Source organism: Limanda limanda, chromosome 21, assembly GCF_963576545.1.
Source record: "Limanda limanda chromosome 21, fLimLim1.1, whole genome shotgun sequence".
Lineage (NCBI taxonomy): Eukaryota > Metazoa > Chordata > Actinopteri > Pleuronectiformes > Pleuronectidae > Limanda > Limanda limanda.
Window position 1 is genome coordinate 15,040,368 of NC_083656.1, and position 123,445 is coordinate 15,163,812.

Sequence of the window (123,445 nt, forward strand, 5' to 3'; positions counted from 1 at the left end):
AGTCTTTGAATCAAAGACTTGCATTGTTTTTCACTGTTGCACTCAGCTTCGCACCAGAACAAGGTCAAACTGTTCCTGAGTGAGCGCCAGGCTTCCTATAGACGCTGTGAGGCTTTTGTCTTTTCCTGCACATTTGCAATGCGAAGCAGCCGCCAGGTGAGTGGCAGTCGCAGGAGTTGATTTTAATAGGAAGCAGCTATTTTGGTTAAGTCCTCCAGCAGGCTTCTTCCTCAGGAGTTAATCACACCGAGCCACACACAGCAGCTCCTCTCTCTCTCCTCCGTGGAGTATCCACTGGCTCTGCCTTCCCCCACATCACCAGACATCAGGTACATTCAGTCAAATCTTTCTGTCCAGCTTCACGGGAACATTGCCTGAAAAGAAAGGAAGTAAAGTCTGGCTCAGGCTTTTCAAAAGTTACAATTACCAGGAATCTGTTCTTATCAAAACCCAGAAGAAAATTCAAAATAAGATCTCTTCTTTAGCTTAATTGAAGATCAATTACATTATTTTCTCATACTTCTAGTTGAACTCCTGAGAAAGGGCCTTCCTCCTGTCTCAGCCTGATCCTTAAAATGCTCCTTTTCCTGTCTCCTTCCACCAATCTTAATTTGTTTATTAAATAAAATTAAGATCCAAAAAAACCTTGATTGACTCACATATGAGTTTATATAAACAACATCAGAAATTTGATTAAATTCATGTCTATAGAAAACTGAGCAGTAGAACTCCTGGTCAGGATCGTCTCTCTTGCATTTATCTTGTTAAGGTTTAGTGGAAAGATTTCAGAATTTAACAATCTTCAAATAAGAAGATTATTTTCTCATGAGACAAATAAAAGACCAGTACAATTATGAATTGTCGATTAATCTGTGGGTTCTAAAACCTGTTGAATCGTCGAAAGTTGGTTTGTTCACTTCATTACTACATGTCAAAATCAGAATCAGACAAATGCTACTGCTCATTGCAAGGTTCAAACACAGGGAGTAAAAATACATCCTACATATGTACTGTATATTAAAGAAGTTAAGAATTTCTGCTCTGTACAAAAGCTTTTTCATCATGATGATGACAGCTGATTTGCATTTATTTGCATGGATTTTGTAAACTGGATTGAGTCGTGGAGGGTGTTTGAAGTGTTGTGTAGTTGTGTGGTTGATCAGGAAACCTTTGATTTATTTTTAGCAGAGAGAAAGGGAGTTGAAAGTTGTCGTGTGAACTACGGTGGCTGGGACGTCTCATCCAAGCATGAACAGAAAACACAAAAACGCCACGACAAGAATAGAAAAGTGACAACACAACTGCTGAAGTCACAAATAGTGGTGTGGTTGTGTTTTCCATTGATGCGCTTGTGGGAGACGTTTCACTGCAGCGAACACGCTGAGGACTCTTTGAGGCTGTGTCGCCTTTTCAGAATATTTTTGCACTTAAATAATACATAATACATTCGAGAAACACACAAATATATACACACATACAATTTCTATCGTGGCTCTACCCATAATCCCACTGTACGAGCTAATGTCACTGACTCCCAGGACAATCGGTTCTTCCCACCAATTAAACTGAGAGCTCAGGGCTGTTTGGACGGGACCAGTCAATTAATTGATGCTTCCACTGTGATGAACCTACTTTCATACTGTCGTCTCATCATGTCCACTCACTGTTATAATCCCGAATCAACACTCTGAAACCAAAACATTGTTCAGACCTGTTTCTTATACTGAGTCGACCATTCATTTAGCAGAAATTAAGCCTTAACAAAACAAAATTCACCTGAAATATTATGAAATGTGATGATTTACTACACGTGATACACGGACAAATTGACCAAAGCTCTGTGGACGTACTTGTCTCTCATCAGTTTTATTTTTTGTGTGCTGAGTGTTTGTGGGCAGAGCTTTCTATAAACAGTCTGTGGTGAAGAGAGAAGTTCGAAAACTTTGTGTTCATCCTACCTGGTTTGTCTGCAGTCAGAATTTGCTTTATTACAGGCTTATGTTTTACTTCCATTGATTTACTACACTGCTGATACCAAGTTAAAGCAGATTAGATGAGTGGCTCGCGAGATGTGAGTTCCACGGATCAACAGAAAGAATGGAAGTATAGGTAATTAATAATCACACAGACACTTATACGTATTAATAAAGCAGGCTCAGATGTAATTGTGTTTTTTATTGTGGAAAGGCCATTCAATCATAATTTGCATAAATATATGTGTTTTGTAAATATTTGTGGGTTGTTAAAGTACAAAAGAAAAACAGACATGCGCATTTTCTATGTTTTAATAACCAGGTCCAAGTGTTTCGGTAACCTTGCCCTTAACCCTTGTTCCCTTAACCTCTGGAGAAATACTTGTCTCACATCAGTCACTGGACACCAGTTCCCCCCCGATGGCTCCAGACCACGCGTCAAACTGTCTGACACCTCGTGCACTAATGAAGATCCACAAACGGAACTGACACAGCAGTCGATTGTCTCGAAGTCGACATTCACGCTTCGTCATTCATAGTCAAACTTGTTTATCCCACACACAACATGGCTGCAGTGCGTCACTCCCCCCCCTCACACTGCTGAGCCGCCCCAAGGTTATGTTAAATGGCACAGTCCTCGATGTGATGTTATGTAATGACTGGTAACTTGTGAGTGCAGGTGACTCTACCAAGGCCTGCACCATAACACCAAACGTCAATTTAGCTGTTGCAGAATTTCTCTTCATAGCAATGCTTTGACCCCAGGGTTGCTAAGTGCAATACGCTGTAAACACAACACAGACATAAGTTAGGTTAGGTTAGGTTAGGTTAAGCCTAAAGGGATAGTTCATCCAAAAATGAAAATTCACTCATTGTCGACTCAACTCTATCTGTTTGTGAAGTGTTTGAGTCCACAAAACACTTCTGGAGTTTCAGGGGTAACCCCCCTTAAAACAACAGAAAATGCATAACATAGTTGTGAGAAGATAATGAGCGAGTTTTCTGGGTGAACTATCCCTTTAAAGCCTGAAGTGTAACACACTAGTCATGACAGAAACATAAGTTAGTTTGGTTCTACTGACAACATACAAATATTGATATGTATGTAGTGACCTTAAAGTAATGGCTTTTTTCATTTCATTTTGATGGTAAATTAAGTCACATGTTCACTACTGTTCTTTGAGAGTGTCAGACCGAGAGCTGTATTTAGAACACTGAGGAAGTGTGAATTACGTCATCTACCTGTAGGTGGACCGGGAGTGGACTGTATTCCATTGGATATTCTTCCATTGTGTTGCTTTAAACAAAAAACTTCTTTATATTTTATTTTTGTAAGTTGTTCATGGGTATCCCTAGACAACCATCACCTGTTCCCAACAATAAAAGGATTTTAATGAGCTGACCGAGTGAGCTACAGAGTTCTTGGGTCACTTTCTGTGGGCACTGTTCACACGCTCTCCTTTACCACCGTCTTTTATTTTTTGCCCACCTACGCTGCTTCTTACTAACAAACAGGTGTAGGAGAAAACACTCCCGCTATTCTCTCAGCGCCCTCTTCCCCACTCCGTCTCTCCTGCCCGTGCAAATGTCAGCCTTCGCATCCTCTGCTGTCAAAGACGCCGCCGCCGCAGCAGGATCCGTCCGAACCCGGCTGCTCCTCTCACATCACACAACTTCACACGATAAAAGCAGACGGAGGCGCAAAAAGAAACATTTTCTCTCCCTGAAACACAGAACGCTTCGCTTGAACAAACAGATTCCAAAAAATCCGTGTTATGCTAGTTTCCAACAAACCAGTTCCCACCTGCAACCTGCCGCCCATTGGACGTTGCTTGCTGTCAATCACACGGTATCCACACCTCAATGCACACCATGCTTTACCGTCTATTTGACCATAACTGGGACCATCCTTTACAAGTTGAACATGATAGAAACTAGAGATTCATGCAATAAATACATTACGAAAATGTCCATTGATGAAGAAGTAGGGTACCTAGAGACTGACTTCCTACTGTAACCAGTGGAATTGCCCCCTGCTGGTCATTTGAGAGAATGCAGGTTTCGGAGACTTCCGAAACCTGCATTCTCTCAAACGCATTTGCTTCACTTTCCGAGCAAGAGTCTACATCCAATTATATATACATTTCCCTAAATTTCAAATCATTACTTTCAAGGAAGTAGCCTCGAGGAAAAAAATCCAAAAATTGTTGCTAAGCTACGATACCCATGACTCCGTTCCACAGCAAGGTTTTATTTCATTTTTATCTCCATTCTCATTTTTGGGCGACGAAAGGTTTTCTGACGTGTGATCAAAAATCATGCGTGACTGCTGGCTTTGGGGTGGGCGGGCTCCTGTCAGTGGGGGGGGGAATACAGAGGAGATCTTTAGCCCTTTGTATCTCACTGTAGTTAATTAGTGGCATGGCCCCGGGACTTTTATCTGCTCCATGTACGGGAGGGAGGGAGGGAGGGAGGGAGGGAGAGAGAAAGAGGGAGAGAGAGAGAGAGGGAGAGAGAGAGAGAGGGAGAGAGAGAGAGAGATGGTTCTGATGCTGCACTGTGAGTGTGTGAGTGTGTGTGTGTGTGTGTGTGTGTGTGTGTGTGTGTGTGTGTGTGTGTGTGTGTGTGTGTGTGTGTGTGTGTGTGGATGTAGCAAATGTGAGGAAGAGGAGGAGATGGTGAAGAGGTCACTTTAACAACACGCTTCAAAACAAGAGCTCTCTAATTACCAGCGATGCTCTGCTGAGGCTGCAGTGGGTTTACAGATGAGTTCACGTGCAGATTCCTGCCAGAGCACGAGTTTAGAGGAACGACAATTTTTGTGTTTTCAGAGTATGGATGATGTGACAAGCCCTCAAATGTGAAGCCAACCTGGTGGCTGCCTCCAGTATAGGTCATAAATCTCGCCTCCTCCCTGTTGGTGGATGGGAAATGGACAAAAATAGAAAGTCAGAGAACAAGTCAAATACATTTTGCTCAAAGATGCTAACTGTCATTTCAGTTACGATCAAACTGATGTTCAATTTGCTCATTGTCTGATTGGTTGACCTATCAGCAGGGTCTTACTACCATTACTCGCTCCCCCAATCCCTTCTGTATCTGTAGCCCTGTTTTTGATAATCCCAAAGAACAGATGCATCATGGGTACAGCTCGTCATGTGGAACGCAAAGTATCCCTACGTCTGTTTCATTACTAGTAAGAGTGCAATTCATTACATTGTGACTGTAGGAGGGAAAGTATCAGTCACACACAAATAACTTATAAATAATTATAATTATACTGATTTAAGTAGATATATGAATGTTAGTAAAAAAAAAAACACCAGATGCCAGCAAATGTTCTAAAATGGGAGAAAAAAAATAAAGTCCTAAATAATTTTGATAAAGTCATAAAAAAAAATCACGTTTGTTATTTGTTTAAAACAAACTAAAAGTTGAAAAGTTCCACCTCACTTGTTGATAGCCAGGCTTTTAGTGTGCGAAGACAGCTGATTTCTTAACAATGGCTCCCTCTTGTGGCATATTTTTCCATCACCAGAATTTCAAATAGGTGGAGTAGGTCATTAAAGATCCTGGTGCAGGTGCAGTTCCCGTTCTACACATCGCACAGACAGATGGAGGTTTCTGGCGCTAAGAGACTGAGGAAATTCTCTTTACGATCAGTCTTACCCCTCCTTTTACTTAATTTGAATGATATGTTTATAATTAATCCTCGTCATTAGTGAGTCCTCCTCAAACAGCTCTACAATATACTGTCACCTTTTATTGTGTGTGCAGGTTGTGCACAGAGCTTTAAATTAACATCTATGTTGCAGAGGGGAGTTAGAAAACGTTGTGTTCATCCTACCTGGTTTATCTGCAATGAAGATTTTATAGTCAATGTTTTTCATATATATTGAAACTGATCATGTGTGTGGTTTATATACATGTTTCTGATGTTGCCAAGATGAAGCCAATTATATGAATGTGTTGTGATATACGTGTTCCACAGACATACAAAGACAATATTATCAGTATGTAGTTAATCAAGTCATTAAATATCACAATGATACATTAATAAAGCAGGCTCGGTTGTAATTGTGTGTTTGTTGATTTTTGTTTCGGTAAACGTTATTAAATCTTAAATAGAATATATACTCGTTTTGCAAATGTTTTTCTGTTGTGAAAATAAAAACAAAAACAAACACATCTTAGAGTTTTTATAATATGTTTATTTTTTTAAACTTTTTTCTTTAAAAAAATGACAAGGTTCAATTATTTTGGAAGCCTCGCCCTCACCCCATGTTCCCAAGCCGGCCAACTCGATTCTAAAGCAACCAGCAAAGAAAAATAGTCATATGGACAATTGATAATATACACCCCATATACAGCAATACATAGTGGTCTACCATAATGTTACCAATAATACGCAGCCTCCAATGAGGTTTTAATCCAAACCGTTGCCACAGATATGGTTCATCTCAACAGCAACTTTCAACCAATGATGGTTGTTTAGTTTTTGTGTACTAGTGTGGGCGGGGTTCAGGTTGACACCCTCAGCGGCTCAGCTGATCAATGTGACACACGGCGGTGTTCGCTCAGCCTCGCCGCACAGTGCTAAGATTTGGCCGCCGACCCAAACGCCACCTTTGAACCAATCAGATTCAGCATAAGTGCAAAATTTTGGAGGCACTGACACACGCTCTGCGGAGACCGAGTAAACGCCGCCGACAGTCGCTCGCCAGCTCTCGCCGGCTCTCGTCTGCCAAACCGTTACCAAGGGTTGAATTGACTTTATTACAGTGACCTAGAGTTTTCTACTGGTTCCCTTTTAAAGGAGGTGACTGTAAAGCTTTGCTATTGCTACATTAACAGCGTTTTCCTCACCTGGACAGCAGTTCATTCCTTTATTTATCTCCAGTGGAAATCAATTCTCATGTTTTGCTTCTATTTCCATCTATAGCCTATATTTCTTCTACCGACATTGGCAAGCTAACCAGCTAGCCCCGGCCCAGCCGGCCCGTCTCGTCACTTTTGTGTCCGGTCTGCCCCAAAGAAGACGACCTTCCTCGGGGCGCAAACACAAGATGGCTGAAGCTCTCGGCTAGAGTGGTGAGTAAACAGCTATTAATGCTAATGATAGCTATGTAGCGATAGCAAACTTGCACAAGGCCCCTTTAACTCGGTTGAAATGCAGGTCAGGACACATCATTTGGGATATAACAGTCTGTTGTTTGAATCCCAGTAGAATCAAAATTCTAAAAGTCCACTTCAGTCCCACCACAGTCAAGTCGGCTAAATGAATTTCATTTATGTTTCTTTTTCCGCCTGCATAGAGTAACAGCCAGTGAGAGAGATGTGTGTAGATGTGAGTGCATGTGCCAGTGACCCCTGCAGTGGTAGAGACAGCATAGAGAACTTTCTGTATGTGCATGAAATGAAGACAGAGCCTTTACACAGTGTGAGCAAGTGTGAGTCCATCTGTGGGTGGAGCTACAAACACGACTCCCAGTGCAGCTGCAGGTCCGTGCTGTCCAGGAAATCGGCCGAGAAGACGCTGGGCGGAGTGTGTGGCGCCAGCGGAGCCAGACTCGTCCCACCGTCTCCTCTTCCTCCACTGTCCCCTCTGCCCCCCCCGCTGGAGCTCCCCACCATGGAGATGTCCAGCCAGTCCATGCTGTCCAAGGTGGGGTCGCCGAAGTCCAACCCCGTGGAGTGGGGGGAGAAGCCCAGGTCGGACGTGTCCATGGGGGTCGATGGGTGGTCCAGGATACTGGGCGTGCTCAGCATTTGGCTGTGGAGGTCGTCGATCAGCGTCAGGGCGCCGTCGGGCTCCACGCCCAGCAGAGGGGCGCCTGTGGTGCTCTCCAGGAAGTCCTCCAGGCGTCCGCCGCCCGTGCAAGGCTGAGGGGAGAGGAGGGGGTCTGCTGGCGATGAAGGGGAGAGGTGGAGGGGAGATGGGGGAGAGGCCGGGGAGGGTGGATTGGAGTGGAGAGGGGCGAGGGAAGGGTCTGGGTTGGACTTGAAGCTGGGGATTTCTGAAGGAGCAAAGAAACAAATCTCATCAGTGCTGGAGACAACAGACTCATGACGTCTTTCTGTCTGTGTTAAGGACGGTTTATTACCTCCACTCTTCAGCAGGATATCGAACAGGTCGTCCATCTGCTGACTGTTCATGCCGTTCTCCTGTTAACAGAGGAACACATTACTCCTCAGCCACAAAGTACAGAAAAGACAAACACCAAAACAAGCTCCACCTCCTGAAACACAGAAATGAACTTGGCGTTTCAGGCAAAATTTTTCCTTTTGATGTTTCATGATGTTAAGCATTCAGTTGTGATGGTTAAGGATAGGATAGAACGTAAAGCTGTTTGAGACATGAACTCCAGAGAATGTCTACGCATTTGGATCTGGATTTTCTCTGGAGTTTCCCTTTCACACATGAACAAAACATCAGAAGTTTCTATTCTCAGACGCATTCACAACTACGCAGAAATCCCTGGAACGTTCAGACAGGTTCCCGACGTCTTGATTCTGTGAGCCACATTGCTGACATTTTAGCTAGTGAAGCGATTTCTGGGGAAAGAAAAATGCATTTTTAACTCGGTAAAACTAATATACTTCAAAGACGAGGTGTTGAAGCGGGATATAGATTTGCCTGCTCGCCGATTCCTGACCCGACAATTTTCAAAGTATCAGAGGCATTTTTGATGCTGGTTTTTGCGTCTGAACTCTGAACATCTCTTTGAGCAACCTCATCATCTTAAGCTGATGAAAGTACAAGAGGCTGGAATTTTCCTTTAAGGCACACACACAAATCTAGGTTCAGTAAAATTCACACACACAAAACTCAATGTGAAGAAAAAGGAGGGAAAATGGAGGGACAGTCAGAAAAACAGAAGCTCACTAAAGAAGTGACGGAAAGAGAAGTCGTGCTGGAAGACATACTTTGGAGCGTTGAGGAGGAAGGGAGGTGTTGGGTTTGGGAGAGGGAGGGGTGAACAGTGTGTGCCGGTCGTAAGGCGGACACAACTCCTCTCTCTGTCAGGATTGAGTGATGAAATGAAAAAGGAGAGAAACAAGGAGAAAGGTTACTGAAGTTGTGCAAAGAGCCGTGAGGGCAAGACGCCGGGGAGCACGGGGAGCGGGGGGGCGCTCGAGGCTACCTTTAGAGATGAGATTAGGCTGCTTTGGCTTTCGCTCTCTGACATGTCGTCGAAGAAAGGCTGCAGGCTGGGAGGAGCAGAGACCGACTGGTGACAGGGCTGTGGGACGCTACTGGTGTCCAGGTGAAGCCCCGCCTTCTGTGCCTGGAGAAAAAAAAACACAGAAAAGACGTGTTTAGACTTGGACACAGACGTGAAAACACTGGATCGTTAATTATGATTGATAAATTGGGATTATCAAGGGAAACATTATTTCCACATTTCACCAGTCAACAGTTGGTTTGGTTCACTAAACTGTGACAGCAGCGACACTCAGTGGCAGAAAGATGTTACTGCAGACAATCGTCCTGCAATTCAGTGTGCTAACTTACTGTCAATTTTGATAAAAAAAACTGGATAAAAGCCAAGTATTATAAATATAAGCCAACAAATTTAGTTTTGAGAACTGAATATAAATATAAATATAGTGTCTGAAGATCAGGCAGGCCATGCAAATTAATCGAAAATGTAAAAATCGAAATCTATTTTGAATGAATGACAAATATATTTGGCAATTTATGGTAATGTGAAGTGCGATTAGGCCAAAAATTATATCAAGAAAGAAACGTTCCCATCAGTTGATAATTATTGATATTGTTTTATTGAGTTGTACCTTTTCGATTGGCTCGCTCACAGGCTCTGCCTCCACCTGCTCTTTTGATTGGCTGTCAGTGCTTGGGGGTTTATTCAGAGTCGACAGCAATCTCTGAAATAAGGGGGACAAGCAGATGTAGATAAATGTTTCAATCCCATAGTAACCCCACTGCAGTCCAGCACACAACATGAACTTAATCATACCTGCAGTGTGATGCGCCCGTTGGTTTTGGCCACTGGAGACCCTCCATTCTGTGTGCCTTGGGGGGGACTGGTGAGAGCGATCAGGTAGTGGTTGCCGTTGCTATCGGTGACCAGTGTGGGTGCGCCGTTGGCCTTGAGGACGTCTAATGAAATGGCCTGAGTTTGGACCGGAGTGCCGTTCTGTTGGTTGATGAAGACTGGAGTCACCTGGGGAGGACAACACAACTATTTTAATATCATTAAGGGCTTTTTCACACCTGAAAGTCTGAACATAGGTTCATGTCTCTGTTACGTTGTTTATATTTGATCCAGATCAGACTTTTGTATCACACAAATCTGTTCTGTCCTTGTGGATCAGCACAAAAAACGAGATTGGGGTTTGTTTTACTTTCTTTCACTCATTAGTTTATAATCATTCAGAATATAATTATGACACTTAAATTGGACTGATGCTTGTGATAAATTAGTTGAAGTGTCTGAAACCACAGGGTCCTCACCTGTTGTGTGGCAACAGCAGCCGTCTGCTGTTTCTGCTGCTGCCTCTGGTGAGCCCTCAGTTGTTTCCTCTGCTGGATTTGGGTCGTTGCAGACCTCTGGTGAGCCACCGTCTGGTTCTGGATCTGCACCTGAACCTGCTTCAGCTGAACTTGGTTCTTCGGCTGGCTCTGTTGAACTTGCCCTGGGGGTTGTTTGAGCTGGCTCTGCAGCACCGGCTTCTGTTGTGCGAGTTTCTGCTGGGCCAGTTTCTGCTGGGCTAACTTCTGCTGGGCCAGCAGCTGTTTCTGTTGGGTTTGCTGGATGATGAGCTGCTGGAGCTGCTGCTGCTGCTGGAGCAGGATTTGAGCTTCTTTCTTTTGCTGCTGTTGTTTTAGAGGGTTTGATTTAGCCTCTGCTACTTTCTGCAGTTGTACCTGACTTTGCTGCTGTTTGGGTTGTAGCTGCTGTTTCTGCTGTTCTGCCTGCAGCCGATGAATCTGCTGCAGCCTGAGCAGGGTCTCCTGAGAGCACTGCATCGGCTGGGCCAGCTTCTTTAACTGCGCCTCCTCCGTAACTCCCTCCATTTCTTCCTCAGACTCCACCTCCCTCTTTACCTTCACCACAGTGCCGTTAGGAAGAGTCGGGGGTTGGATGGCCGAAGCTTTTATTAGAGTCGGAAGTCTAGCCTCTGGGGCCGTTTTGCTCTTCTCACTTCCTTCCCTCTTCACCACTACTCCACCCGTCACCTTGCCCTGCTCCAGCTGGGATCTGAGGGTCTCCACTAGCCTCTGCTTCTGCCTTAGCATCCTGGTCAACTCCTCGATCTGTTTGTCCTTCTCGTGCAGCATCTGGTCCTTATCCGCAGCGGACGAGTCCACGGCTGCGCCTGGCAGGGGCTCTGGACGCTGGCTCGAGGCGGCTGGAGACGTGGACTGACTACATGAGCTCTGGATCTCCTCTTTGACCTGGGAGAGCTGTGACAGTGGAGAGATGCTTGACGAGGGCTGAGGAGATGGGTGCAGGGTGAGTTGAGTCAAAGGAGAGCTCACCTGAAGGTCAACAACACAAGAAGAGGATGTTAGAAGGGAGACTGTATAAAAATAATCAGTGTAAACTGAACACCAATAATCTTGCAATAAACAGGCCATCTGCTTCACACATCATAGATCTCACCATCTCTCCGAACATGTCTCCATTGCAGCTCGTCTCATCCGGACTCATCCCAGCCAACGACCTCTCAGATGGAGTAGGCGACATAGGCGGGCTGGAGCTGGTGCTGCCAAATCGCATGACTCTCCCAGGAACCGCATGACCCATTGAGGACAGAGCTAATTGAAACATGCTTTCTCCTGACTGGTGGTCAAGGGCAGTTGTGGTTGTAGTCGGAGAGGATATGCTGGTGATAGCAGCAGAGTTGGCGCCCTGCTGCAATATTCCATTTTTCGAAACCGCTGCGTTGCCACCGTTGTGCTCCTGGTAGTTGCGGAGCCTCTCGATGAGATCATTCTTAGTTCCAGAGACGGTCAGACCACGTAACTTCAGTTCCTGTTTCAACTCAGCAACCTGGAGGATGAGAAACCAGACCGATGCTTATATAGCAGATGTCAACTCAGAGCGAAAGAGCACAAAAACAGAGATGTCTATTCAGTTTTTAGTGGGTCCCTAACTTCTAAAAAAACTTACTGAGAAAAAAAGGAAGAAATTTAAGAAATAAGTGGAAATTTGTGAGAGACTTGCTGAGCTGGAGGGAAACTACAGGCAGAGTTGTATGGTAGTGAAGGAAAAGTGGAGGACCATGTAAGGCCGCTGCCCTCTAGTGGATGTAATGCTTAACAACGCTGATGGAAAAGATGCATGGAGGTATGTGGGCAGAACATTTTTGAGATGATAAAAACTTGATGTGTATTAACCATTTCTCAAACTCCTGGTTTGCAAATTCAATGCACTTAGTTACAGACTTGATCACTAGTAACAATCACCTACAAACACTTCCTGATCTCCTACAACAGATGGCAGTTAAAATCTTCTATAAAATCTAAATGGGTTCTAAAGATTCCTTGCAGCAACATTTATTACTCTTGAAAGTTCAAATTAGTTCAAACTTACTTTGAACTCGTCCAAGTTGGCAGGCAGAGAAGTGGGTTTGGCTCCACCCACTGCAGTTTGGCTCTGACGGCCAGCCGCGCTGTGATTGGAAGGGGCTGGGGTGGTCGTGGAGGAGGCGCTGCGGGAGGGGGAAGGTCCAGAGTTGGTCGCTGGGGACTGCTCGGCTGGAGGCCTGAGAGGAGAAAGAAAAGAGGAAGTAGGAATATTCAAATTTAATTTTATGAAGATCTTTGCATCGTCAAACTAAGTCAAATTTCATATTCTTCGGTTGAGGCTACACCATCCTTCAATATACAAACCTAACCACTTTTTTTAGAAATAAACCAAAAAACAGACAGGCCTGTCTAAACATAAGCCTTCCATCCATGACTACTGCTCCAGATTTAAAAAAAAAACTCCAACATGGAAACAACAAGCCAAAGCTGAACGTTTGGAAGAAGACAGGAAGTCATGTTGACAACGGCCTGCAGGCTTCACTTCAGAAATTTAGTCTGAGCACAGGTTCAGTAAGAGGAAGAAACCATACTTGACCCTTTTACATAAAAGCCCCACGACCAATCTTCACACACTATCCACAAACACACACAGTCATACCCGACACTCACTTGGGAGGGGCGGGCAGGATGGTGTGGTAGTTGTAGTGCTGCTGTTGCTGGCTGAGGATCTGCAGCTGCAGGAAGAGCTGCTGCTGGTGGAGCAGCTTCGCGTAAGATGAGTCCATCGGCGGCGGGAGCTCCTTGTCGGCCTTCTGGTCGGGAGGGATGTACTGGTGGTACTTCAGCTTCTTCACCTGCATCCAGATGATTAAGAGGGTTCAAAATGTTTCTACACCATTGGACGTCATTGATTTGTGATTGTGATCCTGCATTGTCTTGGTCTACAAGTTACTGGACATGTGCTTTCAGTACATTTCGGTGGAAATGTCATTAGTAATAGCACAACTATAACGAAAGCCTATTTCTAGGTAAGAAACTCTGTTCTGGTACAGTATAGACACTATGGCTGTAGAAAACGGTATCTCTTCCTCTTCTACTATAAATATCTCCTTGTATGATTTTAAGATGACATCTATTTGTGGTTCAACAGGAACTGACACCAAAACAACCGCCCTTTAAGTGGCCCTTCTAAATCTCAGGAGACAGCATTTCTCACTTTGTTTTCGAAGCAAGTTGATGAGAAATGCGTCCTGATGAAACGCAATTTGAATTCCTAGAAGCTGACCTGCTGTCATCATCCCTTATTCCATGTCTGGTCATGTAACATGATTTTGGGTAAACATTTCCCGTCAGAGCCATAAATCCTGTGTGAGTGCTTTTAATGATGACAACAAAGAGGCCGCTAACCTTGGGTTTGTTGTCCTTTGATTTCTTGCTTCTTTGTGGAGGCCGATCTGAGCTCCTGGCCTGAGATTGCAGACAGAATGTAAGAAATGGGGTCGGGAGGAGGAAGTGAGGAAATGAGGAGATGAGGGAGGGTTAGCCACTTATAGCTGCTCAACACACAGAGATTATGGTCACATTTATTCATAAGTCATCAAATCGGCAGGATGAACAACATCTCTTCGTGGGTGGGAAGAGAGGAATATAACCAGCGCACCTTGACCTGTGAGGAGCGGGGACTTGATGAAATCATCGTTGTTCCATTTGTCAATTTCGGGGGCGGCGACAGAGCAGGGGCAATCACCTGGGGAGGAGGAGGTGGAGGGGCCTGAGTGAAGAACTGAGAAAAATATGAGTGGTTAAAGGTGTGGTCATGTTTATCCATTGTTTGCTTTGCTTTATGAAAGACTGTGGCAATTTAATTTTAACCTGAATTTAGTTTAACTTCATTCATTTCAAGTTTAATTGATTAAATGATGGTATGTTGGTACCTGTGTGGGAGAAATGTCCCCATTCTGGGTGGGTGCATCAGGGGGGGACAGCTGTGGGACGGCACTCAGGGGAGAGTCGTGATTGGTTAGCTGGTCTGGCGACAGAGCATCACTGCTATCTTCGTCTAGAGACGAGCTCTCTCCCCCGGCTCCTTTTGGAGAATCTGTGACAGAGCAGAAACATCTTCATATTCAGCCAAGTTACTATGGCAACACTTGGTCGTTTGTTACAAAGATATGTGGCCAGTGGAAACAGCTCACAGATTTAGGATAGTAATAGCCACAGTTTAGTTCTCACAAACTGTTGAAGCTTGTAAAAGAGCAATGAGTGACTTCAGAGAAATTATGCAACACTGTGGATCGTACCAAGTTTCAAAACACAACTATGTCCAAACATAGTTGTTGTGTCATTTCCGTCAAAGGCTGTGGGGTTACAGTGTGTGTTTATACACTCACCAGCCCCACAATGTATTACACGTGTGTGGAGATACCTGGATGTTGTAATTGCTCAGCTAAAGGCGTGTTCAGACTGGAAATACGTCACATTTTACAGGTCACTGCTATCCTAAGGTGTAAAGCAGTGTATAAATCAGTGAATTAAGTGACAAGTGTTTGTGGGTGCAGTACACAGGATACAGTTTTCAGTCTGGATAAATAAGGTGTTTGAATGTAAGTGTGTACATATTTATCTGTGCTGTGTGTTTCAAGAGCTTTCTGTTTAATCCTGAGTGTCCATGTCATTGTAAGTGTGTGCCATGGATTGCAAATGTGTATTCATCTCAACCTGCTTACGTGCACTGTGTCCAAGGACATTTACACCATGAGCAGTCTGTAAACTGTCGGTAATGTCTAGTTTAGACTACATGATGTTTTGCCATATTTTCTAGTTGCAAACACATTTTAAAAGACAAAAGGGAATGTTATGCAGTGTGTGTAGTTACCCAGCAGTGAGTCTCGCAGAGAGCAGGTGACCGACAGGATGTTCTTGTGAACCAGTTCGATGGGACCTGGTCTGTGGGAGATCTTATCATTGAGATTGTCGGCCAGTCGCGCTCGCTTCAGCTGCAGTTGCTTGGCCTGCAGAGAGGGCTCTGCCAGCGTCTCTGTGGAGCAGACAGCAGGGCAATGTCAACTGATCAAGTGATTCATTTTAATTTACGACAAAAATAAGATGGCAGTGCCTCGTACCTGTGGGATGTAAATTAAGAGATATTTGTTTTAAATATTTTGAGCAGATCCAGGTGGAGAGGAAGTCGACTTTCTGAAGACCCAATACTGCATAATTAGGAATTTTTAAGCACTTTTTGGTTTAGTATTCAAGTTTATCATTTAAAATGCAAATTGTTGGTACCTGAAAGTAAAGTTTTAATAAGCAGAATACCAAGAAGTTGGACTGTATCAAGCTGGTCTATTTAGCAAACACATCACTGCACTGCAAACTAAGAAGACAAACCTGCAGATATAACTGAGGAGCATGGGTAAGGCCTTTCAAACTCACTTTACAGTAGCTAAAGACCTGATCTATTAGTTTTGTAATGAACATGTACTGTAGTGCTTGTCTACTATGAGAAAATAATCATGAAGTAGGAACTGTACACTAACCTTATCTCTAGAATTGTTCCTTTTTGTTGGACAAATGGTTCCTTTTAAATAAAGTTTCACGTCCATCGACCTAACTTTAACCTGCTACTCCTAAAGTCCACTCGAAGGTAAGAACTCACCCTCCAGAATGTGCATCCTGATCAGCTCGGAGCGCTCCGGGCGACACCGAATCTTCCTCTTCAGATAGTCCTCGGTCTTGGGGAAACACAATAGACACATCATGGTGGGAATGACGATGGAAGAAAGAGGATCACAAGCAGAAGGATAAGAAAACAAAGAGTCTCAACCAGGTCGATAAATGTGCATCACATCTGAGAATTGCCACTTTGATACTGTTTATATGTCATCCAACATTTCCAAACGTCCAGCGAGCAGGTAACATGCTGTGTTTAAGACACTCACCCTTGCTCGCTCCAGAAGCCTCCGCTGTTCGTGAAAGGCTGCCGGGCTCTTCAGTGCTGCATGGAGAGAGAGGGATGAGGAGAGATGAGTGCAGCTCTCACTGACTTATGGGAGATGTGATGCTCCTTTGAGCCAAAGACTATGTGAGAACCTTTGGTGAGAACAGATTACAGCCATAGAGGAAGGCAGAGTCAAAGTGGAAGTGGCTTCAACACAAGGTCAGCGGTGCTATTCTGAAAACCACACAGAGCGTTCACTTCTCGGTACGCTGTGTGTGCAGAATTAAAAAAGGTTCTCTGAAAACGGTTCTTTTTTTCGCCAAAGAAAGTTAAATTAAATTTAAACAACTCTATGAATCCCACTGGGGGATACAAAAAATACACAGACAGGTACAAGATACAAGACAGAAGCTAAGTGAAGAGTTAGAGTGAAGAGTTAGTCCTAAATGAAGAGTTAGTCCCAATAAAAGACAGGTATTCTCTCCCTGGTGGAAGGACGGAACATGAACCAAGAAGGAACCCATTCAACATTGCGAGATGTTTGAATTGATGTCAGATGTTGTTGTGAATCTACATTTGATTTGATGCTACACATGATCCAATTAGAGGCTGAGAATTCAACACATGACCCAAGTGAATGTAGTGAAATCGTCTCTCATGCAAGATCCTCATATATCCTGATGAATCTAGAGCTTTTTTTTCTCATATCAACCCTGCTTCATGATAGATTTAAAGTTAAACAGAATACACTACTGACTTTTACTACTGAGACTTACTGAGAGCGGAGAGGCCAAACTATTTCCAAAGCCGACTGTCTGCATTAAGTCTGATAGATGAACTGGGCCCAGGAGTGTGAGGAACATCAATTCTTGATGCCCAGTTGCCCGTCATTGATTTTTTTTTTTTTGAAGGAGCATGAAGACAGAGGAGACGGTGGGACGATGGATAACTGCTGCGCATAAAGAAAATCTACATTCATCACTGTGATCAGCCATGACTGGCCATTAATGTGTCTCATGTGTGGGTCAATGTCTGTGAGTAACAATGGATATTTACATATATGTAGCACACCAGTTGTGGCCTGTGTTTGGTTGGTGAATATCCCTTGTATGTTTGAAGGTCTGTTAAGTTAAATTAAGTTACAAGAATCATTTTTTTTAAATCAGGCACAATTAGAAGACTGATATCTATGAGTGTGTAAAATACCGGCAGCTCGATTGGATTTAAGGGGACTGTTGGGCCTTGGCGGGGGAGAGGTTCGGTCTATTTGGGGAAGGAGGACGGTGGCAGTTACATGATGTAACTCAGCAATTGTCTGATTGGTCCATAGCTGGTGAAATCCCTGTCAAGGGTGTGTGAGGGTGGACTTTCTGGCTCCAGCGGGGCGTCGATTGTATGTGTACCACAGATGACTGTGTGTGGGGGTGGGAGGCATTCCTGTGTCCCAACCTCTGAGGTCGAAAAAGAAGATCCACATACCAGTTGTGACACAAACAAACGGTTTTGAGATCACAACAGGACGGCAGAATAACAGACCACGGGTCAGCCGATCATGTCAATATCATCTCGAAAGAAGAGCTTTTCACTTACAACGTAGTTGCCAGCTTCTCAACCGCCTCAGTATCTATAATATTTCTACTCTAATATTTTTGCCGTAGCTGCTACCTTCTGCTGCGGCTTGGTTTGATCCATCTGATAATGCAGCTGTAATTGACATTTTTATTCTGTTTCTGGAGAAGTAAAATGCGATTTAGCTGAATGTCTGAACAGCTGGCCTTATAACTGCAACATCAACCACTATGCTACACTTATGTAATTTACAAAAACATCTGTGTTGTGTATCTGACTGCAGACAAACAAGATGCACAATAACAGGAAATTCAGTGGCAACAGAACAGAGATTAAGCCTGAAGAGCAAAACTGAGCAACTGGCCATGTTTCTCAAAATCTGTTGATTTTAGAGCGATACTAACAAACTGGGGCTGCTGATTAACTATTTACATATTCAACAACATTAAAGAAACTTAAAAATGAATAAAAAAAAGAAATGTTAAGCAAACGATTAGATAATAATCTGTTTTAGAACATGACCTGATTCACATAACTTTGCAAAAACTTTAGCCCGACACTGACCCGTCAGTCAATAATGTCACACATGCATCACACGACTGAACCAAAGACAGAGGAGCATTGTCGTTGCTTGGTCACCCATACGTCAAGGCATTTAACCTCTTAATTCGAAGTAACTATTTTCTTTTACATTCTCTGGTCCAGAAAGGCCCTGCTTCATATTTACACAGCAGATATTGACACGGCAGCAACTTAGGCCCATCACTGCGGCAGGTTGGGAGGTCAAGCCCGAGAATATCTGGGAGAAGGAGGTTGGAAGGTTCTCATTTACATCTTCTACATTAGATCCTAACGCTCACTGTCTCCTCTGCAGCTGGCCAACTATACAAATAAACCATCAGAATATTGGAACTGTTTACATTCATATCATCGTGATTCGACTCCACTGAAAGTAGATGAATGATGATGTACCCTCCCCTCCTCGTTCGTCAGCAGTTCATACGATCTTTATGGTCCCATCATTCAAAAGGGACCGTGACAGCTGAACAGCCTCCGCTCTACCCTGCTGAGTCTCAAGGCAACAGTAAAAATAAATGCTGTTTGTTGGGCTCGAACACAGTTGTTAATACCTCTCATACAAACCTACGCCTTCTCTGTCTCTCTCTCTTTATGTTTTTAATCTCCGCATCTCTCCAGACGAGTATCTAGACAGTGAAACATTCCACCAGTACATGCTGATCCCAGAGCAGCTAATGGTGTGGCATGAGGCCGGTTGCATAAGGAGCACACAGACAGATTTACTGTAACGGCTAAAAGGTCCAATGTGAGACTCTTTTCTGTGGACCACAACAAGCCTTTGGCCTGAGTGTCTATTCCAGTGCACTCTCTCATGCCTACCGCATGCAAACTGAGCCTGGTTAGTTACTGTAAGTGCATTTTTATTAACTCAACTTTTTAATAGACTCTGCAAATTCCTGTTCAGATGTTACCATTAGCAAACAGTAGTAGTGATGTATAATAAAGAGGGACATGAAAAAAGATGATAATAAGCCAAAGAAGAGAGAATGTCTTAATAATGTCAATGACTGACAAAGATTCACATTTCAACCTGTTTGTTAGTAAGTAAGCAGGATAACACAGAAACCACTGTTTCCATGACATTTTGTGGAGTGGTGGAAAATGGCCCAAGGCTTGAAATGTGCGACTGGATCTGAATAAATGGGCGGGTCGGATCCAGGAATAATTTTTCACTTTCTTATCAGTGTTTCCCTGAGAATTAATTCAATCTATTGCTGAAGCACGGGTGCATGCATGCATGCATGCGAGTAGGCAGCACATAGTGCTGCACACAGCTAGACAATGCAGCAACAGAGCAAAACACTACATCAGACATCTCTTGTGATATAATAAGTGTAAAAATAATTGTTGGTTCATTATGAAACTAAGGCTGGACAAATTAGAGTAAGGCGGGTTGGCGAAGGAGGGTATTAGCCTTTGCGAAGATATGCGCTCTCAGACCCTCCTTCTAGTTTCTAATTGTGACCAGTGGAGACTCATCTGTCTGCATCTTTTGTTTCTCCGAACACGACCTTAACAGAAACATCGTCAGGGCCTACACGTCCATGTGCCTGCCTTGCTTTAGAGTACTTCTTTCTTGAAAAGCCTAATACCTACTGCCCACAGATGCATTTAACCGAGGGGAAACATTTTTCTAAATAAAAAAAAAGAATAATTATAAACAAATAAACCTGTCTCTTGTGATGTGTGGAACTCCGAAACAGGAAGTGAATGCAGAAGAAGAGGAAGCTGCCTCAGTTGATAACACAAAGTGGTGCAAAGACACCACAAAATGTGACACATACAGAATGCACAAACTCGTTCCAGTAACAAGTAGATAAGGGCTGTCATTTTGTGTACAAAGTTAATCAAGAGCCTCAACCTTCAGAATACTGTATTCCCTGAAGACACTTTGATATCAAACACAATGTGGATATCCAGAAATAATACAGCTTAAGGTTCAGCATGTGAATGAATGACACATGCGCATATAGCTCAGCACTGGTTTTGTATACTATTAACCTTTGACAGGGTTTGACATACAGTCTGATGCTGAAGAAGGAAACTCTGTGACCTCCACTGAAAGACAAAGACACACTGCCCTAATCAGGTTTCTATGAAGCATCACAGTACGTTTTTTATTATTGTACTGTTATAGAGCATGAGCATCACTGACTGCTGATGTAAAATGATCCCATATGTATGTATATCATATGGAACTAACCACACTGAGGATGCATTACGGAAGTTGCACAACACAGTACATTATGATACACTCACTAAAGTGACTTACGTGGCATGATCCCTTGGCTGACCAGTTCCTCACGTGTTCGTCTCTGCTGGAGTTTGAGCTGGAGGACTGCATTGAAACAGAGGAGGTGAGGGGGAGAGAGAGGAGAAAAGAGAGTCAGTGATGGCCCGTGAGAGCAACAACACTGCAGCGATGGAGCTCTGAGCTCTTAAAGCTTCCGTATTGTCCCTTATTGTCCACTGAGCACAAGTCCATCTGCAACGTTTGGATGCGTAACCTCAGAGGGGGAACCAAGATGCATTTGGACTGAAATGAAGAGGACCTGCTCTTTCTGGCACCCAATTCAACCGCCCATTTCCCCCTTCTATCTTGCGCTTTTTTTTAAAGCTACAGAGGAGGCGGAGTGCCACAAACTTCCTGTTACTCTATTTCTTCTTTTTTTTCTGTGCAAAGTTGTGTGTGAAAGGAAAAGTCACCATTCATCAAAGAGGTACATCAAGCAGGCACAGCCACAAAAGTAATGAAACCATCAAAATGGTGTAAAGAACACTGAAAATGGAGACTGAAACAAAATCAGCCCCAGTCCCCCCCCACCAAAAAAAGAGCATATGGGTCGATTGCGCCGTCATTTCAAAACAGGAAGTGCTGCTTACATAACAGAGACTAGGAGAGAGAGTTTTAAGGAACACGAAGATGAACACAAAGCGCCGGAGCATGTTTGACCCTTTAGCAAACACTAAACTTTAGTTGTTGTCATTCTCATCTTTATACTTTTTAAAGTTGAACCCATTTTAAATATAATCTCCTGAGCTGAATTCTATTTCTGATTCTAGCCTCATCACAAACACTGAATTTTAAATCAAAAAAACATTGAGTTTTTTTCCGCTATCTTTATCCAAGATCTTGGTCTCTCCGTTTAAGAGGACTTATTGATTTCACTATCAGATTTTGTAATTCTTTCACTCAAAAACCTGCGCTCACACCCAAATAGCCCATGTTTGTGCTAATATTAGGACAACCAGATAAATGACCAATAGAGTACCAGAGGTAGTGTTGATAAATTAAATTGTCCCACTTCTTCAAGAGTCCTGTACGGGCGGATATTTTAACAAGCAGTGTGAGTGCGAGGAGAAAATTTGAAGCTGGAATGCAGGACATCTGTCGAAGCAAAACATATCTGAGAGCAGTCGTACATTTTAAACAAAAGCAAAGCAAATCTAAGTGCAATAGCAGGGTTTTGAGCGAAAGCGTTACACAATTGGAACCTGAAGTCAATCAAGTACTGGTCTCAAACTAAAAGATCATGCTCTTCAATAGAGGTTCAATAAAAGATAGAAGAATAATGATTATACTGAGCAGTGAAATTAAAAATGTTTTAGACACAGCCATGAACTTTTACAGAATAATAAATTAAATGTGGAAAGCTGCAGGGTCAGGCAAGTACATTGTGTTTTAGAACCTGCTGCTTGGTACAGTTTCTTGCAACACAGTGACATTTTAAGGAAGCGAGTTTGACCTTTCAGTAACCACACAGACACTTCAAGGTGTGATGATAGATTGTGACAGAAATATGCAGAACAGTCAAACAAAGTCTTCACTGCACACAACTATACTATGATGTTTTATCTGAGGTTGACTTTGACTGGTATTGCCTCACAGTTCCACTGAAACAGCCTGTTGATGTGACAGACACTTTCTGCTCCATCTTATGTTAAGATCGCAGAGATTGATCCAATCAGAGGAAGGAATGAATATGTTGCTCCACCACATATACTGTCAATGACAGAAAGTTTCAGCCCAGCTCCACTCAGCTGTAGGGTTGGGTACCGAGAACTGGTTCCAATATGGAACCGGTTCCAATACAACCGGTACCTACCCGGACCGAAATGCAACGGAGATTTCGGTGCCTCATTTCGGTGCCTGAGCCAATCGAAGCCTGAGGTCTCCGCTCGTCCCGCCTCCTCACACTCCCGCTCCTTCCTTCACGGGAAGCGGCGGCTCCCGCCGGCCCCCGCGGCCGCGGACCCCCGGTGGACAGACTCTTGTCTCCGCGCTGCCCGCGCCCCGCGTGCGTCAGGGCTTCCGTGCAGGTGTGGGGGGAATCTCCTCGTGAGACCTCTCCCCGGCGCTGGCTGCCCCCCCCCCCGCCGGGCGCATTTCCTCCCTGGCGTTTTGCGTCGCGACCTGCTCCGGGTCGGCCTGGAAAGGCTCGGGGGCGGGAGGAACGAAGACCACGCCGAGAAATGTTTCATAAAAGCAACCGCATGTTAGGGGCATATTTGGCTCAGGCACCGAAGTCAGAGTCACGAGTCAGAGTGTGTGTGTTTTGTATTTATTTTTATTTATTTAAGTATAGTGTAAACTTTTGTTAACAGTTCGTATGTTATTCATAGTTTTAAGTTAAAAAGGGTTTTGTATTTATAATCTACTTTAAACAGTTAATATATTTGGCAATAAAAAAAGCCTTTCTTAGTCAAGTATTGTTTTGTGCACTTTTTTGAAAAAAGTATCGGTTCAGGCACCGTTTAGGAACCGGTATCGTTTTAAAAGTATCGGTTAGGAACCGGTATCGGATAAAAAAAATCCAAACGATACCCATCCCTACTCAGCTGTGACTGGTTTAACACGCACAAGTTGTCCCTGCTGGAGTTTTGTGTGTTTGTGTGTTTGTGAGCGTGTGTGTGAAGTGGAACACACCACCGAGGCTTCCCAACAATTTCTGGCCAGGATTGCGTCTGCTACTTTGAGGACAACCAGCACCTGTTGCTTCCCACTAACAAAGTGACATCACTGGCGCTCACAGGATAGCTAACCAGTTAGTCGTCCTGCCTAGCTGCTGCTGTGTTATCCCTCTGTTATGACAAACGCTCCAGGCCTGGACAGCAACACGGCAAGTCCCATTAATTAATGTCAGTGCCTGTGCAAGTAAATGTCATTCTTTGGCTCCAAAATCCTCGCTGGTGATCCCAGCTCCCCTCTGTTATGTTTACAAGTGTATGCTTTACATCTTGAGGGATCAGACTACAACTAGAGAGTCCCCTCGGGAAGCAATAACATGTCAGGTCACATTCAGCCGCGTAAACACAGAGAACTAAACAGGGCCCGATGAGCTCATGTATATGTTCAATCTGTGTGGCGGCTAAGAGATTAATTTTCCCTCTCTGCCAAGCACGAGGACATGCACTCACGTGTTGCCTGAAACCCCTCACACACATGCAAAGACACACACACACACAGAGATATGCTGACCGTGCCATGGCATAGTGAAGGATAGGACGCCACGCCACTTGGCACTTCAAGGGAAGAGGTTTATTCTGGGAAAGAGAATCTTACGCTTCCCCCTCTGCAGCCTCAAATCTCGGTGCTCTTTCCTTTCACGCACCAAGGACACTCCAGTTAACTTGTTTATCCTGCCCTGCACTCTCGTTCACACTCCTCTCTTTATTCCTCCTCTCTTAAAGTAAGTGAACTGGAAGCACAAGTATTGGCTGTTTAGTGGCGACATTGGCCTCTAATGGCTTTTAAGGCATAAGTTAAAAACGATCAAGTGTCGGCCATGACTGAGTCCATCTTCTCAGTGGTTTGAGCGGAAAGAAAATTGCATTAGTCTCGCAGTGATACCTCGTGCACGCTACTGATGGTGTGAAAAGCTGCAGAGGTGTGAAAGCCGTGGGCTGATGTGGGGAAACCAAACCATATGATGAAGGCAGTAATAACTACCAAGTTGTTAAAAAATAAGATTCAAGGGAGTGGAAACTAAAAAGTTAATAAATATTAAAGGCAGAACTGGTGTTCTAGTGTTCGAATTGTAGATCCTATGTTAGCCTTTAGTTTGTATCACTATTAGTTACAAAGGAATATATCATTCTAGAACAGCAGTTTTAATATTTCTGACTTACTGAAATACCTAGACATTAGCGAAATAGAACTTATAATAATAAAACTTGAAATAATTGTGCCCACCAGTCCGTCTATGACAGTAATGTCACATGTTGCGTGTAAATCAAGTCAAAAGTCGTGTGTATTTGCAAAAAGCTGAAACAAATTGAGATTAAACATGGCACATTTTTTTACTTTTGGAGACCAGGACACACCGCTAAAATGAGGTTTAAAGGCCATTTTTGGTTAATTTAAGCAAAAGGATGAAAAGGCAGGGCAGGTTTTATTAGGATACTAGGCCACAGCCAAAACTGGCCTCTGCAGTCATAAAAAGTCAGAGTGAAGGAACAAAGAGGGAAAGAGGCACACAAAGAGAGCAGAGACGGCTGCGTTTCCAGCTTTTAGATCGAGCAGAAGGAACAACAATCGTTATGCTTACTCTGTCAGGCCTGTAATCTTTTGGTTTCAAGACGGCATCTCAAACCACCGTTCCAATCTGCTGCCAGACAGCGTGCCAGTGAAAGTCACAGGGAAGTAAAGTTAGAAAGAGCTCGAGAGCAACATACTGGGTTCCTGTCGGTTCACAGCTCCAGTGTCAGAATTATATCACACTTCATGTCTTAATTTAGAGACCTGGTTGTTAAATTGGCCTCCACCTATCAAGTTTTTATTTCCAATTGCCAATTTATCTTTAATGTCTTCTCTGCCATACAAAAAGTTTGAATTCTTTATCATTCAATAAAGAAAAGCAAGCAAATCTTGATATTTCACCTGATGAATTCTACACTAAAGGTTCTGGTTCGAATCCTGGTTTGGACAGGGCCTTTCTATGTGGAGATGCATGTTCTTCCCATGTCTGTGTGGGCTTCCTCAAACAGTCCAAGGACATACAGATTGGATTTAGGTTTATTGGCAACTCTAATTTGACCATAGGTATGAATCGGAGGGTTAATGGCTTTCTCTGTATGTTGGCCCTGCGAAACGCTGGTGAGAGGTCCAGGGTGTACCCCACCTCTCACCCAATGTCAATAGAGAGCATACTTCTGCAAAGGCCAACCTACCCTGCACAGCTGTCTAGCTCTTATAACCGAGATATAAACGAAAAAAGGAAGTGGTCTGATAACCTGCACCAAAAAACTCACCGATCTCAACATGTAAATTTGTCTGATTTTATACTTCAAGATTCATACGTAATTTCCTGAGACATTGACTGTGTTTACATCGACACAAATATTTTGATATTGACCCCATTAAGCTAATAGTCTAAATAAGACACTGTCATATACACAACATTTCTGATTCTCTTAACCTAAATAAGGTCATACATAAGTAAATAATAAATGAAGACATGAGGTATTCTGACCTTAGTCTCATTATGTTGATGTCTTAATTGCATTACAACGTCCTATTGGAGTTATCGAAGCATTTGGCAACATTGACAAATGGTAGTTAATTGCATGACGACATGCCCTGTGTGTAAACAAGAATAGATACAAAATAAAAGGGAGTTGTAGCTTTAGCAAAATTAGAAAGAAAGCATCCAAAATTGTATACAGTGGCTAAGTTCATTCAACTATTTCAGGTTGGGGTTTTTTAACTGGCAGAATGCAATGGAGTAGTGAACGTAATGACTCATAATCGGGCCGTGCTTTGAAACGCGTAAACTGGAATATGAAAGGAGTAGTCTATTAGCAATTGATGCTAACACCATAATCAAAATATCTTATTCTGAATAAAGTCAATAGTTGTAATATGGGTGACAATGTAAATGTAGCATTGACGAGATTGTCTAAAAGAGCCTTATCTAAGTTATAGAAAATGAAAGAATTCCTTTATTCCAGTCAAAATCAGTTCAATCCCTCAACCGAGTTTGGTGTAAATCAGTCCAGTCATTTTTGTAAATCCTGATGACAAATAGACAAGCAAACCAACCAGCAAATAGCGGTGAAAACATAATAATCTTGGTGGAGGTAAAAACCAAGTAACTCATTCACAAAGTAAAGAGTTGTGTGATAGTTGTTCGTATAGTGAGACAATAAAATAATACTTTCCACGTTATAACGTCTGCAGGTTCTGAGCTAACGGCAGTACACCGTGGCTGTCGGGGATTTCTTATACTGATCCAGAGGTCACATACATTACAGTCTCCTGAAAGCGGGTTTAGATTTAAGGTTAATGCGGCGTCAGGAGAAGGAGGAGCTCACTGAGGCAGAGCCAGGTTCTTGTTGGCCAACTGGGCTAATCCTGCTGCGCTCATGTGTCATTAGATCTGATTTAACATGTCTGACGTTGTCACCGTCCCCGAAGACCCCCCACCCCGTGCTTGGCATAGCTAAGCTAACACACACCCACCATAGCAACACGCATGAAGGGAGAATGTTACAAGCCCGAACTGGATGAGGTAGTGGGAATAAGGGGACAGAAACATATCTGATCATGCACTGACGCATACACTGACGCATAGCCAGCTACCGAACCTACCAACACCAGTCTCCCAGATTCTCGGAAAGGATATTAGACATGGCATAGTTGTATTTGGAAAGCCTGTTAATGTTCTCCTGTGTTAGCTCATCATTTGCATTTGTCGTGTCGTTTGATTGCCTCGGTTGAGAAGAGAGGTGTACGCCGAGCCTGGAAGGTTTCATGCAGCAGCGAGAATGGAGAGTGGCTAGAGGGCAGGAACAATACAAGGTTAAAGCCATTCACTCCTTGGACTCACTCCCGCTGCCTCCGCACTGCCACACTGCTCTCGGAAGACGGATGACGAGGAGGATCGGAGCAAATACTAATTATCTTAAAAGTTCAAGGAACACAGGTCTGACTCCCGAAGCTTCCATGGCTTAAAGTGGTTCATGCCACTCACACTTGCTCTAGACATGATGCAGATACAGACCTTTGAAGAATTAAGTAAAGGTCAGCAGGTGGGAATAAAAGCCAGTGTGGACAGCTGTAGTGTCATGTAGGAAGTGACAGTGCATGTTTTTTCTTAACCTTTTCTTCTTTTCATTACACTCAATCTCCCTCTTCTTCCATCAGTGTAACCTCCCAGGAATCTTGTTTGTTTCACGTGCAGTCAGTCATCTCTAAGACTCTTGTAAAGTTGGTTATAAACAATCTCAAGCTCATTCGATCGTCGCCCCGACTGTTTATACATTGTGTTACTATTGGCTGCCGTAGTTTTCCGTTTCTACAGAACAACATGTTTGTGCAAGTGTTTTACTTCTCACATCTAAATCTCACATCTGAGTCCCAACATCATAAAGCCTATAATATTCTGCAAATACTACAACTATGAAACGCTTCCAATCTGGCAGAAAAGTACATTTTATTGCTATTGACCTCCCATGGTGCAATGCAGAAATATTTCTATAAGGGGGTTTCTTTTGTTCTTTATCTGCCACATGCATTCTCACACACGTGTTTACAGTCTTGGTGGATGTTTCGCTGTGTTCCAGTGATCTACAGATTGCTCTGAAGCCTAACGAAATACAGCATGTGAACCAACACAAAAAGTGGGAAGAGGACAACGACTGCCAGCAGCAACACTGAATATAAACATTAATATGTGCTCCACATAACTCCACAGAGGACCTTTAATCCTGGAACAACATGCAGTGTGACTTTAACATGACAGGTTAGAGTTATTTCCTCTTGTAGCCACCCACACTTCTTTAATTTAACACAGAGAAGCTTTATCAGGGAGACCATATAACCACTAACTTCCTTCCTTCTTACAATGAACCGAATCTTTTATCTTTAGCACAGCCCCATTAACTATTTATATGAAGTCATGAAGTACTGACATGAACCTGCAGAGGCACATAAACACGAGTCATACCAGTTAACTTGTGAGCATATCCCGATCGCCCACCTTCTTTCAAGCTGTGATAGATATGTCGGTCATGATCTTCCATCACCATCTTCAGTCCTGCCTTCTCCATGTCCACGTCGTCTCCCATTGGAGGAGAGCCCGGTGGGGAGAGTTCAAAGGACAGGCAGTTGTTGGTGTCCAGCATTATCATTCAGAATGGAGATCTGGTATTTTTGGTAAACATTGAACCTTTCGGGCAAAAGGGGGTCCTCCTCCGAAGTCCCAAATGTTGGCACTTTAAGCTGAAGGGGGGGGGTAGGGAAAGACGAGTCCCGTCTCCAAACAGCACCAGCTGTCCCTTCAATGCGATGTCCTCTCTCTCAAAGGGAAGAACGTGGATCAAGTGCCGGAGAAGACTCCCATACAACCAGAACGAGCAGGAAAAAACACTGCAACCTCCTCTCCTCTAGTGTCTCTCTCAGCCTCCTCAGTACCAGAGTAATCGATTGGTCTGTCTCAGTTTCTCTTTATTTCTTTTCTTCCTCCTGCTCTCTCCTTCCCTTGCAGGGGCAGACGGCAAGTCACGACAGCACTGCTCTGCGAAGGTTGCCCAGAGAGACGAGGGGAGGGGAGGGTGAAGAAATCCACGGGACGAGTTGTGGATGAAAAGACTAAGGGAGACGAGAGGGGAGGAAACTGAAAAGCAGCGAGCAGGGGAGGGAGAGAGGACGGCAGTGATCTCGGCAGAGAGAGAGAGAGAGAGTGCCCAGAGAGACTGCTCTGGTTGCAGCTCCTCCTGAATCTTACACACACACACACACACACACACGCGCGCACGCACACACACACACGAGCAGGGAGTGTTGCCGATAAAGTTCTCCTGCTCAGCTGTTGCTATTCATTCACAGTTACAGGCTGAGGGGAGGGGGCTGCAACACGCAAACATCCTCCCTGTGAAATGCATGCACACAAACAACACGTTTAGCGACAAAAATCTGTTCTTTAACACTTTCTGAACTCCTCTAAATACACAAGCTCGCTCTCTCAAACGGTGACTCAGTCAATCTATGAGCAGGTTTTATGGCATGAGTGGAAGCGGCAGTAACGGTTTTCAGCGATGACCTCATAGGACATAATCGACCTTTGTCAAAGATGCTTGAGTGAATCCGATACTGGGATGAATCACATGGCTTTTAAAAAGTGATTGATTGATATCCAATCACCGCTGCAATTCGGAAACAATTTTCTTGGAGCAGTCTGTCCTTGAGGAAAGGCAGCTTACTCACAAAGGGACTCGGGAAATATGTTTTGAGAAAAAGGATGAGAGTTATAGGCCCGGTGCAACCCGAGAATCAAAGCAGTTGTATTTTGACCCTGTTGAAAAACTCTGGATTGGTTCGCCGCCCAGTTGCCACCATCAAACTGACTCCTGCAGAATGCTGATGGTATACGCCGACCCCCCCCGCCCCACCCCCCCTCCTTTCTCTACTGTTTTAAATAGAAAGGCCAGCTGGCTATAAGGGGGCTATATTCAGCTTGGTATCACCTGTGCAATCGGGTAAGGTCACTTTGAGGCACACACATCGTGGCACCGCGAGCACAGACATAGACACTGACACACAAACTTTAAGCCCCAATGCCTTGAACTAAATCAATGTTTTATGAAGCATGACACAAAAGGGAGATGCATGGCTTTCATACCTTTCTCCTCAACTATACTTACAGCACAGAGAGCAGTCAACTTATTAATAAAACAATAACCTGCGCATAAATATCACATTAGACACTCACAGCACACAGTCCGGCACTGTGGTCAACCCGCACATTGCTCCGCAGGTGACACACCTGAAAAGGCAGGCAGCACCTTGAACAAACAGTGGCTGGTTTCTACAATAACTGTCTGTTATGAGTGTGTGATTAAAGTCCACCTGCTGTTATGAGTCACAGTCTGGACAGGAAACACAGATGACAACACACTCTCCTCTAACATCACAACTAAACCAAAAATCTAATTCCAACCCAAGCCAAACTGACTTTGTGAGAACAGGCCAAAATGTCCCAGCAGGCCTCATTCCCTGGAGGGTTGCCAATATTTACATGTACACTACCAGTAGGATGCTTTTACATGCTGTTTATGTACAGTGATATAGAAATGTAATCACAACCATTTGATTCAGTGGTAATTTGAACCTTTAGTAAGACAAGTTATCATAGTTCTGGCTTTGAGAAAATTCCAGTGAAGCTATTTGACCTTGGATGTCCTAATCAGAGTCTTGCCTTATCCGTCACTGAAAAATATTCTTGGGAAGGAATTTAAAAAAAAAAGAAAAACACATCTTTTTCTGCAAGCAGACAGGATACAATTACAGCATGAAGATCTTGCTGGAATACTGACTCAGAGACTTCCTGTGGGTGTGTAAATGAATGGAAAACTCCCCCACTGCTTCCAGTTGGTCATTATGACCACCAGGAAGATAAACAGCTAAAAAAAAGTCGTTGTTTCTTTTTAAGTGGCATCCAAACCACGATTGAGGTTTACAGGCAAACACAAAGGCAACACACAAATAAACATACAACAACAACATAGAAAGAGATTCTACAAATGTTCAGGCAAGAAGACAACTGCTAACCACTCTTTTCTCATCAGCACACTGAGGGCCCACCTCTCTGCTATTATCCAATGATTCGTTTGGTCCTGTGCAGTTGGCTTTCCAATCATCTAATGAGCTGGAGAATATCAACCACCTTAAATATGTTGTTTCTCTCTCCTGTCATTGCTTGTGACCCTCCCACACCCTGTCACCTGTGTTGAAGGCTCATGTAAGGCACCCCCATGGGGGGTCTGCTTCTCATGCTCCATGGCTCCATCCCAACAAGTTTTAATTAATGGGATCAACGTCTGTATGAAATAAAGTTTCTGTGTTTATTCATGTTTATTTGTGTCTTTACTAAATACATTGGTAGTTCATTTGAAGATAGAGAGAGGGCGTCAAAACTGAACAACAATTACCGCCCCATGGTTGTATGCCTCCACCAACCATTGCTGTTTAAGTGTATATACATTTTTTGCAGACAGATATGAGGTCACCATGACCGTTGACCACTGGAATCTAATCAGCTAATCTTTGAGTCCGAGTAACAACTGGTCCAAATTTGAAGAAATTCCCAGCAGACAGACTTGAGACATCATGTTCAGGAAGCCAAAAACATGTTTTGTGGGACCACAGTGACCTTGACCGTTGACCAACCATATCTAACAATTTGATCATTTTGGCTAGGCGAACATTTGGCCCAATCTTGTAAGGATTCTCTCATGGCATTGTTTAGATAAGGGGTTCATGAGGCAAAATAGGATTGTGTGAGATCACAGTGACCTTGGACCATCAAAAGCTAAGTCTTGAGTGCAAGTGAGCTTTTGTCCCTAATTTGAAGAAAGTCCCTCAAGGCACTCTTGAGATATCATGTTCACAAACATGGCTGGATAACTTGAAAACACAATGGCTCTGGCCAATGGATGTCGCTGCCGCTGCTGCTGCAGAGGAATACAAATACTATCAACCACATCACCAGATGAAAAGCTGAAGACAAGACAGTGTTCTAACTCTGAGTATGGGTCATATTGTCTAACACTGGCTCCCTGTGCCAGAGTGCTTCTTCAATTAGAGCATATCATTATTTAGGAGATAATGGACATTTATATAGTGTTATTCAGTATGTTAACCCTCTGAGTTCACTACTAGTTGCTGTTGCATTCCAAACATCAGCACCACAATTAAACAGCTGCAAAAATACACCCAGTCCTCCCACTGGTGCTCTGTTTATCTTCACACAGCTTAAGTTGGGGAGATAAACTGTCTACAGCCGAAATGTTTTTCATTTTCTACCTGGTCGTGGAACATCATGACCTTCTTTGCACAGAGCATGGCATGTTCTTCAGACCAGCCCAAAACAATTACCCCACTGCATTCCATTAACCTCTAAGCAAAAAATAGCAGTTTCTGCAAACCTCCCCAGTCACCACCAACAAACAAGACCAGGCAAGTCACACGAGGAGCGAGTGGGGAAAATGTATTCAACATGTTGACCATGAATTTCTGTCAACATCTCTCACCCTTTCTATATTAATGGTACTTCCTCCTCCCTGCTTTATTTAGATCATGGAAACAAATAAAATATTCTATCACAATGAGACTATGATATTGAAGGACGTCTATCAATGTCTCCTCTTTACTTACTCTTCTGCAAGTTTGCAGCAGAATTTAGATAGTATGGTAACAATTCAAATCCATTGTTATACAGCCAATCAATTTTGTCAAGCAGAAAGTTGGAATTGTTGTTTGAAATATAAGGCATCTTTTTCCTTTAACCAGATATTTTCCGAAACTAGAAGAAACAAACTTTATACTATATTTTGCATACAGAACACCAAAACAAATCAGGACTTGCTGAGCAACCACCCAGGCTAAATGTCAGTCTCCCAGGTCACACCAGCGATTAACATTCCAGCAGTGAAAACTTAAGGTGTTTTTTCCTTAACTTCCTGGTCCCTCCCACCCGCTCTGCTATGGAATTTACCAGCACTGTTTGAATTTGGCTGTGTCTCAACACTGACATCAGGACCAGGTTTGTTTTGTGTTGATCCACGGACATTTCTGAACCGTAAAAAGGCATAGCCTGAGGAGTCTTGTTAATGATATCTGAACAGAGACTGACAGCTGTATGGCAGCTGTGTGTTTACTCCTTAGGAAGTGGAATCTGGCATAAAACCTTGATGTAAATGCTGCAATAGCAATCCTGCACTTAATCACTTACTGTGATTGTACTGGAGGAGCACAAACACAGAGAGTTTGTCCTGGAAGATGTAAACTCGCTGCCAGGAGCTTGTAAGCCAACACTTCGTGTGTTTGCAGAAGAAGCAATATTTACATTACATTACATTTAATTTAGCTGACGCTTTTATCCAAAGCAACTTAATAAGTGCATTCAACACTGAGGGTATAAACCCAGAACAACAAGAATCAATAAAGTACAATTTCTTCAAAAATAATTATAAATTGTTAGTTTTCAAATTTTATTCAAGGTATAGTAGGAAGAGGTGTGATTTTAGTTTGCGGCGGAAGATGTGTAAGCTTTCTGCTGTTCGGATAAGGTCGTTCCACCATTTAAGCCGATTGGCAGAAGCAGATAGCAAAAGTAAAACTGGATGCATTTTCCCTGCATGACCAACACTCTTTCACCTCAAAGTGAGAGAGGAGTACATTTTTTTTATTAATTTAAAAAGGATCATACTATGGAAACACAGAACAACAACTATAGTCAGACAATCACGCTTAAATCCATCCACTATCTACGATGGTTATCCTTTGAGATTCCCTTCACGGGGGGAGCTGGAGCCAATACCAGCTGACATTGGGCGAGAGGTGGGGTACACCGTGGACAGGTTGCCAGTGTAACGCAGGGCCAACAAACAAAGACAAACAACCATTCACAATTTCATCCACACCTACCTCCAGTTAACCTAACCCCAGTCTGCATGTGTTTGGACTGAGGGAGGAAGTTGTAGTACTAACCACTGAACCACCAAGCCAACAGTTATGTGTAATTACAGTAGATACAAGTTTACTTGGAACCCACAATGCTGTTAATAATCAGTCACTTCTCTGGAAGAGATTTATTACCGACATCAAAAAGGTTATGCACACCTATACGCCCAGAAACAACAATGGAGGCTATATTCCTGTTGCTCTAGGTTTGCTTACCACTGGTAGGTTAATCACAAGTTTGAAGCTACATTAAGTATTACTGCACCACATTACTGACATCCACAGGCTCAAGTGTTCTTCTCTGATATTTGATTTAAAAATGAGGGGGAAACATTCATTAAAAAAATAGATGTAGTAGGGAAGACAAGCCTATAATCCAGTAAAAATGTGTTGCTTATAATATAGATGTCTGATTTCATGTTGAATTATTCACTGAAGAAGTTAAATAATTGTAGAAAGCTCAAAGAAGCCACCTGAATGCTGGTTAATTTTGAAGTGAGTAAAAAAAATAGGCCCTTTAAAAGCCATCATACATGCATGGTCAAAGGGTCTTTGTTGACCAACCTGCAGCCACACCCCCCACTGTGTCACATCTGGTCAATAAAAAGTCCAACTGAGGTCTGATTGTCCCCTGATGAAGGAGAGAGGGCCATCTAAGGCAGAAGTGTTGAATGAAAGATGGAGCCACCGGCCAGCTGGCAGCTGTTAGCATCTGGTAAGATGAAGCTTCACTGTAAAACTGACTAGACTGAAGGAGAAGGGGAGTTGAGGTCATGCTCAGCAAATGAGAATTTCAGAGAGGAGTAAAGTCTGAGACAGGGAGAGGAAAACAGAGTGCCCGTGATGGAGAGGGGTGTTCCCTGCTCCCTGTGGTGACGGCTTTGTAACACAAGGTTACATAACGCCAACATCTGAAATTCATTTTTATTATAACAAATCCCCCCAACCTCCTGCCCTAGTTATAGCTGAAGCCCACATTTGTTTTCTCCTTTACGACTGGTTTCCATTTCAGTCCTGCAACAACAGACTGGAAGTTAAGACAGAGAAAAAGAAAAATGAAAAGAAATGAAGAGGAAGAGAGTGTCTGGGAGAGAGAAGGTTTTCTTGGCCTTGTTTGAAGAAAGACTTTTTGATAAAATATGTGTGTGTTCCTGCAGTGTTTTCCTCCAGTTTGATTTGTGGGGTTTTATTGGACTCTTCTTCCTGCCCTCTCTCTCTGTTTATTTATCTTACATCTAATGTAAGCCTGGCTGTGAATGACCAAAATGACATCAGCCTTTAATGGAGCCACAGGTTTCTAGTTATTGTAAAATGAGATGCTTATATAAATTTATATTTTAGTTGCACATAATACTTGATTATGCATCTAAGAAAGAGTTTCTCCAGAGTTTGCCTTTCATATATGAACAACGCAGCAGGAGATTATCTAACAAAAAAACAAAGAAGATGTCTTGTTGTTGTTCACAACAAAATAATCCAGAACACACCAGCGAGGTTTTCATTCTGAGATCATGTTTATTATTACATTATTTATTTCAGTACATTGACATGAGCCCTTATCACTAAAAACTCTCAATCTCGTTGTTTTTCCAAGTTGACATCTTTGTTGGGTTTTCTACGTGCTCCTGAGATATTTGTATTATTTAATTTTTTCAGTTCTGCGTCTACCGGGTGTTTGAAACATTATCTCTGGCCCACTCACTTGCGGTGAATCCTCCCGATAATCTCTTGCTGTATTCTCTGTGGGCTTACTCAGACATTTTCCAGAGTTTTTACTATAGGAGGCTAGCGTTTGAAACTCCACTGTCCACAGAAAGTGACTAGGACAGATATTGCACTCTCACATATAGCCACTCCAGACTATTTCAAGAGATTATCTGGAGTTCAGTATGTTTCTGAAAGTAGCTTTGGTGTCCAATCATCAAAGATGCATACATTCAAAGTTTGCTGTGTTTTCATCAAGTTACCACACTGCTAAAGCCAAAAAACAAAGACAAGACACCGACCCATTCACAGCACTCAGGAGTGCAGAAGTATCAAGTGGCTGTGATGAGTCCTTAATGACCCCGAGTATTTCAATCCAAGCTCAAACAGCTGTGTTCTTTTGTCGGTCTGACAGCGAGTGCACACTGGTGGCCAAAGAGACGAGCAAATTAAAGAGAAAGGAACCCAGCCCTCTGGGTTTTCCCTGGTGACTCTGCTAATGGTATCTGCTGTTATCAACAAAGTTCTCTGTTTGTGTAAGAAAGTCTTACTCTGGCACCAGAGGAAACTATCTCTGAGGTCTTTTTTGATCTGAAAATCATGTTAAGGGGAAAGGCCTCAAGATTTGACTAATTTACAGATCGAGTCATTTTCTCCTGCACAGTGCACATGTCTCAGCATCTGAGTAATCTAACAAAACAACAGGAGTCCTGTCGGCCCACAGTGACCTCTGTTACATTCGTCTGCTAACGTTAAGTGTGCCACACTTGCTGTAGGCAGGTGAGTCACAGGCTAATGGCTGATCTATTATTCAGAAACACCAGAGCTAGTTGAGTTGAAGAAGAGGGACAAAAAAAACCGACTCGAGGACACATGTGTGTGTAGCTGCATGTCGGAGGAGACAGCAGGAGCTTCCAACTGCATGTGCAGTAATTCAATTATTTTCAAAGTAGAATGTTTGAAGTGGATAATGTCGGGTTAGTTTGCAGTAGTGCAGCATTTAAACTACAAAATCATCCTTTACTTAAAGTCACTCAATTCTTGCTGCCGTTTTCAAACAGTACAATAATGTCATTAACAACAATGGAAGTGTCTGAAGCTGCTTTCAGAAATGCACTGAAGTCCGGACATTTTTCTAGTAATGTATCTCTTTATTGATCCAAGTGAAAAACTCAAATGTCAGTGGCTCTGGACGTTTTCTGCAACTTCTCCTTCCAGCACCCTAGTAAAATGTGCGAAAAATGTCAGAGTGAGCCCATGTGATATGATATAAATATTCAACACACACAACTGTGCATGATGATGACATTTCCAATGCGATGGGCAGGACACTGGAAGAATTCAAAATTATCAGGATGAAAAAGAGGTGCCATTCAATTAGAATATGTGTACTTTTTGTCTGGTTTGTTTACTAAGCTTTATTGGGGCCTTTAATTCTAATTTCTCATTTGATTTTTGCCTTTTTGTATAATATGAAGCCTCCACTTGCTTTGATTTTCTGTCTCAACTCTCCCACCAAATATGGGCTTTTATGTCCAAACTCCCAATTTTTCAGACATTTTCCAGAGTTCATGTATATAAACAGCGTGAGAGTGCAACAGACATGGGCATCCTTGTCTTCTCCATTTTACGTGTTGTAACACTGTTGCCTGATGCCCTCAAGTGCTTGACATAAGATCCATTAAGTGTGAGCTTTTGTGTGTGTGTGTGTATCTTTTTTCAGATCACTGAGCTACATGAGTGGGCTTGTAACACTGGGTGTGCAGTCACCATGTTCCTGTTGCAGACATATGAGAGCTGATACGAAGTCTTTTCTTTAGCTTGAGGCTACAGATCCGAACAGGGCTGGCTCTGCCCTCACACTTCTCATTATCCAGCAGTAATTTGCTGGATCACAAATCAAACTTCTTGAGTGTGTTTGAGCTTGTTGAAATTCCATGCTGTCGGGAAACACAGTGAAAATAGAGGGCTAGCAAAGCCTGTAAGTGCATGTCCAGGTTTGTGTTAGTGTGTGCCGTAGTGAGTCATACAAAGTTTGTGGGTTTGTGTGGGGTGTGCGGGGACACATCTAAGATTTTAGCCAGGCAATTGCATAAGTGTGTTTCTGCATGCATGTTTATTAGACTGAAGACAGTTAACATTCACCAACATACGCAGCATTTGGTCTTTACTTGTTTAGATCGATCTGAAAATCCCCTCTGAGACTTGGGCTGCAGGTTAATACATGCAGACATCCTTGTTGATCCAGTCATGTTTTATTCCATTGTGACATTTTGTTTTTACTGGGACGTTTTTATGTTTGGAGCGTCTTGGGCGTATGGATATTATCTAATACGATTCCAGTGTCAAGAGCAGAGAGGTGAGGAGATGTGCAACTGGATTATGTTTGCTGCAGCGGTGTGTTTAGATAAGACTGAAACACAAGCCTTCCTTCCTTCCTTCCCCCACATACATGTATACAGTGCGTATTCATACTGTTATTTTTCATTTGGTCTTCTCTGCCCTTACATACAGCACGTTTCTTCATTCTCTCCTCCTTTTCTCCCTCCATCAATCTCTCCGACTGATTCTTCCCTTCGTTCTCAGCCTCCTACTCTCAGCCTGACTGAGTGCTATAGGGCCTCTGCTGCTGGCAGCCTCCCAGCTTGTTACATAACAGCACTATCAGTCTCCCTGAATCACTGCTGGGCTCGGCTAGCCTCAGCCTAGGCTATATATCTAGCTATTTTATCTAAAATACTGCTCAGCAGCGTAACACTGTGGCTATGTGGGAATGGATTACATCAGCATTTTGAATCTCTGAGAGCAAACGGGTTTCTGTCTGCACTCATCACATTGTAAGTGATTGTCATTATGCAAGGATGAAGAGGGACTTTTTTTATTTACTAGTCTGGATGATGTGGTCGGCATCAACCTCACGGAATTTCAGCCAGAGTCAGCAGCGTTTTCTTGACCAGTCATTCTTCCATTTCTCTTACTTCAATCTAATTATAGTCCATATGCGGTAACTCTTTCCAAGGCCAATAACTTCTCAGTCCCGACACAACACAGTTTATTTATTGAGATAACAAAGCGTGACGTTCCACAAAATCACTGCTTCTCAGTCAGGCGCTGGAGGCTTCGTTTCTAGACCCGACAATAAAAACTTGCCTGTTTGCCTGCAACACAACAGGGAAGGTTTTCAATTCAACCCACTGCGGCAAACAACTGATTTTACTGTAGCGGTACCGGATCAATGATATCAGAGGCTGGAGAATGTGGTAGAACCAAAACTTGCAGACTCTGTCTCACTCTCTAGGCCGTGTCATGATCTGGAACAATGTGTTCTGATTGAAATCAGTTGTAGATTCCCATGTAAATCTGAAGCAGAGTCTATATTGCCTCCAACCTAGTTTTTCCCCCTGGCTCCAGTCTCCGTCAGACCTGTGTTCTCTGTTCTAATCAGGCCCCTGGCCTGCAGTCATGCAGTCCATGGGGAGCAGGGGTGCCTTACCTTGTCATTCTTCAATTTAAGGGGGAAGGGCTGTCACTTTCTGAGAGTAACCCAATTCATGAACCACACCTTTCTATCCTGCTAAACCCCCACTCATCCGCTCAGGTCTGCCCAGGACCGACCCTGCAACCCTGGCCTCACAGCCCCCACCTGTTGCTTAAAACATTACATCTACACACTGCTGCATAGTGTTTGGTTTATGTGCCACTACCTCAGACTAGTGAAAGAACTGTTCCCACAGCATAATCCAATTTAGCAACATCTGGAGGTTTACGGTTTCGTCTTTTAAGTGAATCTTTCCTTTGTGGCTGCAAAAATGTTCAGCGCAGCCTCATTGTGCAACAGTGATAAAGCATGTAGCAGTTTCCAATCCAAACCAGCAACAGGTTTACTTCATAGTCCTGGTATGTGTCGAAGTTTGTCTAAAGTTAAACGTTTTGCAGCTGTAAATGCAGAGCAGACTCATAGAAATGGGTGAACGACATTTTCAGACAACAGTGTCGCTACACCTTAGATGTACTGATACATGCAAGCGCTTACAGTACACCTGTACTCCGGTTTAATCATTGATGCCATTTGTTCAAAGATGTGAAAGCAAAAGACAGCGTAGTGAAGTGGACTTTACCTGGCAGGATAGGCATATCCCTCTGCACCATGCTGAAGGGAAGCGTCACCCTCCCAGCAAGTTCAGGGATTCATACTCCCAACACAAGCAAAGGGAACAGTGTGAGAAAACCCAACAGCGGCAGGAGGCGGAGGAAAAGTCCAGCAAGAAGAAAGCCACATTTAACACGTTTTCCTCTCACCGGCAGCTGGTACTCCACAGGCAGCAGCGCACCTCACATTCCCTGTCTCTGGATTGTCTGTCTACAAGTGTGTGCATGCCCTGCCAGAGAGGGCGTGTGCAGGTCTGTGTGTCTGTCCCTTTTTGCTCCCTGGATAACAACAAGGTCCACCCATGGGCTCCTGTCTCTCCTTGGCTACACCTTTATTCCTCCCCTTCTCCTCCTGTGAACTTCTGTGGTCTTGTTAAAAAAGTTTTTTTAGCAAGAGTGACTCGTCTGCACTCTCACAGCCACTCTGGACGTAAAACGTAAGGAAAAAAAACAAACAAGCCTCAGCTCCTCGTGTACAAGTAACACAACCCCTCCTTTCTTGCTTTCCATTTTCACCCGCTTTCCTTCTGTTGTCTCTCCGAAAAAGTTACGCAATACTGCCATTACAGACAAGACCTCCCCCACCTCTTCTCTTTCCCTTGTGCTGCCACAGCCCACACTGCCTTCTCCACCTCAACGTTTTCAATGATCTCAATCTCATTATCTTGCCGTGACTGCTTTTGTTAGCTGTGGAACAACTGAGAAGCCAGGAAATGTGAACTGCTTTGTAAGACCAGTCTCTGTTGTGTCAGCCCCTTTTGTATATCTTGAATCAAAACTCACTCTCTCACACACGAAAACACACAAACACCAGGTGTGTTGTACTTCTATCTTAGTGAGGACACTGATTGACATTATACATTACCTAGCCCCTAACATTAACCATCGATATTAAATGCCAAACCCAAACCTTAAAACCAAGTCTAAACCCTCAAAAAACAGCCCATTGAAAAAGTGAGGACCCGTCAAAATCTCCTCACTTTGTAAGGTATATGCTTAAAATGGTCCTCACAAAAACATAAGTATAGGAAGGAAGGAGAGAACACACACACACACACACACACACACACACACACACACACACACACACACACACACACACACACACACACACACACACACACACACACACACACACACACACACACACACACACACACACACACACACACACACACACACACACACACACACACACACACACACACACACACACACACACACGAAAAACATGTCATCCTTCTATATATACACATACAGTCATGTCTGTTTTAACAGTAAATCTCCAGCATGCCACTGTTACTGGGGAAGGAACATTGTGCAATAAACAGATTGCATAACCTGCTGTCAGAGATAGAACTTTGATAATTTTTACTATGTGGCCATTCCACTGTGTGTGTACTGTGTGCACGGAGAAATACACTTGCAGCTACATGCATTGCATCTAGCCAGTGCTCTGAAGCCAGCTTGGTCCAGGAGTACCTGCAGCGACATGTCAGGCTAGCAGAGAGAAGTGGATAAAGAACAGGCTAACAATTGGAGAAGTTGTTTAAACTTGGGAGTGGTGGCCTGAGGCTGCGTGAGAGAGAGTGGGTGTCATGTGTGGTTCTGTGAGGTAAACATGGTCCTGTGACAAGTAGTCACAGGACCAATCTTAAACATTTCTGAAATCACGTAAACATCCCCTGAAATATTGTTCATGCGTCATTACTACAGCTTTTTTCTTTTTTACTATCCTGTTGCCGCCAATGGTTTAAGCTATAACTGCAGTGCAATAGATGTGTAATGTTTGTGTTACTGTGTATTATTCTCCGTCACTTCTGGACCCCCCCCAGAAGATGGTAAATCATTCACAGGTCCAACCTTGCCTATCCCTTTTCTCTCCTGACAAATCTACAGTAGGTCAACCAACCGTCTCCACCAAACCGGGCCACCCCACGCCCAGCTTGGAACAATGGCCAGTGTGGCTGACTCTGATTTGTCAAGGTTTGTGTGTGCTCATTTGAAAGAAATAGTTACACTGCGCCAGGGATACCACAATCCATATAAGAGATAGTGCTGAGAAAGATACTCTTTGATCTTGTGTGGCACTACCTAGAAGTGTCAACTCAACAGAAAACATCAGTTGTGGTGTGATTTTTTTCGATGATGTAATCAGATCCAGCAACAACAGGAAATAACCTCAAAACAGACTTATTGAGTATGGAGACGGATGTTTACACCTCACAATGTCCCAGAGATTAAATCACACCTTCAAATGTTATAACACTTATTATTTCTTATAAAAATAATAACTAGTAATTAAAGTAGATGTATAAGTACATTTAGTTCAACATAAACTTTAAACATCTGTTTGTGTTGACTTCCCGGCACCGGTCTTATTTCATTTGGGGTCATATTTTGGAGATGTGCCCTCAGGTTGCAGTTGGTGGAAATGCAGGCCAACTGTAGATTACATAGCCTGCGTACAATGTTTTCCTGAAGCACAAATGTGTCATCTACTGACCAAAATCTTGGCAGGTTTGAGCCTGGAGTGCTATTTACTCTCTGCAGTCAGGTTGGGTTGTAAACTCTGATCATTACCACACAGGTGTTGCTGCTCGTTTCACCTTCACCTACATTTATTTTTGTAATCACAGAGGGTGATGTTTAGTGACTCCTGTCTATCGTGCAGTGCATTCAGTGTAACAACAAAGGCCCACTCAAGATCTCATGAGGCGGACGTCCACAGCAGTGCTACTTGTTTCTTGATTGAATGTTGATTTTCCAGATGTCATGCAATTGAAAACAGTGTCAACTGTAACAAACCGCACCATCCACACAAGCATTCTTTCTCTGTATCAGTTTTAATCCCCATTCATACCAACACGCCCAAAAAACATATATCACGTGACCACTCGCATACACTGCTGCTTAGAGGCATTCCTGGAGTGATAGTTAATCTCCTACTCAAGTAAACAGTTTCATTGTAAAATTCAGAATTTAATTGCATAACAGCTGTTAGCAAAGACAATAGGGTCAGCAACACTTGTAACTGATTATCCATGTTGTGTTATACTCTGGTAGCCGAGGCTAATGCCGGATGTTTTCGTCCGAAAGGGGGTCATGTGATATGGGCCTGACGAATCAGCGAAGGCCAAGCCCTGACCTAAAAACCCCAATCACAGAGAGGTTGCGAGTGTCTCTCATAGTTTCCAAACATCTGTTTCTGCCCGTAGACACTAAAATACAGAGGGTTTTACACTAAACCGAGGTCAGCAGCATTTTCAAACTTCTCGTTTTAAAGGCTGAATTTTGCAAACCAAATAAATGAATTTAACTCAAGTTCCCCACAGAGGTTTAAAACACAGGGAGGTGATGCAAGTGCCAAGTGCTTTACGCTAACTCCAGTCAGTGTCTTACATCCTCACAGCAAACATGGAGCACGCTCTAATCTCCTGTAATAGAGGTCAGTGCAGAGGAGCAAGCCAATTAGGTACAGCAGCTTCTTCACTCCCTTCTTTCTGGAGTCGTCAGCGCACACAGCCTTCACCTCAACACTTTTGTCTCTCTTGCCTCAGGCCCTCTGTGCTGAGGTAAAGTCTCCACTGACAAATGTACAAGATGTACAGACACATCTGACACTTTCTGCCTCTCACATAAGTGCTTCTTCTGCTTTCGTCTTAGCCCAACTTGTGTAACACTCACACTTGTTTGTGGCTTAGAGGATTTTTTGTTCGAAATCGACCATCTCTATGAAAGATGAGTAGTCTAAATATTAATTTTAGATGGACGAAAGAACATAGGAGTACAGTTTCTGTTACAGGAGGACAGAGCGTTTCCTGCATGCACTAGCTCAGATGAAAACTGTCAGTATAGTCTGCAATAACAAATCTGTTATTACAATGTTGTACGCATCCAAATTAATCTAGTGGACAACGGGTCCGTCTTCGCCTGCCTACTTCAAAACATTCAACCATGTGAAGCTGCAGGAAACCCTTCATGGAAATGATGTATTCTCTGTGTTTTGGGAAACTTAACACACCAGGTCAGACTTGTGATGAGAGTCAAGAGTCAGGTGGTAGGGCAAAAGGGCAACATGCACACACACAATGGGCCCATATGGCTGCTAGGCTGCTGAATAGCACCTGATTACAAAGAACTGGACATAACATTCAAATATGAAAGCCCCAGTAGAGTGCTGCAGGCGAGTTATGATGCAAGTAACATTAAGAAAAAACCTGTTTCACTGACAAGAAAAGTCCATCTTGCTCCTTACCGGCTCTTACGTAAAATATAAATATACAATATTTTTACGCTAAATTAATTTGTTAAACTGTGTTTTCATCTTCATCTGCCTCTGGCTTTGCTCAACTGATAATTAGCTTAATATCAAAACCATACTAAGAAGTTATTGAGGAAGCCATTACACTGTAGAGTAGTTTAAACAATCAGGCCAGTGCCAATTTGTCCAACCATAACCATGCTTGTGAATTCAACAACAAAAAAGGTTGAACAGTGAAAAGTTGAAAAAGAATGAGCATTATTGCTAAATGACTATGTGCGACAACTCCTCTTACCCGTTCATTCAAAACCAAAATGTGACATGTGCGCACCGTCCAAGAACAAATAATGTATGTGCAACATTGCCTCACCGTTCTTGCGCTCCTGTAGAGGCATGGTGTTGGGAAGCGGCTGGAGGGACAGCTCCTGAAGGTCATCAGCCACGGCCTCGCTCTGAGGGCTCGGGGCAAAGCCTGGCGTCCCACTGACTTCCATACTTTCAGGACTTGGCCCCTCCCCTCTGGGTGGTTGTGATGTAGCCAGGGCGACGGAGACCTGTAGCAAATATTAGAAATGAATAGTTCGTGGGATCAAAAGTCTCTATTTGATAATTAGGGCAACTAGAAAGAAGAAACAGGAATTAGTTTGTGTGTCATTGTTTTGACAGAAAAACAGTATAAGTGCAAAGTTCACATGGTATTATTGGACAGGTAAACATTATATCTAAGTTATTGAGCATGTACTGTAAGATAGCTCAGATTGTTTGGCTCTGTGCTAAATAGAAAACATCATGTCATCAGGTCCACTAATGAAATACATACGGTGCTATGGAAAAACTATGAAAATGAGCCGTGGCTGTCTCTGCTTCAACAGTTGGTTAATGTAAATAGTGACATCTGGTAAATGGGCTACATTTATACAGCAATTTAAAAGTCTCAACCACCATTAAAATGCTCAACACTTTGAGTCACACTCATCCACTCACACATTCATGCTCCTCCATCACATTCACATACTATGCACAGCCACGACTTGCCCAAGGGTACGTCGCCAGGAGAAGCCAAGGATCAAACCATCGACATCCCAATAATTAGACAAGCCGCTCTACCTCCTGATCCCCTAATTGATTAATCAGTCAAGCCTATAGCGGACATTCTGCGATAATCAGCATTGTCCAATGCCTGTGCTTACAAGGCTAAAAACGACTGAAGGCACATCAGAAAATATTTATTTCATACAGTTACATTTTTTGATTACCTGTGGATATCTTTATTCAATTTTAAATAACCAACTTTATACGGGCATAAAATATTGAGATCTGACATGAGCCAACTTGCCCTCTTAGCTGTTGGCAAACCAATTATCGGTCTATAAAAGAAATATTCTGTACTTTCATGGTTTTCCCTTCCACTATAAAACTTAATTGCGGTGCATTTTAACACAGAGCCCTATTAAAAAGGAGCAGAAAATACTACACTCATTACTGCTGCGGAGAGAAAGGAAAAGCAATAATGGCTTTACCGCATTGATTACATTCATTTACAACAAATTCACTTTTTGAATGGAGAGAACATCAGTGTAACTAAGTGCTGCATTATGGGTTGTTTGTAGCCTGGACATTGCTCAGACTGTCTGTGTCTTCAAACCTATTTGTCGTGAGTCTCTCAGAGTTAATCAGCCTACAAGTGCTTGGCTTTAAGGTTGATTAAAAGGAGTCTGTGACGGCAGCTGTGACATGTTCCGCCGCCACAGAGGACATAAACTCATGAGGAGTGAAAATTTGTTCTTTAGAGTCTCCGGAAGTCTTTACTGCAGAAATAAACCAGCAAAGAAATCGGTAAACGATCGAGAATTACAGCCGTCACACATGTGGTGCTCAGAAGGAAGACTGTTGTGAAAATAATAATGTGGGCGAGGAATTGACTCGTTACTGTAACTCAGGCAGCTGACCAGTGGCCACTAAGTGAGCTGTCTGCTGACGTCTTGCCGAACAAGAATTTTGGACCGCAGCCAAACACTGTTACATTGTCAGATGGTCATGGGAGGCTGAAATTCAAACCATTGACTATAGGTCTTGTTTTGTTTTGGTGTTATTTTTGATGGAAAGTTCACATCAGGACATGGAGCTAATATCATTGGCGATCATATTTGTGTTTATTTTTCTTCTTCCCAAAACCTGGGGAAAAACCCTAACTCTCCAGTGTGAGATGCAGTAACCTTATATGGCAAAAGAGTGTAGTTAATATACCCTTACATTTGATCTAAGAAGCCCCTCCTTTGTTCCACAAGCACTGTACTGTGTGTTCAGAAATGCAATACACTGGATTGCCTATTGGCCAATCAGAGTTGAGTTTTATACAAAAGAATGTAATTTAAAAAAAAAGAGATAAATGGTACCCAGGGTTCTTTTACAGGCAACAACAAGTCAGTGCCAGGAAACTGAGCACCTTTCTTTCTCTCTCTGTGATTCTCACACACAACCGCACAAATATAGACAAACAACTGAGAGATGAGTAAAAATTATGAGGTTTCAAATTAAATCCGCCAACGGAGAAGAATTAGCATGTTTGAGCTTTTACAACTGTTGCTGGGAGCACTGCTTTAGAAAGGCAGACCTCTGTTTATGTATTTTTTTCTTAACAACCTCCAGTGTGATTTCCATTTATTTAACCCAACTCACAGCTTACCCTCAGAGCTGGAGGAATTTCTCAAAGGAAGCTATAAAATGTCTGTGTTTCCCCGATGGAAAAATGAAAAAAAAAAGGAGTCTGGCTGTTAACTTGAGCGAACCTAACACAGAGAAGAGTTTAACTGATTGTGGAGTTAACTCAGAGTGAATGGGATCAGATTCAGTCATTTAAAGTGCCCAAATGAGAATTTGCCATTTTAATTAAAAACACAGACCCAACAAAGCTTCATATTAATTCACAATATATCAACTATGGGTGTAAGCTAAATACTTCAGATATTTTTTGAACGGATATTTACCCTGTCCACACAACCTTCAACTAGTTTCCCCTGTGGTCCAAGTAATATTGGGTGAGGCAGACACCAAAATGTTGGTAATGTGATGCAATGATGCTGAATTTAGCTTCAAACTTGTAATTAGACCTGGCGGTGTGAACCAAACTTAGAGAAAATGGTACATATCTGCCATTATTGTTGTTGTTTTTGACGCATGCTCATTACACAAAGCAACAGTAGAAGCTGTAACGTCATCATTTACCAATTGTTCTATTTTACATGTACAGGGATACAGGGCATTATTAAAAATCTGTTTCTGTGACTTAAAATGCCATCTGTGTGTGGACAAGAGGCCCAAACACACAGGGAAAAGTTTTGCTAGATATCCGTATTAGTATAGAGCGGGTGTTAATCCATCACCAGAAATCCACCCTATAAATAACCAACCTGTAAAGCACAATTCATAATGTGCAACAATAGGAACTGGCAGTTGGAGTTGAATCATGTTATACAAGTTCTTCTTTCAGTCTTTCACAAAATAGGGTAGTGACTAAATAATAATTAAGCCATCCTTAAAGGTTGCGTTTCCATCAAGCATCATGTCAAATCTGTAAAATGGTCCAAACATTGTACATGCAGTTGTGAACTCATCAATTCAAACCATATGTTGTGATTTAAACTAAAATATCTTTGCCATGTTGCATCACCTGACCTGAATACTAGGTGCTGATGCGCTGAATTAATTTATCAGGTCATTATCAGTGACATCAATGCCATTTGTTTTTCTGCTGTAAAACCTGAACTTGCAGATCTTTGGACCAAGGCACTGTCCATCGGCTCAACCCTGCAGTGCAGCAGTCAAATCTACTGTGGAAGAACACTAGAGAAACCACAGTCTTTCAGACTGGAAGTGACATTTCCGTTTAAAACTGGTTAAGCATGAGATTTCCCTAATTTATTTGAGTAGACCTGGTGTAACTGGTTATCTTGCTTTGTGAAACACTCCTCTGACCGGATCGGGGACAAGAGCTTGGGACACCTGATAACTAATTATTATTTACAAAGGCTAGGCCACGCTGTTGTGCTGTTTTGATCTCTCTCTCCTGCACTCTCTGCAAATATGTGTTTTCTAGCTGTGGGGTTCTGTTGGGGATTCTGTCGTTCCTGCACAGCGGGGCTGAAAACAATGAGTTTGTGTTGTCTGAGATGTCACTCGGCTCTCTCACAATAAAATGCTGGCACACGTCTGTATAGAGGCACACTAACCACCTGACCCACTAAATGTTCACTTGATGTTACTGGCCTCAGGATGTTGGGAACATCCATGTAACGTTTCCACATTAAAATGTCTAAAAATAACATTTGTTGAGTAGCTTTAAGGCGCATGATGTTTACAATGAACATTTTAGATTCTGATCGTTTTAAATTAAACATTTAATTCAGATGAAAGTTTAGTCAAAGGACACTGATCACAGAAACAACCATAAATACATATGGTGTATTTTAAGCCTAATCTGTATCTATTATAAAGACATTGTGAAAATATATACCCTCCCATGTCAAAGCCTCTACTATTGCACTGTCATGTCAGTCTATGTCATTGATCATTAAAGCATCAGTGGAGAAATCCTCTGGTTGAACAGCTAATTTGAATCGCCTACTGCAGAGGAGAACACAGACTCTGCAGCAATTGCAGAGAAGATTTTTGTCTGTTCATTTTGACCTGATCACTATAACATCCTTGAAATCACATGTTAAATGTTAACATCTAGAACAGAACTGGAACACAGTGCATTCTTAATAACACTGTAAGCTACTGTGATTTGACAGCGACATGATGGAGATTGCAGCGGCTTCAAGACAACATGTGATCATCGACTCATGCAAAAACATCAATCATAGATGCATATCTCTTTGTCAAGGGGATGAAATGAGATGAGAAAACATGTTTGTCTTTACATTTTTGCAGTGCATACACCGATGCTTAAATAACCCCCAAAAAATAGGGCCTAAGACCAGTGTTACACGATTGATTGAACCAAACATATTAAATAGATGACTTTTCAGAAATACCTATTGCACCATTATTGCTTCACCGTTACTTCCCCCGGCAGAGGGCTGCTGTTCAAACATGCAGTGTCTGTACTGTTCAGGTTCTAGAGGCGCTGAAGGCAGACATCCCTCTCTAGACGCCCAGACTAGCCTTTCAGATGTGTAGCACGGTTACACTGCTACACACAGAAATACACACATGCTGACATGACAGCCATGCTTTCTTAAGCATCAGACTCAGCAAAACCAACACCGCCTCTCAGGTCCCAGCAGGCAGGAGAGGCATGTGATCCTCACCTGCCCCTGGTTCCAAACATAGAGGTTTCAACTAGGCCTGATGGCATCTGAGGCTATGTGCTTACCTGTATTATAAAATCCTGACGGGGCGTTTTCCCATTTCAGATGGACGTGGCTCTGAACAGCTCTGTTGAACAAAACAAACAAAAAGCAAAACTTCAACACTTATTTCATCTCGTTCCCTGTCGATCCCATGTCTCTACGCCCATTCCTCTGCAGTGGATTGTGATGGAGGATCAGAGGCAGGGTGTGCACATCTGTAACCAGTAACATGTGCAGAAACAAGGCCCTGGTGAAAATCAATAGAAGGGGCCGAAGAAGAAGAAGAAGAAGAAGAAGAAGAAGAAGAAGAAGAAGAAGAAGAAGAAGAAGAATGAGAGCTGATCATCTGTTGGGTGCTGCAGGAGGAGGCCTCTCCACAGTTGTCAGCTGGGGCAGCAGCCTACAGCTGTCACTGTCCAAAACAGACAGGCGTGCTAAGCTAACGTTAGCCTGTCTGGCTGGGAGTTGAACCTGAGCAGTCTGGCCGCTGTTAAAGTGAGGCCACGGTGTAAACAACGCACGCAAACGACACAGTGAACGCGAGAGGTTTAACAGCTACACACGAACTTACTTGTTTCCAGCACAGGCTACGTGTACAAAGCTGCTCACCCCAAGTTAGCTTCAGTTAGCATGCTACATCAGCCAGACATTACCCGCTAGCTAGCTGTTAGCGTGTGTCCGGGCACCCCGCTGCTGTCTGTCACAGAAAGAAACCAGCTAATGCTAACCAAGCTATCTACTTAAAACTGGTGTTTCTTCGCTTACGTATCATGGTCGCCACTTGTGTGTTGTGTCTGTGGGGGGGCGCACGGATTGCACAGGCATCACAACGCCACTTCCGAGTCACAAAGGAAACTTTAACCGGAAAAAGCCTCCTCTGCGTGGGACGTGACAGCCCCCCCTTCTTCCGCAGCCCCTTCCCCACGCAGGAGTTCGCAGCTCCTCGGTGCAACACGTGTCAAACACACAATGTTGTCTCCGGTGCAACCCGGATTCCAACGTGAGGAATCACAAGGTGGATTCCAGGTGTCGTACTTGCAGTAGATAACACTGGAGATCGCTGCCTCCTTCACAGCGTTTGTCTTCACCTAGTGTCGAAAAGCGTGTACTGCAAGAGCTACAGGTTTGTACATCACCGTGTGAAACCTCACCTCATTATTTATCTCATTATTGATTTATGTAGATATCCCCTGGATGTCTAGATTGCTCGTCCTAGGCCCCAATTACATGAGTTCACATGGGGGCATTCACTCTGAATGATTTATTCCTTAAAGTGGATATTAAGTCTTTATATATAAATAGAGATATTTATGTTGTCTTTCAACTTAATTTGCTCTGATAGTATCGACACTGATGAGATAATAATTGATAAAATAAGATAATCCTTTATTCGTTCCACAACGGGGACATTTGCAGTGTAAGAGCAGTAATGAGAACAGTCAAAACTAGACATCATTGAAGTAATAAGATAAGATAAGGTAATCCTTCATTAGGCCCACAATGGGGACATTTGCAACATTACAGCATCAAGAGTCAAAAAAGGCATCAGTAAGTAATAAGTAACATGCAATACTTAAGTGAAAAGATAATAATAAGTGATATACAAAAATATAGAAAAGTATGAATGGAATAAAAACTAATATATAGAGTGTAAAAACAAGAAAAATGTGTGCAGTGTGAGAAGGGAATGGATTTTGCATGAAGCATTGTATTTCACAGGTAGAATGAATATTGCACAGTTGAGAGAGTTAAATCAGAGTTAAAGTGTAGTCCATACTGGGTGGGTATAGTTCTACTGGGAGCAAACCTGGCTGCACAGTCTTACAGCTGCAGGAAGGAACGACCTGCGATACCTCTCCTTCAGACACCTATAGGGTCAGCACCTTCCCCTCGCAGTAGTTCAGTCTGTCGCTGAACGAGCAGCCCAGTGCTGTGATTGGGTCCTGCAGGGGGTGGGACTGGTTGTCCATCGGAGAAGACAGCTTCACCATCATCCTCCTCTGTCCCACCACCTCCACTGGGTCAAGGGGGTATATCCAAGGACTGAGCTGACCCTCCTAATCTAACATGCAACATAAATGCAAGGAAAGATAGATGAAATAGAAATACTGTCTAAACTGAATTTACACAGTGTGAGAATATGTACAGTGAAATGGATTGCATGTTTGATTTCATGGGTAGAAATGCAGATTGTAAAGTTACAAGTAAAGTAAAACCCATGAGAGTCAAACTAAGGTGGAACTTTTAACCTTTAGACATAAAGTGGAATATAATTGTAATATTGTGTAACATGCAAAGCATGAAAACCACACATACCCCAGCCACTTCATAATAAACAGAGACCTAAGGAAGCGATATAGCTATTTTATTAACAATGTTACAAAGTGCTTAAAAACAAGGAGAAAAACCAAAACAATTAAGATCCAGACAAGGCAGTTGACTAAAAACGACTTTGGCCACATAAGAGATGAAGCAGTAAAAATGACTATAACAAAAACAAATACATAGTACACAACTATATTCCTAAAACAAAACAAATAAAAACGGTTCGAATAAATGTAAATTAAACAAATATTAGTATGTGGATACCATTGTACATATATTTATTTTTGTAAAATCAAAAGCACTGGGCTAAACCTTGTCACAAGGTGTTTTTTTTTTTTTATTCAAACTAAAATATATAACAAAGAATACAGTACACAATAATAATGAGGACTTCTTATACAAGCTCTAGAAGACTGAGCGCTTGGCAACAAGAGGAAAATATAGAATATACTGCATGATTAAAAACAAATGCAAAATACACAAAAAAGAAAAGGACAAAAATAAAACACAAATCAGGAATCAAGGGAAATACATACTGATAAAGAGATTGTGCTTTTTAGGTTATGTCATTTAATTCCATAGGAGAAATAAGATCTGTTTCCGGAGGTCGACAATTATGTAAGGAATTCAAATAGTTAAATTGTTTTTCTTTCTGGCCTTCTTGTGGCCTGAACAAAACGGATGTGAGTCAAAAGTGGCACGTAATACAGCACATGTGGCCCAAATATCCCAAAACGAATGTGGGCCTCTTTTGGCAAACATCCAGTGCTCTCAGCAAGGTGTAATCAGGAAGTGAACCTTGTGCGGTTAATGGTAAATATGGCCCCAATAGCACAAAATAGATTCAGGCCACCTTTGGTTGACATGTGGTATTTATATGGCTAACCTATGGCCCAGATCTGGCAGATTGTGACATCATTCCATCCACGTGATATACGGGCCAAAACAATTTTGCTATGTGGGTGGACAATTTTCTAGCCTGGCTGCCAGACGAGCTTAGCCCCGCCCACAACATTTTTTGGTCGGGAAGTTCGGTCTGGAGTCGCTCCGTTGACGACAAATTATCTCCGAACAGAAGCTGTTCGGACCAATCAAATTGTCAGGGCGGGCTTTATACGATGATGGACAGATGATCAACAGTTAAGTCATCAACTACGTCATCAAAGAGCGCTTGGGTTGACTTTGTTGTGCGGTTGAAACACGCCCCATAATCACAGCCCAATGGTGCGGTCGCAGACTCATATTCTGACTAGAATCATGAGTATGACAACGTCAGGCTAACAATTTTCAACATTTTATGTTTTCATATTTAAGAACTGGATATTTTTTTAATGAATACAAGTCAATCAGTACTGGAACGAGGAGCAGTTTATGTAAAACAGGAAGAAAAAAAGATGTTTCAATAATGTAAATACAAAGACCTGTCACAAGGATCCGTGAACTGTTCCATTATCCAGACAACCGCCCGCTGCGCCTCTCCGCCAGCTACGGCAAGCGAGGAGGGTGTGTTCCCTTTAAATGTTTCCGGGTTGATGTGCATCAGTGTCAACACTCTAGCAGAGGCCGAGCGCTGCCGCGGAGCGACAACCATGTCGGAGCAGGAGTCTCTGAGGTGCTCCAGCGCCAGGAACCGTGGAGGCGTGCAGAGGGTCGAGGGGAAGCTGCGAGCCAGCGTGGAGAAGGGGGATTACTACGAAGCACACCAGATGTACAGGACTCTATTTTTTAGGTAAGACACCGCTTCGCAGCTGCAGCAGTTTCTGGCTTTGGGGCCTGTCGGTTCCAGAGCCCTCTGTCAACCCTGCTGCCCCACCTGCACGGCTCCGATTGGTTGAATCTCGCCTCGGACCCACCCACTCGTGCTGTTCCGCCTGTTTGTTTGCGCAGCTGAGCTGTCAATCTTACCATGGCTACCGACGGCTAGTTAGCTAGCTACGTGATTAGCCAAAAATGCTGCGGCTAGTTAGCTAGCTACGTGTTTAGCAACTTAGCCAGCAGAGGTATTCGGGCTGCTGAGTGGAAACAGACACCCGCTGTCTGTGTGGGTGGGACGAAGACATTTCACTTGTAACAGAATCATTTGGACCAACTGTTAAATAGACCACCGTAGAGTCTGTTTAACGTGGTCGTGGAAGCTGTCCATCTGCGTTAGCATGTAGCCACATAGCCACACTGCACCGTCGCAGTCTGGGCTGTGGTGTGTCTTTTATGTTTATCTTCTGTTACCATTTTTAATGGGGAAATGACCACTGGTTAATTTGACTGACTCGGAGACATGTCTTTCTAGAACTGGTTGGTCTTCCATCTGTTTTTAAGTAGGGACATTCCCACTAGTGATGTGGATCTGATCCTAAATGGTTGGATCAGTAACAGAAGTGGACGCTGTCAGAGCAATGGAAACATGAACCGGTTGTCTACCTGGCGCCAGCATAGTTTTAAACCAGTTTAAATGTTATAATTCAATCAAATTAAAGTCAAGCCTTCTCTCTACCTTCAGCATGATCACTGCTTTCTTCCTTCTCATCACTAAAAGTCATAAGTGCAACGATTCAATGTATTTATATGTGAATACCTGCTTCTCATTTTAAATACAGCAGCTGGTCTTCACAAAAGTTTTCACTTTGATTGCTTATCTCAAACTAACAGCAGTGTGTGTGTGCATGTGTGTGTTATCTTACATCAGAGGTGTTGAGTGATGCAAGGGAAGCTTGTGACTGCTCCAGCAGATATTCTCGTTTAATGCTGTCATTTCTGTCTTCCATCAGGTACATGTCACAGGCTAAACATGCTGAGGCCAGGGAGTTGATGCACAATGGCGCTCTACTCTTCTTCAGCTATAACCAGGTACATGCAAAACCCAAGATTTCAGCTCAAAACTCACTATGTTAGAATCCATCTTTGTTGGAAGACTGTATTCATCTTTCCCGTTTGTTTAAAAGTAACATGGGAGTAGTAGAAGAACAGATGTTTAAAGTTTTGTATGGAATTAATCTTCCCCATGATAACAGGATATTACTTATCAAGCGATATATAAACTGTAGTTTAAGAGTATTTGCATCACTTTGTTATAAATGCAAGAAAACAATCAGATTTTTGTGGACATGTTGAAGTAGCAAGGTATTTGGACATACAGCCTAATTGTGTGTTCAATTCATTATCAGTCAGTTGTCTTGTGAATTCGCAATTCCACCATATGATTCTGCTCCTGAATATTCCTATACAGTTAAAATAAATCTGTTATGTTCTCGTTTGTAGCAAAACAGTGCAGCAGATCTGTCCATGCTGGTGCTGGAGGTGTTGGAGAAATCTGAGACAAAAGTCGATGAGGAAATATTAGGTGAGTGATAACCTTGAACCCATGAAAATAAGGAATGTACAAAACTACCTGTGCTGGTGTTTACTGTTCTAGTTTTGTGAGTGTGAAAGAGGATAGCTGCATGATATGTTGATCTTTATTATGTGCCGTCCTTTTGATTGTGAAAGAGACTCACTAACATGAGCTGTGTTGCTGTACTATTCTTACAAGTACATACAGTATTTCACAGAGAGATGTACATCATTTGAAATCACAAATACAGAGCACTCAGTATGCCAATTTTTAAGGGTAATTTAAATCAACACTGAAAGAGTTTGGAACATTAATCAAAGTAGTAGTAGAAATCATCCTCTGAGCCCAACAGCTATTGTCTGATGGCGAATTAGCCTCTAATAGCAAAGACTGAAATCATGGGACTCCCTGGGGAGAGAGTGGATATCTTAGCCAAGAATTCTGTTGGCCATACACTGGTCACAGTCTGACTAGTTTCTTTTATCATGCAAGTGGAAAGTTTCTCCAAACAAAACAGAAACCGTGAAATAGAAATGGTAACCAGAAGGCTTCCGGGGCCAAAATCTCATCTTCAGAAACTGCTTAATCGCATGTAAAATATGTATATAGAGATTAATAAGAAATTAACCTTATGTAGACTAAATTATGCTTTTCAAGACAATTGTGACCAGGCAAATATAAAAGAGTAGATTCATTATAAAGTGCATCCTGATTAATATGTATATATCCACCAATGTTGTGTCATTCAGAGAAGCCGGCCTTTCTCGGGGGACGGCACAAAAGGTCTTTTGAACTAGAGAGGATATTCTCTGATGTTATTGGCTTGTTTGTGTGTTTTCTAAGCAGAGAGCCTGGCTAAGCTGTTCAGCCGGATGGACCAGAACTCTCCGGAGAGAGTTGCGTTTGTGTCCCGGGCCTTGAAATGGTCCACGGGAGGCCCCGGCAAGTTGGGTCACCCAAAACTACACCAGTTGCTAGCTGTCACCTTGTGGAAAGGTAATGGGTTGAACATTTAGTTTATAAACTCTAGAGGATAAAGAAGGTTTTTTTTCCCAGACATGCACTGAAGTCCGGACATTTTGTGAAAATTTCCAGAGGGGCTGCATGTGAGAACGCATATGTCTGAGTCAGAGGCTCCTGATATTTCCTGGAAATATGCCTGCCAGCTCCCCTAGTAAAGCCCATGTGACAATACGGCGGGACAATTCGTAAGTGGGTTTGTTCATGATGTTTCTAACGTGCAACGGATGGGAAACTGAAGTGATACAAGGACCATATTTCGACTTTTTCGTTGATTCTGTGGTTGCGTCCAAATGCTTGTAGTATCGTTGTCAGAGCATAAATAAAGCATTATTTGTCTTGTCAGAAAAAAGTACAATATAAACGTGCTTTTCACAAGTTATGATGAAAATGAAACTTTAAACCGATTAAGACCACGTTTTACCTGTCAGTCATCACCTGCCTCCATTCTGTGTTCTAAGCATCATGATTCTTGTCAACACACATCAGGATAGGCCCCCATCCTCTTCCTCAGCATCAGGCTTTTGGGTCTCCTTCAATAATGTCCTTGTTGCCCTTTTTTCTGAGAGCGAGTTAAAAGTTAAATCAAAGAAATCTTCTTTGTTTCCAGAGCAAAACTACAGTGAGTCACGTTACCACTTCCTGCATTCCTCTGACGGCGAGGGCTGTGCACAGATGCTGGTGGAGTATTCGTCGTCCCGAGGCTTCCGCAGCGAGGTGGACATGTTTGTAGTGCAGGCCGTCCTACAGTACGTACAAAGATGGCACCCGTTTTCATTTAATATCATCACACACTTAACTTCCAAACTAAGTACAGCTGTAGTTTGTAATGTCCTGTAAATGTAATACAAACTTGTTATTAGATTCAAAGTTTAGTTTTTAAACTCAGAACACGTGTCACCCTCTTTCATGTTTTCTGGCCCATCAACTAATTTCCACTGTATTGTCTGTACCTTTTTTAATTTCTATACTTTCCTGCTCTCAACCCCAACCCCCAGGTTCCTCTGCTTAAAGAACAAAAACGGTGCATCTGTGGTGTTCAGCACATACACAGAGAAACACCCGTCCATAGAGAGGGGCCCTCCCTTCGTCCAGCCTCTACTAAACTTTATCTGGTTTCTGCTGCTGGCAGTGGATGGGTGAGGAAAACCATGTTCCACTTACTGCTTAAGAATCAGTATACATCAGTCAACGGTTTGTGTTTGATAAACAGATCAAAGATAATAATGCGCAGTGTTAAACATGTTTCTTCTGTCTCTCAGGGGTAAATTAACAGTTTTCACAGTGTTATGTGAACAATATCAACCTTCCCTGAAGAGGGACCCCATGTATAATGAGGTGAGTGTAAAGCTAAGTGGTTCTTTTACCATTTCACCCATTAATCGTGTATTAAAGGAGCTATTCTAATGTGTTATATCTGTGTATGTTTGAGTTGTTCTTTCCATAATCCTGCTAATAGACACCAATGAAAATGTAACCTCCTTGCTGGAGGTAATTTATGTAAAATCAGGTTCTTGGAAACCCACCCTAATGTCACTCGTCTGGATGTCTTCCTGTCTCCTCAGTATCTCGACAGAATAGGACAGCTTTTCTTTGGCGTTCCACCCAAACAGTCTCCATCATACGGCGGCCTGCTAGGTGAGTGGACCAAGGCTTTGCTCATTCGAGCCGATTTCGAAGGATTCTCTTTACATATGCACTTCTCTTTTGATATTTTGGTAAATAAGCTCATGAGCTATCTTGTCGAGGGTTGGATGGAAGACTGACACCACTCATGTCTGTGAAGTAAATATTTAGCTTAATATTGGCCACGTCCTGGGAGTTCATGTGGTCTCTTGTTGTCGGTTGGACGACCAGCAAAGAGGTGAGAGAGCAGTGCAGCAGGTCAGGAGGCCATGTCAGTGTGTTTGACTCGGTTGTTGCCGATGCAAACATTCGTACAGACTCCAGGCTAACTTTCACATAGGTGCACGTGTTTCTGTGTTCCCCGAATTATATAATAATTGCATATGGTGACCTCAGGAGGGAAGCCGTAACATATTTTTGCACATATTTTAAAGTCAAGTAGACATGACAGATGTGTTTTAACAGTCTGGTATCTCATTGTAGGTAAAGACAATGTGTCGCCAAAAAAGAAAAGAAACTGTTTTGCTCCCAGTGGCCAGCATAGTGCAAACCAAGGGCTGTGCACTGAACCCTGCAACCGGCACAATGCAAATGGCTTTCTATCTGAAAGGGCCTTTAGTGTGGCCCGACAACTGGCCAACATGTAATCCTCAAAGTACTCTGTTACATTTAGGACCACATGGTATTAGACTGACAGGCAGATTGCAGCTGCTAGTTAAGCTAGGCTGGCTGTTTCCAGTCTTTCTGCTGACCAACACGTATTCCAAACAGATAAGAGAGTGGTTTCAATCTTCTCATCTAACTCCTTGATGAGCCTTTAACTCCTCCATCTCAATACAAGGTCGTATAAACTTTTTTTTGACGTGAGTGTGATGGTCACTGTGTTGCCTCGTGTAGGAAACCTGCTGAACAGCCTGATGGGGTCGGGCGAGGACGAGGACGGGGCTGAAGAAGCCCAGGAGGACAGCAGCCCCATCGAACTGGACTGAGCCCGCAGCCTGGGAGAAGAACAAGTGAACACAAAGAAAGAGGAAGAACACCCCTCCCACCCATCTATCGCCTCCCTTCGTCACCTTGACAACAGGGATGGGGCGGGGCTTGGGTCTGTGTTTTCAGAGGCTTGCCGTTTCCAGGAAACCCATCCCCCCCCTCCTCCCCCTCATCCCACCTATCCAGTCCCCCAAAATCAGAATAAGAATCAGTTCACCCAAACCTCCCTCAGCACTGCCTGGACTGACTGCGCCAAACTGCAAACTCTTCCCAAGTTGTTCAGATTGTATTATTTTATTTAAATAATAATTTCTGTTAGTCTGGGACTTTTGTTCTGCGTTTAGGGTTAATGATTTTTAGCCAACAGATAACTCGCTGTTTTCTCCCTGTGAAAACCAGAGGAGAGGACGGCTTTCACCACAATGACGACTCGATCATTACCAGAGGGTTTACTCATCTAACTAATAATCTACAACTGTTATGTCCGTTCGATCAGAGCCATGTTGTTAACTTTATTGTTAGTCTCTTCTCTCAATTTATTCAAAGTTAATTTAAGAAATTGCGCGGCAGTCGAGGCCGATTTTCAGTTTCTCGGGTTTATGAACAAACAAAAAAAACCATGAGCGCTCTGTGTAAAGTCATCTTGCACCTTGAATGTCTACCAAACAAACCTTTTCTGCTCAGTGTCTTTATGGGTCATATTTTATTCAACTATAAACAGAGCTGTCTGTGTACAAGTAGCTCCAGGTCTCACTTTTTTTTTTTTATGTGCACATGCTGAGCTCGTTCGCACTGTGTTCGAGAGAAATTGTGTCAGAAGATGCGTTTCTGGCCTCGGTACAGTCGGCAGATGTCTTGTATAAAATAATCCTGGCAGCGAGGTGCGTGAAGCACTTGGTGATCTTGAGGTGAGAGGAGAAAAATGAGACACTGAAAAATCCATCTGTTAAGAGTGAATTTTGCTTTGCGTGTTTATAAAAAGCCGATATTTAAATCTGCTGCGTACTCGCCTGTTTCTGGCTTTTTCAGTTCTCCCTTTTTTTTTTAAACAATTGTTTAAACCGTTCCTCTCAGAGGTGAAGCGACGGCCTGTCTTCAGTTCAGCTCGTGAACGACAAAATAGCTGCTGTTTATCAGTGTTAACTTCGACCCTCGGAGAGCTCACACTACACTGCTTGTTTCCTTCGGCTTTCTTTGCCCACATCATCCAGTCTTCAGCTTTGTTTGTCCGCGTAGTGACGTTTGATCAGCCCAGGTCTGGTCAGTTTGCTATTTTTTAGGACAAAAAAAACTTAATTGTGCTCCAGATAATCTAGAGCAGTCAAACCCCCACGTGAAGTCAACATCTTTATTAAAAACTCGGAAGGTCCACAGGTCTTCCAATGTCAAGTAGTTTTTATTTACTCGTGTGTAATCATCTGTGTGGAAGTTAGAAATGGCTGATATTAAATAAAAATGCAGTGAAGAAATTGGCATGAGTCAGTCGAACACAATTTGAATATTAACAAAACTAAAATAATTCAATATATTTTTATTATTTGAAGATCGGCTCAAGATCTTACAAAATTAAATAAAAAATATACACAATGAAAAATAGCTTAAGTACCATTTTGTGATAAGATGCTTATAATGATGTCAATGGTTCATTTCAATATTTGACTAAAGAATTTCAGATTATCTAAATTTCCCATTTAGTTCTTCCAAACAGGACTGGCTGGCTCAATGTCACAGTGCTACAGACAGACTCGTAGAATGTTGTTGAGATTCTGTGATTGTTTCCATCAAGTGTTGAAAATACAACGAAAAGACGAGTGATGTGGTTGCAGTCAACAGAGATCGAAAACAGAAATATCTCATTCTTAACCTAAACAATGATTAAAAAATGACCTAATGTTAAATAAAAATGAATTCTCTGTTGCAGCGCTGAGGTCGACCATCCAAAGGGGAAATTTGGGGCGAAACTGACTTTCGGGTTCCTCACTACGTTTCCAAAGAGCTCAACCAATCACAAAACATGCTCCAGTTCCCATATTACATGTATTTCTATTCAGAGTCACTGTCATAGCTTTTAGTTCAAATTTTATGTTTGTTTAACGAACCTGAAAGTCAGTTCTGTCACGATTTCCCTCCAATCACCTGGCAGTAGAGAAAAGTGTGTGACCAAAGGCCTACTCTGTGTGTGTGTGTGTGTGTGTCAATGAACAACATCGCAGCATTTGTATTTGAGTTTTGTCTTTGAAAACTAAAGGAGAGTGTTTGCCTTTTCAATGATTCACTAACTGAATAAACTACAACTGAGAAGAGTTTCAGAATGTCTCAAAACAAACCGTATCCTGTCTGGTTTTTTTTGGATTCATACACAAAATTTAAATACAAACAATTGAAGTTTATTTCCACAAACGCATGAAGTAAACATGTTAAAATACTATAATTAGAGCAATATTATTATTACATTACTGTATATTTTGTATCCATGACAGGTGGTTTAGTTGTACATGATTTTCTGCTCAGGAGTAGTTGCAGGTAAAACAAAGTAAATCTTCACTGCAAAAAGTGCAAAGAGATTATCTCTTTGCACTTTTTGATTATAGATGAGCGACTCGGTTATAGATGAGCGACTCGGTTAAGATTATCTTAACCGAGTCGCTCATCTATGAAACTTTGTTTTAGTGCAGACCAACTGCTTTCAGACATCCACTGAAGTCAGGTTATTTTCCTGAAAAAGTCCTGCAGGGTTGTGTGGGAGAGAGAATGCAAATGTCTGGAACCTTTCCTGCCAGCCAGCAGAGATATTTGCATGTTGATGACGTATGTATCACAGGACGGACGTGAAACTGTTAAGATTTCAGGATGAAAAAGAGGAGCCACCCATTTTTCTAGACTTCATGTCTGAATACAGCTCCAAAGAATGACATTTTTCCTCTTTTACAAACTTTGAATGATTCTTTTTCAGTTCAGGCCTCAGTAACTTATAACTGGGACAGTTGTTTTCTGTAACTTCAGTTTAACTGCCAATTTTAGCTTTTTTTTAAACTGATGTAATCTGAGTGCGAGTCTGTGACATCCAAAGGAATCCTTCTCTATTCACAAATTCACAATCCTACAGACATGTCTTTGTTCTTTGTGCTTCTTGTTATCTTTTATTTACACAATCTTGGTGTGTGGACATGTGGGAAATGTTTTAGTAAGTACATGATGTGGGCGTTCAGGTGCGGGACTGCAGTGTGAGCCTCTGGACTGTATCGGACAGGTGAGCCATGTCGGGCTGCTGAGCCTGGTGTTTGATGGACTCCAGAGTCCGCACCTGGAGCAAGAGACAGTGAGGCTGCATTATTATTATTTCATTTAAAAAAAAATCCAAAGTCAAAAAGTAACAGTGAGATGGCTGAAAACATGAGACTGCACTCTGGTCGAGGGAGAGCTGGGTTTGATGGGTTTGCCGTGTGGATGTGAACTCACCGAGATGCGAGTCTCACAGCATCCATGCTTGTGGCTGAGGTTCCACAGGTTGATGGTGAGCTGGCTCAGCTTGTTGTTCCTCAGGTCGCCGTGAGCCAGCAGGACGGCGAACAGAGAGAGGGCGACAGTGCCTTGACGCCGTGCGTTCTGCTGCAAAGAAAATCAAGGAAGGAACATAAATGTGGGAAACCCTACAGCAGAGGGAAGACACTGAAGTGACCGTAAAACTGAACGCTACAAAAACGTTTCTTTTACGTCTGTCCGCACCTCGTCACGACCCAGAGTCTTCAGATGATCCAGGATCTGTCCGATCAGGGTCTCACACAGTTTGTTGATTTCTGAGAGAAACTTGGGGTCTCCCCCGTAGAGCGTCTCGTTGGAGTCCACTGAGTCCGGGAGAGAGAAGGCGACGTTACAAGTGGGCAGAAAAATTATGGATGGAAGCGCTAATTTGCGTAAAATCCCAACCACCTATAAACCACTACAACAAGATTTATAAAGTACAGCCTCTAGTCATGAAGCAGAATAGTTGAGGTTTCACACCACTTTAAAACGTATCAACATTTAAACAGGAATGTGTCTGGATTTCTGGAAAACCTTGGATAGTGTGCTCCAAAAATAAGGAATCATAGAAAAGTAAAGCTAATTCTGTTATCTTGAAAGAAAACAGAGTAATGGTCCTGGTGAAGGATTATTTTACTCAGCTGTGTGTGCATGTACCTTTGGGGACGGAGTAAAGGTAGGTTTCCTGGCTCATGGCGGCCAGCAGGGGCAGAGCGCTGATGTAAACTCGCACCTTGGCGTCGCTGTTGTCCTCCCACGTGTAATCCTGCACCATGTTGAGCAGACCTCGGACTAGGTAGAGCACGCCATGCTCAGGATGGTCCTGTAGACATCGAAATGGACCGTTTTGAAAAACGCACTCTCACAGACTTGTAAAACTGCAGGGAATCTGGGGGGGAGATGATCATTTCTTTAATCTGAGGCAGACTGGAGAGGATGGAGTTAGTTACCGGGACAACCAGAAGCATGGCCAAGAAGTTGTTGATGAAGTCCAGCAGTAAGTTTTCGGAGGAGCGAAGTTTCCCGTCCACGCTGATGGAGCGCGGGACCTCCGGGAGAACACTGACCGCTGCCTTCAGGAAGGCATCCGCTGAAGGAGAGGAAAGACGGTAGGAGGAAAAGGAGGTAGGCCGGGAGGAAACAAATGAAGAAAGAGGGGAAGAAAAAGTGGAAGAAAAAAGTGAGGGAAATGAGAGAGAGAGAGTGTTGGGAGCACAAAGAAAGAGATGGGAAAATTGAAAGAAGGAATAATGGAGAAAGGATGTGCAGAAGAAAGGAAGGAAAGGAGCAATAACAAAAGAGGAAAATGTTAGGAAGGATTTATTCCAATCCCAAGGAAAGACCTTTTGGCCGCAAAGTCTTGAATTACTTTAGTGACTTTTCACTTTCAGTTTAAAAATGTGAAACCCGGCAGCGTGCTCACCCTGGGAGAGGCACTGATTGGCCAACGCAACCTGACCAGAGAGCAGGTAGAGGCTGAGACGACTGAAGATGCTGCTGAGAGACGGGATGGTGATGAAACTGTAGGCAGCGCACGCCTGGAGGAGAAAGACAAGAGAAACAGGGTGATGGTTGTTCTATCCGTCCGTGCGGGAACATACGGTGGCCCGGTTGACTCACCCTGACGAACGCTGCCGTTTTGCGGGAGTGACTCCCCCTCATCACCCTCCTGGTCTCCATCGCCAGCTGGTTCACCGTCTGGGAACGACAAGACCGGCTGAGCATCGAGCATATGTGATATTATACACTTACCGACACACACACACACACAGACACACACACTGATTTCTACTGACGTGAATGAGCTGCACCAGAACAGGCTCCAGGTTACAGAAGGTGGCTCTGGCCTCCACACAGAAACTCAACTGCTGCTCAAAGTCACGGCCAAAAGACACCTGGACAACATGGAGGAAAACAGAAGAAAGAATCAAACAACAATTACATTCATGACATTTTGTTATATAGATGCTTAACAGAAAGGAAAACTGGAAATTAGAGGTCCAGTGTGTGGCATTTGGCGACATCTAGCGGTAAAGTTGCACATTGAATCAAGTCCTCATGATTCCCTCCCAAATACTACAGTTGCCACGAGAAACTAAAAAAAAAAAAAAAAAAAGCAAAGCAATGCACCCTCTAAGTAGCAAGTATTTGTTTTGTTCCTTCTGGGCTACTGTAGAAACATCCAGGTGCAACATGGAAGACTTTCTGTAGACATATAGGGCTTATGAAAATAAATTGCACACTGGACGGTTAAAAGAAAAGTAATTAAAACAAGAGAAAGATAATCAGTTCATAAAACACATGTTGACTAGTGTCATCCTTTTTTCACTGTTGACAGAAGTGGGAGGAGTCTCACCATGCGGATGAAGCCGATGATCAGCAGAGCCAAAGATCTTTTCTCATCCTCCGTAGTGAGAGCGCTGAAAGATAAAGAGCAGAAGGCTGAGTGACTAAAGAATTATGCTGCGAAGACAATACAGAAATCATGGAACAGTGACATCATTGCTGAAAACATAAGCCATTTGTTCGAAGATAATAAAATAGGTTTAACAAGCTAAATTACAAAATAGAACCGATATTAAAAAGTAATTAATTCCAACCAGAATGATCGACACAAAGACATTTGAGATGAGTCATTTTATATTTAAATTAAACAAACAAAATTAAGCTAAATTGTAATTGTACAGTGGCAAATAATATATACCCCCCCCCAAAAAAAAGTCAATCCCCTACTTGACAGAGTCGTGCATGGTCTTGCAGATGTGCAGCATAGCGTTGAGGATGACCGGGTCTCTGGTGAGATCCACCTGCTGTCTGCGGGACACAAACACACCAATTTAAAGCCCCAAACTTTTACTTCTATATTTCTCTCACGGAGCAAACGAATCAAATGATTTCACCAAACGTACTTGATGAAGACCTCCATGATGGATCTGCAGACCTCCACTCTCACACTGTCCTTCTGGAACATGTCCAGGAACGGCAGGAAGCGCTCCTGCAAAAAATCAAAAAAGGGAAAAGGTTACAGAGCTGTAGCGTGATGAAGGGAAGTCGTTTGTCCCTTCTAGCTCTCAGGCTGATGCACTTTGAACTGGTGAAAGCTCACCATGGAGAAGAGGACGGAGAAGTCCTGGAAGCAGGGGAGGATCTTCGTGATCACCGACTGCAGCTACACAAACAGAACAAAACAAAACAGAGTCACTAAAGAGGCGGTGGCAGAACAGAACAGTCAGTGTCCTGTTAGCCGATTGGCTGCTGACCTGAGGATAGGCGTCTTCGAACGCCCGGTCCGGGGTCATGTGTTTGATGATGTCAGCGAGGATGGTGTTGACCTCACGTTTCTGTGAAAGAGACAAAGAGAATTGTTGTTACATTTTTAATGATCAACAAAAATGAAACACCTCATCCTCTCTCCTGTGTTTGACTCACCGTAAAGTGTCGGCAGGTGAACTCCACCCAGATTTCAGCACAGTTGACGTAATCCTGGAAAACCACTTGTCGTCATAATCCAGAAGATTTAGCTTGAAATGACAAATCTGTATAGCTGCTTCGGTCTTACACCTACTTGAGGACTGCGGACTTTGGTGATGACCTTCCAGGCTTCGTTCAGGATCGTCAGCCTCTCAGATTCTGGAGGGTCGGCACAAGCCAGGGTGCGACCCAGAGATCCAAACAGCAGATGCTGGAGAAGTGACGATCATCAAATATCATTCATTCGATTTCAAGCAGATTTAGACATCATCAGCAAGAGAAACTGCAATTTCCCCAACGTAAGTGTTTGTGTCCTCTGACCTTCGGGAAGCCGGCCTCATCGCAGTCTTTGATCATCCCGATGAAGTCGGTGGCTCTGGCTGCAACGAACTCCGGCCTGAACGCCCTCATAACAGAATTCAGCAGCAAGGCACTGTGGGAAACAGGAAGGCATCATATTGTGTCCTGTTAAAAGCTCAACTCCTGTCTTCCCACCACAAACCACTGAAAACCTGTTATAATGTTATATCGACACTAGGAGCTAAAAAACAGGTTTGCTTATTAACATACAGTCTCCAAGTCTGGGCGTGTGTGTTGTAAGAAGTTCAGAGTTTGGATCTCTGTCTTGTGTGCGTTCATGGTGGAAGTTTACATGGATGTGTGTTCATGTGTTAACTGTCGTTCCTGTGATTGAGTGTGTGTGTAAACTTTGTGTTCAGTAACATGTGTGTGTGTTAAAACCACTCACTTGTTTCCTACTTTCTTGCATCTCTCCATCATCTCTGTTAGCAGAGGCTGAAATGGAAACAAAAGCTGCATCACTCATCGAAAACTGTCAACAACTCTTGATTTTTGTTCCAATATCTTTCACTTTTAAAAATTACAGCAAAAAAAAAGTAACGTGTGTGTGTGTGTGCGTACATCTGGAGCTCGGTGGGCGATGCACTGCAAGATCCAGCTGATGGCGGGCGAATAGAGCGTCAGGTACTCGGGCACCTCCACCCGCTGCATCACCAGCTGGTTCCGCACGATCTCGTCGCTGATCTGGCGGAAGGTCCCAAGCAGGTCGAAAAAGTTGCGGTTCAAGCTGTCTTTCAAATGCGGGGCCACCTCCATGCCCACCTGGAGAGAGAAAGCAGCGTGAGCCCTTTTATCCCTGTGGTCGGTTATATCTTGCGGGTTACCTTGATGTACAGTAACAACAGAGGAAAATGCCAGATGAATGAGAAATATAGAGCACATGACAAACTTCTCACCCTGCAGAGGTACGCTCTGGTATACGCAGCCACCAACGGGTCTCCGATCCCTCTGACCATGGCCGTCAACCGAGGGAGCGTCTCTTGAATGCCACTGTGGACAGAGGAGGAGCATCGTGCAGCATAATGACAAAACTGCTGTTAGTTGTCTTTGCTACATACATGGTTACAAATGCATGTTCATAATTTAAGCCTTTTCCATCAAATAAAATCCCAAACTCTTAGCAGAAACCAAATATCTATTATGTATGCAATGATTAAAAAAAACAAAAAAAACTGCTTTTTAACTTAAGTCTTGGAAATCATAAATGTTAGAATTATACATATGGTTTAAATTGAGCTGAATCTGAGCTCCTTCAAAATTATACAATAATTTATATTTTAAATCTCCACACAAGTATGTTAGCATACAAGTCTTGAACAGAATTCCATCGTCTACAAAAAAAGTATTTCAGACACTTTCTACACCCACACTAATTTACGAATACATAATATATATATAATTCATTCGAAAAAAGACGTTTTTCAACAGTAAAAGTAAAGTTCGTAAGAGATATGAGGAGAACACAAACGTACGATTTGTTGAGGAAGCGGTTACATTTAAGAATGGCAGCCTCAACGTATCTGTTCATGGAAGTTAAAGACTGAAAAAACATGTGTGGATGATAAGGGTCAAGGCAACGAAAGTGTGTGTGACCATTTATAAAACCAGGTAAAACCTGATTATCTGTAAAGCCTTGCTGATGGTGGTAAAGGATACAATCTGGGCAGCAGCTCCCTGATGGAGGCGATCTTGAAGAACCAGTTGAGGCACGTCTCTTTGGCCGTGTCGTTCACATCGTCCACCGTGAACGAGTCTGAGGAGGGAGAACACAGAGTGACCCACACACACACACAACACGAATCAACGCAGCATCACCACATCAAGTCGATGTGTTGATTACATTTCAACATCTCCTGTGGCCTTCTTCATTTGTGAAAAACTGACTTAGGAGTTCATGTCTGAAAACAGCTTGTTCCCCCCAGAAATGAAAACAGGATGTAGATATTCGATCCTTACCTGACAACGTTTGTGGGTCCGAACACATGCTCCAGATTCTATCGTACACTAGCTGACCTAAAAACAAGCAGGAATATACTTAAAAAAACTTGCACATTGTTTTTTAAAGACGTGAACTAAGGGGAAATGTGGCTTCTTAACTCACCAAAGGTGTCAAGGATATCGGTGATGAGGACAAACTTGCTGGGGTAGAACTGGATCACTGAGGTGTCAGACAAAAGCTTGGAGCACTGGACACAGATCACACATGGTAATTAAGAGAAAAACAGTTAGTATAGAAACAACGTTGATCAAACATTCACTTCACGTCTGATGTTTTTTCCACGGAGTCACCTGAATGACGATCTTCAGAGCTTTGACCTTCTGGTCGGAGGCCCACGCCTCCTTCAGGGACTGGTTCAGCTCCTCAATGCGGTTGGCATAGTCCTGCTGGGAGAGGTTCAGCAGCTCTCTCTGGGAACCCTGAACAGATTATACACACATCAACAAGAAGGTCAAACATTCACTCTGCTTTGCTAAAATAATATTTACCTCAATGAAAATGTATTGTGTTGATTCGAATTTTGCTACTTATTCAAGCAATTACAGGGGTGGTTCTCCAATGATGTTAGAAAACGTCAACGTCCCATACCCACTGGCTTACAATGAATTTTTAAATACCCATTTGCATTCTCATATAAAAGGTCTTCTGGAAAATATCCAGACTTGAGTGCATGTCTGAAAGCAGCTTTACAGAGAAAGCCCATGTGTGTGCAGTATTAATATTGACAGACACTTACCTCTTCCAGATCATCCAGTTCCTCCAGGCGTGTGCGGACTTTCTCTGAAACAGCTGAGGTTCCTGGAGTGGGAGCTTTTCCTACAGAAACAACAGGAGGAATTTTTTTCCGATTTAAAACAATTAAAAGTTTTAAGTTATTTAAAGCGATTTCGATGGATTTTATTTGCTCCTTGGAGCAGGACAACACATTAAACTGAGCTGAACATGTTACACATAACAAACAGATATTGGGAAACAGTATCATTCATTCAGAGCTGTCCACCTGATTAAACTAAGTCTAATACTCACTCTCTGGTTCAGCCTTCACCAGACCCGGAATGTTTATAAATAGAAATATGGAAATATTTGGTTCTTTAGCAGCTAAATGTTAACCAGCTATCTGCCAACTATGCCTGTGGACTGTTTTCGTCCTGGGCAAGTAACATATAGTAAGTTTACCTGAACTGTTTTACGTAAAAAAACAAGGGAGCCGTGAGGGTGAAAAACAAAGTTGCTGAAAAACACAAAAAATCTCCATAGAGCTGAGAGACACCTCAGAGTCCAGTGATAGTTATCAGCCATTATGGCCTGGTTAATGGTTTACAATATAAACATAAATATGAAAAATTTAATTTTACATGAAGATTTATGTGTACATTTTACATAAAAAAAGTTGATTTATTTTCCAAAGCTCTAAATAGTTGGTTGTTTTAGTGTCCTTATATATCAATTATTATAATTTTACGGTTAAAGTGTAAAATATTAAGTCTCAGTTGCATTTCTTATCATATAAATGGGTTTGTGGCAACATCTTCAGATTCCTTGCCAAATTTAATTAGTATTTATATCAGCAGATGTATTGGTATCCGACATTTTTTTACTCGTGAATATCTGTATCAGAATCAGCACCCAAAGATCAGTAGGAGTTAGGCTCCAATAAATATAACAATTTGAGCGGATTTATAGTTTTCCTCGATTGATGATGTATAGGTTGATAAACTTGAAATGTTACGGCTCTAATCTGAATGAACACTTCGCCTTATAAAACACTGATATAGCCTCAGATATTGAAAAATTCACATAACGAATGGAGATAGATGTCTTACCTCTGTCAGAGCCCATGAAAAGATTCTATGGAGAGAAACAAATTTCAGTCAGATCTCCACACAGTAAAATGAAGCTGTAGTTCAGTCACTGGCAGTAGGTGTTGCAATGGAGAGCGACTCACGATGGAGAGTTTTTCGGTGGTGGTGAACCGGGCCAGGATGTCTCCACGCTTCGATGACCAGGGCTCAAAGTCGGGTCCCACGGCCTCTTCATCCTTCTCCCTCCTCTTCCTTCCGAGGTCCTGGAAGCAGAACACCTCAGTGAATAAAAAAATGTCTTTACTTTTGAATTGTCGTAAGCTTCTGAGGGTTGATAGAGATGATTTTTGAATAAAGCTTCCAATAGTTTATGTTCATGCGCTGTTTTCTCTTATCAGTCAGTGTGTCTGCAGTATGAACTGACCCCTGTGGAGGCGCTGTGTGAAATGGCTGGAGGTTCAATGGCTGAGGCTGCTGCAAACATGGACAAGGGGTCAGTCCCATCCAGCATGGAGCTGAGGGGGTCCGGGGGCACTGAGGAAGAGGAGGAGGAAGTGGAGGAGGTGCTTCCTTTACGAGCCCCACGGCGGGTCTTTGTATCAGTCACCTGCGACCAGAGGAGAGGGTTAGGACAGAACTGTTACTGGGACACTGAAGACCAGACCACTGTTTTTATAAGTTTTAGCTCATTTCATATTAATAACAGTAGAGGAAGCTTGTTTCAGTTTATTAATTCTGCTAAAAAAAGGAACTTGCTAACTTCAAACTCAACAACAACAAAGTTCTGTCAATGTTTCATACTAATTCAGCTCATTTCTGTCAAATAACAAAACACAATGTGTTAAACTATGCAGAGGGATAAAGCTAAATAGATGGAGAACCAGGATAAAGAGAGAAAATGAGGTTTGTGATGCTGTGTTGGGACAAAGATGTTTCTGGTGACGATGAGGCTGAACAGCAGGAGGAGGCTGATACCATTATGGGCTTGATGGGATGGTAGTCTCCAAACTCAACCAGAGCCGCCTCAGGACGACACTTCTGCAGCTCGGCCTCATAGCTGCGCCCGCGGGAGCGCCTGGTTACACAGAGGATTGACAGGAGACACAGAATAAAGTTAAGCTGCTTCTAATGACACCCTGCCACACTGGTCTCAACACTCAGTGATGAAGCAGCTGCAGAAAACAAACTGTTTATTTTCTCACAGTTAAAAGAGTCAATGCTAAATCTCTCTTCTGTCTTTACAAGCAGTGATGAAGTTTTACGGCTACGCAATAAAACAATATCAATAATTATTATACAGTGAGGAGATATAACAAATAATTGATCTATAAAACGTTTTGCTGTTTGTCCTTCTTTGCTCATTAAGAAGAAAACTGCAACTTTCACTCAGGAGCAAAAAACTTTAAGCTTAAAACATTTATCTTGATATAATTGATGTAATTATTTCCGCGATAAAACATTAGAAAACTTTGAAAATGTCACATCACATCGGTATCTTAGAGCAAAAAGGGAAATATCACCAAACCCATAAAATATTCCTTTCACAAACAGCAGCAAGTTCTGAACTCAAGAGCCTAGAACTAGAACTCAGATTTGTAAAATGCTCTAAAGTAAAATAAACAATAAAAATTACACTTACGGTGACAAATATATATATATATATATATTGACATAGCCATTTTTCATTATTGTATAATTTTTGGTCATATCGCTCAGTCATAAAGTCTGTGGTAAAAAAGGCATCCAGCTTTAACCGTAAGATCCAAATTACAGCTCATGACAGAGATATAAGAAACTTCTACTCTAAAGAATGAAAGACTTTCAGTATCTTTAAGCATATACTTAAATATACTTGTGTCAGGGAACTGGACAACCTCTGGTCTGGTAGACCTGAATGATGTTTTAAAAAGTCTCATCCACATGTAAATGTAGCGGATATTGTGATTCTTATTTCATAGAGCAATCATTTGAGTTTTTTCATTATTGATATTGTTCTATAGCCCAGCCTTACTCTGGGCCATCATGAATTACCCAGTTTGGGATCAACAGAGTACATCTACCTATGTAAATGGTAAATGGTCTGTATTTATATGGCACATGTCTAGTATTGATGACCACTCAAGTGCTTTACAGTACAGTTTTGCTATTGACCCATTCACACACCTACCTATTCTACCTGTCTATCTAATGTAATCTATCTATCTATCTACCTATATAGCTATCTATCTCAAATGTATCGATCCATCTATCTATCTAATTGGAGCAGTAAGGATGTTGAACATGATCTAAGTATTTCATACATTTACATTGGAATCTAAACCACCTCATCACCTTGTCCCCCCCACATTGTCTCTGCTGAACCACAGCTAAACGGCACCAGAGGAGGGGGTTTGGTGAAAAGCCACAGACACAGTACTGATGCATTTAAGTAGTATTCAGATGTTGAAAAGCTGCTAAAACAACTGACATCTGATTTCTCAAGCAAAATCGCACGTAAGCTAGCGACGTAAGCACGTACACCACACGTAAAGTGTCTAAGTCTGCACAGTGTGAATACATACATCGTTCAAGTCATTTCTGTTGTTAATAAAGTGTTTTTAAAAGGAGAAACCAGCAGCTTACCACTGCACCGCGGCCATCTTTCTTTAGTCATATGACCCTCTTGGTACTTCCTGGTTCGGTTGGAAATTTTGGGAAAGCGTTGTTTGTCTTTTTAAATGAGCGGTTTACTAAATATGAATCATTTCATATAAAGAGCTGCTACTGTAAAAACACATTAAGCTGCTATTTCCACATGTAAAGCAACGACAGCCTGAGCTGAGAGGCGTTTTAATGAACTGTCACAGGAGAATAAAACTCCCTTTCCCAGAACACACTGCGGGCTGCAAAGCGAGATGCCAGGGAAGAAGAAGCGTAGAGGCGAGGTGCCACTTGGGTGTTATTTTTTATGGAGCCTTCCATTGTGCAACTAGTAAATAACAAACAAACCACATTAGTGTATGAATGTTTAAACTACATATTACTCCCACTGTTTGAATAAATATAAAACTAACTCGCAGTCAGCTTTGTGGAGCGCGAGAACGCGACAGTTTAATCTGCTGCCGAGTGATTCATCTGTCCAATAGACGGTCTTACAGGGGCTGTGTTTGCTGCGGTCAGGATGTGGAGACCCGAGCTAATATGTAGCCTGGTAATGTCCTAACCACAAACTCCTCCAGGCTCCCTCACCGCTTCCACCTGCACAGGTAAACCACAGCATGTCCCGGTCCGGTTTGGTCCGGGTCAGTGTGCTGCTTGTGTGTGAACGGACCGATAGCACGGTTGGGCTAAAGGTGGACCGGGGCTGTGAAGCAGTTAGCTAGCTACAAACACAGCATGACTTGTTGGATCTGATCCACCACTCACACACCGAGAGGCTTCAGTGGTTAGATGGTCCATGTCTGTAGTTACCGACCAGTTACAAGTACTTATAGTTTGAAGTCTGTAGTTGTGTGTAATAGCATGATGACGATCTGGATTTGACAGTAAACAAACCCACAGGATTTGCATTATGGTTTGATGGGTGGACAGGAAACAGATGATATATGATAATCCTCAATGGAGACATTTGCAATATAACAGCAGCATGAGTCAAACATAGGGATCAGTAAGTAATAAGTGATACTTTAGTGTAAGGAATATACAAAACATGAATGGACTTAAGACTAATATGAACAGTGTAAAGTCTAGACAAATATGTGCAGTTTGAATGGATTACACATGAACCATTGTATTAAACAGAAAGAATGTATATTGCACAGTTAAGAGGGTTTGAATAAAATACTTTGTATAAGTGATGAATTCAATTATCATCTGTTTTTCCATCAATAAAGTCATCCTTTAACGGGGAGAGGCCTTAAGCACCAACAGGTTACAGGAGAGAGAGAACATATGGTACATAGAAAATAAGTGTCTACAGTTTCCTACAGCTCAGTGTGTTGTCCTAATATTGACTCTTTTGTCTGATCAACAGTATGAAGCAGAGAAAAGCTGCTTTGCTTGTAAATGGTTGCTGATTGTTTTTAATTTCATAATTTGTTTTCCAGCTCTACACAGTATCCTAATAACCATGGCCATAGCCAGAGATAGTGACACTTCTTCATATTAAGGTAAGCAGTAAGATTATGACAACAGCATCAACCTTGAACTGAATTATTATTACTCCACTTTAACGGTTTCCGTCCTCGTCTCATTTGAGCCTACATCACATGCAGTAGGTACATGAGTGCAGGAAACTGTGCACTGACATGCAGAGGAGGTATATGTTAATACTTGTAAAGAATCCACACCAGAGAGGATGTGGTGAGTCAGTGTTAAGTCAACAGTATACAAGCTGAGACTTAGCCGCAGGTTATTACTCTGTAGCCGAGTAAAATTCGATCAAAAAATTGCTCACTCACACTCATACATATTGTACATTTATAGAACAGCCCAATCTTGTACATTGTATTTATGTTATTGTCTTATTTATTCTAGATTCTGATTCTATCCCTATTTTAATTCGTACAACAATGGATTACATGTCCAACATCCATAGACAATTCCTGATTTAAGTAATTTCAATAGAGTAGCGTTGCACGTGGAAAATGTTGGGAATTAAAATCAAAATCTAGAATAAATTAGACAATAACAGAAATACTATATACAATATTGGGCTTTTCCATAAATGTGCAATATGTAGTTAAAAGTTGTGTGATTGTGCAATTTGTCCAAATTTGTTTGTAATGTCCAACATTCAATATGTGCAAGCAGTCTGTCTTGGTTTTTAATTTGATCATATTAAACTGAAATCCTGTGAAAAAGTAAGAACCTGCAGACATGTCGTCGTTCTCTGAGGTAAAGGACGAGTTAAACCTTATTGAAATGAGGCAGACAGACAGTGATCATCCTCTCTTCTGAGACCAGATGTAGTCCCACAGGTTGCCATAGAGACGGCGGCACCCTGATATGATTGTGCCACTCCATCGGGTTCTGTCTGTGCCTGGTACTCAGCATTTAGATTAATATCAAGTATTTAAACAGTGTATTTCATCAAACAACAGCCTGTCTGAAGTGAGAAGAGGTGTCCTCACATTATGGTACATTTTTCATATTTCAGCCATTACATCCAGCCCTTATTATAAAAACATTGTTTAATTTAACCTTTTAATTTTGTCCACTGATTTAACTTCTGTTCTCTCACATGATGAAATCTAAAGGATATTTGATGAATTAAAATACAGAGGAGAGATGAAAAGTCTCATTTGCATGGAAGGCCATTTCTGCCAACAAAATAAATAATAAAAATAAAAGTAGGCTTTTCAAACAGACTCTGGCTCAAATCATTTCTTGAATGTTATGACTTTGATCTGACTAGGCTGCGAGGAATACTCTGCAGGTCTGATCTGCAGCCAAGTGCACTTTGCATTCTGGGATAGGACAGAGTGCAATCACAAGTTGCTGGCAGCTTGCAAGAGAAGAAACCATAACCTGTGGGTTGCCTTTTCCTTTGTTTTATTTCTGTATGAGAAGACGCCAACTAATTTGGACCAGATCAAACAAACTATAGGTTGGAAAATGTCCTGGTATCCCATGATGGCCACATCACAAACTCTGGCTCTGGGATATTTTGACTTCATTTCTGCATCGTGGAGGAAGTCTTCTTCTTTATGGACAGTCTGTGTATCAGACATTCACCAAGTATGTATTCAGAGCTAAAATATTGATAAATGACAGAATAGAGCCAAGTTAACTGTTGTCACCACCATCAGAAGTCAAACAGAAGGAACGAAAGAGCAGCTGGAACCCCGGCTTTACTCTCACTTTCCCTGGTTAGCATTATTAATGCCTCCTTATTATGGAGAACCCGAACAAGCCTTATCTGTGTAACCAATACTCACTTTCATGAAATGATGCCCCAGGATCAGGTAGCCCCTTTTTTTCCTTCTCACAACATTCATCCCATCCCATTTGCCTCTTACAGGGTTACCACTCTGCATCCCCCCTGCCAATTTACTGGAAGGTCCTGGCCCCGATCTCTTGATTTGCTGTGAATTATTGAGAGAAGAAGTTTTTGATATGGCCGATGGGCGCAGCTCAATTACCTGAGAGCTCCTGCACTTGTTTTCTTTGACTGACAGATGTCACAGGGAGGCTGCTTTCTAGAAAAGGGCTTTCTATGAGTGGGAGTCCCTTGTGTTGCCTGTTCTCTTGTGTCGGCGCTCGAACTCCTTCTCCTCCTGAGGTGCAGGCGACAATGAAAACCTCAGCGGTCATCAGGCTTAGCCAGGAGGAGCTGCTGTTTTACGCAGCCTGCTTTTGTAACTGTTGGTGTTTGTGCCTGTGTGTTTGTGTGTGTCTGGAGGGCAGAGTGTGTAGGAGAGGAGGAGGAAGAGGAGGTGGTGGTGCTGGCATGCGTGTGGGCAGTAGCTGGAGGTGGCAGATTTCCCGGGCCATGCGACTCGCACTTCGCTGGTGCCGGCTGTGCCGCCTGCAGAGAGGAGGAGGAGGAGGAGGAGGGAACAAAGTCCGGATCAGCGGCAGGTTGTCGGAGCTGTGGAGCTACAGCAAACTGCTGCTCAAGTCCCTGTATCACAACAGCCTCAGCAACTCGGACACACTGCTGGACTGTGTGTTCGAACCCGTCTACTGGATCGTGGACAACGTGACCCGCTGGTTTGGAGTGGTGAGCTTGCTTCTCTTCTCCTTTCTTTCTACACTTCTACACATCATCACCTCTCACGCCGTTCCTCACTGTCCGTTCCCTCCTTCCCCTTTTCTCTCTCAGGTGTTCGTCTGCCTGGTCATTCTCCTGACCACCTCAGTCGTGGTGGTCATCTACCTGTTCGTACTGCCCGTGATCCTCAGCACGTACCCGGTGCACTGGGTGGTCTGGCACCTCTGCTATGGCCACTGGCTCCTTGTCATGGTGGTCTTCCATTACTACAAGGCTACCACCACGGCTCCTGGACACCCGCCCAAGGTCTCAAAGCCCCTAACATATAAAAACAGTGTTTAGATGCAGCATAGATGCACTGTTGTGTGGTGCGAGAACATGCCTTTATAGGGGAGGGAACATATTTGCTCTTGTATGTGTTGTGGCTGTGTCATTGGTAAATTGGTAAAACCGGACTTCTTGCTTCATAGGGTTTATCATCTTTGTTTTCTATATTTTAGGACAAAACTCAAATCCCCTCAGTGTCCATTTGTAAGAAATGCATCATTCCAAAACCGCCCAGGACGCACCACTGTAGCATCTGCAACATGTAAGATCATCTTACAACTTCTTTCATTAGAGTTATTTGCTAAATTTGTATTATCTCGCTGAAAATACTTTGTTTTATTGCAGGTGTGTTTTGAAGATGGACCACCACTGTCGTATCCTTTTTTTAATGAAGAAACGTCAGAAAATGCATGAACAGTTCATTCTTTATTTTGTACTATTTCCCACTTTTTAATCACGTTGAACTTAAAATAATGTGCAGCCTGGCTGAACAACTGTGTGGGCCACTTCAACCAGCGCTACTTCTTCTCCTTCTGCCTCTACATGACCCTGGGCTGCCTCTACTGCAGCTTCAGCAGCAAGGAACTGTTTCTGGAGGCATACAGCGTTATAGAGGTGAGGCAGCAAGAACACCACGGCTGCGACCTGAGCTCAGATTTTAAAGCGACTCAATGCAAGATTAGCTCTCGGCTATACTCAGGCTCCCCCTACTGGTGGGATTCATGATTCGCTGTCGTAACTACGAGTTGGGGTCAGAGCCTGCTGCCTAAGTTTGTACACACAAGCATTTGTTGACAAGTTGACAGAAAAGAAACTGATTGAATTGTAAATCTCACTTGTTAAACCTTTGTCGAGATGGGTTTACTTGGCTTTTGTTGATAAACTGCGAGTCGACAATTTCACTTACGCAGCCCAACGTCAAGCAACCACAACCGCACAAGACATTGCAAACAAGCATAGTTAACAGCAACGCCAGGTCGGAATCTGTCCTGCATCCTTTTGCCTCTTTTAGCTCTCGCCAACGAGTGAAGTATGTTCCGATATTCACTCTTTATTGTTTCCTTACTCGCTCGCTTTCTCTTTTCCTCTTCGGTTTCTTCTGTTAGCCATTTTGTCCACACTGAGGATGACGAGCTAGTTGTCTCTTGAAGCTAGCTGCTAGCTCTGGCTCTAGTTGCTGATGTGTGATGTTTGCTTTAAAGCAGGTTGTAATGTTCCAGCACGGTACACTAGATTTACATAGTGCACTTCCAGGCCTGCAGGGGACGCTGTGGCGAGGACAGTGGCAATAGCTTGGTAGCGGCTGTCAGGCGGTAACAAGGAGGCAGAGCTCGATCTCAAATGGCATAAGACGAGTGAAACAGGAGATCTGAAAGTGATCTTGACTTGCTGCTCTCATATTTACCTCTCATCTAGGATGGTCTCATTTCAAGAGTGTTTGTTTGCCAGATGGTGAACAAACCGTGTTCGTGTTAAGAGTTAGCTCACGCAGGTTGTAAGAAATGTTATCCTGAGGAGGAATGACCTCGGAAAGCAGCTGATAAGTCTGACCCTATTCTTCTCTCCCCTTTTAGACGTATTATCAGACCCCAACTCCAGACTACACCTTAAGAGAAACCACGGCTCAGAAGAGTGTCATCTACCTCTGGGTACTGACCAGGTGAGTGACACTTCACCGCTGGTAGTCTCTCTGTTTAAAAATCGAATGAAAGTTGTATTGTAACCCCCCCCCCATGCACCTTTTCACCAGCTCGGTGTCAGTAGCTCTGGGAGGACTCACCCTGTGGCACACCATCCTCATCTGCAGAGGGGAGACCAGCGTGGAGCGCCACATCAACCGCAAAGAGACCAGAAGACTCCGGGAGAAGGGCAAGGTACACATACTGTGATCAGAGACTGTAAATAAAGATGGACGACTAGATATAGACTGACTCATGATTGATTACGATGGCTCAGCATCAAATAACCAATTAAAACCAAATTCATGGAAAAAATGTGCACTCAAACAAACACCAGGATGATGAGAACTACTTAAAATGACAGAAACGGACTTTAAGAAACGTTAGTGGAGGTGGGGTTTATGTCTGATCTGCAACCAGCCACCAGGGGGCACCAGAAAGACTTTGGCTTCACTTTTGGGGAGCTGTAATGTCGTCCGGTCTTCATATATGTTTGGTTTCCAGCATTTTATATGTGCTGAGTTACTGCACGGCTTCTTTCAATACTGGAAAGAATAGTAAACTTAAAGATGATACATTTTTTATTAGTTTTTAAAGTGTTAAAATCCAACTCTGACTATGGTCTTTCATGTTCTGGTACAATGCAGGTGTTCAGAAATCCCTATCATCACGGCAATATGAACAACTGGAAGTTACTGCTCGGTGTGGAGAAAAGAAGGTGGGTTCAGTTTGGCATTTTCCTAAACTGTCATTGTAATCGCACCTTAAAGCAACACTATGTAACCTTAACTGAGCAACAATTCTACACTGGGTCTTTGTGGAAACAACCCAGATGTGTGCCGTGTGTGAGATGGGTTAGGAACAAGTTTGTTGTGGTGTCGTTTTCAGCTGCGTTTGAATGGACTTGTTCTTCTCGTCCTCAGTCACTGGCTCACACGGGTCCTGTTACCCTCCAGTCATCTTCCCCACGGGGACGGCGTCCTGTGGGACTGCAACTTCACCAGGAGAGACCCCATGGCCATCTGACCCTCACCACTTCAGTTTATTCTAAAAAAAAATGTACAACATTATTTATCCTGAATTTACATAGCAAACAACGTGGCTAGAGACGAACGAGAAGCTCCAACTCCCTCTGGGGAAAAAGATGCTTTGCTGTGTAAAGGTGTTTGCGGACATAACCACTCGTCATGCCTCAAAATACCTTCACCGTCTCACTGTCGGCAGCCTTGTGAAGTCGGGGTAGACCTCCACCCTGCGACTGCAGCGCTATCGGCTGAATTGATTTACAGAAGGTGCTGCTGGCCAGCACACACCTCCGTCTCCTCACGCTCAACCAATCGCAAAGACTGAATTTCTGCACATTTCTTGCACCAGCACTACAGCCTCACCTGTGTGAGAGTGTGATGTGGGAGCACGGACAGGAGACAGGGAAGTACGGGAGGCGATGGAGATCATATCGAGTAACGGCATTTTAACGGTGCTATGTGTTGCATTTTACAAACTAAAACCAAACTTAATAGAAAAACTAACGTTTGTATGTATATATCAGTGTGATAACAACTACCCAAAATGACAGAGACCATCTGAGAGAAATGTACAAGCTATACTGTAGCCAATCACCAGGGAGGGACTGAGATGTTGCCCACTTGTTTTGGTGAAACATCTGCACATTGGGAGGCGATCCCTGTCATTTTAATGTCCGATTCCCTGCAACATAAAAGGTCCTGAAAGATTTATGTAAACTGTGTGACTTCTGGATCCAAGGTTGTCGAAACCATTTAATCCTGTAGGTTTGAGCTCAGAAGTCGTTGAGAACAGACAGGAAGCAGAAACGAGAGGAGAATGAAACATCAGACTAGATTTCATTAAAGTCTGTTCAGAGATGCTAAAAAGCAAAGTACAGCACCTTTGATAACTGACAGTGTTTCCCTGACATGTCGTCACAGATCTGAGCCTCAACCTTGTCTGCTTATTTAAGAAAGAGTTTGTCTTGAGATGAAGATACTTTTTTAACCTTCAATGATCTTGTTTGATTAATTTCCTCTGATTATTTAAAATGTCCTTTTCAAAAGCTATTTCTATCATGAACTACTCTGTTAACACCTGCAGTGTTTAGTAGAGATGTTAGGGAGAGTCCCGAGCTTAGGAACCACAGATATGAACTGATGTTCTGGTGCAGAAGAGTTTGATCTATTTCTCTCAACATTTTTGACTTGAATCTTTTGCTCCCTACAATTAGGTGAAGAAGAAAGAACATATATGTTGTGTGCCTTGTTTGGGGGTTCAGCCTTTAAACGTAGGCAATTTAATTAAGTGAGAAAAAGTCGCTGTGAATTCCATTTTTATTTTCACCCCAGAGTGTTCTTCATTTCTAAAGGAGTTGAATCTGTAGTTGCCATAGAAACATGACACATCCCTGTGTGTAACCAAAGGGAGCTGTGCTCCAGTTAGATTGTTCTCTTTTTTTTTTTTAATAAAACAAGTGTTTGATATTTCCTGGTTTTACTGTTGTTTCATTGATTGTGGGTCAGTGCAGTTTCAGTCTGAATACAATTTCTTCCAGATTCGTATGAAGTCACTGACATTTGACCACTGAAAACTAATTAGTTAATCTTTAAGTCCAAGTGACAACGGGTCCAAAGTTGAACAAATTCCCGACTTGAGACATCATGTTCAAGAAGCTTCTGTGACTTTGACCCATGAAGATGAAATTCTAATCAATTAAGCTGAGTTCAGTGACAGTTGTGACAAATCTAGAAGGATTATCTCAAAGCATTCTTATCGCTGTTGCAGAGACACAAAAATGTCAATCTTTTTTTCAATTCCAAAGAAAACCTTTAATGACATCTTAAGTTAGACATTTAAATATTGTCTATTTCCTTGGCATAAGTTGATGTGAGGTCCAAAGTCAGATGACCTACAGAAATGACTCAACCTTAACTATGATATAGCTTCAATACTGCTTCAGCCATTGATAAATTGACACATCTTCACTGATTAATGAACATTAACATCAAAGAATAAAATTAAACTCAACATTCACGCGTCAATGGAGACACGACACATGTAGAAGCGCTCGATTCTCGTCACCCTTTGAGCCACCTTGGTCTTTACAACCCCACCCAGCCGGTGACTCAAATCAAACGCATCACCTTTTTAAGACATATCCGCTCAGACACACATTCATCAAGATGAGAAGATAAACAGGTTGTAATGGTCTGCTGGGTTCAGTGCTGCTCCAAGTTTTCATCCTCAATAAAACTTCATGATGTTCATAAAAAGTTGATTTAAAAAAACCTTGCTGCCACAGTTCTGGAGAAGACTCATCAACTATATGAGCTCTGTACTCTTCACTTTCTCTCTTATTCAGGAGTTGACCCGCACCACTGCATTCATCAGGAGCAGTTTAAATTTGAGGGCTAACATATACTTAAGTTATTATTTCTTTAATTTATATTTTCAAATAACGAAAAAACGCTTCAGGTTTTATTACTCAGTAAATAAGTCAGAAAATCATCTGATAAAATGTAGTTATTTATCAAGCAAACATACTTAATAGTTGAAAATGTCATCACTGTATAATGAATTCTTGGAGGGTCTGAGTGAAAGAGAAAACTTTGGGAAGAGTAAAAAAATTTCAAATTATACACAATCAAAGTGTCATGGCACAAATCCACACAATTACTGCGTCGTGTAGAGAGAAAGACACAAAGTACACCAGGCATAAAACTTATTCAAATTTTCATTCTTGTAACTTAAGGGACTCTTAAGGGACTCTTAAGGGAATCCACATTCTCTTACTTGTGCGTTCATGAGAATACAGGCAACTAAAGTATGCCAGTAGAAAGGAGGAGAAGATGGTGGGTGGAGTTAAACCAAGGAGCAGGAGCTCTTGTGTGGTTGGATTGTGAGGTTGTGGTCCTGGAGAGAGAGGAGGTCCAGGGTGGGGAAGGAACGAGAGACTAGGGGTGTGTGGAGATGTAAAAATCACCTTCCCCCAGGACTTCCCACGAGGTACCTGTGAGTAAAATAAGACAAAGCTGAGTTGTTGTTCAGAACCAGCTATAAACAATAACACTACAGGAAAAGAGATGACATCATCTTGAAACAATGGTTGCTGATTCTTACCACTCCCCCCGTGCCAGTACCGCTTGGCTCCTCACCCTCCTCTTCTTGTCGTCCAGAGGCCGAGCCAGAGCTTTCAGAACCCGCGCCCGGAATGGGAAAATCTGAACCAAAAGTTCAAAGAAATCTTTTATATCTCGAGGAAAGTGACGTGGTACAGATAACTCAAGCGGATTCAATACACAGGAAAGGACGTGTGGCTTATCTTCTGTCAACTAAAATAGCTTAAGTCAAATCTGGACATAGCACTTAGTGATGCAGCAACAAGTATGAATAACTTAATAAATCGTTTTGAGAAGTTGTAATGTTCCAGTGGGTGAGGTGGAGCACTCATTCCAGCTTTTTATCGATAATCGACAAATGACAACAAAGAAAACAAGAGCATTCCTGCTGCGATATGATTAAAATTATAAACATTTTAAAGATGGACAATTTTGAATTTTACCTCATGTGTGGGCAGGTTGGAGAGGGCGTGGATGCAGCGCAGCGAGCTGATCTTTACACTCTGCAAGAAAGATACAAAATATTGTTAAACACTCTGGATCATAAACATGTTATGTGCAGTTTGCCACTTTTGAACAGGAGCAATGAGCTGCTTCATGTGTTTTCATGCTTTGTTTCATTGCTGCCAACATTCAGCGTCATCTTGTGCTGCTGAACACCAGGCAGGGCAGAAAGCACTGGCAGTTACATTATGTCACTGACCATGGTGGGACTGGAGACGAGGGCCAGCAACCTGCTGAACAGAGCCTCCAGCTGCTGGATGAGAGCCGGCGGTGGGTCGATGAGGACGGGCTCCAGGCAGGACAGGGTGGACAGCTGGACGCCCTGATCGGGACACGACAAGGCCTCGAGCAGCAGGGACAGGAGCTGGAGAGTGATGAAAGAAGAAACCCCAGTTATGATAGAATGTTTCCCACAGAGAGAACGTGAAGAGAACAAATGAGTTTCATGGTTACGCACCGCTGGTAGTTCAGTGATTTGAACCTGCTTCGGAAGTTTGTTGACGATGTTGGACAGAGCCTTCAGGTAGTTGGACTTCTTCTCTGGGGGACAGAACAAACAATCTCCTGTAAATGCTGAATTTGGAGCAACAGTGTTTCACATCAACAGTGTCCTCAGCAGTGCTGTTCCCACGAACCTTGCGGCGCAGCATTGAAGCCCTGAACCAGCTTTGCCGAGTTCTCACTGAAGAAGCGCTGCCGGTACATGATGCGGACGTCGGCGTGGCAACCGCGGTTCAGGACGTCGGCAGAGTCGCTCATCAGCATCGAGAAGCCTTCTGCCGCCATCGTGCCCAGATCAGCGTCGTCGAGCAGAGAGAAGAGCTTCACGAAGGAAAAGAATAAGCAATGAACTGCTATTTTCCAATTCCAGGTGTTAAACTGCACATGGAGAATGAAACTAAGTAAATCAAATCAAGGATATCAGTGAGAGAGTGGATGCAGCATTTACCTTGTCAGTCAGTGCTGTGGACAGAGGGTGGTATCGAAGAAGCAAACCTTTGGCCACCTGAAGACGAAAAGCAACCGTTCTTCATTTTCTGCCTCTTATACTGAAACAACTTTATTTATCAACACATGAACTAAACTAAATCGATCAACAGCTGGTGGTAGAATAATGGATTATGGATGTGGGAGCAACTGACTCAGACGTTTGCATTCTCACATGCAGCCCCTCTGAGAAACTTCAGGAGAAGGTCTGAAAGCAGCTGTATTGAAAACAGGGCTCATACACATTTTGACCAATGTATTTCCATGACTTTTCAATAACTTTAAACCAAATTTCCATGACCAAACATTTTGTGAAATCTCGGTGTATACATGAAAAAGTGACAATTTAGTATTTAAGCTAACAATGAGAATTTCAAAGCATACAGTATACCTTGTCTGGTTGTAACCCATGGCATGTACTTTTCCATTTGTAGCCAAGCATGGTTAAATCTACACTTCCCTGGCATAGTGCATTATCCCGCCTGCTTCCCCACCAAACTTTTCAATGAGTATGAGAGCGTATGCCTGCTTATATTTTGAGCGTATTTCTTTGTAAATAATATGAATTATTTAAAACTCACCGTAAATGAACAACATGAAAATATGAATATAACAAATTTCCATGACTTCTCTAAAACTTTTGGGAGTTTAATTTCAAGTTTGTTTCGAGTTTGTTTCAAGCACTTTTCCAGGCCTGGAAATCAACATTTAACAATTCCATGACTTTTCTAGGTTTATCATGACCGTAGGAACCCTGTGAAAAGTGTAACTCTTACCCAGATCATGAGGGTGAATGCCTGAGTGCGGGCGGGTGACGATGTCGAGTCCAGCTCTCCGCACACTCTCTTCATCGTCCTCTGAATCAAACTGTCGAGAGAATCACCTGAGGAAAAGAACAAATTCAAAACAGAGCATTAACAGATATTAACTGACAGGATGACGCTCTCTGTTCTGTCAGAGGAACGTGTGACCACAGACGGGAGTTTGTCATAATCAACAGACCCTGTGGTTGCTTGTTGACCAGCCCGGCGAAGCACTTTGCAGCAGAGGTGTATGAGAGAGGGTGGGTGCAGGTGCAGCTCATCTCCTCCAGCTGAGACAGCAGCTGCTCTATCTGAGGCACCGCCACCTAGATGCAACACACACACAAAGTCAGAACACAGCTTCAGGAAATCCAATATTTCAATAAAAGCAGAATTAGGTCTTCAAAATGAGACTCACAGTGCGAGGTAAGGAGCAGACACAGCCCATGAGCAGACAAACCATCTGTGACTGGCTCCATGACTCCCTCTGCGGCTGCTGGGGAAACATGACACGTTTTCATTAAGTTTTCAGGTAACACTGACATGAACAAATAGTGAAAATCCTGAGATAATAAACAGCTAAATTAGGGCTGCACAATAAATAGGCAGCATTTTCTAAACCTTTATAAGACTTTGCATTATGGGTTGTTTGTAGTCTTGGCGTTGCTCAGGCAGTGAGTGTAATTGAATCTGTTTATAATTAGAGTTAATCAGCCTTACAAGTGTTTGGCTTTCAGGCTGAGTAATCATCCAGCTATTATCTAAAGCGCTTGATACAGAAAATAGTTGACCTGCGATGGTGGAGGGCCAATCCCAGCTGACATTGGGTGAGAGGGGGGGGGGACAGGTCACCAGAAAATCAGCTATGTGTAGGGTTCTGATTATTATGAGTGTGGGCTATTTGGTGAAGATCAGGTAAAAAATTTGGATCTAGTGAATTTGAATGCATTTGTTTTATAAGGGGCCTGCTGGGCTTTGATAGTGTCTTTCTAAATATATGATGGCATTGGTCCATAAAGATGTGAGAATGCAGATGTACCCAATGTCCAAACTCAAAACCAAAAAGTGTAAACTCTGCAAACAGCATTTTGCATAACAAAGCTCAACAAGTAACATGGCACATCATCTAACTACAGTAGGCAAGCCTGAATCGGCATATTTCAGTATGTTTGGTATAATAATATGGTTGAAATGATTGTTGTTAATTTAGTTGATCTATCGATAACAAGCAGCAATCGATTGGTTTAAGAGCAGGTTTCATTTCAGTTGACCAGGGACACATAATAATTCTACAATATATTGTAATCTGTCTTCAACAACAGACATATCTGTTTTAATCTAATAATCATTAGGTGCTCAGTGAGGTAATGATGAGGAACCCGTAGTCGAAACCATATTGAGGGAGGGAATATTTGAAGAAAACACATAAATACACATATCCCTGCACACAGACCTTGAGCAGCTGGATGTGTGAGGGGAAGGAGTTGTCGGGCAAAAAGGAGACATCATCGTCCAAGAAGAGAGAGACAGCCCTGGCCGCCGTCTGTTCCGCCAACCTGGAGACATGAGACAACAGACGCCTCGTGAAAAAAATGCTTTTACGGTACATTTTGTACCAGCATAAGTGTGTATTACGCTAAAAAACAAAGCCAGTAAAGCAAAAATGCAATGGCAGAGAGATTGTACTGACTTTGGCTGCAGCCTGGAGCAGGAAGTACCGATGACAGAGACCACGGCAGACAGGACCACTTCCTCTACCAGAGGACTACGACGACCAGAAGACCCCTCACCTACCAAACACGAACAAGGGGGTGAGAAACACAGACACCGTTAACCTTAAACCAGGTTATTGAGAAACCTTTTTTGAGATTGGGACGATGGATCTACTTCTTACCCTGCAGTGCTGCTTGGAGCGCCAGTGAGAGCAGGCGTGGGTTGATGATTTCATGGAAGCATCGCCCCGTCTCCTCAGTGTCCTGAACCTGCTCGGCTATCTTCTGGAGGCTGCGGCACGCCAACACCACCTCCTCCACTGAGAAACCCACGCTACCTGAAAGCAAAAAGAGTTTTCAGTTACATTCATATGAAGTTTATTTTTGGTTGTGTTTGAACTAATCTGATTCATTAATAAGCTTTCAGAAGACGTGCACAAATGCTGATGGACTAACAGACGAAATTTGTTCCATTTCCATAACTGACGCAGAGTATAAATACGAATTCACTGTGTGCAACAACTGATGTGTGGGATTTGACACAAACACATTGTAGAAGGGGGTTTAGCAGCGATGCAACTTAAATATCAATATTACACACGTAACATTGTATCATTCCTCCTGACCTCTTAACCCATCAATTTTTTATGTCATGAAAGAAACTGATGGATAAAGAAAATATTTGATTTGGTCATTACAGCTCAATAAACTGTTTCAGTCCACCATTTGAGGACTGAAAGTTCCAAAGATACATACAATGTAATCTCGATCGCTGGAAATCTAACAGGTTAATTGTAACAAATCTCACTCTGCAATACTGAAACTCAGCACTATTCACTTCCATCGATCATTTAATAATAATAAGTCTGTTACTAGAAGCCGGGGATCATCTCTACAGACAGTTTACCTGCGTGTGCCGAGCTGAGGACCTCCAGGAGGACAGGTGTGCTCTCCTGGACAACACTGGGTCGGATGGACACCGCAGCCAGGGCAGACAAACACTGCTGACGCACTGCATGATGGGAATGTTTCTCAGAAGCTTCCCTGTTGTTGTCTTGATCCATTGGTTCTGAGCAGAGGAGAGGAGAGGAAAAGGTTGTTTGGGATGTTCATCATAAATTCATTATTTGTATAACTACACACTGTATAATGCAAATATTAATATCTGGGTGGCGTTTCTACATATTCCACATTGAAAGTACAGATGTCATTCTATTAGATTAGGATTTTCACTAACCAGAAAACATCTCCTTCTTTAGCCTTGGGATGAATTTAGTGATAAAGATTGTTGGGTGTAGCTCTGCCAAGGCTCCGGCACAATCGACCACAGCAACACTGAAGCCACAAACAAAACAAAGACACAGAGAAACAAGGTTTTGTTTAGTTAATTTGCATACATCAGGTATTGTAGATATGAATCTGCTTAGTAGTGAAAGTACTTGAGTAAAAACAGAAACAGTATGTGTCTCTGTAGCTGCTTCATACAGGCACTGAACTCTGAACATTTTCCTGAAATTTTCCCGAGGGTGTCTCCGTAGTAGAATGTATAATTCATGCTCTGCCTCACGCATAGTAAAGTTGAGACCATAAATAAAGTTAAGAACTGAAAACAGCCTGTGTGTACTAAAAGATAAAGAGAGAGCAATACAGGAATCAAATGATTGACAGAGAAGAGGAAAGTCAGGTGAAAGTTTCCACCGTGGGCTCACCTGACTTTCTCATCCTCCTCAGTCAGCAGCAGTCTGGTCAGGTGATCCACAGCCAGCTCGATATCAGTGTCCAACAGCAGACCTGCCAGAGAAAGACTGTCTGAGGTAATCTCACTCACACTGTAAACTGTGACCGTAGGAATGTATGGAAGCTCACCTGTTTGCTGTGCCAGTGAGGTGAGCATGGTGGTGGCAGTGATCTGCAGACTGGAATTAGTCTCCGACAAGGCCGAGAACACCATGTCACACAGAGACTGACGAAAGGCTAAAAACATGCTCTCTTCTGATGTGGAGGGATGAAACGCACAAAGAAACAGGTTCAACATGACTATTGGATCTGATGTTCCGAAGTAAAATAGTAATGAATGTGGGGTTAAACAAAATAAAATAATGAATGCAGCACTGACCGTTCTCTGAGGACTGGCTGCTGGTCACTGACTGGATGAACCGCAGAACCACCTCCAGTAACGTCCGTCTATGGGAGCACTGCTCACGGAGGGGAAAAAAGTCACGTTTACTTGTTTATTATAAAGTTGCTGGTTGCTGCAATCATCTAAAGATGTTCAAATATGGAACGAAAAAAGCTAACATTAACTTGCTCAGAATAAACCTAATAAACTTCTGGGTGTCAGTTGTATTTGTTTACCTGTGTTCTGCTGCTGTACTGCTCGACGAGAGCGGGCATGACAGCGGCTGTGATGATGTGGCTCGCCCTGCTGGACGCACTGCATGCGGCCTGCAGCAGTTTGGCGCTCGGCCACACGAGCTTCAGGTCCGGCGCACACAAATGATGTTTGCAGTCTGGAAAACATTAAAAAGATCACTGGACTTTTACTTCAGATGAGAAACTGGTTTGATTTATTCACTTGTTTAGCTGGAGAATCTGCCACGAAGATTGTTTGTTTCTGAGCAAGATTATGTAAAAGTACGGAACAGGACTTGGTGGAAGGATGAGACTTGGGCCAAGAAAGCACCCATTATGGTGCGGATCCAGTCTAAGGGGTGGATCCAGGAATGGTTTTATAATTTTCGTCAACATTGAAAAATAAGGAGTTTTTTTTGTTTTTTTTTACATTTGCACAGATTTCCCAGGGAATAATTCATAGATCTTAATGAAAACAAATTGTCATATTTAAGGGAATGATATCTATGAGTCTGTGAAATTTGGAGCTGCTCGATTGAACTGAAGTAAACTGTAGGGCCTTGGTGGAGGCGTTTTAGCAGAGAGCGTTTCTCGCCTTGGATTAAGTGTCTCACTCTCTGTTTCAAAGGCTTTTCTACCCTGACACAAACAACTTTCTGAGTTAATGTCTGGATTCTCAGTGGCTGGAAGGTTCAGATTTACTCTCAGTAACCAACTGATGGATGTGTTAGTTTGAGCTTCTAAATTAATAAGCCAGTATTAACCTTTAGATTCATAAATCTTTACTCATGCTTAGCTAAAGAGCTTGGAGCTGGTGTTATGCGTGTAACCGGCAACAGCAACTACGAGTAGAACTTGATCATTTTTTACTTAAAATATTGACACTTTAAACCTAAATATCCTTATTGTCATTGCAGTCAAACGGTCTCATTGTGGTATCATTTCCTGCTCTTCTACTCAAGCTCCCTGCACTGAAGCAAACCCTCCCACTAACACAGTCATTTTATTCACAAGTACTGCCTTCCTGTTATTCTGACTGCATAGGAACAATATGTAGTCCTGAATCCCGTTTTTTTACTATTTTATTTCATTTAAATGTCCAACCACGTTGAATAAAACTGACGTCTCTGTTCACTTCACATGTATTTTATTAGGTAAACTTGTCTTTTCTTCTTTGCTTTTGTTTTGACTTCTTTTATACGGGTCTATGTTTGGATTGTACATCTGTACAACTGTGCACATTTACTTTGAATCAAGTAGTGTACATAAATTCGATTTCAGCACTTCACCTGTGAGAACAAGATTCAGGAAGGTGCTGAGAGAGTCTTCAGAGTCAGAGTTGAGGACTGAGCGAGACAGACAGGAAGTGAGTGCGGTGAGAGCGGCGAGGCCTGCACACTCGATCCTCTCGCTGGATGTCTGAAACACCTGCGATCAAACAATGAAACAAGAACATTAGCTTCTGATTCAGATACCTACCCTTTGTTCATTTGAGAAGTCTCTTAAGAACAGGCCTGTTGAAATCATTAGCAGCGTTGTTCAGACAACAAAGGAAGGAGAAACAGCATTTGTTCCTCACTTCCCATAAAACTTTGTGCTTTGGGGCTTTTCCTGTAGTTAATCTCAGTGCTGATGAATCATCACTCCTTTCTTCTGTTGGAGGATTTTAATGTTCCAGGCACCTTGCTGCCATAAGTCACTTCCATCTGTGTTCTAATTTTATCATCTTCAATTGGAAAAACAATAAAAACTGATGCAACAAATACACAACAAATGCTTGTTACTAGATTATTAACCATTAACTGATGAGATTTAAATGTTATATAATGCGGGTGTTGGCTCTGGACGCATACAAATACCAATGAACTTGTTTTTTTAACAAGGGCTTGATTTTGTCATGTGCAAACAGCAACATCAACAGAAAATTAGGATTCACTCGTGCTGAGAAAATTCTTATTAGGTTATCTCTTAAAGATGCTTTTACACTTACAGAATGCTAACACACAGATGTTGAAGTGCCATCAAAGCTTTGACACTATATATTTACATGAATGTTGAGTGTTTCAAACAAACCTCTCTGCGCAGTGACGTCCACAGTCCCTCAAGGAATTCGGCCACGTCCTTATGTTCATATTGTGACATACAGGAAGTCTGCAAAATAAAAATTATGAATTAATAAGTAATAACCAGCCAGGTAGAACTTTTCTTAAATAGTACTCACACTATCAGTGTTGCATCGAATTAATTGATTATACATTTGAATTCACTCTTTGTAAACAATCTCACCTTAATGGTGTTAAGAGTGACCCTGTGTTCTATAATCGCTTGTCATTCACATTAACCTCTTAGAGCTGGGTGTATGAGATGGGAAATTTTGAGCTAAATATTTCTATCTCCAATCCCACAGGAAGGAGAAGACTTTTAGAAATAAGAGGGAAATCTCACCAGCGTCTGCAGCGAGTCCAGCTTCGCACTCTGAACGTCCGAGTCCAGCTTCTCGATGATGAGAGGCAACACAAACTGCAAACAGGGCCGTAACAAACACAGCATAAGTATAATCTCACGTTTGACAGCTCAACTATTCTCAAGCAGAAAATTTCCACTCCACCAAAAAGCAAACATATGAACGTTCCCATTACCTCGGCAAACTTTGGTGTCCCGGAGAGGACGGCCCGCAGCGCCTCGATCAGGTCCTCCTTGGTGATGCCGTGGGGGTCATTAGAAGGCTGAGGTGGATAGAGGATGGGTATGGGGAAATGAAGGTAAAGCAAGAAGAGATGAACAAGTTATTAAAACACACCCAAGTCTCTAATTGACGTCAATATTCAAATCTTCTGGGAGGAAGACAGACATTAATGGAGATTAATAATTACATTTTCATTTGAAAAAGAAATGCTTCCGTGTCTAATACTGTTTCTAAGATTTTTACATTTTGACAAAGAAACAACTACTAAATAGTATTTAAGTAACCTGGGTTTATCTAGAAAATAAGAACTGATGATAAATTCTTTGTAGCTTCATCTTTTGGGTTAGACCAACGAGACAGGTTACTTGATGTATTTCCTGCCTTTACAATTAACTACTTATTAATTTATATTAAATGAACAATGTATTAATATTATCATTCACTATTTTTAAATTGCCATGAACATATGACTGAATACTGGATCTATAGGTGGACTGGTTTTGGAGGAGTTTGTACTTTGTGTTGATAAATAAAGTTATAATTATTATTTCAAGTTGGATTAAGTTCAAAATACAAACTGCAAACCTTCATGTAAAAGACTAACAACACATGGTAGGATTGTGTTGTGGTAATAGAACACTGCAGTCGTCACGCAACACAAAAGCAACATATCAGCAGCAGTGTGGAAGTGTGTTGCTGGTTTGCTCCGGAGAGTCAACAAGTCATCACAGAGCTCTGAGCCTCTGTGACGCAAAGAGTGGCAGACGTGCGTGAGCAGATGAGGAGGCAGACGCTCTATCATTGTTTAGGGCGGAGTTCGTCTGAGGTCACAGGAAGTCGGCGATGACATTTCTGTCTGCCATGCTCTGTTGCTTTCATCGGTTCTCGGCCCAAAGCAGCTGAGTAAACAGGGACTTACGGGGGTGAAGTCGATGGGGAAATAGCAGGACGTCACTTCGAACAGCTCCTCTGTGAATTTACCTGAGACAGCAAACAGGAAATTAACAAGGGGGGGGCAGAACGGATACATACCCAATTAGCAACAGAGTCCATGGGATACAGTAGCGAGAGAGATATTGTTAATGCTCTCACCTAGATCATAGCCTCGGCGTATGATGCTCTTTGCAATCTGGAAGGCGAGCAGGAGGTTGCGAGGATCCCTCTCACCATCCATCGACTGAACAAAGCCAAACACAAAGTCTGCCCCTAAACCCTTCAGCTCTGTGGATTATTCAGAAAAAAATAGTTAGTCTAACATGATCTGACCAGCAACCCCCAAATCAGAGAGGATTTCCTACTGTATTAAAATGAGAGAAAGTAAACTAGCAGGTGAGAAACCTGCTCATAACACCACTCTTACCAGCCTCTCTGGTCTCCATGAGGTTGATGAGCATGCTGTAGACGCATGCCCTCTCTGCCAGCATCAGAGACTAGAGAAAAATGATCAGAACATATAAAACTAGGGTAAAACTAATATTTACCCATAATGCCTATTTGGAGCATTTTGTGAAAAGTGCCTCGGACCAAAATCAGACATGAAATTGGTGGTGATATCATCTACAAACCATTTCAAGTAAAGACAGACAAACCCACGTAGATGATGACAACAGAACATTATTCAGTGTAATCCCTAAATTAACGGGATAAAGTGTAAACAATGTGACAAAGACAGAAACCCTTGGCCCGGACTGTCAGTGTGAATACGCCCTTACGTTATTCCAGTTTACCCACAAAGTATAATTAATTAAAGAGGAAGTGCTTTGCAGAACACAGAGGAAACAAGAAGCACATCATCACCCCACTAGATAAAGTGTGGTGAGATATTGCACAGGTCTAAAGAGACAGACGCCGTTCAGAGTAAAAAAAAAACACACAGAGCCTCAACACAAAGACAAATATCTTTAGATATATTTTGCATAAAAACTGCTTGTTAAAAATATCACACACTGAATCTCACCTGTACGTGAACATCCTGGAACAAAGACCTCAGCATGGACACAGCTGAGCCAGGAGGCAACGCTGCACATTTTGTCTGGAAAAAGCACAAACACACAATGTGCATGTTGGTGTCAGCCGTCACATCTGGAACTTCTTAAAACAAATCCCCAACTTTCCGATGTAAAAAAACTGTCTTGCAAACTTAGCAGTCGATCCATCTCATGCAAGATGTCTCAGATGTTGTTGTCAATGAAAACCTATTGCAGTCAGACACTCACCAGAGCTCTGAGCCCCTGTAAGACGGACGGTGTGATGACGTAATGGTCTTTCAGGCGGTTTTCATAGAAAGCAATCAGCACTTCCACTATGGAGAAGAGGGACAGGGGTCAAATTTAAAATTTGAATATGACATGTTATTATGATGGTTTGAAAATGCCCTTATGAAGACAGAGGAATTAATGAATAATACTATCCAGGAATCGACCAAAGACTATGACAGAGTGATTCAAACAAAAAGGACAGAAAGGAAGTGCACCTTCTCTCTCTGTAAGGTTTCCATAGCACTCGTTCAAAACCTCAGACAGCAGCTGGACTCCTCTGGCTCGAGTGTGCGGCTGAGAGCTCGTCAAACTCAGTCTGCAATCAAGATCAAATGCAGAAGGAAATAAAAGTGAAATATGTGACAAGTCTGTGATATAAAAATAACTTGTTAACAACTATGATAGAATCCTAGAAACCAAGTTAAAGTAAAGCTGTTTTGGTACCAGCAATTGCAATGCCTCTAAATGGGCATTGGTGGGTATGCAAATACCTTAGCACCGCACGTGCCCATAACTCTGTTACTGTATATATATATTTTTTTATATATTTTTATTCTATTTTATTCTATTTTGTTATATATATATCGTTGTTGTTTTATGTTCAGTGCACCAATGACACCAAGGCAATTTCCTGTATGTGCAAATATACTTGGCAAATAAAAGAATTCTGATTCTGATTCTATGTGCTGATCTTCAAAGTGTATTAATTTCACCCAGATAACACTGCAATTTTGCCTGGACCTGAATTCTTCATGAGATTATTATTATTATTTAATTTATTTCAAACTAGATAATAAAAGAAGTTCAATGACATTCATTCTCTGTGTGTATTGGTCTACTAAGCCATTTAACCTGAGCCAGGCCATACAGCAATGATTACAATCACCACTTCCATACAGGGTTAGAAGCATATAGCTGTTTAAAAAGGTCTGGGTTCTTGGTATTGGCTGATTGGCTGTCTATTGAACCCTGCCATGGCTCCCTGATGTTGTCCAGATGTGTAGATGGCTAAATGTCATGAGTCTCATGCATCAGAAACCACCAAGGACTGTTCTGGATCAGGAGGAAAGACCCCAACTGGGCCCCAGGACGTTGGGGACACACACCCAGGTCTGATCAGCCTGATGTGGGGCTGCATTAGCAAAGGAAGATGTGTCCCTAACATCCACTGGTGATCCCTGACATGTGCCAGTGGTTATTATCAAACTAGCATAAGTGACTGCAGCTTTAGTTTATGGTCTTGTCATGTGTGTGTGTGTTGTTGCTGTGCAGGTTGACAGCTCACCCCAGCGCCTCCACCAGCTGCAGGACTGTAAACTCTCCATCTTTGACACCTGGAAATAAAAACCAGGGTTAGTGGGATTGCCATAAACATATATCATCACCTCACAGAAACACACAGACCTGAGTGTGAGTGCAGTTATCTGTGGTTGTGACCTACAGATTACCCAGCAGCACTGGCGAGGGGGGTGTGGGGGGGTCAGAGTGACAGAGTTCACTGACGGGATGTTTCCACACGGACACAAACACACGGCAGCTAGCAAGCAGCAGCATGCGGTCAGACCTCCGCGGGGCTAGCGTTCAAATTCACAGCACTCGAACAGTGACAGTGGTGTAATAGACCAGGGCTACATTCAATACGTGCTGGCACAGTGGCAAAGCGGGCCGAGACGTGTCACAACGCGTGTTCGAAACGGTGTCATGAGGTCGCAGCGGCTCGCAGGATGTTGTTAGCTTCCCGAGCATCACGCCGTGTGGAGGCGGCCGCTCAGGTCGCTTCAATGGCGGATGTTCCACAGCGAGCTGCCGCGGAGGGTGAAGCACAAAGTCACACAAAGTTATTCACCTGTCGCGGTGTCTTTGGCCTTGCTGTCCTGGAGTCCAGAGACAAACTCCTCCACCAGAGACAGCAGCAAGGAGCTGTCCGCGGCCATCGCTCCCCTGAGGCTCCGCTGCTGAGACTGCGCATGCGCCGAGAGTGCACTCACACACAGAGCCAACAACTGTGGAAGCCCACTTCCGCCACTGGGATGAAGAAAATACAAATCCTGTATCTCATAATGAGATACTAAGTCATAATTATGAGTTACAGGATTTGTATTTCCTTCATCACATTGGAGCTTTAAAAACACTTTGATCAATAATTCCAGAGTGATATTGATATGTCTGTGTTCAGGACCTCTCAAATGATCAATGTACTGAATATCAAACATATTTACTGTATAGATTTGGGGATTTTTCAAAGTAAAGTCCAATATTTTCACTGTGGAATAGATCATTTCAGGATACTTTGATTTTTCAAAGTAAAGTCCAACATGTGTACAATCAAATCAGTTTATTTCTGGATATTTCAAAGTTCTATACAAACACTTTGCTCAATACGTTCAGAGTGAGACTGATATGCCTGTGTTCAGGACCTCTCTGACTACCTACATACTGAATATAATACATATTTACTGTATAGATTAAGACATTTTTCAAAGTAAAGTCCAACATGTGTACAATCAAATCAGTTAATTTCTGGGTTAGGGTTAGGGTTACTGACCTCTCAAACTATTAATGTACTGAATATCAAACATATGTACATATGTATAGATTAAGAGATTTTTCAAAGTAAAGTCTACAATCAAATCAGTTTTTTCTAAATCAAAGATACAGAAAATAAAAACTGAGCCGGGTCACTTTTGACTATTTATTAATTATTTAAACATACAGTGAACTTACGTCTTTGTAGTTGTTAATATTTTGTTTTTACAATTTTTGTTCCTTCTTGAATTTGATTTATTTATTTATTCATGTGTTTATTTATTTCCTTTAATCTTAAAATGAACCAAAGCTCAATGTTGAGACAAGTTTTTGGTGCTGCTTTCAGGTGCAGTTGGGAAAAAAATCACTTCACAGAGTACTACCAAGCTAAAGTCTCCCGGTGTGCGAAGTTAGTTGTTATACTGAAGAAACGTGGTTTGTATATATTTTTTATTAATAAAACAAATATTATCAAAAATAATCATCAGTGTTTAGTTGTGCTCAGCGTCGATCGTTCCCAGCTTCCTTTCGTCCTGACGTCCCGGAACCCAACACCAGCATGTGTGCTTCCGCGCATGCGTAAAAAAAAAGTTCGGTGGCTCCAGCTCCGCCGCTCGTCACCTTTGATCGGCGCAGAGGGAAGAAGAAGAAGCTTTCCGGGGATTTAAACACGATGAAGATCCGAAGTCCACGTCCAACAAGTGACGCAGGACACCCGGGGCCGTGGGGGGGACTGTAACCAGCCCACCACATCCGCGGGGGGGGACTCGCCGCGCAGGGAAAACGGTCACGAGTGCGCGGAAGTTTGTGTTTACTGATGTTGTGGAAGCTAGCTGGCTGGCCCTGTTAGCCTGCTAGCGAGGGAGGTGCGCGCTGCGTGCACGGCTCAGTGCTCACAACTTCACTCCAGTGGGAAACTAACCATTAAACCGTATTATCTGTAATAGCTCCTGTTTGTTTGCGTGGCTGACAAACTCCTGTGGCGTCAGTGCGGGCCACGAGCTTTGAATCTGAGGGGTCGTGTCTCACGCGTTGATTCGCAGAGAAAAGAAAAAAACGCACGATCACGCATCGAGTCCCGATCCCGCAGGTCCAGCTCACTGAGCCACATCTCCGGTTTACCCCCTGGTACGAATGACGGATCCGGCTGACAGCTCCGGACCTCTCGACCCGTCCTCCCCCACAGTTCCCAGTCTGCGTCCGTGATGGGCCCCCTGCTCGGCTGGTGAGACGCGTGGAAACCGATCGGAAGTCTATTACCATGGGAGGATGTGTCGGGAGATACCTGGAGGGCTGGGAGGACACACACAGCCGAGGGTCGTCCAGGAACGGGGGGCGAGGAGGTAAGACCACCACGCGTGTGATTGTGTGTGTGTGTTCTCGTACATATATCTATGTGAGGACCAGTCAAGCATAGACCCTACAGAGTGAGGTGGGGGGTCCCCACAATGTAAATCATCAAATAATAAGGTGAAGACATGTTTTAAGGTTTATGTTAAAGTTGTGCAGTAACGTCCTTTGAAACCATGGAGACAGAGAAGGTGGAAAGGAAATACTTTTAGTTTGAATGTCTATTTCCACTCCACTATAGTAATCCAGACATAAGTGGCGGACTACTTGACACTGCTCAATCACACATATACTAAATATTGATATACACATGTGTGTGGATCTCAAATGACCACTTGTGCTTGGGTTTCACCTCCGGCCTCACCTTTAGTTTTTCTGTGGGGGGAACTGCTGGTAAACATAGTAAAATACAGTTTAAGGCAAAGCAATGCAGCTAAAGAAAACAGACCTGTTTTGGTACATTTCTCTCTCAGAGGGACCAGAGAGACTTTCCCTTTAACGATTCATCTCATATGTTGTCACAAAAGTGCTAATCTGCATGCTTGGACTAAAACATACATAACTTTATAGCTTTTGCTCAAATGGGTTGATTAGATAGTGATCATTGTACAGGTACCAAACACTGGTGGCCTGCTGTGATAACGTGCACAACTGCAAACATAAAGGAAGAGTGTTGACTGGCAGCTTTCTGCTTTTTTTGATAGGTAGTCAGATTGTGGCTTTTCTTTGCAGTAGGAATAGATACAATAAGCATTCATTTCCGAGTCAAATGACTTTGCGGTAGATGCCGTTTTTTTATCGGCTCCGGCTCTGATCGGTATTGATGGGTTTGGGTTAACATGAAACTCGGGTGAACGCGCTAAAGTGTTCTATTTATAGTGTAAAAGAGGAATAACACACTTCTCACAGGAAATGGCAACCTCTCACCAAATTGACTTAGAGCAAGATGGTGAAGAGTGGTAATGACATGAACACCATCCTCCCTATTCCCAGTCAATGAGCAATTAAACTAATGTTGAAGATGCCATTTTAAGTTAAAATAATGCATAGTGTTGCTTTAACAGGGCACAGAAAGAAGTGTAACTCCCTTGTGCTATTTAAGCACAGCGAGCTGTAACATCCCAGACCTCATGTACCTGACACTTCACCTACAACTAGGCCTCACACTTAATTCCACAATAATAAGTCCCTTGTGTCACCTGCTATCTGGGATTCATAATATGGTAGACCTGTGAACAACAACACACAGTATTTCAGTGCAGGTACGGACCAAGCAGGATGTAATGGTTACCACAAAGCAGAGGAGGTCCGAGTGATTCCAGAGGTTGCTGATATGCCAATTACTCTCGCCAGGGACCTGAGTTCACGTCCATTACCTTCCCGGAAGATAACATTCTCCCAAAGATAAATACTGGCGAGCTGCCACATTTTGTCCTTTTACACTCGCCTTTGATAGTGACACATTGAGCTTGGATGGCTGCTTCTGCACTTAACGAGAGTAAATGTTATATTTACACCCAGACTAAACGGAGTGACGCACGGCAGGCGCCGCACAGCTGAGTTGGCAGACAGTCTGAGTTTCTGCATAGTTTTTCGACCCCAGACAACGATGTCAATGATGTTTTACATGACCTTGACAGATTGTGTGACACATGGAAATGCGTACTGTTTGTCGGATGATTGAAGGCTGTGAATATCACAGGTTTCTGAATATTGTTCATAATAAACTCACCTGAGTCGGGAAAAGACCATCAGCCTCCTCCCAGGTTGTAGTGAAAGTTGTTCCTAGGTTTATCAACCCAGAAGTTAACCAGCTATGTTATTTTACGCAAAAGTAAAGACTGCAGTTATCAGTTTGAGACTTATTTGAATTTCCCAAAGACGAGAATGTCCACAAAAGTTATATTGCTCTCATGAAGTTATTTATTCCACCTCCCAGGTAGGTAACTGTTTGGTCACAGGCCCTTCACACCTTATCTTCATCATTTTTGTTGATATGAAGTTCCCTTTATAGTGACCGTTTAGGAAGCTTAGTGTTTGTGATTCATTTAGTGTCAGATTCAGACCTTTTCATTTTTTCTGATGCAAAGTTTTTCATTTAGTCTTTTTTTGGAGCAGGAATTGTCTTCCGTTTTTAATCAGAAAGGCTGAATGTTTTCAAGATGGATTCAAGCTTTTTGTCAGGGAAAGAACGAGACATTTTTGACCCCTAGCCACTTGGATCCTAGAAGGAGCATCTGATATCAATTTCTAGAGCTTAGTAGGTCCTTGAAAATACTTTTTTCCATCTTTGTTATTTGCCAAAGTGGCCAAGCAGACTACTTATGAAGTCAAAGCCATTACAGCTGAGCGTCCCTGGGGTTTGGTGGTGGTTCGGTGTAATATCCCAGCCTGATTGCTATCAACAGACACTTCCTACTAGACCAGGCTCTGATCAAGTCGGCTCATGTCCCGCTGAGTCATTGACTGGCTCCTCTCACAGGACTGCTTGACACACCCTCATACTCACTATTTGCCTGATTTCAAAGCCTGCAATGAACTCTGGTAGATCAAGATTGAACGTCATGTCCGCTGTGTCAAAGAAGTTGATATAAACATCTTTTAGAGCAGGTCACTTTTGGAAGGAGAATGTTCTCAAAATATTGTTATGATTAAGGACTTTGTCAAAGAACGGAGACCGACTTTATCTGTAGTTGTAGAAAGACGCTTGACAAATGTATCATTGTGTTAAGTCGACTAGCTACAGGGATGAGACTTCATTAGGGGTTGTATGTTTGTGTTTGTTCTTGCGTGTCACACAGTTTCACTCTGTCAGGTTTAGGTGTGGAATCCCCCCTCTCCTGTGCTCCAGTGCATGTTCACGGATATCTGCTATTAAAGATGAGCATCGGAAACACCCCACAAGTATCATTTGCCTCATGTCAGGGGAATGAGGCTGTGAAACATCTTTACAGACTCAAAGTAACATCGTGTGTCATCGTCCTTTTCCCAGAAACTGGTAATTCTATAACAACCATTGATTAAAGGGAGTCCCGGATGGCTGTTTGGTGTGTTGTTTTGTGTGCTTGTCTCCTGACGTAGAGAACACAGAAGCCTCGGATAGGATCTTGATACCTTGTTTATGAAATATTACATTAACACTCGCGAATACAACATGCTTTACTGTAGCCTTGTCTCATGGCACCTGCTCATGTGTCTGTATTGCCTTTATCAATGTCTCTGTTTTGTTGTTAGGTCTGACACAACAGGACCATTCACTGAATCATTCCCTTTTTGTTAATGCCAAGTTTATATAATAACCATCCACTTCTTATTTGTAAGACATTACCTTTTCAGAAAAGGTATTTCTACATCTTGAGGCTTCTCAGATCTGTTTTCCTGTTTACTTACACATTTTTATTCAGATGACTTTTGTTGAGTTAAATTTGCTTTTTATCGTACAGGAGGAATCCCCATTTTAGGGAGGCACAATGAAAATACAGTGTAGGTTCAGAAGCAATATGCAAATATAAGAGTTTCAGAGGCATACTACACCAAGAGAGTACTTCGGTTTCTATTTGGCTTGTGAGGTCTTTAGAGAATATCCTCTGTAGATATCAGAGAAGGTGTCAGTGAGAGATAAACAGACCCCAGTCAGCCCTCCCGTTAGGAACTCTCTCTATAGAGCTAGAACCACAGGCTCCCTGTCAATGCAGTAGTATATTGTTTGAACCATTTGTGATTGTCAGCATACAGTATTTTAATGGATATGTCTACATGATGTGGGATGTGTAAGCAAAGACAAAAAGTTGTGAGTTGTGACTGAAACTGAGCATTTTTTACTGTTCACAAACCAAACAATTGGCCTTGGATCAACGATGTTACTTTAAGATTAATCTATAATGAAAATAATTATTAGTGGCAGCTCTTTAAGCAACAGTATTTTGAGATATCGATAGTAATCCCAATAAAACTTTAGCAGATTCTCCAGTGGAACTCTAGATACCATTATTACCTTTTAGTTACCAGTATAAACAAATTTATCACAAAAACATTTAGATAATATACAAATGTACCTTTTTGTAGATGATGGGTGCATTGTTCTGTGTGTGGATAACATACGAATACTGCCACCTTGTTCTACGTGGACGTACATTAGGATATGTCTTATTATCTGGACAGAAATATGAGCGGTTTCACACTTCAGAACCACAGTCACAACACAGATCTGCTACCATAGTGAGGAAGCCCCTTTGCTTCAGTGGGGATTCACTTTGCTCCAAGTGCTAATCCTACACTACCCCTCATCCTCCAAATGAATCCTCCTGAGCCGCCGGCACTATAAATAATTTGTTTGAAAGAAAGGACACCTCTTGGATTTGTCCTGTCTCCTTCATACTCATCTCCATTTTCCATCACTCCACTCCTCAGTGACGGGCACCTCAGCCTCTCAGGCATTTGTAAATAAGCTCCGACCTGTTTCAGTACATTTTAAATTTTTGAGCACATAAACTGAAGTGGCTGACCGTCGGCACTTGATAAATAGTATCTACTTCTATGGCACAGAACCACATCACAGCCTGTTCCATTAAAGAGAACTAGTTTGGTAAATCATAGTAGAATCAGTTCAATTTGAACATGAGTTCGGACATTTCACTTTCCTGATGCGATGATGATTCTTTCGTTGTCTGGGTGTGTTAGAGTGTGACCTCAGGTATGACCTCTACTTAAATAAGTACTCTCCTAGATGTGCTTTGTGTTAATACTGAATGGTGGGAATCACAGGTAAGGTTACATAGATGGATTTAGACTCCATGTGCTTCATGCATATTGCAAACTCTGAATGACCTGCTAATTTTAGAATCGGATGACACGGTGGGGTGGGGTTGGATGTTTCCTGTCTCTGGTGTCAACCAGCATTTCTTTCTGCTGGCAGCTCTGTTTGTTATTGCTAAGAGATGAAAGCGTTTATAAATTCTGTGGGAACATCATGTTGTTCATTAATCAATCTGCCTGTTTGCTGCATTCACAGGTTTGAGATTCACTCAGATCCTTCCTCTCTATTCATCTAAACTTTTCTAACATGAAGAAGATAAGAACTCGACATGTAAATGACAATTAAAACTGTACTCAATACATAGAAATTTACTGTCATAGGACAAACCCCTTGAGATGTTTTTGAGGGGGTCACGAACACAGGTTCAAAACCAACAATAACAAGAGAACGAGGTGCGGACAGAACAAACAAAAGTTAGAACCATAGACGCAATCAGAAAAAAGAGAATGAAACATTAATTAAGGAAATAAAATATACAATGTAACTAAAAACAAAAAAGCTAAACGATGACAGAGAACTTGTATCTAAAGTTAACAATCAGAAGGAGCATGAAACATAAAATACTAGAATGACGCTCAGTCGAACACATACCTGCATCAAGCACAGACGATCCCCTAACATTCAGTCAAGCCACAACAAATAGCTCATAGATATCAGTTGGCTTAATATGCCAGATTCTTTTTCCATCAAGATCTGCAAATTATTTCCTTGGAAATCTGTCTCAGGAAGTAGGGAAAACATATTCTCGTTGCGCCCGGAATTTTGAGTGGTTCCAAATCCTACCTGTCCACCATGTTTCTTGGAAACCTGATCTGTAGATTGTTGCATAATACTGCTGTATTGTTTGTGACACCTCTGGGATACACGCAGTGCATATTAGTGAGGTACACCCTTTTGTTGTCAGACATTTTTCTTCTACCTTTTAACAATCTTTTCCATTGCAGGACGTAATGAGCCTCTCAAGAAAGAGAGGCCCAAGTGGAAGAGCGACTACCCGATGACGGAGGGCCAGCTGCGGAGCAAGCGGGACGAGTTCTGGGACACAGCGCCGGCTTTTGAGGGCCGTAAAGAGATCTGGGACGCCCTGAAAGCCGCAGCTGTGGCGCTCGAGTGCAATGACCACGAGCTGGCCCAGGCTATAGTGGACGGAGCCAGTATCACACTGCCACACGGTGGGAATGGAACATGGACAGTACACAAAAATATAATTCAGTTAAATAAACCAATAACTGGAAAAACCATGTTTACTCAGTGTATACATCACATATATTTAGATTCACATGCACAGAATAACCAACAGAACAAAGGATTGTTTAAATTTGACAGATTGTGCTTTTCGTCCTCCACTGACCTTTTCTAGGTACTCTCGCAGAGTGTTACGATGAACTCGGGAACCGCTACCAGCTGCCCGTATACTGCCTGGCTCCGCCCATCAACCTCATCTCAGAACGCAGCGACGACGACCCCAGCGACAGCCCTGAACCCACTGTTGCACCCAAAAAGGAATTCCAGCTCAAGGTACCATAAATCAAATCAAATCAAAGTTTATTGTCACATGCTCCAATGACAGCGTCATCGGAGCAGTGACATTTTTGTGACCTGGCAGGCAGCATCTACGCAGTAGACGGGCTTTACAAAATAAAAAAAAGAATGAAGCAGCAGTTTACAGGGTGACGGAGTGGGGAATATTAAATTAAATTATATGAATATATGTGAAGTAAGTACCTATTAAGTGTGACCTGTGATCTTGTGACCTGGCAGGCAACATCTACTTAGTAGACAGGCTTTACAAGATAAAAAATAGAACATAACATATAACATAGCAAAATGTTATATGTTAACCATAACACTCTTCTATCCCCTTTCGCAATTGGAAGAAACACATTATATCTGTCTTTTGTCTTCAGTGATAATGGGTACAATCAGCAGTTATTCCTCTGCATTAGTCACATGTATTTATTGACTCCAGCTCAGATTGGTTGGATGTAAATACATACACGGGTGGACACTCATATTTGTTAAACATTTCCGGGCTGTGACGCCTTTCAGCCATCTACTTGCATTGTAAAAGTGGGTTTAACCCAATGTAAAAATAAAACGAAAAGGGTATTACTTCATCTGATTATATTGGAAACTATTGAGCAACTTAATATCTATTCACAGACTCTAATGTTCATAGTCTGTAGGCGAGGGATATGATTTCGGGGCCGTAAGCCTTCTAGTTTCCATTTGTAGTTTGACTAGTCACATTTGAGCATCGTCTGGACCTAAAACCCCTATAAAGAGTCACTGTTGATGTTATTTGTGGAGAAACATTCTACTCATTTGATAAAACCAACTCCTCGGACTGTAGACTGTGTGCTGTGAACAGAAGATAGAATCTTGGCCCAGGTATCCACTGTCATTACTGGAGGCCCAAAAATATTCTCTGTTGCCCCTGGAGACTAATTCTTTGTGAGCCATTAGCCGATGGGTTCTAAGATTGACAGCAATTTAACACTCAACCAATGGGTCCCCTCCAACACGTTTCAAATGTTCCAGACATTTTTTTGTCATTTTTAATCCATGAAATCTGTCTAAAATGTGATGTTCAACCAGTATTGAATTGATACTAGATGGTATCGGATTGAATTGAAATATTTGAGGCACATTTTGTATATTTTATGGAATTTCAGAGGTAAAACCAAACTTATTCACCCTTTATTAATCAGTGACAAATTTATATGTCTTTGTCCCCTGCAGGTACGACTGTCCACAGGCAAGGACCTGCGCCTCAGCGCCAGCATGTCTGACACCATCGGGCAGCTCAAGAAGCAGCTGCAGGCCCAGGAGGACATTGACGCCACCCACCAGCGCTGGTTCTTTTCCGGCAAGCTGCTCACGGACAAGTCGCGGCTGCAGGACACCAAGATCCAGAAGGACTTTGTCATCCAGGTCATTGTCAACCCACAGGCCCTCCAAGCCCTCCAAGCCCCCAAGCCCTCACCGCCCTCACCCCCTCCAAGTGAATAACGAAGAACAAAGGGGGGGGGGGGATGCAGTGGGCGTCAGACACAAGCAGAGCGGAGGTGCCTCTGAATGCTGGATTGAGATAGAACTGAACTGTGGAGGTGCGTAAAAAGAAAAATCGACATGAGGGAGAAACTCTTCAGTGCTGCTTTCTTTTATCTATCACGTGTAATTGTACCTTTTTGTTCGGGTTGTGTTGGGTTGTTGTTAAAGTGAAATCCAGTACCTGCTGGAGTTCCTCTTCTTGTCACTTTGAACCGTTTCGAATTCAAGCTGAACGTATGTAAATGAGCAGCCTTTTTAAACACAAACCGTGCACATCACGCTGCACACGCAAAGACTCGGCCTCTGTCCTCTTTGTCTGCACTCATGGAAACAAAGTGCCAACGGACGAAACGCAGAAGTGTTGGAGTTGGTTGTGAAGCACATCTGTACGTGGACGCCCATGGACTCGACTCCTCCGCAGAAACGGGAGGGGAGGGCAGAGAGGTCGATCCCGAACTTTTCCCTGTTTTCTGTTGTTGAGGGAAAGATGTAATCTGAGCTTTTTTGCACATTTGAAGATTATAACTATACTTTTGTGGTAGTATGTGTGCCTTCTACATTACGACAACAACAGGCGGTTGGTGTCCTGAGAGATGCTAGTTTTACCACTAGGCTAAGCCATCTGTATTTTTTTTAGATTCAGGAACCTTTAGATTGACCCAAGCTATAACTGTTGCCTTTTTTTTGTATTATTTCATCAATCATTGCTGACAAAAAAGTGTGTGTGTGTGCGTATGCGTGTGCGTGCATGTGGGCAAAAGGAAAACGTATGTACCCACATGATACATGTCAGATTAACGTAGCTCTCTAAGACTAGACTGTTTTCCAGGTGCACAAGTCATGGCTTTGCAGTCAATCATATCATTAAGTCGAGGGAAATGGATGTTCCCCTGCAAAAATGATAGTCTTAAAAAGCTCTAATATTGACCACTTAATAACACCCACCCCCTGAACACTAGGGGGCACCAACACAGCCCTGATATAATCAGCTCTATCTCTTGGGGCTCCTTTTTTTTGTTCCTTTATCCACCACCTGATGACTGTAAAATCCAGTATTCGCTCGCCATTTATTCTCCATGTGGTCCAGTGATTTGAAATATTTGTTCGCCAGATGTTTTACTTTTTTTTTAACCAGCTTAGGAAGGATTGAGCTGGTTTGCTGGAAATGGCTGCCTTATGTGTGGGTGGGGGTTGATGAGCGTTTGTTGACCATATGAAGCAGTGAACCAAAACAACGAGCTGAAGATCTGAGTTTCTGTTCTCAGTGAATCCTGCAACGCTAACTTCTTCTTAACGTTGCGGTAAATCTTGTATTTCAAGGGCCACGACCCATAAATCACGACTGAGGTCACAACTTCATAAAGAGAAATTTGTCATTGCCTTTTTAAGTTGAACCACAACATTAACAGCTCTCAGACATGCACTCCAGAGGATGTGTGCACAATTGGGTCCAGACTTTCTGCAGAGTTTTCCTCTCACACATGAACAACAGTATCTGGAGCGTTCAGGTGAGGGGTGGTGCAGCGTACAGAGGCAGGATGTAACGTATTTACTCTGCTGCGGAAATCATGTGATTGACAAGTTACCTCTTATCTAAATTTTAATTTTGCGGTATCGAAACAACCCTGATAGGATGGAGATCTGACTGCTTGAATAGCTCATATATGAGGTTTTGACCTCGAATAGATTTGAGACAAATTTGGGTTTAAGACCTGCTTTTTAAATTTAGCTTCTCATTGTGAAAACTCTCTCTGACTCACAAGTCTTCAGCTCGATACGCGTTGTTTTCATTCACTGCTTTCATCTTTTTACGTTCATCAAAATCACCCTTTTTTCTATTTTTCTATTTTATCTTCCCTTTACTAATGGATCTTTAGGAGTGTTCTTGCTTTCTTAAGCAGAACGAACTTGAATAAGCATTTTTATTTTTTTTATCTGTATGTGCAATACAATAGACATAGACCTCATATCTTATGTTTTTGGCAGATTTCATAGAGCACCAGCTACGGCTTGTTAAGTTACAAATGTTCACCTTGGTCAAATTGAGGTGTATTCTAGCCTCGCTGTCACCTCGACAAAATATCTAAATATTCAAAATGGTAGCCACCTCACTATCCATTCTGTTTTCCTACCCGTCATCGGTCGTCATTGAGACTCGGGGCAAAAGCTCTGCTGACGACTTTATACTAAAGCTTCTCCTGTTACAGAGTCGCTCCGAGTCTGCTCTCTTTTGAAAACAAAATGAAGAAAGATGGAGCAGTGGTCATTCTTTCATGTTAAACTATATTTTACACCATCTTACTTCATGTAAAAAGCCTTTATGAGATGTCCCCCTGGTTACATAGTTCACATTTCACTGTAGAGTTCCCTAAAGCAATCACTTGCGGTCACACTCACAAATGCAGATCAGCCGTTCCCTGATAAATGTGTGTTGTGAGATGGATGGTGGTTGAATGTTTGGATGCAGGGATATTTTTTTTTGTTTTGGTCTTCAGACTACCATAATGAAAAATGTAGCAAAGGTTAATCTGCAAATGAATATTTAAAGGGGATGCAAGTGTCCTCTATCCTCCAACATATCGAGCTACAACGAAACCAAAGTGTTTTTCTCAGCAGACATTTTGACCTGTGGTTGTAGGAAAAGCACCAGTATTACTGATGAGACTAGACGTGTTTCCATGGACACCACTATTCTGATATTAACTTGATTAAGCAAAGGGTTGGTGAGTTTTACTCTAACCTCTCCACCTTTTTTTTTTTTTTTTCCCACAAAGTAAAAAGCTTGAGGCCTCTCGCACCATCTTTTTCAAGAGACATCTGCATCTTTCTTTTTTGTATTCACTGATGCCCTCCACGCACCGCAGATCCAAAAACTGCAGCAAGGAGAAAAGCAAATGGACCTCGATCATTACATAGAAGCATTACATCATTGTTTTGCACATTTTTTTGAATGTATGTCACTTTCAACACAATGGAACACAACAGGATTGTGTGTTCATGATTCACAATTGCATATGGAGCTGCTTATTAAACTGGGCACACAGTAAAAGCCATAATCAGACGAAACATATTTATTTTACACACCTAACAGCAAGTCGTCATCATTGTCTTCTCCTTTGAAGAACTCAATTTCCCAAAAGCCCCTGCAGTTCAATCTCGTTGGTTTGACACGTCTCAATCACACAAGCAGTAAATGTTTTTCAAGTCTATATGCCTTAGTATGTGTAAAAAAAACAAAATCAGTATATTTAGTCATTCAAGAGAAAAGTCATTATATGGACATTTCCTGATGATGAATGACATCCACAGTTTATTTTACCTCTCGGCGTTTGTTCGTTTATATGCTGATTTTCCTTTTAAATCATATTTTTAAACTGTTGAATAAAATTCAATCTATTGTAAGAAAAAAAAAAGATTGGTGTCTGTTTTTTCTTCTCCATTTGAATGAAATGAAAGTGATCTGAACTAAGTTACAGTGTGACTTTAGAAAATGATTAATATGAAACCCATCTTGTCGACGTGTTGCAGCAAGTTCCAGTTCCTCATCGCCACAAGGTGGAGCTCTTTGCTTCTGCAAATACTCTAATGAGCCCAGGCTGCTGAAACACACACACACACACACACACACACAGCCCTGTTTGTTTTAGCCTCTAACATGTTCAGGCATGAATGAGATGATTTACAGTGTGTTCCTTGAAAGTGTGTGTGTGTGTGTGTCCCCCCCCAACCTCTAGGTTAAAATATATGGAAAAATTTAATAAATGCAAAGTTTGTGCTTTTTCCGGAGGCACTGGGTTACTCGGAAAAGTTACATTTGATATTGTTTTGGTGATAGATCGCAGTTTTTCGTGCCCATTCCTTCATTTAATGATTTCCCAGGTGTTTAGTTACAGACACTTTTGACCATCCTAAACAATTTCTTTGCACTGCGTTTCCCAGCAGCCACCTGTCAGTCAGAATTAAGGCAACTGGAATTTTCTTCTGATTATATATGAGGTTCATACGTGGGGCCTGCAGGAGGGCAGCATCAGGGATTATGATCATGATTATATCCTTCTGTTTATAAAAACATACCATAATTGCAAATGCAATAGTCATTTTCTTTCTAATACTTTTAATGTTAAAGAACTGCTCATTATTGCCATCATGCTGCTGCATCCATCATCTTCCTGGTACACGGAGAGGGAACTGTTTAAACTGTGTGGCTCTTTCCCTCTTTCAGCCTCTGCAAATACAGTCAGGGTCTCAGGGTCTCTGGAGGGTTGTGGTGCACCGGGCCTGGAAAAAGCCCCTATTGACGGTGGAATTTCACCGGACGCGCTGTTTGTGGTCACTCACCCAGTCATCCCCATTCTAAACTCTGTTCTGCACAAAGTCACCGACAGTCCCAGGATGACCCTGACGCCACAGCGGAGGGTTTAGATGGAGGTTCTCGTCTCGGGGGTCATTACAACGTCCCGGCCTCCTCCTTTTAATTTGACTTTGGATCTCTGTCAATCTGTTTTACGAAGCTCCGGCAAATCGTGTGCGTCTGATTTTCTTTCCTGAGCTGAAAACCCACTGCAGTGGACGTCATAAATTGCAGCACTAATCCTGATGAACTGCAAAGTCATGACTGGAATTTTATGAGATTACTTTAACAGAGGGAGAGCTCAAAAGTACCAATGGGCAAAGCGATTCCCCTTTAAAGATCTACTGCAAAGATTTCTTCTTTGTTATTTATTTGCGTTGAATAAATCTAAACCTGTTAAAAAAAACCTGCACTGTCAATGAATCCCAAAATGAAGCTCCAGAGTGTCTCAATGTAATGGAAAGTCTGCCACAGGAAGTGGTTTATCCAAAATGAGAGTAAGACAGATATCTTCCAGAGGAAGCTGGACATCTACAGTCTCCACCACACACCAGCGGTATGTTGTTTCATAGATGGAAATTCCCATCTTATAGGCTGTAATTACAACTTCTGTGGGTTCCACTCCCACTGACAGTAAAGCTAATGGTCAGCAGGAGCGTTTGTAGTTTGCACAAACAGTATGAGAAGCTGCAGACTTATTGGGCAGATACTCATGTTCGAGACAGTATGTCAAAATTCTATGTTACACCATTTATATAACTCCTTTTAGCTCTGAGTGAGACTTAACATAGATTCTGTGTAAAGATGGACGACATGACTGGTCCCCATACGTGTAGCCAAAGCCATGTGGAGTAAATGCAGTACAGGTCATCATCCATGTTGAGGGTTGGGACACGGGCCAGATGTCAAATTACACATACATTTTTCTCAAGGATGGTTTCTGTCAACTTAAGGTAGTTCACATCACACCGATGTATCTTCAGATGTTTATTTTTCCACTCAGTTTGGTTTGACTTTGATTTCTTTATATTTTGATGGTATAAAAGGTATGGGGGTCATGATTGACAGCTGAGACTGACAAGTGATTGGTGGAGCCTGCTACCGTGGCTCCATCCCCTCGAGCGCTACTGATGAGACTGGTTCAGAACGTCCAAGACACCAGTGTTCGTCTCTGGGATGTTTTGACTTCATTTCTGGATAGTGGGGGGGAAGTGGAGAGGCACCGTCCATCTTTATATACATGCATGTCTATAGTCACGACTGGTTTGAATCATTTCCAAACACCTCCACTGCTGCACATCCATAAACACGCAGCCCCGGAGTCATTTTAGGCTCTTATCCCACTGATGTTTGTTCAAGTTTGAGATTTTTCCAGTAAGCGTAATTTTATTTCACTTTTTGATGCTACAAAAACTGGGTGATGGTTCATGATGGACAGCTGAGCTAAACTCAGGATTGGTCAAGTATGTGTGTCGATAGACCTGATGGTGGCGCTCTATCTGGAAGATTTGGGCTTCACTTCTGAATAGAGGGAGGAATTCCTGCTCTTTTCCATCAGCAACAATTCTTCTGCAGGTTTTTTTCAGAAAATGGCGAGGAGAAGAGCTGAAGTGCAGGAAATCTGTTCAAGCCAAAAAATATATGAGAGCAAGCGTTTGGTTCTAGAACAAGCAAAGCAAATCAGAGCACAAGCAGCGGCTACTTGAGTCTGAGCACAGGGTTTTGAGTGAAAACTTTGCAAGATCTGACTGTGAAATCAAACAAGACCATGCTCTTGAATTAAGATCGGAGCTAAATAAGACTTGTATCAACTTCAGGAGATAGTTGCCATGTTTTCTCTAAAGTAAATGTTTTGACATAAGATACACGCATTGAGTAAAATTTACTTTTTATAGGTAGAGGCTTGATTTTATGCTGCGAGTTACAAGGATGAAATAGCTGTGGATGACTGTGTTTGGTGGAACGTCCATTAACCAATGTGCTTTGTTTGGTAGCAGCAGTAAACAGCTCTGAATAGGAGCATTTTCTAGATTTAGTTTCCAGTGGGAACACAAATTTGTTTCCCCTGTTATCCTCCTGAAACATTGGCCAAGCTTTTTAAATAACAGAATTAGCTCTAATGCTGATCCCTTTCGGTGAAATGTGTTCCTGATGATTCTGAACCTGCAGTAATCTACTGCGCTAACTTACAGGAACTGGAGTTCACTCATGAGTCACCAGGATGTTTATAAGAGGAGTGTGTGTCTGTCTGTGTGTGTGTGTGTGTGTGTGTGTGTGTGTGTATGTGTGTGTGTCTGTGTGTGCACTCTGTGGGATAAATACAGCAGATTGTTTTGCAAAGCAGACTGTTGTCCAGAATAACAGAGGACTCTATAACCAGAATAGATGAAGAAGTGAAATCCTCTCAGTGCTGAACTCCTGTGGCTGCTGGGTGTGTGTTTTGCCCGGGGGGGGGGGGGGGGGGGGGCAGTTACAGTGGCTTTGAGGCTTATCCCTGAACTCCCTCTCTCACCGGGCTCTCATCCACTTACCCAACTCTCACCTGGCGCACACTTAAACCTTGCCTAATACGATGGGAGTGACCTAATACCTCCTACCGTAAACTCCAGCCATGAACCCTGTCACCCCCATGGCCTGACAGACCACGTCACAGCGGCCTTGTGAGTGTGTGTGGGTGTGTGTGGGTGTGTGTGTGTGTAGTTGAAGATTTAATGGGAGCCCACCTGCTCCGTTGACAATATCCTGAATGAACGTTAAAATGCCGACTGCAGCAACCAGGAGAACCTGTGCTTAATGACCGTGTGGTGCTGATGTGACAAGAGATTCAATGGTTTGTATATGTGAAACCTATTTTTTAACAAAATGCTTTAATGCAGGCAACATCAAACAAAAATCAAATGCAAAACCAAACTAGAAAAGATGGCGCTTCATCGCTTTTTTCACTTTTTACATTTAACAAATTTGTTTCCGTCTTTTCTTTATGGTTGTTGTCTTCTGATATTCCCCGTCTAGCATGACAAATAGCTTAAAAATAACTTTTTTTCACAACATTTTTACATAAAATTTTTTTTCTTTTTTTAAGTGGCCTAAATACTCTGTGGAAGTTAAAGGAAACTGCTTATATAGCCCCTTATATCAGACTATACCATCCTCTTTGGCCACGCCTCTTATCAAAACATGCAATTGAACATTATCTATTAGAACCGACTAAAATAACTACCTGTGCTGGTTCTTGTCCCCAAGCTTACATCTGACAGCCTGATTGAAACTCTGTACACCACAATAAAGAAAATCATGATTACAAATCCTACCACACCTCCGCTCCTATATGGTTCCTCCAAGTGACGTCACTGCTGATGTTACCAAAGGCCTAAATACAGAAAGTATTAGGCCACTCCCTCCTTTCCTTCCTGCAACACATGGGAAAGGTGAGAACCAAAGAAGTTTAAATTAACTAAAACTGAACCAATAAACATTAAGTGAATTATAGTTGTCTGTTTTTTTTATTTAATTATGCTTTGATGTGACCTGTGACCATAACCTAACATGATGTAAAACACAAACAAACCTGGGATAATGTGTGAAAATAGTTTGGTTCATTTCCATTGCGTTAACAGGGGTCAGGGTTTATGGCCAATATTGCAGCCAGCCAGCAGGGGGCAATTGGGACACTTTGGCTTCACTTTTGGGAAGCAGTCATGTCGTCCATCTGTATATACAGTCAATGGTGACATGCTAAAACATAGTTTAGGTGGAGAGGTAATAAAGTGAGCTGACATGCAACAACACAACAAAATCTGTTTGCTAACATTAGCTAATATTAGCCACCATAATGAAGCTAGAACAAATAAAGGTTTTAACAGTAAAACCAATCATTGTACTGAACTAAATAATCCTACTTAGTATGTTCAGTTACTTTCAGATTTCTGAATTTTTCCGATTTCCAGGAGGCCACTTATCTCAGTGAGGTCGAAACATCGGAGAACAGGAACATGCTCACATCGACATTCTTCACACTAAACATTGTGTCTGGTTTTCTGTTTAAAAATGTTACAGAATTATTAAACAGTTGCACAGATGCCAGTATGGAAAGAATTCCAGTGTGGTGCGTTTCTATGCTGAGGAGAAGCTGAGACTGAGCCGAGAGAAGTTAGCAAAGGTTTAAAGGTAAGAATTGACCAAAATGAAGTTATTACTTTAGTTTTTGTTTCCTGGGTTTGACAAAGATGACTTCACAATTCACCATGTTAATCAGTTAGTTTGTGACAGAAGGGCAGTTGCGTTTTGATTGAAAAACAGACCTGTATGGCATCATCACAGCTGACCTACATACTTCTCTACCCAAACAGCATGTCATGGCAGCAGAGTGGGAAAATGACACTAGATTTCGTCCAATCAAGTGTCGTTGGTGTTGTTTCTTTTCCGTCTGCGGTTGGTGGTGGTATCGGACTGCAGCTGCTGCTGTGAGGGAGAATCCACAGGTATGAAGTCGGAGTCTGCTTCTTTCTCAGTTTTCAATCTATTCAGTCAAAAACTATTTTGATACATTTTTGTGGGTTTGACATTTTTGTATTTCACATTGGTTTTACCCCAGTTGTGTGTAGACTGCTTTTACCCATCCCACCTTTTACAGAAGCACCTTGTTTGCACCAGTGTCATGGTTCTATATGAAACTAGAGTCAGCAGCCATTTTTCCAAGCTTAGCGAAGGCTAAATGGTGTTTGCTGCAGCCATACACACAAGTGCTTAGGGCCCCTTCTGGCCACTAGAGGGCACCAAAATGGGACTGAATTTTCCAACAAGAAGGCTTAAAAAGTTAGTTTTTGATATAAGATATCAATCTTAATCATATGAAAACACAGTGTAAAACTGGATAGCTGATACTTAATCAATTCCTGTTTCCTCTGTTAATGCACCTGCAACTCACTAGAATTGGTGGTGCCCAGGGTGTGGGGGCCCCAGATCTAATACTGCTTAAGGTCCCACAGATGCTTGGTCCAGCCCTGCTTAGCATTAATTTGGATATGTCCGTAAAAAGCTGTTTAAGCATATAACTTTGCTGTACACCGAGCAGCTCCTAAATAATTACATTTCACTATAGATGGTTGCAACCAAATTACATTTGAAACATTCACGCAACCCCAAAGGCCTCTTATTCCATCCCCACTAGAATACATCAGTTAAATGCCAGATGAAATTTCATGAGGCAAAGAGATTTCCTCCGTTAACCTTCTACGAGAAGTAAAGAGGCATGACAATGGGATTAATGGAAATAAGGCCTGCAATATACAGAACCCTAGACAACTTGGGAAAAGCGTTTGCACATGAACACATTGTGGGAATGAGAACTGGTCCCATTCAAGCTGTAGTACAGCAGACTGTGGGTGTCCTGGCCTCACAGCGGGCTGGTGTGCCCACCATGTAACTGGAAGACTTGAATCCAGCTCCTGAGTTTACCCACGTCATGGCCCTCCCTGTCTCTGGTCACATCACCGGTGTCTTTATGCTGTGAGGCGTCTACACCTCCTTCCAAGACTCTGTGAAAAAAAAAGGCTGGAGACAGTTGGTCTTTTTGAGGTGGGTTTGTTACAACCAGAAGTCTGATAGCTCTTAAGGGACTGTAGACAAATTATTAGGGATGGGTGAGCAGCAAAGAAGAAGGATTAATGTATTATATTGTAGGTGGGAATGTTATGAAATATTTGGGAAAACATGAGGGTTTTTTCTCACTGAAAAACAAAAATAGTAGTTGTGATAAGTTCTTTTTTTGTAATAAATGATAAGACAAGCTATACCTTGTGCATGTGTGCATGTAACTCGGCGTTATTGTGATTCCACAATAACTCTTTGAACAAGTTATCTATTTTCCTGCTCTCTACACACATGACCTGTATAAATTTCCTGGTATAAGCTGTGAATCTCTGTTTATCTTTCATGTTCTTCCCACTTCCTGATCAGGGGGTGGGTAGCAGCAAGGCCATAAAAGTTTGAAAAAAGTCCAGTCATCCTCACTGGAGATTCAAACTCCACTTACCTTGGAGAGTGTCAGCGTGACTAGTAATCATTGGGCAGCATGACACAGACTGAACAAGAGAATAATGATGTTTGGTGCTGCGGAGAAACAAGCAGGAGCCTTTCGGTAGCGTTATGGCTTTATGCAGTGGTCAGCCAAATACTGTACACACAAACGACTTCACTGGATAAGGCAAAGACGTGAAGCCGAGGGTGGGGTGGGGTGGGGGGATTCTGTGCCACACAAGTTGCCCTTGGGGCCCGAGTGCTGGTTTTGGCTTGGCAGGAAGAGGAAGGAGGGGTGTGTGTGTGTGAGATGGAAGGGGAGGGGGGGGTCTAGGCCGACTCCTGGTGCCACGTTGCATCACAGAACTGTAATCCTTTCAGCGCTCAGGAAAGCAGAGCTGGCACCATGACTGCCTCACTGTTTCTGTAAAAGCCCTTCTCCGGGCAGCGGCTGCTCCTTCAGCGTCAGATGTGATCACGATAATATGTGTGTGGCTTTTATTTCACTCAATAGACTCTTTACAACATATCCTTTTGTTAGGACATTTTCACAACTGAAGAACTGATCGCCAGGAAAGTGCGGAATGGAGCTTCTGACCCGGGGATATGTGCCATGTGATGTGTTGACAAATAGAGCTGTGGTGCTAAAAGCGTGCTCGCAACATGTTTCTGTATTATTATGGTGCACAAAAAGATATCTTGCTGTTGCCACATCAGTAATTTGCCACTCGATAAAACGCACAAACCACTGAACCAGGCATGCACAGACGCACAAACAACATTCTTACTGACAACAACTGACACATACACACATGCACGTTCAAAACAGGCCCAAGTGTTGTTTACATCTCTGCATTGTAATGACAGTGATCGTGCATCCTAAGATCCACGAGATGAGGAATGTGTTGCATGACATCAGGACTAATTGGACCCATGCAGAAGCACTGAAATACACGTCTGTCATAATCAGAGCTCTTCTGTTGGTGTCAAGTACGTTTTTTTCCCCATCTGTTTTTCGCTGCCTTACTCGTGTTGTGCTGTTCAGAGGATTGTCTGTGGCGATCGCAGCTGCAGCATCTTTGTGTGCAAAAGAGTGATGTCACTAATGCTAAATCAAATCATCAAATGCCTTTTAATCGCATGAAATACATTTGACTTGTTTTCTAGATTTTTGCCTTTCGACCATCTCTGCTGTCTGGCAGGGCCAAGTCCAAAGTAACAGTCATTTTTTGCATTTGGAGTTTTTGGAATTCCTGTAGGACTTGATTTGTGGACTCCGAATTTACGTCAATCAACTAATCAATCCATATTTTATTTGTTTATCCCATATTCACAAATTACAACATGCCTCATAGGGCTTAACTGGGGTCCAGATGTTATATGTTAGGGGTCCCTCTCCCAAGACGAACACAAGTGTAATAGATGTAATATTTACAATATAGTATTCATGAGAAAAGACATTGTCTAACATAGAGGTAAAAATGTTTATAGTATTTATATAAATGAGGATTTATTGTCAGTAATAGTACACGAGTAGGCATATTGTATATCTAAGCAGTTGTGATCATGTTTTTGGATTTCCTGCTTTATTATGAAACTTTTTTCCTTGTCTGACTCAACCGACTGTGTTTCTATATTTGTGTCATATTTTCATGCAACCTACTTTTAACCTAATAATAAAGTACGCATTTAAAAATTTGTTATGGGATTTTCCACCAGACACGATGTGATTACAGGCTCAGAGAAAATGACCTGCATAGTATCCAAAAGCCTTTTTTTCTTTTGCCGATGAGCTCACTATATAGTGCTATATTTAGAAGCCATATAGTGAAGTAGGGGGACGTGAATGTGTGATTTTGGACACTGTGTTTCCCTTTGTCTTTGTCAGTTCATCTGTCCACTTATCTCCTCTTGGGTTTGGTTTTGTTTCCGTTTGCTCTGGAATGCTCCTCCAGTTTTCAGTTCGGGGAAATTGGCTACAACATGCTCTAATTCCCTTTGATTAAATTCTTCAACTGAGTGGTAATGAATTCCTGAATCAATTTTTTGTTCAGACGGTCGCCAAAATTTGACAGATTTTTTCTTGGCCCACGTCACATAGTTCCAAGTTTTGTAGAAATGCATTCAGTAGTTTTTGCGTAATCCTGCTAACAATCAAATCAACCAACGGACACACGGGTGAAAACACTAGCTCTTCGGTGGAGGTAAAGAAACACACTAAAGCAGGAATTACGTTTCCAAATGAAACAAATGAAAAACAGCTGGGGACTGTAAAATCCTAACTCTTGCATTGACCAGCTGTTGAGCAACATGAGTCAGCAGTATTTAGGGAGAGATTCGCCTTGCTTCAATGCAACTCCGAGGGGGTTTCCACTGAAGTCCACAACATCTTCAGTGTCGGGAAATTGGAGAGAGAGGCAGCGACTGTTTAGGTTCAGAGTCGCCAGCCATGAGCAGAGAACTTTCTGCAAAAAGACTCTATTTTAACATGAGATGGTGAAACCTTCTCCTCGACCAGTAATACAAATATTGAGACAATCTAGGGAACATTCAAAGACGTGGGATTTGTTTCCTAAATGTCAGCATCAGCAAATCCCAACGTCCGCTCTGAGCCTTAAACCCTCAGACTTCATCGATGTCAATGAGTGATTGAGTGTGAGACTTTTGTACAAATCATATAAATAAGAAGGAGACAGCACTTTTTGACATGTTACCTTGACGGGGTCAAACCATTTTTGTACAATTGTGGGGGAGGAACTTATTATTTTAGCTCCTGTTATGTTTTTTCCCCAATATCTTTATTCGAGAGCATGATCTCTCAATTTGAGTGCAGGACTCATTGATTCCAGGTTCAAAGATTTGCTCTGCTTGATCTTCAACCGGTGTCGTCCATCTCAGTCTATGTTGTGGACATTGGGATATTCTTTGTTAGAATTCTGCCTTTGACATTAACTCAGTCAGTCCAGGAGCTTTTGAGCTATTTACTATGAGAAATATTGATTAGAGCAGCTCTAAAGCGACACTTTGAAGGGTTTACTGAGTAACAGCGCCCTCTGCAGCCACACATGGTGATTCACTCTGTTGGGCTACATGTTCGAGCGATAAATAGTTTTTTCCTGAGGAGAAAAGACAAAGCCTGTCTATCTCTTGACAGTAGCTCTGACTACACAGTCCCAGTAACTGAACTGAAACACAACTGAATGGTGGATATTACCCATGATCCCCGGCTTCCTGAACCAGATTAGTTGCTGCTGTAACAAGTCCACCAAGCGCTGTTTATTAAAGACTTCTCTAACTGATCTACAGTTCAGTGTTACTCTTGAACCTGCTGGGCCGGAAACTGACAATTTAAACTATTAGTCAGTTCCACACATCTCGCAGTAGATCGTACCAACTCACCAAAGTTACATAGAGAAAGGAAAAACATTCATGGTGAGGGGTGGGAATGAAAGAGGAACCATTCTCTCTATTCCAAATCTGTGAACCATCAAACTCACGTTTGAAGCTACTTTAAAATAAATTATCCTCTCTGGGATGGAGAGGATAGTGGATCCTCCTCGGCTGCAGCTGCTTCTAATCTAGAACCAAAGAATTTGAAGAACCTTGAGAATCAGCTTCCTCACTTCTTCTTATACTTTTCATCAAACTTGTCCTTACTTACTGACAGTCCACTCCTGCTGCTTCTTCTCCTTCAGGATCTGATGGAGGCGAAAGATTGTTTCTTGTAAGGCGGTCTTCTCCTCTTGCCACTGTGTCTGATGGAGCTTCTGCTGCTTCGCTGCTTCCCTCCGAGCAGCTGTGACCACAGAATTCACAGCCCTCAGGTGCTCCAGCTGAGCAACATCGGAGGCTTGAGGTTGCTGGTTCTCCTCCACAGCAGTTTGGTTGATCGAGCTCAGCCTTTAGTTTGAGGGCCGATGTCTCAGCTTTCACGCTGAGGGCCTCTCTGAGCTTTTCTTTAAGCTGATTTATTTCCTCTTCCTGTTTATCCAGCTTCTGCTTTGCAATGTCCATTTGGATGTTGACAGCAGCGAGTTTGTTCATGGAGTTGACAAGGTCACTGATACACTTTTCTACCTCCCTCTTCAGGATTGAGAATATCTCCTCTATGAAAGGAAACTCTTCTAACATATCCCTCGCACAAGATTTGTTCTGCTGGACAGTGCTTATAGTGGCTCTGCGTTCTTCTTCTCTGTAGCACTTGTTCTTTCCAGTTGCTCCTCTGTGCGATGGCTGGGAAAGTACTGACAATACAAATAAACTTCATAGCTATCACTATCAGATCAAAGGAATGTCTGGTTATCCTATCAGAGGAATGGCTTGTGATTAGGGTCAAAGGCAACATTTAATCGTCCTCTTCTCTCAGAAAGGTGTAAAATATGGGCCCTTTAACTGTTAGTCAAAGTTTATTGGGTCGATAAACATCTTCAGAGTCAGTTGGATGTGCACAGACAAAGTTTTTCTTTATGTCCCCATGTACAGAGGATGAGAAAAAGTGTTTATGGTTATAGAAAGTTTTAACATGCAGAGGAGCCAGCACTGTGCTTACAGGACAGCTTTCCATCTCTGCAGCTGACTGTTTGCACCCACACCAGTTACCATGGAGACCAGGGGCATCAAAATACAGGCACAATGACGAATACCAGTGTGTGTGTGCGTATATGTGTGTGTGTGTTGGGTCAGTGAGGTTCAGTCTGGGTAATGTGAGACCAGATGAAACACTCAGCCATCAGCACATTCCTGTGGGCCTCAGTTTTCTGCAGCTTGAGGAAAGAAAGAAAGAGAAAGAAAGAAAGAAAGAAAGAAATAGAGATTACAGAGTGGGAGAGAAAACCGAACAGCAGTAAACATGTCATCCACTTTAAGTGATTCAGATGCCTCCTGGATCGTGGAGTAACATTCATAATCATAAAGCAGTAACCGTACCACCTCTCACCAGAGCAGTATGTATACGTCTGTAGTCTACAGCTAATGATATGCTGTGTGGGGGCGCTGCACAAATCTGCCTGCTTCATGACAGTGGTAGAGGAATTTACTTGCCACAAATATCGTCTGAATATCTGCGGACCAGTCTGAGAAAAAGAGAGCTGGCTTCTGAAGCTGGTTGTGATGTGGCTGCAGAAGCCTTCATTAACCATTTGTAAAATATGTGCACCCAGAAATTAGTATTTAGACCACTTGAAAGAGAATTCAGCGGCTTGCCCTGTCAGACTCTGGAAGCAAAACATGCGATGCTTGAATATATTTTTCATCTAGCTCACAAAGTTATGTCTGCAAAAAGGACAGTTTAAAGGTACCAGTAGTCATGACAACCTGTGGTCTCTCCAGAACTTTATTCCCAGCTTACAGCCAACCTGGTTTGACTTTCTTTAGACTTCAGACTTCATATAACAGTTCTGGTTGATTTCCTCCACTAGCTAACATGGACAAGGTGGTTGTGCATGAGTGAACATCATACATTCTTCCATTGTGAAGTTTTTCAGGGAGAAGTGGATACGTTTATCCCGCAGACATCTAAAGATGGCCGTTGCACCTCTTCACTTCCTGCCAGAAACTGAAACCAAAGAATCCTGTATATGGTCACCACCTTCTTGTCCTTTTGACGTCACTTTGAACCAGAGTGTGTGCAGTGATCATGATGGGTAGCCCTGTATCGAGGTTCCACCATTTGGCACGCTTGACCAATTTCAAGTCGCTCTGAAAAAAAGCACTAAAATTATAGAAACCATCTTCGAGAAAAGACATTTTACGTGAACTTTGACTATTTACTTCGGCCCATATCCCATCCACTAACGCATCCATATCTATAATTTTCTATACATAGCTTTGACCACAAAATGAGAGTTTGGACGCACACATACTGTCTCCAATTCTTCAACAGCATTTCAGGTCATTATGGTGTCACGGACAAAGATGGCCACTTTAGAGAGTTGCCCTTCTAACATCAGCATAATTTTCATTTTATTGCTATATCCTAAAAACAGTGTTCATATGGAATAAGTTGCGTGAGTTAACATCTGAATACAATTGCACACAAACACTATGGAAAAATAATGCAACCATCACACATATAAAATCCCAACATTTGTTTCACATATGGAGAGGTGTCCACTGGTGAAGGTGATGGGACCGAGAGGCGGCAGACTCCCAGCTGCTGTTATTTTTGCATTTTGCTTTGTTCAGCTCTCTGTTTGAAGGACTGACTGCCCGTCCGCCTCGTTTCCTCCACTCTTTTCTCCGTTTGCCTGATTCCGCCCCCCCCCCTCCCCTTTTTTAACACACCACATCCTTCTCTCCTCTGCACGCGGAGGGGAAAAAACAAAACGCAGACTCCACGGTTATTCTCCAGCTGGAACTGCTCATGGGGGCCATTCTGTCTGCATTTAATTCATTACCAACCAGAGAATCAGATTTTGAGTACTCCCTCGGCGCATAATGTGTTTTCATTTACATTGGATTGTTAATGACACTTTGATTCTAGGCTACAGACTGACATCCCCGGAACTGGGGTAGGGTTGCTTGGATACACGTGACTTCAGGTCCAACAGTGACATCGTACCTGGTTTCTTGTCTCGGGCAGATTCAAGAGAGAGGTCGAAAGGTCAGCATTCATCTTGTGACCGGAAAGTAACCAGCGGAGAAACCAGTGCAGCCATGGAAAAAAGTACTCGGGGGAAATTCGATGGAAAGCTCTCTTCCCCCCATCAGCAAAGAAGAAGCCTCAGGAGGTTTGAGGGTTGAGGAAAATCCTCCACAGCAAAACCACTTTTCTGCTTCGCTCTTCCGTAACAGGCTCACTGGGAATAAGTGAACAGAAACCACATTACAAGCTCAGGATAATGGTTTAACTTAATATGTTAATGAATTCTGTTCCTCACACGGTTACAAGACTTACCTTGTTTTATTACTTCACATTATGTCAAACAATAAACAGCAATAACTTGGTTAAACCTGCAATAACACATCACTGATATTATATATATATATATATATATATATATATATATATATACACACACACACACGCTCAGTGTGTATGTGGCCTTGCGTCCAAATCCAGCTCCCTCCTGCAGGCTGTGATCCGTAGTCATGTGAATGCGTTGATATAGCCTGGCTATATATATAACACACACACACACACACACACACACACAGATGGCGTTGCAGGTAAACACAACTAATTTGGTGGAATTCAGTTACTTAACCATAACCTGTTACACAAAGGATACTAATCCAATTATTGTTACTAGGGCAGTGCCCGTTCT

At 42.5% G+C, this 123,445-nt stretch overlaps 6 protein-coding genes across 10 annotated transcripts; 3 read left to right on the forward strand and 3 right to left on the reverse strand.

The window, feature by feature from the left end:
• Positions 1-6,163: 6,163 nt before the first annotated feature.
• Positions 6,164-50,513, reverse strand: mrtfab (myocardin related transcription factor Ab). 2 transcript variants are annotated; one of them, XM_061094719.1, is made up of 20 exons: positions 50,259-50,513; positions 49,517-49,578; positions 44,510-44,693; positions 20,832-20,897; positions 16,413-16,468; positions 16,130-16,205; positions 15,350-15,511; positions 14,409-14,572; positions 14,135-14,257; positions 13,882-13,941; positions 13,144-13,328; positions 12,539-12,710; positions 11,606-11,995; positions 10,453-11,481; positions 9,956-10,162; positions 9,771-9,863; positions 9,119-9,262; positions 8,901-8,993; positions 8,078-8,138; positions 6,164-7,990 (listed from the first exon to the last, which is right to left on the reverse strand). In XM_061094719.1, the coding sequence occupies exons 3-20, from the start codon at positions 44,631-44,633 to the stop codon at positions 7,446-7,448; spliced, it is 3,750 nt and encodes a 1,249-aa protein (XP_060950702.1). In that variant the 5' UTR covers positions 44,634-44,693; positions 49,517-49,578; positions 50,259-50,513; the 3' UTR covers positions 6,164-7,445. The 2 variants fall into 2 exon arrangements, with proteins under 2 accessions (XP_060950702.1, XP_060950703.1); XM_061094720.1 differs by lacking the exon at positions 9,771-9,863.
• A 2,854-nt stretch (positions 50,514-53,367) lies between these two features.
• Positions 53,368-61,108, forward strand: get4 (guided entry of tail-anchored proteins factor 4). The gene is made up of 9 exons (XM_061094417.1): positions 53,368-53,547; positions 54,584-54,662; positions 55,074-55,155; positions 55,993-56,142; positions 56,777-56,915; positions 57,165-57,305; positions 57,429-57,504; positions 57,732-57,804; positions 58,690-61,108. Exons 1-9 carry the CDS (start codon positions 53,408-53,410, stop codon positions 58,779-58,781), a joined length of 972 nt encoding a protein of 323 aa, XP_060950400.1. The 5' UTR covers positions 53,368-53,407; the 3' UTR covers positions 58,782-61,108.
• Positions 61,109-61,895: 787 nt separating this feature from the next.
• vps35l (VPS35 endosomal protein sorting factor like) lies at positions 61,896-72,611 on the reverse strand. 2 transcript variants are annotated; one of them, XM_061094416.1, is made up of 30 exons: positions 72,559-72,611; positions 70,912-71,011; positions 70,361-70,543; positions 70,080-70,199; positions 69,958-69,982; positions 68,871-68,950; positions 68,425-68,553; positions 68,237-68,321; positions 68,092-68,148; positions 67,792-67,888; positions 67,608-67,655; positions 67,032-67,125; positions 66,697-66,897; positions 66,524-66,570; positions 66,097-66,208; positions 65,870-65,986; positions 65,734-65,787; positions 65,565-65,645; positions 65,411-65,473; positions 65,214-65,299; positions 65,038-65,118; positions 64,661-64,724; positions 64,101-64,199; positions 63,925-64,002; positions 63,728-63,842; positions 63,255-63,394; positions 62,962-63,127; positions 62,509-62,627; positions 62,242-62,388; positions 61,896-62,086 (listed from the first exon to the last, which is right to left on the reverse strand). In XM_061094416.1, exons 1-30 carry the CDS (start codon positions 72,573-72,575, stop codon positions 61,988-61,990), a joined length of 2,904 nt encoding a protein of 967 aa, XP_060950399.1. In that variant the 5' UTR covers positions 72,576-72,611; the 3' UTR covers positions 61,896-61,987. The 2 variants fall into 2 exon arrangements, with proteins under 2 accessions (XP_060950399.1, XP_060950398.1); XM_061094415.1 differs by having other exon boundaries at positions 62,242-62,391.
• Positions 72,612-73,088: 477 nt separating this feature from the next.
• On the forward strand, positions 73,089-81,116 carry zdhhc16b (zinc finger DHHC-type palmitoyltransferase 16b). 2 transcript variants are annotated; one of them, XM_061094773.1, is made up of 11 exons: positions 73,089-73,181; positions 74,022-74,084; positions 76,324-76,639; positions 76,742-76,936; positions 77,131-77,219; positions 77,303-77,331; positions 77,439-77,572; positions 78,532-78,617; positions 78,708-78,831; positions 79,284-79,354; positions 79,560-81,116. In XM_061094773.1, the coding sequence occupies exons 3-11, from the start codon at positions 76,367-76,369 to the stop codon at positions 79,660-79,662; spliced, it is 1,104 nt and encodes a 367-aa protein (XP_060950756.1). In that variant the 5' UTR covers positions 73,089-73,181; positions 74,022-74,084; positions 76,324-76,366; the 3' UTR covers positions 79,663-81,116. The 2 variants fall into 2 exon arrangements, with proteins under 2 accessions (XP_060950756.1, XP_060950755.1); XM_061094772.1 differs by lacking the exons at positions 73,089-73,181; positions 74,022-74,084 and having other exon boundaries at positions 76,312-76,639.
• A 332-nt stretch (positions 81,117-81,448) lies between these two features.
• mms19 (MMS19 homolog, cytosolic iron-sulfur assembly component) lies at positions 81,449-96,023 on the reverse strand. Of its 2 annotated transcripts, none has more exons than XM_061094518.1 (31): positions 95,912-96,023; positions 95,351-95,399; positions 94,281-94,381; positions 94,024-94,109; positions 93,765-93,839; positions 93,168-93,237; positions 92,900-93,028; positions 92,727-92,788; positions 91,761-91,847; positions 91,567-91,641; positions 91,195-91,272; positions 90,411-90,549; positions 89,125-89,279; positions 88,886-88,964; positions 88,636-88,761; positions 88,479-88,560; positions 88,007-88,104; positions 87,677-87,838; positions 86,952-87,107; positions 86,748-86,847; positions 86,511-86,613; positions 85,476-85,553; positions 85,257-85,383; positions 85,031-85,137; positions 84,217-84,273; positions 83,903-84,089; positions 83,725-83,807; positions 83,467-83,631; positions 83,207-83,266; positions 82,765-82,865; positions 81,449-82,654 (listed from the first exon to the last, which is right to left on the reverse strand). In XM_061094518.1, the coding sequence occupies exons 1-31, from the start codon at positions 95,997-95,999 to the stop codon at positions 82,624-82,626; spliced, it is 3,096 nt and encodes a 1,031-aa protein (XP_060950501.1). In that variant the 5' UTR covers positions 96,000-96,023; the 3' UTR covers positions 81,449-82,623. The 2 variants fall into 2 exon arrangements, with proteins under 2 accessions (XP_060950501.1, XP_060950500.1); XM_061094517.1 differs by having other exon boundaries at positions 85,476-85,550; positions 95,912-96,007.
• Positions 96,024-97,205: 1,182 nt separating this feature from the next.
• Positions 97,206-109,203, forward strand: ubtd1b (ubiquitin domain containing 1b). Its single transcript, XM_061094628.1, has 4 exons — positions 97,206-97,934; positions 103,702-103,929; positions 104,118-104,275; positions 105,500-109,203. Exons 1-4 carry the CDS (start codon positions 97,853-97,855, stop codon positions 105,767-105,769), a joined length of 738 nt encoding a protein of 245 aa, XP_060950611.1. The 5' UTR covers positions 97,206-97,852; the 3' UTR covers positions 105,770-109,203.
• Positions 109,204-123,445: the final 14,242 nt, after the last annotated feature.

Bases quoted from the DNA above. Each gene is read 5' to 3' on its own strand.
- mrtfab (XM_061094719.1), bottom strand. From the start codon at position 44,633: ATGGAAGTCAGTGGGACGCCAGGCTTTGCCCCGAGCCCTCAGAGCGAG. The intron at 14,258-14,408 runs GTACCAACATAC...TATTTTTCTCAG, and splicing joins GGGACATTTCTCCCACACAG to TTCTTCACTCAGGCCCCTCC. The intron at 8,994-9,118 runs GTAGCCTCGAGC...CAATCCTGACAG, and splicing joins GCCTAATCTCATCTCTAAAG to AGAGAGGAGTTGTGTCCGCC.
- zdhhc16b (XM_061094773.1), top strand. From the start codon at position 76,367: ATGCGTGTGGGCAGTAGCTGGAGGTGGCAGATTTCCCGGGCCATGCGA. The intron at 76,937-77,130 runs GTCTCAAAGCCC...TCTATATTTTAG, and splicing joins CTCCTGGACACCCGCCCAAG to GACAAAACTCAAATCCCCTC. The intron at 77,220-77,302 runs GTAAGATCATCT...GTTTTATTGCAG, and splicing joins CACTGTAGCATCTGCAACAT to GTGTGTTTTGAAGATGGACC.
- get4 (XM_061094417.1), top strand. From the start codon at position 53,408: ATGTCGGAGCAGGAGTCTCTGAGGTGCTCCAGCGCCAGGAACCGTGGA. The intron at 55,156-55,992 runs GTGAGTGATAAC...TTTTCTAAGCAG, and splicing joins AGTCGATGAGGAAATATTAG to AGAGCCTGGCTAAGCTGTTC. The intron at 57,505-57,731 runs GTGAGTGTAAAG...CTGTCTCCTCAG, and splicing joins GGGACCCCATGTATAATGAG to TATCTCGACAGAATAGGACA.
- ubtd1b (XM_061094628.1), top strand. From the start codon at position 97,853: ATGGGAGGATGTGTCGGGAGATACCTGGAGGGCTGGGAGGACACACAC. The intron at 97,935-103,701 runs GTAAGACCACCA...TTTCCATTGCAG, and splicing joins CAGGAACGGGGGGCGAGGAG to GACGTAATGAGCCTCTCAAG. The intron at 103,930-104,117 runs GTGGGAATGGAA...GACCTTTTCTAG, and splicing joins CAGTATCACACTGCCACACG to GTACTCTCGCAGAGTGTTAC.
- mms19 (XM_061094518.1), bottom strand. From the start codon at position 95,999: ATGGCCGCGGACAGCTCCTTGCTGCTGTCTCTGGTGGAGGAGTTTGTC. The intron at 93,238-93,764 runs GTGAGATTCAGT...ATTTTTCTCTAG, and splicing joins TCCAGGATGTTCACGTACAG to TCTCTGATGCTGGCAGAGAG. The intron at 86,848-86,951 runs GTAAGAAGTAGA...CGTGTTTGGTAG, and splicing joins GCTCCAAGCAGCACTGCAGG to GTGAGGGGTCTTCTGGTCGT.
- vps35l (XM_061094415.1), bottom strand. The intron at 66,571-66,696 runs GTACGCACACAC...TTTCCATTTCAG, and splicing joins TCGCCCACCGAGCTCCAGAT to CCTCTGCTAACAGAGATGAT. The intron at 62,628-62,961 runs GTACATGCACAC...TCCCGGACTCAG, and splicing joins CCTTTACTCCGTCCCCAAAG to TGGACTCCAACGAGACGCTC.